This window comes from Hoplias malabaricus, chromosome 5 (assembly GCF_029633855.1).
Source record: "Hoplias malabaricus isolate fHopMal1 chromosome 5, fHopMal1.hap1, whole genome shotgun sequence".
Classification (NCBI taxonomy): Eukaryota; Metazoa; Chordata; class Actinopteri; order Characiformes; family Erythrinidae; genus Hoplias; species Hoplias malabaricus.
Genome location: NC_089804.1, coordinates 7980406 through 8124026, shown reverse-complemented (window position 1 = coordinate 8124026; position 143621 = coordinate 7980406). Strand labels below are relative to the sequence as shown.

The 143621-nt window shown below is 40.0% G+C and overlaps 3 protein-coding genes across 6 annotated transcripts; 1 reads left to right on the top strand and 2 right to left on the bottom strand.

Moving 5' to 3' along the window:
• The first annotated feature begins 37813 nt into the window (after window positions 1-37813).
• tcea2 (transcription elongation factor A (SII), 2) lies at window positions 37814-50385 on the top strand. 2 transcript variants are annotated; one of them, XM_066671390.1, is made up of 11 exons: window positions 37814-38178; window positions 38855-38923; window positions 39862-39924; window positions 42005-42110; window positions 43610-43703; window positions 44124-44260; window positions 44431-44487; window positions 45303-45457; window positions 45633-45779; window positions 49075-49146; window positions 49461-50385. In XM_066671390.1, exons 2-11 carry the CDS (start codon window positions 38855-38857, stop codon window positions 49467-49469), a joined length of 909 nt encoding a protein of 302 aa, XP_066527487.1. In that variant the 5' UTR covers window positions 37814-38178; the 3' UTR covers window positions 49470-50385. The 2 variants fall into 2 exon arrangements, with proteins under 2 accessions (XP_066527487.1, XP_066527488.1); XM_066671391.1 differs by lacking the exons at window positions 37814-38178; window positions 38855-38923 and adding an exon at window positions 38939-38955.
• Window positions 50386-54101: 3716 nt separating this feature from the next.
• Window positions 54102-111817, bottom strand: rgs19 (regulator of G protein signaling 19). Of its 3 annotated transcripts, none has more exons than XM_066672429.1 (6): window positions 111674-111797; window positions 95828-95938; window positions 70892-71031; window positions 68524-68604; window positions 66632-66866; window positions 54102-60174 (listed from the first exon to the last, which is right to left on the bottom strand). In XM_066672429.1, exons 2-6 carry the CDS (start codon window positions 95840-95842, stop codon window positions 59986-59988), a joined length of 660 nt encoding a protein of 219 aa, XP_066528526.1. In that variant the 5' UTR covers window positions 95843-95938; window positions 111674-111797; the 3' UTR covers window positions 54102-59985. The 3 variants fall into 3 exon arrangements, with proteins under 3 accessions (XP_066528526.1, XP_066528524.1, XP_066528525.1); XM_066672427.1 differs by having other exon boundaries at window positions 68524-68592; window positions 70892-71024; XM_066672428.1 differs by lacking the exon at window positions 95828-95938 and having other exon boundaries at window positions 111674-111817.
• Window positions 111818-118333: 6516 nt separating this feature from the next.
• LOC136696043 (protein LKAAEAR1-like) lies at window positions 118334-126344 on the bottom strand. The gene is made up of 4 exons (XM_066670121.1): window positions 126238-126344; window positions 124455-124817; window positions 124150-124269; window positions 118334-119039 (listed from the first exon to the last, which is right to left on the bottom strand). Exons 2-4 carry the CDS (start codon window positions 124761-124763, stop codon window positions 118980-118982), a joined length of 489 nt encoding a protein of 162 aa, XP_066526218.1. The 5' UTR covers window positions 124764-124817; window positions 126238-126344; the 3' UTR covers window positions 118334-118979.
• Between the last annotated feature and the right edge of the window lie 17277 nt (window positions 126345-143621).

Here is a 143621-nt window from a genome sequence, read left to right as displayed (position 1 = left end):
TATGTAATCCATCCAGGCCCAGACGATAGTGTGCAGCCAAGGTTTCCCCGGCTGAGCTTTATATCAGCATTTCCCTGCTCTGCTCAGAGTGAAGCATCAGGCCTGGGGAGGGGCTTAGCAACGAGAGGTTATAAGGTATGTTCACTTTTCTTTCTGAAGTCGTTTTAAAAAGGCCATTTATTAGTTCTATGTAACTTTCTGTTTCTTACCTTGAAGGCATTCCTGTGGTCAGCTGCAGGCAGAGTAAGGGCTTTTATTATGTCAGTGGTTCTTACGTAATAAAAGCCTTACTGAGTCATGCTCCTGATTAAACCTGAAACTGTAATCAAGCTTTTTACTACCTACGATGTCGTCAAATTCCAACAGCCAATACCAGCCACTGGTTTTAGTACATCACCCAGTTCTAAGTGTGTTTACTGGGTTCCTTACCTATATACTCATGGGCCAATTAATCAGAAACACCTACAGTAGAGCTGCAGGTTAACTCTTTAGGGGTGGTTCACATTCCTGAAAAGGATAAAAGCACGTGGCGCACTGCCCCTCCACACTTTCTTTGTTCAGTAGATTTGCAGAATGATGCACACTTAACAGTCAGAAGGCTTTACTCTCTCTCAGCAGACTCACCATCTCCATCTTCACAGAGGTGAAGTGAGGCATACTTGAGAAAGAAATGACTCAAAATGAGCATAGTATCTCAACCGAATAAATCACCATTCACCAGATTCTTGTTTCTTCATGCTCACCATGTGTGTGTGTTTGGTTTTATGTCATGTGTGGTGGCTTCTGTTATGTCTTCGGTGTTAGACAATATGTGTGTGTCTAATCACAGGAGTACTGCACACCCTCTATTACCAACTCCATGCCCCCTACACACACACATTCTTACCTCAGTGGTGACTTACTGGCAGGGGAAGGGTGGGATGTGACAGGAGGGATTGTAGTGTGTGTGGAATGTGCTCTCTCTCTCTGAGTCTCTGATGATGTAAACTGGAGACGTGACAGTGGCCTTCGCCTGGCTGTCTGCTCCATATTCCCTTTTGAGGATTCCCACCGTTGTATTAGTGTGTGTGTGTTTGTGTATGTGTACTCCCCTTCCAGCCTTCTTCACCTCAAGAAACAGGAAGTCAGGGATGTTCCTGCTGGCCGCCATGATGGAGCCTGATAAGATCAGAGAGAGTTAGAGAGAGAGTTACAAGGAGAGGGAAAGAGAGAGAGAACATCAAAAGAAATCAAGAGAAATAGAAAGAGATAGAGGCAAAGAGAGTTTCAGAACATAAAGTCTGTATACGTGAAATGATAGAGACAGATAAATAAAAGACATTGAAATTAGTGTGAGAAAAAAGGAAACAAATTGAGAGAGAGAGAGAGAGAGAGAGAGAGAGACAGGGAGAGTGAATGAGACTGCAAGAATTAGAGATACAGCATAAGAAGGACATATATATATATATATGTGTGTGTGTGTGTGTCCGTGGGTGTATATGTGTGTGCGTGCATGTGTGTGTGTGTATATGTGTGTGTGTATGCCCGTCTTGGCGTCTCTGTGCTCCGGCCTCCTGGCTGTCGAGAGCGGCATCGCCCCCTCTTCACCACTGTCTCCCTGTCTCTGTGTCAGCAACTGTGTGTGTGTGTGTGTGTGAGAGAGAGAGAGTGAAGGAGAGTGGAGGCACCACACCTACACCACAGCGGAAATTTGGCAAAGGCTCCAGACTCAGCGGCTAGAGGAGGAGGACTTCACTACACTCTCTCATCTTTTATTTCTTTATTTACTGTACAAGGAAAAGACACACACACACACACACACTCTCTCTCTCTCTCTCTCTCTCACACACACACACACAACACACACACACACCTTCTCTCCCAAACATACGCTATAAACGAAATGTGTTTTATCTGCTGGAAAATCCATCCACTGTTTAACTGTATGTGTGTACCAGTGCTCCAGTGTTTGGATATAGGCAAGTGTGTGTGTGTGTGTGTATGTGTGTGTTTGTGTTGTGCTATGTGTGGGAGAGGTCATGTTCACACACGGTGCTATTTTCTACCTCTAGAAGAAGGGAAGTGTGCTGATGGATGGGACACACCGTGTTCGGGAATCCCCCCACACTCCCAGTGGCACACGCGCGCGCGCAAACAAAGTATAATATAATGTCCACCTACAAAATGACTCTGATATACAGAATCATAAACAAACTGTTCAACATTGTTTACCTCAAACCTGGCCATTATATCACCACTGCTCCATAATCTACATTTCAGCTGCTTGGCAGAGCTTTATAAGATTACGGTATGAATCACTATTTTCCTATTTCCTTGTACAACTTCTCCTTGACAAATAACAATATAAAAGCAGCTTTAAAAAAGTTGGTACAATATGTGAAATGCAAATAAAAACAACTGCTGAAAATACATTTAAAGATTCACATTGTTTAAAAAAGAATAATAAATGTTTAAAGATATTATCACGCATCTGAATCTGTGGGGGATTGATTCCAGGATCCACTCAGATACCAAAATCTACAGATGCTCAAGGAGAAATATTCGCATATAACCTAGACACATACCTCCATACACACCCCATTCTCAATGTTTTGGACACTGTGCAAAATGTCAATAAAAACAAAATGCAATGATGTGCAACGCATTAAAACCCAATTTTTAAACAAATATAGTATAAAGACAACAATTAACATTTTGAAAATGATAAGTTTAGAAAATATACTCAGCAGCATGTTAGGACAGGGCTTGCTTACCACTGTGTTTCATCACCTCTTCTGTAAGTCTTAAACAACATTCTGTAGATGTTTGGGAACTGAGGAGACCAACTGTTGTAGTTTTGAACATGCAATGTTTGCCCATTCTTGTTTGTTTTAAGATTACGGTTGCTCTGTTTTTTGTGTATTGTTTTTTATAAATGTAATTGTGGACTGGCCTCATTTTACAGAAGATAATCAAGGCCTTATAAAAATGGCAACATGTTGCCCCAAAATCATTATGTATGTATCATTACAGCATTATAGCATTAACAGGACTCCTGCGCACTGTGCACTAATCTACCTTTTACTGTCATGGATGCTGTCTTTTATACTGTAAGTTATTCAGGGAGATTCACTTGAAAGGGGCCCTGAATATTCTGTTGTACCTCCCGTTAGGATGAAGCTCCATGTTTCTGAACTTATCAACAAGCATTTCAGGGGGAATATCAGCAATTTCATGTTGGATGTCTTCACCTCATCGCTCCGACTCTATATACCGAAAAGCACATTTCATATTACTTTTGCGTCCTATTGCGTCATACCAAAAGTTGTTACAGAATATTTGGGGCCACTTTCAAGTGAATCTCACTGTATATGGTTTCACTCTTTTTTGTGTTTTATTTTATTTTGTTTTCTATTCTATCCTCAGTCTGATCGCTATTGTTTATTATCCTTATCCGTGTACTTGTTCTCTTCTTTCCTATATTAATATATATGGACTCACACTTTCCTCATCCAGAACTGCACTATGATGGTTAAAATATGTTTGCCAAGAAAACAGAAAATCTGTGTTTTTGTAAAGGAACTTAATTTCATAATTTTCTTTGAAGATTATATGTAAAGCCTGGGTGAACACTGTCAAAACCTTTGTGCACGCATTGAATGCACTTTAAAGAAGCTGAATTCACAAATTATACGAGGACTGCAGTGCAACTGTGTTCTCTGGAGTGGTGAAACAACTCGTCCAATATGCCTGGAAGAAGATGGATTGATGATAGTGATCTCCTCTAATCTCCTTTACCTGTCAGCCCAGAAGTACTCTCAGTACCTGACGTTCATTATGGTCATGCACCTGAATTTAATCATTGTTTTCCAACTTGTACTATAAAGCATTTTTAGAAGACTAGTGGCAGTTACTGATACCAGCGATATCAGAAGAGACAAAGGCAACTAAACACCCAAAGATATTTAAATATTAGAGGCCCAACCTTTTTAGTTTTGTCTTTGCACTGGGGCCTTTACGCTAGTTAGGCATATGTTAGGTCTAGGATCTCTGACTCCAAGTGAACTAAAGGCTCTGAATGTCAGAAGGCCAGAAATTAGCATGGGACAAGGCTTTCTGTCCATCTGTTCAACAGAACAAATGTCGCTGGATGAGAGAGTTTACCAATTAGCATTGCTACAATAGCAAAACATTAGGGCTAATTAGCCTGGCTAACATGCTGCCAACTCATTAATCTCTGGGATTCCATCAGACAAGAGATCCTTGGATTGTTGCAACATTTACCAGTATAATACTCATCCTTTTTTATGCACATAAACTCACTTCTTCCTTTTTTTCAGTTTGAAAAGATGTGCATTTAGCAAGCTTGTCAGTGGTAAAAAGACTGAATTATGAATAATAATAAAAAAAGATCTGAATAAGCTGAGATCTTCCTGCATTCCTGTTGGATGAGCCAGTGTAAGTTATTTGAAGGCAGCCTGGAGGAATCTGTGGGGTCAGGAAGTGTCTAAATAAAGCTCAGCTCATCTCTTCAGGCAGTAATGTTTAATAATCAGATTTGAACATGTGCGGCGCAAAGTGTCAAGGTGTGGCAGCCCATAGGTCATTTTCCCAGGGTACACCTCTTCTATCTGAAGCCTCCAGACGGGACTCGTCTCCCTGTTACCTTCCTCTGGCCCTCTGACCGGCCATGTTATGATAGTGACTTGGCCCTGGATACAGGAAGCTCCCCAGCTATTTATTTAAATAAATCTCTTTTCTTCGCAGGAGAGCGTGGATCCACAGGCATGTTTTGCAGTGATAAACACAGCTAGAGAGGCTGATTAGCGCCTGGGCCTGGGACTAAGAATAGCAACGAGCTGACAGTGCACTTGTGGCCAGGGTATGGTCGCCCGGAAGCGCCTTGGATCCACTTTTGTGGTCAAATCTCAGAGACAGAGAAGATGGCATAGACTCCACTGAGATCGACTATAGGCTACAAGCTAAACTCTGCGGGTTCAAACCACCATGAAATGACAAAGCACAGGAGCCTAATTAAATCGCAACCAACATTTTACTGCTGTAGCAGCGCTGAAACTTATATGCTTCCCTGTTGCATAAATGTCTCCGTGGGTTTCTTCCTTCAAACAGTGACTGAGGTAAACCCTAGGCCTGTAGGCCTGTCAAACATAAATTTTCACATGGCATCTATTTGTAATCCACGTCGGTTTGATTTAGCTTCATAGTGATTATCCACATACACAAGGTTAGCGTGAAACGGAAGGCTACTTTTTTCATGGTGCAATAAAATTTTATTGGGGGCTGGGGGGGTGCGGGGGGAGAGCAGAGAGTAGCCTTTTTTTAAGCTTTATTTATTTATTTATTTATTTTGCGTATTAAGTCTATTAAAGAATTGTATACAAAGAATTGTAAAGTATTTAAGCAAGAACATTTTATTTGCTGAACTCTATTATTCCCTGTTTAGCATCCACACTTTAAAATACATCACATTTTTTGGTAAAAAAAACAAAAAAAAAACAACAAAAAACTTTTAAACTACTATGCATATATTTCATTATATTGGATTGATTACGGATTTATATGTCAGGAATATTGTAAGGGAGTTGATATTTTTGGTAGTGTTGGATTTGCTTTTAACCTGCTTGAACAAACATCTTATTCCATGCACTTGTATGTAATGCTATGATGTTAATTAATAAACTTGACATTGAATATAAATAACATACTGTGTCTCTTGGAGCTCCAGCAGCTCTGTCTCAGTGAGGTATAATAATGAATATAACTAACATTTGTGCTAACTGTGACTTTAAAGTGTAGCAGGAGTCAAAAAGCCAGAAGGTCAGTTGGGTGTAAAACAAACTAAAAGAATGTTGTTAAGAGTTTTACGTGATTCCAAAGTTTCTTAGGTTTTTCTTATCTTTGTGTATGTAATGCCTCAAAGTGAACAATGCAGAGATATAAGCGATGGGTGGTGCAGGGTTTTTATTGCTGCCTTTGGATAAGGTCATCAGAAGTGAGGAACCTTGCAATATTTCACGTATTCCTCCATGGCAAAACAAAGGAATGGTGCTGTATTTAGACTGCTGTATTTCTCTCTTCTTTTATTTCTCAATTTGTTCTGTAAACTTTGGCATTTTTCGAGTTTGTATATATTTCCGGAATCTCCCACTGCCATCAAACTGCCCGAGAGGGTCTTGCTTGTTTAATGTGATGTGAAGAACTGGTGTCCAGATAACCGCATGCTTTTTTCGCTTTGTATTGTGGGAGCAGAATCTGATGTGGCAATTCAGGGAAGGTCAATGCTATCAGGAGTGGCCATTCAGGGACTTGGCCAGATCGGAGCTCCACAGGACGTCAACTGGACCTTTATCAGCAGCTGAACTCGTTCTGGTGGGCACGAGCCTGGGGTCAGCGCAGGGGTCACCCAAACACAAGCAGAGGGAGCTACAGAGAGGGATTTGTTGTTTTCTGCCTCTGTTTCTGACTTTTGTTAGACGTGCTGAGATTTGGTATGTTTTTTTTCATTACTTCCTCCCTTCCTGTTCTTAGCGCCCACTCACATGCAATTGTGAAAACCGGAAGTCGCTGGGTTCCAATCAGAGGGCAGAGTTTGACTGGACATACATACCCAGCTCACACTATTTTTGTTTCTTTTTTTTTTTTTTATTACACTTGAATTGGGTTTATTATACAGCATTAATAAAAAAAGTTCATTTTTTTGTCTGCAATGGCAACTGTATTTGTAACAAATCACTGTTGTTAATGCATCAGATATAGCATTGACTCTCATTTTGATGTTTATTTGTAATGGAGCTATTTCTGAGGAAATTAAATATATACAGTGAATGGAACAAAGAAATAAATCAAAAGATTTTTATATTTAATTGTAAATTATGAAAAAACAAAATAAATGTTTCAAAAACTACAGTACAAACATAAAAAATATTTCAAAATAATAAATGAGGGAATAGGACTTAGTAAGAATTATGCAAGAATGAGAGAGAGGTGGCAAGAATAAGAAGTAAAAGTTTAAAAAAGAAAAGAAAAGAAAAAAAACTCTCTCCCAGGATTTCTAACTGCCCTGTGTTCTCTAATTATCTCAAACCAGCCTCAGAGGTGTCAGGACAGCTGAAACAAAATTCAGGGAAGGATTTTAAGCACCTCTACTGTAACAACCAACAGCTGTCACTATCAGATTTACAGACTATAAAGCTGCTTGTTGCTTCAGATCTGAAAAACAAATCTCGTTCCATTGTGAGAAGACAATACATATGCTTTTTATTGAGAGAAATAAGAAAGGAAAACTGCAATCCAAACAAAGATAAACATAAAGACGGTTGTGTGTCCGTGTGGTGCAACTGGTTAGCACGTTTATCTGTGAAGCGAAAGGTTTGTGTTTGAGCCCACCCAAGAATGGCTCTAGTTCCATTTGGGGGAAGCCATGGCCTTCAGGTTAGTGAAGCAAGGCTGAGACCAGGGGATTGACAGTTCAGATCCCAGAAAAAAAATAAAGCACACTCACACACAAAAAAAAAGTCCCCCTCAGCAAAGCACCTAACCCCCAAACCTCCTCAGGCGCCATGGCTGACACCCCACTGCTCATTGTTCAAGATTTTAATGTAAAAAAATGTTTCCTTGCTGTTTGCTAGCTCTTCGGTCTGTTTGTGCACTACTCATTTATTCTTTAATTCAAGCATTCTTTAAACAACACATTCAAAGGGAAAGTCAAATTGTTATAGCATAGTGGCAGACCAAGTTTTGAACCCCGACCTGAACAAGCCCAGTACAATATCAGTAAGTGTGCTGGATTCAAACGGCTAAAGCTACATTCGCCTATTCCTGTAACATGATCCAAATTGGATTTGGAATTGTAAGTTGCTCTGGACATAGGTGCATTTGGCAATTCTGGGGCCCCAAGCCACATGTGTTTGGGAGCCCAATCAAAGACGCAAATATTTAATCCAAATTAAATTGAATTAGCTGAATTAACTCATGGTCTTGAGGGCCTCATGTATTTGCGTTATGTGTGTGCTAGTATAAACCGCACCATCTGGACAATACGGTCTGCTAAATACCATTAATGCCAAAAAAATCTTGGATATAAAAAGTGATTGTTTCACGCTGTGGCTCAATAAAATCCCTTCTAGAGAGTGCGCTTCCAGGTGCACATGTATCACCAAATACCTTTGAAATTAATAAGCCCTAATGGCAACTCAATCCTTTAAAGATTACATGATCATGAAGAGGTTTTTTATTTTAAAGCAGGACTTACATATAACCGTTTTACTTGCTACTTGGTTGCCATAATCTCTTGAGGTCTGAAGCTGAACTTACCAGGCTTAATGATATTATAAGCTGAAGTGAGAGTGAGTACACTGAGCTACTAGCAGATAATTCCCTGCTAACCAGTGTGGTGTCAGTGCTGTAATTGTAGAGCCCCTGAAATGAGAAAGTAGAGGCGGGAGGACTCCTCAATTTGACGAGGCGGCCATCTTAAAGAGAAGACAGCCTGCTGTGTTTGTGTTTGCCACAAAGCGAGGGAAACTATTCTGTGGTCAGTGCAGCTATTTGGAAAATGTTAAATACATGAGGGAGGGGATTTTAAACTTCTGTGTGAGTGTGTGTGTGTGTGTGTGTGAGAGAGAGAGAGAGAGAGAGAGAGAGAGAGAGAGAGAGAGAGAGAGAGAGAGCTAGCTTGTAACATGTGGTCATGTCAAGTGAAAACATATAGCATATTTGGGTAGGAGGATTATGAGCATATGGGTATAATAGGGTGGTATCTGAGTGTTTGTGTTTGTGTGTGTGTGTGTGTCTGCAATGTGTATATATGCGGTAGTATGTGTATGCCATGGATCCACTGAGTGACAAGCCACACGGCTCCAGAGGAGGTAAACAAAGAGACTCCACAACAACAATTAGGCTTTAAATATAGAGTAGCGTTAACACAGACACACACACTCTCACACACAATTAGGCTTTAAATATAGACTTGTGTTAACACGCAAACACACACACAATTAAACTTAAAATATAACAGTGGATATGGGAGAAATTCACATGAATATAAGTGTGTGTGTGTGTGTGTGTGTGTGCACTGGTGGGCGACAGGGCCCTGCTGAGTAATAGTGGACTGGTTTGGCGTCAGCACAGATTTCAAGTTCACTGTGAAAACATTGCTAGAGATTTGACTCATATATATTCTCTCTCTCTCTCTCTCTCTCTCTCTCTCACACACACACACACACAACCACACAGAGACTAAGCAGGACAGCAAAAGCACTAGGTCACAACAGAGCTGCTGAATAAGCAGTCTATCTCTATATCTCTCTCTCACTGTCTATCTCTCTCTCTCGCACACACACACACACACATTCATTTTGTTCAATTCTGACTGTCTGATTGTCTGACCTAAACACATAGCTGTCAAGTCACTTTATTTACCCACAAAACTCTCATTTCTCCCTCTACTGCAGTCTCCAGGCCACGAGGATAACGCAAAGAGTTTTTACATAAAACCCTTTTTCACAAACTCTGGTCAAAAGTGTCATCAAAGCATTAAACAGGAGGCTGTATTTAGCTAATGTCACTGTGTTTTATATTAGCATGGCTAATTGGTCAATAATCCCATGATCCAGATTCATATCATTTCCATAACAATGTGAATAATTATGTTGATCAAATACAAGTAGACAACAATAACAGAAATGAAAGAAGCAAAACTGAAACGATTAATATATAAATCATTTGAGCAATTAGCAGTGTCTAACTTTGGCTTACTTTACATCAGGTCTGCCACAGAGATGTGCTTATGTCACTCACTTCCAGCACATTTAGCTTCTAAAGCCTTGTTGGGATTGAAGTGATTTATAAAAGGGACAGTTGTGATGAAACTTTTCATACATCTCTTCATTGCTAACACTCCTGAATCTAGACAAAAAACAATTGGGTAAATAATGAAATAATAGATAAATAAACTGTTAGTGTAAAGTTGAAAGGCATGTGTGTGTGTGTCATTCCAAACCATGTGAGCCTCCTGAAGGTGAAAGCGGCTTTGCCCTGGGTGACTGGAGAAGGGGTTGGTTGAGGTTTCTGGGAATTTTGCCGCTTTGTGAGAGAGAGATATGGGCTCTCACATGGTTCATCATTGACTAGAAGTTTTCTCAATACTCCTATAGATGAGTCATTATTGTCCAAATGTTAAGCTTAAGGCCTTCAATTTACTTTTGTTTATATTTATGAGGATGAGATAAATTTAAAGAACTGTAAAGCAAAAATGTCCTTCCCTACATCTTCTATTTTTAAAGATTAATATAGATACACTGGGATTTTTGGACGGTTAACATATTGGCTTTTTGTACTGTATGCATTGTGACTCCTGGTTCCTATCATCACCACTGTAGAGAATTTTACTGTTCTTTAAAAATAAAAAGTTGAGCTTGTAAGTTTCTTTAAATATACAGTGGAACCTCTACCTACGAACTTGATCTGTTCTGTGACCCGGCTGGAGGAGTTACACAGGCACTGGCTGTATGACGGGAGGTGGGGGGTGAATGTGGGGAGACGAAGCATAGATACGGCTTAACTTAGCATGAATTTCGATGTCTGCTATTTACACTAATGCTAAATTGCTAAAACTACAATTTGCTAATCTTAAATGCTCGAGGGTCAAGAGAACGAGAGAAAATGGGTCAATGACTCAAGTCTGGGCGCGCTGGGAGACTCGCCTATTGGGGTCAGTGGCCATTTCCAGCCGCCGGCTCGGCGGAGGCTCGGGTTCGTTTCTAGAGTTATGGCTCGTTGGTGGAGGCAAAAAACATTCAAATGCCCGGTTCGTAACTTGGAAAGTTCGTTAGTATAGGCGTTCGTTAGTAGAGGTTCCACTGTACCATGACATAAATGGGGTTGGCAAGGTGGCGCAGCAGGTAGTGTTGCAGTCACACAGCTCCAGGGACCTGGAGGTTGTGGGGTCAAGTCCAGAGTTTGGTGTGTTCTCCCTGTGTCCACATGGGTTTCCTCCGGTTGCTCTGATTTCCTCCCACGGTCCAAAAATACACATTGGTAGGTGGACTGGCGACTCAAATATGTCCATAGATGTGAGTGAATGTGTGAGTGTGTGTCACCCAGCAAAGGACTGGCACCCCCTCCAGGGTGTTTTCCCGCCTTGCGCCCAGTGATTCCGGGTGGGCTCCGGACCCACTGCGACCCTAAACACCAGTTGACAAAGTTATACATATATCATACCCTGTTCGTGTTTAGTCTGATTTCATTCCACGTATACACACACACACACAGACAGAAATGCAGACACACACACTCAGCAGGACTTTGTCCAACAATACCACAGCGACACGCTACAGGAGCGGGGACAATGTGTGCAGGCATGCCGAAAGAAATAATGTGCATGTGCACTGTGCCATATCAGCCCATGCTATGTTGCAAAAAACAACCAAACAAACAAAAAATACACACACAGAATATGGTCTACCACAGACAACACAACCGGACTATGACCTAAAGCCACAATTTCAGAATTAGTTGAAATTTATAGGGAACACAGAGCGCCTGTATTCGATGCAGGGGATTCCAATATGCAACCATTTGTTATGTGCACATACATTTCTTTGGAGCTGTTCTGGAGGCTGGGGGCTCAGAGGGGAGCTGATGAATGAATCCCTTAGTAATGATCAGCATGGGTGGAGATGAATGCAAAGAATTAATGGCTTTTACTTTTTAAGCGAAAACAAATGCGTGGAAGACAGATCTCCAGTGTTTTGAAGACACAGCTATATGTGCGACTATAAAGAAAAATGGAGGCTATAACTGACCAGTTGTAGGAGTCAGGAGGCTGGATGGGAAGTGAGGACGAGAAGGAAGAGGAAGAGTGTGACGAAGGGTGGAGGCCAGGGAAAGTGACAGGCAGCAGAGAGAAAGATGCTGAGAGAACCACCATTTCCCCCACCACACACACACACACAAACAAGTGCTACAAGCCCAAATGTTAGTGCTCCAGCAGAGGAAATGCACAGCCCTTAGATTTACACCCTTCTATTCTTCTCCCATTCCCAAGGGAGAGAGAGAGGGGGAGGGGGAAGAGAGAGAGAGAGAGTAGAGAGAGAGAGAGAGAGAGAGAATAAAGAAAGAAAGTTCTTGAATAAATTACCAATACCAACAGTTAATACAGCCACATTGTTATTTTAATGTAGATATGTAATAATACACTGTTGAATCCTGGAGTTCTAAATGAGCTGAAGTGATGTCAGAGATCCATAACTAATAATCCAGTACTAGACCTCACTAAAGCTCATGGCTGAATGCTAACAAGTTCTGACAACAATGTTCAGGTATCTGAACAGCAAAGGAAGACTAACCTCTTAATAGCCCTTCAGTTCAGAATACACATTGGGGTGTTTGTGTGTGTGTGTGCACACGCGTGGAGAGAGGTAGTCTGTTGAACGTGTGTGTAATAGCAGCAAGTTCAGTGTGAGGCAGTGAGCGGAAGTGGTGAATGGGGAAGAGCGGAGCGGTGTTTTTGTGTGTGTATGAGTGTGTGTGTGTGTGTGTGTGTGTGTGCGTGAGTGTACGTGTGTGTGAGAGAGGGAGCTGAGAGGGCTTCCCACACAGTGGCCCACCACACATCAGGCTGGCCGCCCTGCTGAGCCCAGCCAAGGGGAAGCGCTTTGCTCCCCCAGCACTTGGGGTCAAGACTGAGCACGGTCACGGCACTGGTGCAGGGGATTCGGCAGTACCGTCCAGTGGTGGGCAGGAAGACTCATTCTGGGAAGTGTGCAGGAGGTGGGGGGCTGGGCCAGAAAATGGTGGGGTGTTATAGTGATGTCGTCATCGGATTTTATAATATTTCCCAAAGGATTTAATGGCGTTCAGCCACATGAGCATTCGTGAGATCAGATACTGATATAGGATGATTAGTTATAGATCATAAAAATCAGCATAGCGTTACATTTTTACCTGGGAACTTAATGTTACGTAGTGAAACATTAGAAAAGTGAGACTTTGCTGATGTTGTGTAAAACCCTTAGACACAGCATTAATATGGCCACTGCAATTTATATAACTATAACCTCAGGGTCCATTTTGTAAGTGTATTTTTCTTTGTCTTTGCATTATTTACATCTCTGTCAAGAACATTTCCATACACATTGGTGTATTTCTGCCATTATGTAATGTATTGGCAAATGAAGAGCTTTCTGATTCTGATTGGAAGTGATGAGGTCAAGGGGTGCAGTGCTGCCTGTGGTGCAGAAGTATGGTGTTTCGTGGGGGGTCTATAAGGGGGCATTTCTGGGTTGTTCGAGAAAGAGAAGCGGGAGTGGGGGTCAGTAGGGAGGAGATTAGAAGGGTTGGGGAGCTGTTTTTTGGATGGGGATAGTAATGAGTGGTGAATGCTCCACTGGTGGTACAGGGTCAGTGCTGTTTTTTGACGAGGAGGTACCAGATTAGGAATGAGGTCAAAAAGTAGACAGCAGAGTAAATAGGAGACGGACAGCAGAGATGAGGAGAAATACAGAGAGGAATTTTTGGATAATTTTGAAAGCATATATCTATGCTCTACATATGCAATAGTTGCACAGCTGGACTGTTGCAAAGCTTTAGAGGACATATTTACTGCAGATTAACTGAATTTAGGGTGGAGTCTAGACTTGCTTCATTGAGTTTATTGAGCTGATCTGTGTAGTTTTTGTAATAAAACAATCTGATAGCACTAGCATTAGCTTTAGAGCTAGCTGATGGTAACTTGGAGAATTTCTTACTAAGTGATACATCACACAATTTGACACACCAATTAATTCCTCACAATCATTTTAAGTTCAGCAAAATGTATATTAACTCTGTAATAATAAGAGCAAAAACATTTAGTTCTAAAGCTTCTACAATAAATATTAGCAATATTTGAATACTAGCTTCAGTGTTATCTGACATTAAACTGGAGAAATGTTTACTATGATTAATCAAACAAATGTCTGAGTTACTTAAAATCATGTAAACAGAAAAACCCAAAAACAAAACACTCTTGAAAATGTAAACTATAACTATAAACTATGTAACAACTATAACAATGGTGAGCATGCATTATATTATGGTCAGCATTATCGCTTTAATATTAGCTGATGCTAATACAGCTAATTCTTTACAAGTGTACAATTAATCATATCAATTAATCAAAATTTTTAATCATTTGCTTTAGTTAAATAGAACTGTTTTCTTCAAATAGTAGTCCAGTCAGTTTCTTAACAGTCCGTCTCATATAAAGCATCTTGCATGTTTGACTCATTTAGTATCCCACCAGATCTTATGACACATCCTATGACAGTGCAATTATATTGATATTTCCATCACTGACAGACACATGAATTCTAAAGGCATAGTATCCTGGATCTGTCCTCAGTGATTCTAGTGCCTTTGCTACTCATACCATATATCCCTTGAACATACTAACTCTGGCCTAGAGGAGGATAAGTTTTCCTTTAGAGCTTGATCTGCATAGCGTTGGTTTCTCAGGGTCATATGGCTCTTTTCCTGCTGCTGTCACTTTTGGCTCCAGAACACGATTTCTGTAAAAGTGCTTAGTTACAGTGGCAATGATTTGACCACACTGTAAGACGTACAAATATTGTCTGAAAGTTCATTAATGGAATGCTCCACTCACATTTACATGAACTCATACCAAATGAAAGTTACATCAACGATGAAATCTTTCCTCCTGACTCAGACATCCTACTTCCTTAAAAAAAATGCAGCTGTAAAGAAGCCAACCAGTCTTTTTTCAGTGATATCTACTGGATTTGATATAAAAGCAATTCTGTATTAAATCAGTTTTAAACATGGCCTTCACCATGATTCAGACCCAGTGTATGGAACATAAATGAATTTGTTCAGAGGTTACAAAGCACTTTGATTCTTCATCACATGTTAACTGCACTTTATTTAAAAAAATGTATAGTGTTTGGGCCACGATTCTGAAATGGATTAAGTCTAAAATAAGAACAAGAGGATGATGTATATAGTTTGGTGGTAAGAAATGGCTGACCGCTCCTTCAATTGGATTTTGAATCCTTTTTATACCGTCGAGCCTTGTACAGAGACAAGCAGGAAGGGTCAGGAGAATTTAGTGTGCTAAGGGCTTTGGAACTCACTTGTGCTTATGTGTGTGTGTGTGTGTGTGTGTAATGTGTTTACCAGCATTCATTGTGTGACTGAATTACTGTACTTCCTGTTGAAAGAGGGACAATGTCAGCAAACTGGACAGAGATTATCAGGGAAAAGCCTGATGCCAAGAATACAGAGTATTAGGACATTTATCTAAAGCGCCAAGTGACAGGTTTTGACTGAATCATCTTCCCATGAAAAGCTGGGGATGAATAAAAGTCTCTATTAATATAACGCACACTCACAAACGAACCTTTGCCAAGCCGACAGCTTCCTTCAGTAAAATGCGGTATGAATTGATAAGCTTTCAGCGAATACCTGCCAAATCTGAATGACTAACTTACTGGAATTTGGGGGCCAATACAATGGACTACGTCCTTACAAAGCGGCAGCTTTGATCTGGAGTCAAAAAATATTGCCATTCATGTTTTAAAGAAACATGGCAGATTTCCCCCCCCCCAAACCTTATTTCTGTGTGAATCATTAACACTGTCCTATACATACCCACTAAAGACGACACTTTGTTTCCAAATACACTTAAGGCTGAGTCCATTGGGTCATTACTGAATTCTGTGAACAAACATTTGAAATATGTGACTATGCTCGGCAAATTCATAACTACACCCTGTTCACTCTCATAAAGCATGAGATCAATTTTTGGAAGTGTGGATTTGATGACATACAGCAACTAGAGCAAGCATTAGTGAGGTCATGCACTGATATTGGATGATTAGTTCTAGATCTGAAACTCCACTCCAACTCATCCTAAGCATATTAGATAACACTCCAAACCATTGCTTTACTTAGCTTTGAAGAATTCAGTGTGAGATGCTGCAGTATTAGTCTATGAGTATAACAAATGGTTGGGTGGTGTAGTGGATAACACTGACCTTTCCCATGCAGTAGATTAGAAACATCTCAATATGCCGATCTGAGTCCCTGGGCAGGCATCCAAACACTGTACTAGTGACTGCTTCTGTAACATTATAAGAAAAATGTGTAAGTCACTCTGGATATGAACATCTTTCAAATGTTGTAAATGTAAAAGGGATTATGAGTGAGAATATTGGAGGATTATTGTCAAGGAAATGTTACCTATCAGCTAAAGGAATAAAGCACAGGAATAAAAAATACACATTAAATTACCTATAGAATATCAAATGAGTTAAGCAAATAAAAATAAAGGTTGTGGGTTTGAGTGACTGTCTGTGAGGAGTTTGGTGTGTTCTCCCTGTGTCCGCGTGGGTTTCCTCCGGGTGCTCCGGTTTCCACTGTCCAAAAACTCACGTTGGCAGGTGGATTGGCGACTCATATGTGTCCATAGGTGTGAGTGTGTGAGTGAATGTGTGTCATCCTGTGACGGACTGGCACCCCCTCCAGGGTGTGTTCATGCCTTGTACCCTTTGATTCCGGGTAGGCTCCAGACTCACCGTGACCCTAAACTGGATAAGCGATTACAGACAATGAATGAATAACTACATTTTAATATGATCTTTAGGATATTTTATGGTGTTTGAGAAAACTGCACAGTACTCTGGCTGCCCAGGAGCGCAACTCAAGATCTTACAGCGTCCAAAAGATAGGCAATATCTCCAAAAGTGAATTTCAATGTGAGACCTCGAAAGAGAAATCTTTCCCGCAGTGTGTAAACACCAGGCCTGGGGCTGTTCCTGTCTCTTTGGCCTGGGCTTCAGGCCCCAAACACAGTGTTTTATGTGTTCTGATACATGTGTTGGAAATCAAGAACACACACTCTCCCCTCAGACAGAGAGGACCCTTGACAGAGGAGAGGATAATGCCTCTTTGTCTCTAATAAGGTCTTGGATGATATTCAGTCTCATACTCCCCCCCCCACACCCCCTTCTTCTCTGTGTAACTCATCCTTTGCATTTGACCAGGCACACATGTTCTACGCCATTCCACTGAGTGAGGGGCTGTTCATGAGTCAAACACAATCGAGATTGCATTCTACAAACCCAGATCCCAAAAAAAAACGTATGAGGGAGCGTATGTGAAACGCTAATAAAAAACTGAAAGCAGTGGTTAGTAAATTCTGTTTCTAATAAAGTGTTTGGTGTTTATTATGAACTTTGGTGTCTTTGCTTTGAACTATTACAAAAAAAGCTGTCACAGGAGCATGTTTCCTGCTGTTTTATTTCATCAGACTGTCCAGTTTTTAAAACTCTGCCAAAATGTCGCTATTGACCACAGTTTGTCAAAGTATTCCCTTGTCTATGTGGTAATATCCATCAGAGAAAATGCCTCGCCCTTTACATAGTCATCTCTCTGTATCTGCAGGGGATTGTTTCCAGGACCTTCTGTGGATACCAAAATCTTATATAAAATGGTGTAATATTTATAAATCACATATGCATAATATATACATAATCTAATACAATGCATGTTACATTTAAATTGTATTTTTAAACAGTAATAATAAATAAAAAAGAAAAACAGTCCGTACATTCTCAGTGGTTCAGACACATCATTGGTGTAGATACATAATATACACTACACCAACAAACACATGTGCAAATGAGACACCAGGTGAACAGTTGAGTCTGAACAGACAATGAGTCTGAATATCTGTGAATTGGTTTGAGGCTAAAGCAGTGTAAGCCTAGACATTTCTTCATTTGTGTAGATCCAGTTGCTAATACAGGTTTTTTTTTTTTTTTTGCATTTTAGAAATTCTTTGGCATTGAGGTTTACAGATTGCAGGCCAGGGTCTGTTATATTACATAAGAAAACCCGAGAGATTCTTGCAAAAGTGGACACGATTCAGGCCACTCTAAGGGAAAACCATGCTGGAAAAAACAGCCAGAAAAGAAAACACATCCTCTTTTTTTCCACACAGACAGTAGTCTAAACATTTCTAATTAGTCCTCAATTAGCCCTTGTAGAATCACGTACTTAACCAATCACTCTTGAGTTGTGTCAGACTTGGCAAGTCGCTGGAGTTTGCATCACTCCATAATAAACACATACCGACACGCTTACTGTAGCAGCACCACTCATATGGGGAGGTAATAAACGTCCAAGCCCTATCCCTCATTTTCAAAGGAGTCAATGTCACATAGAGGCTATATTACAAAGCTTTTATGGTTGCTTTTGCCCAATCAAACACTCATAATAATGACAGATGATCTCTATTAGAGATTATAAAGGCTATATGAGATCAGAAGGAAGGATTTGATTATTGCCTGCACACACAGAGGTCTGTTTAACATCAGCGGTTAGGAAGCAGATCATTACCAAGTTTGTGCACGCACACACAAAGTACCACCAAAAATTCCACAAAAATACCATCACAACCTGATAACAATCATATTTTCTCTGCTGGTATGAGATGACAAACATGGGATGAAAAATATAATATTACCCTTGTATTATTAAAATGGGTAAGTATATTAACTACAATGCAATTTTTACCTGTTACTGTTAACACTGTACACACCCCAATACTAAACGACAGGGGTGGGTGATATGGCCCTAAAATAATATCACAATATTTCAGGGTATTTTGGCTATAATGATACTCTTGGTGAAAAACATGTTTATTAGTGTCAGGAACACACTACTGCACCAAAATAAATGTTATGTTAATATTAATTATATTACATTAAACATATTCTTACACACAGCTCCAGGGAACTGGAGGTTGTGGGTTTGAGTCCCGCTCCAGGTGACTGTTGGTGTGTTCTCCCCATGTCCACGTGGGTTTCCTCCGGATGCTCTGGTTTCCTCCCACTGTCCAAAAAAACACATGTTGGTAGGTTGATTGGTGTGTGAGTGAATGTGTGTGTGGCCCTGTGAAGGACTGGTGCCCACTCCAGGGTGTATTCCTGCCTTGTGCCCAGTGATTCTGTACAGGCTCCAGACCCACCGTGACCCTGAACTGGATAAGCAGTTACAGACAATGAATGAGTGAATATTCTTACATAATACCAGGGTTGATTGTACATAAGATATTTTGCAACCAAACCACCTCCACACGACTGAAGTCACTCCCCTCTTTTTGGAGTAAATTTCTTACCTCAGATCTACTTTCCACCATACATCACTCTGCCTATACGACTCATGTAAAGAATGTATGGTGTATTATGGGAACTGCATGAGGTCATACTTAAACACGTCAGAGTATCACTATTATCACAATAAATATATATTTTTTAATTGTTTTAACACTTGTGATATTATCACGAACAATACGACATGACACAGTCCTATCACCTACTCACCAATTCATTCAGTGCAACTACAAAAACTAAGAAAAAATGACAGGATTAATATCTAACTCAAAATGTGCTGATCCTCCTCATCTTCATCACTGAAACACGGCACTCCTGCTCCTCATCTTCATCACTAAAACACGGGACTCCTGCTCCTCATCTTCATCACTAAAACACAGTACTCCTGCTCCTCATCTTCATCACTGAAACACAGCACACATGCTCCTCATCTTCATCACTAAAACACAGTACTCCTGCTCCTCATCTTCATCACTAAAACACAGCACACATGCTCCTCATCTTCATCACTGAAACAAGGCACTCCTGCTCCTCATCTTCATCACTAAAACACAGCACTCCTGCTCCTCATCTTCATCACTGAAACACAGCACTCCTGCTCCTCATCTTCATCACTGAAACACAGCACTCCTGCTCCTCATCTTCATCACTGAAACACAGCACTCCTGCTCCTCATCTTCATCACTAAAACACAGTACTCCTGCTCCTCATCTTCATCACTGAAACACGGCACTCCTGCTCCTCATCTTCATCACTAAAACACAGTACTCCTGCTCCTCATCTTCATCACTGAAACACGGCACTCCTGCTCCTCATCTTCATCACTGAAACACGGCACTCCTGCTCCTCATCTTCATCACTAAAACACAGCACTCCTGCTCCTCATCTTCATCACTAAAACACAGTACTCCTGCTCCTCATCTTCATCACTGAAACACGGCACTCCTGCTCCTCATCTTCATCACTAAAACACAGTACTCCTGCTCCTCATCTTCATCACTGAAACACAGCACACATGCTCCTCATCTTCATCACTGAAACACAGTACTCCTGCTCCTCATCTTCATCACTGAAACACAGCACTCCTGCTCCTCATCTTCATCACTGAAACACAGTACTCCTGCTCCTCATCTTCATCACTAAAACACAGTACTCCTGCTCCTCATCTTCATCACTGAAACACGGCACTCCTGCTCCTCATCTTCATCACTAAAACACAGTACTCCTGCTCCTCATCTTCATCACTAAAACACAGTACTCCTGCTCCTCATCTTCATCACTAAAACACAGTACTCCTGCTCCTCATCTTCATCACTAAAACACAGCACTCCTGCTCCTCATCTTCATCACTAAAACACAGTACTCCTGCTCCTCATCTTCATCACTAAAACACAGTACTCCTGCTCCTCATCTTCATCACTAGAACACAATACTCCTGTTCCTCATCTTCATCACTAAAACACAGTACTCCTGCTCCTCATCTTCATCACTAGAACACAATGCTCCTGCTCCTCATCTTCATCACTAAAACACAGTACTCCTGCTCCTCATCTTCATCACTGAAACACAGTACTCCTGCTCCTCATCTTCATCACTGAAACACAGCACACATGCTCCTCATCTTCATCACTGAAACACAGTACTCCTGCTCCTCATCTTCATCACTAAAACACAGTACTCCTGCTCCTCATCTTCATCACTGAAACACAGTACTCCTGCTCCTCATCTTCATCACTGAAACACAGCACACATGCTCCTCATCTTCATCACTGAAACACAGTACTCCTGCTCCTCATCTTCATCACTAAAACACAGTACTCCTGCTCCTCATCTTCATCACTGAAACACAATACTCCTGTTCCTCATCTTCATCACTAAAACACAGTACTCCTGCTCCTCATCTTCATCACTAGAACACAATGCTCCTGCTCCTCATCTTCATCACTAAAACACAGTACTCCTGCTCCTCATCTTCATCACTGAAACACAGTACTCCTGCTCCTCATCTTCATCACTGAAACACAGCACGCATGCTCCTCATCTTCATCACTGAAACACAGTACTCCTGCTCCTCATCTTCATCACTAAAACACAGTACTCCTGCTCCTCATCTTCATCACTGAAACACAGTACTCCTGCTCCTCATCTTCATCACTGAAACACAGCACACATGCTCCTCATCTTCATCACTGAAACACAGTACTCCTGCTCCTCATCTTCATCACTAAAACACAGTACTCCTGCTCCTCATCTTCATCACTGAAACACAGCACACATGCTCCTCATCTTCATCACTGAAACACAGTACTCCTGCTCCTCATCTTCATCACTAAAACACAGTACTCCTGCTCCTCATCTTCATCACTAGAACACAGTACTCCTGCTCCTCATCTTCATCACTGAAACACAGCACACATGCTCCTCATCTTCATCACTGAAACACAATACTCCTGCTCCTCATCTTCATCACTAAAACACAGTACTCCTGCTCCTCATCTTCATCACTGAAACACAGCACACATGCTCCTCATCTTCATCACTGAAACACAGTACTCCTGCTCCTCATCTTCATCACTAGAACACAGCACTCCTGCTCCTCATCTTCATCACTAGAACACAGCACACATGCTCCTCATCTTCATCACTGAAACACAGTACTCCTGCTCCTCATCTTCATCACTAGAACACAGTACTCCTGCTCCTCATCTTCATCACTGAAACACAGCACACATGCTCCTCATCTTCATCACTGAAACACAGCACTCCTGCTCCTCATCTTCATCACTAGAACACAGTACTCCTGCTCCTCATCTTCATCACTAGAACACAGTACTCCTGCTCCTCATCTTCATTACTGAAACACAGTACTCCTGCTCTTCATCTTCATCACTAAAACACAGCACTCCTGCTCCTCATCTTCATCACTGAAACACAGCACACATGCTCCTCATCTTCATCACTAGAACACAGTACTCCTGCTCATCATCTTCATCACTAAAACACAGTACTCCTGCTCCTCATCTTCATCACTAAAACACAGCACTCCTGCTCCTCATCTTCATCACTAAAACACAGTACTCCTGCTCCTCATCTTCATCACTAAAACACAGTACTCCTGCTCCTCATCTTCATCACTAAAACACAGTACTCCTGCTCCTCATCTTCATCACTAGAACACAATACTCCTGTTCCTCATCTTCATCACTAAAACACAGTACTCCTGCTCCTCATCTTCATCACTAGAACACAATGCTCCTGCTCCTCATCTTCATCACTAAAACACAGTACTCCTGCTCCTCATCTTCATCACTGAAACACAGTACTCCTGCTCCTCATCTTCATCACTGAAACACAGCACACATGCTCCTCATCTTCATCACTGAAACACAGTACTCCTGCTCCTCATCTTCATCACTGAAACACAGCACACATGCTCCTCATCTTCATCACTGAAACACAGTACTCCTGCTCCTCATCTTCATCACTAGAACACAGTACTCCTGCTCCTCATCTTCATCACTGAAACACAGCACACATGCTCCTCATCTTCATCACTGAAACACAATACTCCTGCTCCTCATCTTCATCACTAAAACACAGTACTCCTGCTCCTCATCTTCATCACTAGAACACAGTACTCCTGCTCCTCATCTTCATCACTGAAACACAGCACACATGCTCCTCATCTTCATCACTGAAACACAATACTCCTGCTCCTCATCTTCATCACTGAAACACAATACTCCTGCTCCTCATCTTCATCACTAAAACACAGTACTCCTGCTCCTCATCTTCATCACTAGAACACAGTACTCCTGCTCCTCATCTTCATCACTGAAACACAGCACACATGCTCCTCATCTTCATCACTGAAACACAATACTCCTGCTCCTCATCTTCATCACTAAAACACAGTACTCCTGCTCCTCATCTTCATTACTGAAACACAGTACTCCTGCTCCTCATCTTCATCACTAGAACACAATGCTCCTGCTCCTCATCTTCATCACTAAAACACAGTACTCCTGCTCCTCATCTTCATCACTGAAACACAGTACTCCTGCTCCTCATCTTCATCACTGAAACACAGCACACATGCTCCTCATCTTCATCACTAAAACACAGTACTCCTGCTCCTCATCTTCATCACTGAAACACAGCACACATGCTCCTCATCTTCATCACTGAAACACAGTACTCCTGCTCTTCATCTTCATCACTAAAACACAGTACTCCTGCTCCTCATCTTCATCACTAGAACACAGTACTCCTGCTCCTCATCTTCATCACTGAAACACAGCACACATGCTCCTCATCTTCATCACTGAAACACAATACTCCTGCTCCTCATCTTCATCACTAAAACACAGTACTCCTGCTCCTCATCTTCATCACTGAAACACAGCACACATGCTCCTCATCTTCATCACTGAAACACAGTACTCCTGCTCCTCATCTTCATCACTAGAACACAGCACTCCTGCTCCTCATCTTCATCACTAGAACACAGTACTCCTGCTCCTCATCTTCATCACTGAAACACAGCACACATGCTCCTCATCTTCATCACTGAAACACAGTACTCCTGCTCCTCATCTTCATCACTAGAACACAGTACTCCTGCTCCTCATCTTCATCACTGAAACACAGCACACATGCTCCTCATCTTCATCACTGAAACACAGCACTCCTGCTCCTCATCTTCATCACTAGAACACAGTACTCCTGCTCCTCATCTTCATCACTAGAACACAGTACTCCTGCTCCTCATCTTCATTACTGAAACACAGTACTCCTGCTCTTCATCTTCATCACTAAAACACAGCACTCCTGCTCCTCATCTTCATCACTGAAACACAGCACACATGCTCATCATCTTCATCACTAAAACACAGCACTCCTGCTCCTCATCTTCATCACTGAAACACAGCACACATGCTCATCATCTTCATCACTAAAACACAGCACTCCTGCTCATCATCTTCATCACTAGAACACAGTACTCCTGCTCTTCATCTTCATCACTAAAACACAGCACTCCTGCTCCTCATCTTCATCACTGAAACACAGCACACATGCTCATCATCTTCATCACTGAAACACAGCACACATGCTCATCAACTTCATCACTAGAACACAGTACTCCTGCTCCTCATCTTCATCACTGAAACACAGCACACATGCTCCTCATCTTCATCACTGAAACACAGCACTCCTGCTCCTCATCTTCATCACTAGAACACAGTACTCCTGCTCCTCATCTTCATCACTAAAACACAGTACTCCTGCTCTTCATCTTCATCACTGAAACACAGTACTCCTGCTCTTCATCTTCATCACTGAAACACAGTACTCCTGCTCCTCATCTTCATCACTAAAACACAGTACTCCTGCTCTTCATCTTCATCACTAAAACACAGCACTCCTGCTCATCATCTTCATCACTGAAACACAGTACTCCTGCTCCTCATCTTCATCACTGAAACACAGCACTCCTGCTCATCATCTTCATCACTGAAACACAGCACACATGCTCATCATCTTCATCACTGAAACACAGCACTCCTGCTCCTCATCTTCATCACTAGAACACAGTACTCCTGCTCCTCATCTTCATCACTAGAACACAGTACTCCTGCTCCTCATCTTCATTACTGAAACACAGTACTCCTGCTCCTCATCTTCATCACTGAAACACAGCACACATGCTCATCATCTTCATCACTGAAACACAGCACTCCTGCTCCTCATCTTCATCACTAGAACACAGTACTCCTGCTCCTCATCTTCATCACTAGAACACAGTACTCCTGCTCCTCATCTTCATTACTGAAACACAGTACTCCTGCTCTTCATCTTCATCACTAAAACACAGCACTCCTGCTCCTCATCTTCATCACTGAAACACAGCACACATGCTCATCATCTTCATCACTGAAACACAGCACTCCTGCTCATCATCTTCATCACTGAAACACAGCACTCCTGCTCCTCATCTTCATCACTAGAACACAGTACTCCTGCTCCTCATCTTCATCACTAGAACACAGTACTCCTGCTCCTCATCTTCATTACTGAAACACAGTACTCCTGCTCTTCATCTTCATCACTAAACACAGCACTCCTGCTCCTCATCTTCATCACTGAAACACAGCACACATGCTCATCATCTTCATCACTGAAACACAGCACTCCTGCTCCTCATCTTCATCACTAGAACACAGTACTCCTGCTCCTCATCTTCATCACTAGAACACAGTACTCCTGCTCCTCATCTTCATCACTAAAACACAATACTCCTGCTCCTCATCTTCATCACTAAAACACAGCACTCCTGCTCATCATCTTCATCACTGAAATACAGCACACATGCTCATCATCTTCATCACTGAAACACAGCACTCCTGCTCCTCATCTTCATCACTAGAACACAGTACTCCTGCTCCTCATCTTCATCACTAGAACACAGTACTACTGCTCCTCATCTTCATCACTAAAACACAGTACTCCTGCTCTTCATCTTCATCACTAAAACACAGCACTCCTGCTCCTCATCTTCATCACTGAAACACAGCACACATGCTCATCATCTTCATCACTAAAACACAGCACTCCTGCTCATCATCTTCATCACTGAAACACAGTACTCCTGCTCATCATCTTCATCACTAAAACACAGCACTCCTGCTCCTCATCTTCATCACTGAAACACAGTACTCCTGCTCCTCATCTTCATCACTAAAACACAGTACTCCTGCTCTTCATCTTCATCACTGAAACACAGTACTCCTGCTCTTCATCTTCATCACTGAAACACAGCACTCCTGCTCATCATCTTCATCACTAAAACACAGCACTCCTGCTCATCATCTTCATCACTGAAACACAGCACTCCTGCTCATTATCTTCATCACTGAAACACAGCACTCCTGCTCATCATCTTCATCACTGAAACACAGTACTCCTGCTCCTCATCTTCATCACTGAAACACAGCACTCCTGCTCCTCATCTTCATCACTGAAACACAGCACACATGCTCCTCATCTTCATCACTAAAACACAGTACTCCTGCTCATTATCTTCATCACTGAAACACAATACTTCTGCTCATCATCTTCATCACTAAAACACAGTACTCCTGCTCCTCATCTTCATCACTAGAACACAGTACTCCTGTTCCTCATCTTCATCACTAGAACACAGTACTCCTGCTCCTCATCTTCATCACTGAAACACAGCACACATGCTCATCTTCATCACTGAAACACAGCACACATGCTCCTCATCTTCATCACTGAAACACAGTACTCCTGCTCCTCATCTTCATCACTAAAACACAGTACTCCTGCTCATTATCTTCATCACTGAAACACAATACTCCTGCTCCTCATCTTCATCACTAAAACACAGTACTCCTGCTCCTCATCTTCATCACTAGAAAACAGTACTCCTGTTCCTCATCTTCATCACTAGAACACAGTACTCCTGCTCCTCATCTTCATCACTAGAACACAGCCCTCCTGCTCATCATCTTCATCACTAAAACACAGTACTCCTGCTCATTATCTTCATCACTGAAACACAATACTCCTGCTCCTCATCTTCATCACTAAAACACAGTACTCCTGCTCCTCATCTTCATCACTAGAACACAGTACTCCTGTTCCTCATCTTCATCACTAGAACACAGTACTCCTGCTCCTCATCTTCATCACTAGAACACAGCCCTCCTGCTCCTCATCTTCATCACTGAAACACAGCACACATGCTCATCTTCATCACTGAAACACAGCACACATGCTCCTCATCTTCATCACTGAAACACAGCACATGCTCCTCATCTTCATCACTGAAACACAGTACTCCTGCTCATCATCTTCATCACTGAAACACAGTACTTCTGCTCCTCATCTTCATCACTAAAACACAGTACTCCTGCTCCTCATCTTCATCACTAGAACACAGCCCTCCTGCTCATCATCTTCATCACTAAAACACAGTACGCCTGCTCCTCATCTTCATCACTGAAACACAGTACTCCTGCTCCTCATCTTCATCACTGAAACACAGTACTCCTGCTCCTCATCTTCATCACTGAAACACAGCACATGCTCCTCATCTTCATCACTGAAACACAGTACTCCTGCTCATCATCTTCATCACTGAAACACAGTACTTCTGCTCCTCATCTTCATCACTAAAACACAGTACTCCTGCTCCTCATCTTCATCACTAGAACACAGCCCTCCTGCTCATCATCTTCATCACTAAAACACAGTACGCCTGCTCCTCATCTTCATCACTGAAACACAGTACGCCTGCTCCTCATCTTCATCACTGAAACACAGTACTCCTGCTCCTCATCTTCATCACTAGAACACAGCCCTCCTGCTCATCATCTTCATCACTAAAACACAGTACGCCTGCTCCTCATCTTCATCACTGAAACACAGTACTCCTGCTCCTCATCTTCATCACTAGAACACAGTACTCCTGTTCCTCATCTTCATCACTAGAACACAGTACTCCTGCTCCTCATCTTCATCACTGAAACACAGCACACATGCTCATCTTCATCACTGAAACACAGCACACATGCTCCTCATCTTCATCACTGAAACACAGTACTCCTGCTCCTCATCTTCATCACTAAAACACAGTACTCCTGCTCATTATCTTCATCACTGAAACACAATACTCCTGCTCCTCATCTTCATCACTAAAACACAGTACTCCTGCTCCTCATCTTCATCACTAGAAAACAGTACTCCTGTTCCTCATCTTCATCACTAGAACACAGTACTCCTGCTCCTCATCTTCATCACTAGAACACAGCCCTCCTGCTCATCATCTTCATCACTAAAACACAGTACTCCTGCTCATTATCTTCATCACTGAAACACAATACTCCTGCTCCTCATCTTCATCACTAAAACACAGTACTCCTGCTCCTCATCTTCATCACTAGAACACAGTACTCCTGTTCCTCATCTTCATCACTAGAACACAGTACTCCTGCTCCTCATCTTCATCACTAGAACACAGCCCTCCTGCTCCTCATCTTCATCACTGAAACACAGCACACATGCTCATCTTCATCACTGAAACACAGCACACATGCTCCTCATCTTCATCACTGAAACACAGCACATGCTCCTCATCTTCATCACTGAAACACAGTACTCCTGCTCATCATCTTCATCACTGAAACACAGTACTTCTGCTCCTCATCTTCATCACTAAAACACAGTACTCCTGCTCCTCATCTTCATCACTGAAACACAGTACTCCTGCTCCTCATCTTCATCACTAGAACACAGCCCTCCTGCTCATCATCTTCATCACTAAAACACAGTACGCCTGCTCCTCATCTTCATCACTGAAACACAGTACTCCTGCTCCTCATCTTCATCACTAAAACACAGTACTCCTGCTTATTATCTTCATCACTGAAACACAATACTCCTGCTCCTCATCTTCATCACTAAAACACAGTACTCCTGCTCCTCATCTTCATCACTAGAACACAGTACTCCTGTTCCTCATCTTCATCACTAGAACACAGTACTCCTGCTCCTCATCTTCATCACTGAAACACAGCACACATGCTCATCTTCATCACTGAAACACAGCACACATGCTCATCTTCATCACTGAAACACAGCACATGCTCCTCATCTTCATCACTGAAACACAGTACTCCTGCTCATCATCTTCATCACTGAAACACAGTACTTCTGCTCCTCATCTTCATCACTAAAACACAGTACTCCTGCTCCTCATCTTCATCACTGAAACACAGTACTTCTGCTCCTCATCTTCATCACTAAAACACAGTACTCCTGCTCCTCATCTTCATCACTGAAACACAATACTCCTGCTCATCATCTTCATCACTGAAACACAGTACTCCTGCTCCTCATCTTCATCACTAGAACACAGCCCTCCTGCTCCTCATCTTCATCACTAAAACACAGTACTCCTGCTCATCATCTTCATCACTAAAACACAGTACTCCTGCTCCTCATCTTCATCACTAAAACACAGTACTCCTGCTCATCATCTTCATAACTAGAACACAGCCCTCCTGCTCCTCATCTTCATCACTAAAACACAGTACTCCTGCTCATCATCTTCATCACTAGAACACAGTACTCCTGCTCCTCATCTTCATCACTAAAACACAGTACTCCTGCTCATCATCTTCATCACTGAAACACAGTACTTCTGCTCCTCATCTTCATCACTAAAACACAGTACTCCTGCTCCTCATCTTCATCACTGAAACACAGTACTCCTGCTCCTCATCTTCATCACTAGAACACAGCCCTCCTGCTCCTCATCTTCATTACTAAAACACAGTACTCCTGCTCATCATCTTCATAACTAGAACACAGCCCTCCTGCTCCTCATCTTCATCACTAAAACACAGTACTCCTGCTCATCATCTTCATCACTAGAACACAGTACTCCTGCTCCTCATCTTCATCACTAAAACACAGTACTCCTGCTCATCATCTTCATCACTGAAACACAGTACTTCTGCTCCTCATCTTCATCACTAAAACACAGTACTCCTGCTCCTCATCTTCATCACTAAAACACAGTACTCCTGCTCATCATCTTCATCACTAGAACACAGCACTCCTGCTCCTCATCTTCATCACTGAAAGACAGCATGATGGAAACACTCAACATTCGACTCTTAGACCAATAAGGTTCTTTCACTCCAGATCTTATAGTAATTAATGGACAACTTGAAATAATACAGCTATTTTAATCTAGTAATACATTATTTGCAAAATACATGGACATAGTCTGCTTTGCTATTGTTCAAAAAGGCTACTGACAGGCACTGAGTGTCCTGATGGCAGTGGGCTTAATAAATGTCTGACAACAAAAATGTCTTTTTTCTGATTTACTACAGTCGAAAAGGATTTACAAGTGCATACTGGTCCCCCGGACTCTGTTCTCCTTATTTTGATTTAAGAAGGTTGGCAACTCTACTCACACAGGGTATGCTGGGAGAAGATGTAGTGAGTTTCTGGACCGCGAGAGTCATTTCAAGACAAAAACAAAAATAAACAAACAAAAAACATGAACTGAATGCCTGTTACAATCTTTAATTAACCAAATTGAAAAGTTACTATGCACTATTTATTATTATTGATGAAAGCAAGCCTGCTGAAAAAGCCACTTAAAATATTCATGCATTAAAAAAAGTGCAGTAATTAGGGCAGACTGCATTAATGTTTATGTTCTTTCCTGACGTTATGAGTGTATATTTTACAGATACTTGTTTATAGTGTGTAAACAGTTGTTCACACAGTTTTGTTTTTTTACTCGTAGATGGGTATTCCATTTTTTTTTTTTTTTTGTAAATACAGCAGCTCCTTGCTTTGCTTCTTTTATACCTCATCAAAGAAATTTGATTAAAGCCCAGTTAAAGCTTACCCCCCCTAATCATTCATCTTGTTCATCACTAAAACACAGAACTCTTGCTCTTCATCTCCTTCACTGAAACACATTACACCTGCTCCTCATCTTCATCACTGAAATAATGCACTTCTGCTTCAGTGCAGGTCAAACATGATGTTGTGAGAAGTATACAGTACTATTGCTCTTGGAGCGATTGCAAGTTTGATTCCATCCATCCATGGCTCAAAGTTCCAAGACAGCCTAGTTTAATTCTCTCTGGGCAGATAGGATTGGGCTCTTTATTCCCCATTAATCAGTGCAACATTAGTCCGTATGGGCATCTGTTATTTGGTGGACGTAGCAGGTACTGCTTTACTTCCAAGTGTATTGAACGGTTCAGTGATGTATCCATTTTCAATAAAACTCAAATAACCTCCAAAATAATGTTTGTGTGCTGTAATTACATGCAGTTAGGTAACTCTACTTCCTCTCCTGCTCATCAGGGAGAGTCTCTGAATCTCTTCCCCTGAGCAGGACAAATCACTGGTTGCTAAATGGTTTGTTGAGCATGACAACTATGTAAACCATAAACCATTATGCTCTCAGACTCCAGAAGTTTAACCAGCTGCAGACAACAAAGCAACCACATAGGATCTTTATTTTTATCATCAACAAGCTAACACAACGCAATATCTCATGGGGAATGTACTACAAATCTCTTAAACTCGGAATTGTCCCATCACCAATATTCCCGCAAGACCTCATTTGGTATCCAAATATCACTCATGTTTGAAAGGCACATCATCACAGTGGAAGAGAGAAATTCCCACTGGAAAAAGGGCTTTGTAATAGAACTTCTTAAACTTCAGCATAACTCAAACTACGGTGACCATTTAAGGTTTTCAAGAAAGATGACACATGGGGCAGGTTGGAAGCATGGGGCTGGGGTTGTGGTGTAACAGTTGATAAATGAATCTATATCGATGAAACTATGTTACTGTACTTTAATACATAAACAGATACTCTTTAACAGGACAACAAATGCATTTCCATTTAATATTTGGCCTTAAATATTACAACTACATTTAAATGTTGATGTTTTTGTTGTTCTTAAAAGCAAGCACCACATTTTATCAACCAGAAATAATATATGATCAGAGCATCAGAGACTAGGTAAAAATAAGCATAGTGCATATACAGGCTCATACAGAAAGTGAAGGGCTCGTGAGTCGCAGAAATTCTTCCAAACATAAAGAGACTGGCAAATTACCTTAACTTTCAAAACAATTCTGTAGGAGGGTCCAGTAAATTGCTGCAAAGTTGTGTTTAAATAGGGTGACCAGACGTCCTCTTTTAACCGGACATGTCCTCTTTTTTAGACTTAAAAAATGCCCGGGCGAAATTTCACAAATGTCCGGGATTTTGTTTTTCTAGAGCTTACATAGAACTTCGAGAAGCGTTTCGTTCACAAACTAGTCCCGCCCTCCCCTACTCCGATTGGTTCGCTTGAGTGAGAAGGGGATTGGACGGTCTGACAGTAGAGCTACCATTATTGGTCGATAACCTTCTCTGTAAACATTTAATTGGTCAGTCTGCACGTCAGTAGTCCTTGTTTACCTCAGGCAAAGCTCATGTACCTACCCTCATCTCGAGCAGCTATGCCGAAACGTAAATGTAAGTTCTCGGATGAATTAAAAAAGAAATTCCCATGTTTTGTGTAGCAAATATAGGTGTCTTTAGTGAGACTTTCAGATTTTTGAGACACTTTGAAAATAAAGAGAATATATCCGTGGAAGGAAGCTAAACGTTTGGTTTTTCCACGGTTTGGAAGTTGTGTTGGTATTTCGCCATCTAGCTGCGACAGAATGCAACTACTGCAGCATTTAAAGTGAAAGAGAAAATCCAAATGAATCGATTGCTCATCCTTGGTGACCCGGATGTGTAGTTTTTTGTAACTCGTATTTTGGGATCTGAATTTCGTCTACCGAATTTGAGCAACTTCGAAATATATTGTTTGAACTTTTTTGAGCTTGAATTTTTTTATCTGAATTTATTAACCTTGAATAATAAGAGTGAAAAGGTGTTCTTGAAAATTCACGAGCTCTATTCAAGAGCAATTATATTCAGATACATAATTACAAAGCAAAATATTCAGAGGGGGGCGGCACGGTGGCGCAGCAGGTAGTGTCGCAGTCACACAGCTCCATGAACCTGGAGGTTGTGGGTTCGATTCCCGCTCCGGGTGACTGTCTGTGAGGAGTCCGTGTCCGCGTGGGTTTCCTCCGGGTGCTCCGGTTTCCTCCCACAGTCCAAAAACACACGTTGCAGGTGGATTGACGACTCGAAAGTGTCCGTAGGTGTGAGTGAATGTGTGTGTGTCTGTGTTGCCCTGTGAAGGACTGGCGTCCCCTCCAGGGTGTATTCCCGCCTTGCGCCCGATGATTCCAGGTAGGCTCTGGACCCCTCCGCGACCCTAAGTTGGATAAGCGGTTACAGATAATGGATGGATGGAATATTCAGAGGTGTAAATCTGAAGACTTAAATTCAAAAGCAGCAATGTTATCATAGTGCATTTTCCAAAGTAGGGTCAAGGGGGTCTGTCCCTGACATTTATTATTTTTTTTTGCCTATTTACAAATCATTTTATATCCCAAAAGAGGACCTAACCCTAACACACACACACACACACACACACACATTTAGATCTTACCCATATATTTTAGCTGCTTTAAAAATGCTAAATTTCCTCACATATATTGTATAACGCATAAAAATAAGACTCTGAAGCAACTACATATTATATTAGCTTAAGGTCGCCATGCTAAATATCAACAATGGGCAAAAAGTGTATAACCACCCCCCCACCCAGGCTATTCAGCCTTGGAGCTTAGTGCTCTGCAGTAATGGAGCACTACTCAAAACACTTGGTATGAGTTGGAGTGATGTCTTTAATCTAAAACAAATCATCCAGCATCAGTACATGACATCACTAATGTTCTTGTGGCATGTTAAAGTAAAGCTAACAACCTAAGAGGAAAAACAGAAAATGGAAAGAGAATGGTCATTTCACATCAGAAATAATCTCTTTTCCAACAATTTTACAGTGGTCAAACATTACTTCACACACTATTCTTGCTCTATTCTGAGGGATTGCGCATCGGAAGCCAATACTCGCGCATATCCGCTGGACACATATGGTGGATTAACCAAATAAACCATGTTCCTTTCAAATAAAGTCCACTATTTTCTGTGCACTGCTGTATTAATATTTACAGCAAACACACAAAAAGAGCTAAAATAGGAATCAGAGTGTTGACCTTACTTGTAAAGGCATTGTTCAGCAGGTGAATGTAGTCCCTGAGGGCCCTAAAGTAGGAGTATGGAGTTGCTATGGCCTGGTTATAATCAGAGATGACCTTACAGGAGCGATAAAGTCTGTGCTTCCTGCCCATGTGATTGGAGCCTGAGCTGAGGGGACTTTCCCCCTCCAAGCACACTCATGGCTTTCTAAGGTGGGGTTTCCTAAGCTGTGTGGCGGTAACAAACAGTGCAAGCATCATCACCTCACAATGTACAGTGCCTGCAAATAATGGGGCCATATAGTATGGTATCTGTAAGGCCCCAAGCTGCTTACACTTCAACTGTGCTCTTGGGAAATATAAACAGCACAATGTTAAACGGTCAGAAAGTCAGAAAAGAAATGGTCAAATTGCTTATATTAACTTTTATCACAACAGGATAGTCTGGGTAAACTGGGGACTCATGCTGCATGAATGGCAGGGTTTCAGAAGTAGGCATGATCAGCATGGGGTCAGGGGAAACTTGTAATTGTGTAGGCGGTTTGTGTGCCAATGGATCTAGTCCGACAGCTTGAACAAAACTGAACCGAGCCATTGGCTAAACTGGACCGGGTCTGACCAGAACAACTGGAGCTTGTTGCCACAGTGGGCTTGCTGAATCCTGACCCAGTTGAGACTGCGATGGCAGTTGGCTTGGCGCACTGGCCCCTGTCTGAATGTTCCTTCATCCACTGCTGCTGTTCAGTAACCGTAGCGTGGAGAGGGTGGGTTGGAGCCTGAGCTGGTATGGGGCGAAGCCTATTCAGGGGTAGCTAGAGTTCACGCCTTAGCATGAGCGAGGCTGAGGGAGAACCATGTGAATGGGGGGTGGGGGGGGTAGCCCTGTAGTGCAGAAGGGACTGCAACATGCGCCCTTGTGCCAGGTGGGGTCTAACACCATTCTTCAGAGAGTGATTCAGTATTTCCACACCACCGTTTGCAGCTGGGTGGTAAAGTGACATATGGACATGAAAGACCATCTGTAAGCCATTATCCGTCATGATCTTATCAGGAAATCCCCACCGAGCAAACAAAGAGTCCAGAATGTTAATTATGATTTGAGCCATGCCTGAGCACATTGGCACTGCTTCTGGTCATTTTGAATGAAGGCAAAAAGTCACCATGAGGAACTGCTGGTTGTGTAGCTTACCACAGATGTCCAATTGAAGATCCTCTAAGGGATGAGGCGACTTGTCGTACTCTGTCTCTTCTGGGTCCTGTGTCGTAAATGAGCCTTGGATCAAGTGTGATAGGAGGTTCACCACCACATTGTTGCTGCCTTGCATGAATTGAAAGTGGTATATATAGTGCTGCAGGCTGTCAGCCCAGAAAGCACAAGAGGCAAAAGTGATCTGTCTTTCCAAGCATCCCTGCACCTGGTATAGGGCGGTACCAGTGGCAGCGGATGAGGTGTCACATTAACAAGTGTGGAGCAGGTGGCACTGAAGTGGTCTAGGACTGGTGGTCGGGTGAGTTGGGTCTTCTAGAAGTGCACTGTATGCTGTTTCAGCAGCTTGCACAGGGGGGTTTTTGTGACTGAATATTGTGGCAGGAAATTAATGTAACAACCTGGGCAGGGGTGGTAGGCTCTGGGACCGAAATGTGGTGTAGAAACATGGAGATAACCACTGGAGCTGAACGTGGAACTCACTCCATTCATTTTCAAAGCCAACAACAACACAGTGTGCTAGCGCCCAAGCAAAATGACTAAGGTGTTTGTGAGCTGTGTCACACAATAGTTACTATATCAGAGATACAAGGTATTATGCAAGCCTATTTCTGCCACTTATAAAAGGCAATGCATAGTTCAGTTTTCTCATTATTATGATTTTCACTGTAATGAGAAACAAAATATTAGCTCCCTATTACATTAAAGAATGTTTTATCATTATGACATATCAATTCATGTCAAGATAATTGTGAGACACCAATCCTGAGACAGGATTTCATAATTAAGAAACATTAGATATTATTAATATGGAAATATCTATAAATGGATTAATATATGTGTATGTATAGTCTTGGAATTATGTTTGACCAAACTGATTTTCTAAATATAAACAAATTGGAAATTTGATGCCTGAAACATACTCAAAAAGCTAGGGACCAAGGCATCACTGCATTATTGTGTGTACACTTCGCCACGCTGCATTTTATTTGATCACGTTTATTAATCATTTGGGAATTGAGGATACAAATTGCTGAATAAATGCAAGAAGTATTTTTAGCTATTCTATTGCAGACACATCTGAACTGCAGGTAAGCCTGTTCAGCACATGCACTCTCTGTCTACGAATCCATTTTATTGGATTCTACTAGTGCAGAACGAGGCCTTGCATTGTCCTGCTGACTTGTCTTTGGCACAGAGAACTCTATGTCCATTTCTCCCAAAACACCATAAGGAGGACAGCACCAATTTCCATTGTCTTTTGGATCATCTGAGGCGAGCTCAGGCTTAGAGAATTAGTTGCGTGTTTCTGCATCAATTGTTGTATGCATGTATTGCATTTCTTTTTCATGCAGTGGTAGACAGTATTCAGTGAAAAAAAATTACTCCTGGGCACATGCAGGGATGTTTCATAAATAGATTTCACTCTCATTTTGGTGCTGTAGCTCTTTTTTTTTTTTTTTTTTTAAACAGATAATACTACTGAATTGGGTGGCACGGTGGCGCAGGTAGTGTCGCAGTCACACAGCTCCAGGACCTGGAGGTTGTGGGTTCGATTCCCGCTCCGGGTGACTGTCTGTGAGGAGTTGGTGTGTTCTCCCCGTGTCCGCGTGGGTTTCCTCCGGGTGCTCCGGTTTCCTCCCACAGTCTAAAAACACACGTTGCAGGTGGATTGGCGACTCGAAAGTGTCCGTAGGTGTGAATGTGTGTGTGTCTGTGTTGCCCTGTGAAGGACTGGCGTCCCCTCCAGGGTGTATTCCCGCCTTGCCCCCGATGATTCCAGGTAGGCTCTGGACCCCCCGCGACCCTAAATTGGATAAGCGGTTACAGATAATGGATGGATGGATGGACTACTGAATTGGTCACTGGAAATCTGATTTATTTTTCGTCTATAAAATCTTGGCATATTTCAACCAAAATACAGCACAATGCCACTGAGTAAGTATTTTCCTGTAAATCAGAAGTGCTGAGACACTTGGTGCTGTCTGAGCACTTTGATTTACATTTTGACTTCAGGCCAAAAAAGCTGTATATTCAACCTCCCCGCCTCAGGTCAACACAGAAAAACAGACATGACCGTTAATCAGAAGCAATGACCCAAACGGAAATAAAGTCCAAACTCATTTAAGCTGCCTTAACAGAGGGAAAGTTCAACAACAGGTTGCTGCCGTTCAACATAGCTGTGCTACAATAACGCCCTCATCTGTTCAAAGTGTCACAATACAGCACTGAACATTTTCAACTGTACTAATACCACAGCATTAAAGAAGAACTGCACAGGCATTTCAAATTTTCTGCATAAGTAGTTAAGATTTGGTTGGTCTGTTTGGATATTAAATGTTTCAGTCTCTGTCACTCTAAATGTATTGAGTGGAACTATTGATAACTGTAAGTAAGAAGCTGCTGGAAATATGTTACAAATATATATATATATATATATATATAAATATAATCTACATACAAATTATTCCTAAAACGTATATTCAGTCTCCATTAACAACAGAGAGAAACGTGATGTATATGAAATATTCGTAACCGTAATATCTGTAACCGCTTATCCAGTTCAGGTTTGCGGTGGCTCCTTAATCTACCTGAAGGGGGCACCAGTCCTTCACAGAGGGACACAAACACACCTGTGGACACTTTTGAGTAGCCCTACCAACTTGTGTTTTTGGACAATGGGAGGGAACCCACGCGGACACGGGGAGAACACATCAGTCTCCTCACAGGCAGTTAGATGGTTTAAAAAGATAAAAAATAAATGAAGCACAATTTAAAGTGGACAGAAATACAGATAAGGCTTCAGTCTTCCTGTTTGCCGCCACCTCTGGCGTACTGTAGGCATCCATTTGCACTTTATCTTGCTGCATTCCACCACTTTGTATGGCTCTGTTCGTTGCATAGGCATCTCTCCGACCTCATGGAAATGATATAAAGGATCTTCTGCCCTAAAATCAGGACCAGACGAGGTTTGGCTAAACACAATGCATCGGCTGCATTCGTCTGCATATAGTTTGCTGAAATTCCTTATTTTCTCATTAGTTCCACTCCGATCTTCTAAAGGGGGAAACACTGAACGTAAGTAACATCTGCCTTAAGAAAAAAAAAAAAAAAAACAGGTGACAGGTGATTTTGACTATGATTGTGATAGTTAAGCTTTTGATTTTAAAAAGTTTGGAAGCTTGAAATATATAAAACCACAGGGCAGTGCTGTGCCAAACTCTTTCTGAAAGAATAAATAAAGTTATGAAATTTCAATTGCTGAAGAGGTTGACAAGACTGTTTCGTTGCTACATTACTGAAACTATATCATTTATTTCCATGAACTGGCTGAATGAACTGAGTAAAGGGTACATTTTACTAAAACCTTACCAGCGTTAACATACTCTTTTAATTTGGAAATTAATTTTCCGTGATGGGCCTTAACCCTTTTAATAATACTCTGCTTTATAATTATTAGAGTAAAAACAGAAAGTTGCGTTTACTTTTTAATGAAAAACGGAGGGCAGACTCGTTAACTTGTATTATAATGTTCACCAAGAAAACCGTGACGGTTACAAGAGATGGTGCCTGTGGAACTACATTTCCCACAATCCTGCGCACCACAACAGACGAGGGCTACCCAAAGGCTGTGGATTCCACTGAGGGATCCAGAGATACAGAGAGAAAAACACGGGCGTGTTTCCCCTGTAACACATAAATGGAGGTACGACCATAGGCGGTAGACAAACGAGAGTTTTTTGTTTTTTTAAAGATGGTGAAGGACCAAGAAGTGGAGCGCATCGCAAAGAAGCTGGACAAAATGGTGCAGAAGAAAAACACGGTAAGTGAAGGCGGACCAGCATCAGAGAGCAGGTAGATATATGAGCGTCTAAAGTCAGATAGACTTTGAGTTCGGGGAGAAAATTCTGGAAGCTCTTCGATTCGACACGCAAAAGGTCCCTCGTTAACACCGCGACTAACCTCAGTCATTTCTAACGCTTTCGTTTTCCGTTTCGAAATGTATGTTTCCGAGAGCTTGTGTGTTTTTGAGGGCGAACTCCTTAGTTTATGCTAGAAGCAACAAACAACGTTACAACATGTTATTCGTTATTCGGTATGTTGTACTAACGTGTATATTCGGTAGCGAAGAGGAGTGTGTGCAGCTAACGTTTCCATAGCCGTTGGTAATGTTTAACTGTGTGCCCTAGACGCTGGAGTTGAACTGAGGGCGGAGAATGTGTTAACCGTCCATTTTTTTTTTCCTGATGTGGTAAAAGCACAGCGCTGTAGTTCACTTATCATCAAATCGTTCAGTACACTAAGCTGGCCTTCAAAACAAAACCCAGCTCTCGGAAACTGCACAGACTCAACAGACGCGTCTCATTTCGTTTGTGTGGAGTTTGTTTTGAAGCTGGAGCTGATGAGCTGGCAAACTGGTCTTTCTCCAAATTTCTCCCGCCGCCCGCTTGTGGACAAACACAAAAACTTCATTTATACAGTGCTTTAACCAAAGCCAGGCCTAATTTCTCCTCGAGATGCACGATATATCAAATGTGTATTACAATCCTTAATTAAACGATACGTATCACAAAATTTTGTAAAACATTTTAGCTTAAAACATGCCTTTAAACTTGCCTCCAATTTCTTTTTAAAATCAAAACCGTTTTTAAAAGACAGTCTCAAACATGTATGTCCATTTTAGGCATCAAGTTCAGAAGACATACATTGTGACAGTTTCCTATATCATTCTTCCTCTTTTTCTTGCTCTTTCAACTGTAGGATGGTGCCATAGATTTACTAAGGGAACTGAAGAACATCAAAATGTCGCTGGAGACACTACAGGTAGATTTCTTATCTTCAGGAGACACGCCTAAAGTGGTGTTTTTTTTTACCCTATAAATACACTTGCACTCCTTTCATGCATTTTTTTGTTTGTTTTTTTAAATAAACATTAAATGGTAGTTGAATTAGAGCTACAACTGGTGACATTAGCAATTAAAAATCTTCCAATTATTTTGTATATTTTGGTGATTATTCTAGAAACTTCTGTGTTTGTGTTATTTTTACATGACACCCATCCAGAGTGTGTTTCTGCTTTCCCCCCAATGATTCCATGTATGCACCAAGCCACATCGATCCTGAACAGGATTCATTCATTTATCTATCCATCCATCCATCCATTCATTCAGTCATTCATTGTGTCTAACAGTTTATCCAGTTTTTTTTATCCGGTTTAACTGGAGTCACTGGGTGAAACACACCCTGAAGGGGGCTCAACAGGATACAGTGGTTTCAAAATATGATTTATTTTCTTCATTCATTCATTATCCGTAACCACTTATCCAGTTCAGGGGGTCAGGAGCCTACCCGGAATCATTGGGTGCAAGGTGGGAACACACCCAGCATTTTTTAAATTTTTTTATCTTAACTTAATTTGTTGTTAAGAAAGTTTTATGTAATTTTTCTTTGCATTGTGGAGTTTAGATTACTGATCTCACCAAGATTGCACATGTGCAACGTGTGCAGGAGATATAGCAAGATACACACAGAGACATTACATGGTCTTTATAACTAACCTTTAGGTCTATAGATGTTTATTTCAGTCTATATACAAAGCCATACTCAGTAGATTAACCTAAGGAAGCAGGTTCTGTAATATTTTTCATATCTGAGACTTTGTAGAATGCAACTGGTTTGACATCAGAGTTGTCTGTCACCCATAATCCATCCCATGCAGCACAAAATAACTCAATAATGGCAAGAACCAAGATGCTGCTGAGTATGTAATGCAAATATATGATACTTTGCAGAGAAATGGGTGTGCTTTGGTGTGAAATGTGCAATACTAGAGAAGCTGGGAGCCACAACTATTTAGATTATTGGTGATAGGAGCTTGACCTATGAATGGTTATAATTGAACTCACAGAATATATGAATCTTCCATGTCCAATGAATGCTTCTCCAGTTTTCCATTGTTAATAATACATGCAAAATTGCATAAGACATCTTGGAGAGGTAATACCATGTTTTTGCATGGTTCCGTTCACCTACAACGTAAAGACACAATGTGAAATTAAGTTTTTCTGAAAGGCACAATTTTATATCAGAACAGTCAGTGACTTCATTGGTGGAATTCCCCTTTTAAAACTTATATAATAATAAAATAAAGTTTTGTTTTTTTGAGGAATTCAGTAACTAAAATGCACATTGGTTAAAGGTTGTATCATCCTTCAACAGATTACACACACTGAGATGCATGTAGTGCATCACATTGTTTGGAGTTCAGTACATTGTTCAAAATCCACGCTTTCACTAGGACCACAATGACCCCTTTGTTGTATTCAGGCCAACTCTGAAGCTACATTTGAGTTTTGGAAAATGAAAACAGGTTGTTGCAATATTTTATTTAGATGCAGTTTTACAACTTAGGAATTTTTAATATGAAGACCTATTTATCAGTTTTAGGATTTACTCTAATTTAACAAGAACCTGGTTAATCAGATCTAAAAGCCAAAAACCTCATTTGTTTTGTTTATAGTTGGTGGTGCTCAAACTTCTGATTATAATAGGTTTAGCAGCGTGGTAATTTACTATTTCTTTTTTTAATCTGAGCTTTAGGAATGTAAGTATGAGGCTTTTGAAATTGTTGACTTTAGATTCCATTAAGTACTTAGTATTTAATATACTCCGATGTGTGAAAACAGAAGGATACTATTGTAATAATGGTGTGAGGAGCAATGAGGGGTTTTACACCACCAAATCTTTGATTTTCATAAAGTCATTAGCATATTTTACAATGGAGTGAAGAAGAATATCATAAAGTGTCAGATTCTTGTAGATTTGATCATGTTTAATTATTATAATTTTTTATGTTCTTTCTTATTTATTTATTTGTTTGTATGTCTTATTCAATGTGTTTCAGTCTACGCGGATTGGCATGTCCGTGAATGCTGTGAGGAAGCAGAGCTCTGATGAAGAAGTACAGTCTCTAGCCAAGACCCTCATCAAGGCCTGGAAGAAACTGCTTGGTACCATTTCATGTTACTAACTGCCAGTTGGGTTTAAACATTAATTCATGTTGCATTGAAATTACAACGTAAAAGAGTGTAGTTTTCAAATCCCAGAAGCCCCTAGTTTATTTACAACCTGCAAGTTTTAAGTGATGAAATTTAACACAACACAGAGCTTATAACCTGACTAGAGTTGGACTACTAATCCAAATCAGCCAAACACCCAGTTGTGTCGTCATCACAACTATGACTAACTGACAACACATTCAAATCTCTAGCCTCTTATTGGCCAATCAGATAGAAACACTTTAATATATGAAAACTAACCACTATTTAAATAATCAGTCAACTATTACTCCATTAAAATCACAATAGGGCATTTCTGCCAATTTCTTTAGCCCTAACTCTCCACGATGTATTTTAAGCAAAAATCTCAGGATTTATACTTGTATTATTTTTTTTCTCCTAAATCAACAATTCAAAACATAACAATTCATTCATGTCTATTCAATATAACATGCCTGTGCTTATATAAGTGTATTGTTCAGCCTAAACGGACAATCTTAAGGAAGAGTTAAGTACGTTGGTAGTAGGAAAAAAAATCATGTAAAATTGTAGATATGTAAAGCAATGCTGTCACCACTGTCATCGTCCTAGTGCCTAATATTCTACACTGAATAAGTGGTAACATTAAAATCCCCTGGCTAACATTGTGTAGGTTTCCCTTGTGCTGCCAAAACAGCTCTGACGGGCCTGTGTTATTTGGCAAAGAATTTGGAGACCAGGTCAGCTCCTTAGACTATTCATGTTCTGCATTTTTGCAGTGTGTTCATGTATTGCAGTGCATCCTGGGGTCATTCCTTCCCCCAGGAGTTCACTCACACCACCTTTTTTTAAATATATATTCTTTGCTCCAGTTCTGATGCTTGTGCACCCAGTGTAGGAGCTTTTCGTGTCAGGATGTGTTCTCTGGTCTGTGGCTGCATGGCCCCATACACAGCAAGCTGCAATGCACTATATATTCTGACACATTTCAGTCATGGCCACGTTTAACCTTTTTAGCAGTTGGTGCTAGAGTAGCTTCTCTGTGACATCTGACCATACAGGCCAGCTGCGCGGTGTTTGATGCCCAGTTGTCATTCCTTGGACCGCTGCATACTGGGAACACCCAAGAAGACCATACCTTCTAGAGGTTCTCTGACCCAGTTATGTAGCCCTCAAAATTTGATTATTTTCAGGGTATCTCCTATCCTCACGCGCGCACATTTTTCTACTTCCAATGTTTTCACTTTCATTCTAATATATCACATCCCTTCACAGGTTCCACTGTGATATGATAATCAAAGTTATACTCTTGAATACGCTGTGATTTTTAATGTTGTGGCTTATCAGTGCTGTTGAAAATGAATAATTAATAGGCCGTACATGTTCTGGACGGTTGGAAAGTTGGTATAATTGTAACTTTAACAAAAGCAGTGGAGGGTCTTTCGTAACTTTCATTCCTTCGTCTTTCCAAGATGGCTCCGAGAGCAAGTCGGAGGAAAAGAAAAAGGGTGGACTCTCACTTCAGTCATCGTCGTCTAAAGACAGTCCTGGATCCAGTGACTCCAGGTGTGGAAATGTGTCGGTGCACGTTTTAAAGAATGGAATATAAACCTTTGTGTCACTCTGTTTAAAAGTCTTTTCTACCTTTCATTCAGGTCCATTTTTTTAAAATAACAATATGTATATATTATTCTAATTAATTCATGATCACATCTGGTGCTGCTCTTTGATAAATGTAATGATTATCTGCTGGTATGATGCCTGTATTATACTGGTCAGTTTCACTTTCAAGCCAATCAGATTTTTCCTTAAAACAATAGAATAAGATCTTACCTGAATATCACAGCAAACTATATATAAACTGGATTTGAGCTGAGATTATGAATCTTTAGCACCACCCATCATCATTAGCCATCCTAATGAGCATATGTAGGAATACATTTTATTTATTTATTTTTGTTTGTTTGTTTTTACCTCTAATTCTAGTAAGAAACCAGAAACACCAAAGACTCCCACCACTCCTACAACCCCCAAGTTCACCTCCTTCCCCCCTGTTCCAGTCACCACTGACAGCGTACGTACCAAATGCCGAGAGCTGCTGGTGTCGGCCTTACAGACAGACGGTACGTACTGAGCGGTCAAACCTGCTGCAGTTATGTATATTTCGTGTGGCCCACTGATCATGTCTTAAATTTCAATAAGCTTTCCCTTTAAGCATCATCATCTTCACTTTTACACTTCATTTGTACACTTCTTTTAAGTGGTAGCTTTTTTTTAATGTTTTATTTTCCAGATGATCACAAAACAATTGGAGCAGATTGTGAGACCTTGGCAGCACAGATAGAAGAATATATCCTTTTCTCTCACACACACACACACACACCGTCCTCTCTCTTTCATTTTATTATTTGACTTCTGTTAGTACTGAGTCATCTTTTGGCACTATTGAAATCACAATTCAGGGATGACCTTAATAACAAGAAACATGAGGATCATTCACACACTTTTTAAGAATGAATGTATAGGTTTCTGCTCTGAATCCATTTTCTCTATGAAGTTGTTTTGTTTGTTTTTATATTATTATTATTGTTTGCTGAAATATATATTTTAAGATTTTGTCTAATTTATTCCCTAATCCTTAGTCCTTACCAGTTCCACCTGCCAGCTATTCCTGCCCAATTTCAGTGCCATCGTCCTTGGAAGGGTGAGAGCTAACACAGGCTTCTTCAGAGAAAAGTAGTTTGTTTGTTGTGGATACTTTTTCCACAGATGCGTTTTTCAAGACACGACTGAGAAGGCGGTGATGGCTCTGGCACATGTTTAGCGCTCACATAAGTTATTTTGTGATGTTAACTAGGTAACATGTTGCCACATTGTCCTCTTAAGAGTAAAGCGCACGAGTCTTGCGTGTTGCTGTGTTGGTTAGTGTGAGCTGCTTGCTCATCTGAGGACATGTCCATTATTCATCCACCATGAATCCATGTGCTTGTTTGTGTCATAATTATTACGTAAAACCAGTGCTGTCACATAAAAAGCTATGCCTGAAGCCCTGTATTATTTGTTTTTTTTTTGTTTAGTGATTAACTGTTTAACCCTCATAGATATTCCAATATCCCAATTAGTTGAAAGGCACACACTTAATAGCAACCTTAACTGGCATCTTACGTATCTACAAGGAGTTTCAGTCCACTGACATGAAATACAAGGCGAGGCTGAGGAGCCGCATCTCCAACCTTAAAGATCAGAAGAACCCTGACCTGCGCCGCAGCGTGCTGTGTGGCAACATCTCCCCTGAGCGCATAGCTACCATGACAGCAGAGGTGTGTGTTAAATCTTCACTGTAGTCATGACTACAAAGCATATTGTTCTTTTTCCAGTGATCAGCATTAGTCATTCAGACTTGTATATACAGCTGTACTCACTTTGATAGTAATTGGGGATTGTGGAATTACTACTTCAGAAATTGATGTGTAATTTGGGATTGATTTGTTGCAGGAGATGGCAAGCGCAGAGCTTAAAGAGATGAGAAAGGCTCTGACTAAAGAATCTATCCGGGAACACCAGCTCTCTAAAGTAGGCGGCACTGAGACCGACATGTTTATTTGCGGGAAGTGTAAGGGCAAGAGCTGCACTTACACCCAGGTATGTCCACTCTGCTTCAACATCGGTCACATTTACTGAATTTACCACTTACCAGCATATTTTGACTTTTCCATTTTATCATCCCCAAAACGCTTTAGTCTCAAACTCCATCTAGTTGTTCATCTCTTCATCTCAAATGGACTTGTAGTTTCGGACAAATATAAAACACAAAACTCTGACTGGCATTTTTATTTATTTCCAGTCAAACGTTTTTGGGAAAAAGAAAAAAACGTCGTGGGGAAAAGACAAGATAATTACACAAAAGCCTCCAATATTCAGTTTCCTTTGTGTAAGCAAATCCCGCTTTAACATTTCTGTCCTTTTTAAAGCTGACGTATTACAGTTGTTTACTCCCAACAAACACTGCTGCTGAAGGCATCACTCACATTACAGAAGTGTCTCAAAGTCAAGGATGCAGCAGAGAAAGATTGTATTTCTATGTTGGTACATGACAGAAGGCTATCCTGCTTTGTAGGCTCCTTACAGTGCAACAGAGAAATGCATCCTTTGCTTGTTACAAATTAACTGGTGATTTGCACTCTCTCTCACAAACGGAAACTTTCACAGCAGGCGAGATGCAGTGGTAATGAGAAATGAAGTCTATTGAAAGTTGGATTTAATATTAATCCGTCAGTAAGCCTTAATGTTGCTGTACAAATCAAAGCAAAATATATTTCTTAAAATGGACTTAAGAAAAGATTAACATTTTATGGATAATAATCAAGGTCCATTCTTGCAACAGGTCTGACATAAACACACACACACACACACCATGCTGTCCTGCCATTGTTCATCTATGACGCTGCAGCAGTTCTCAGCACATTTATTTATTAGTCAAAGGCCAAAAATTAAACCAGTGGCGAAGTTTTTTTCTTTCCCCAAAATAGAGCGCTGTTAAAACCATAATTAGTTTGAAACACGCTGCTCTCCCTCAGCCGGAGGAAAGGGCAGATACTCCACGCCTCCTAAACAGAGAATGCACCAATCAGAAGCCAGACTTGGCTGTCCATTATTTTGTGCTGTAGCCAGTGGAGTCACAGTCCCACCTACAGGGGTTTGTTGGTTTTGTGGTGGCGCTGAGAAACAGGTTAGTGCTTAAAAATAAATAAGTACAGTGGAACCTCTACCTACAAACTTGATCCGTTCCGTGACCCAGTTCATAAGTGGAAAAGTTTGTTTCTCGAGTCAGTTTTCCCCATTTAAAATAATGGAAAAGCAATTAATGCGTTCCAGCCCCCACCCCGAAAAATCACCCGTTTTGCACTGATATATGTTTACAACACTATCAAATTAGTAAAAAAAAATACATGTAGCGTTACTAAAAATAAAAGAGAAATACAGTGGAAACAGTAATAAAAAAGAAATAATAAAGTTGTAAGTGGTTACACATCGCTACCTTGAAGACGTGACGACTGGCTGGAGGAGTAACACAGGCACTGGCTGTATGACGGGAGGTGGGGGGTGGGTGGAATAACGGAGAGTAGGCGGTGAATGTGGGGAGACGAAGCGTAGATACGGATTAACTTAGCACGAATCTCGATGTCTGCTATTTACACTAATGCTAAATTGCTAAAACTACAATTTGCTAATCTTAAAAGCTCACTCATTGGGGTCAGTGGCCATTTCCAGCCGCCGGCTCAACAGAGGCTCGGGTTCGTTTCTAGAGTCATGGTTCCTTGGTGGAGGCAAAAAATATTCAAATGCCTGGTTCGTATCTTGGAAAGTTCGTTAGTAGATGCGTTCGTTAGTAGAGGTTCCACTGTAAATGATTTTTGAAACTACATATTTTTACCTCAACACAACTGTGACGACAAAAACGGACTGACTTTTAGAATCAAAGTAATTCTTTATAAATAAATCATTTTATATTATTTTTAATCTTATTTTCTAAAATGATTTTAATGAACGGTGTGTGAAGACACCGTTTGTTTACTTTGTTATTAAAAAAAAAATAAACAGCAGCTTGGATGCACTCAGTTGGTTTCTTAATGTGAGATATTCAGTGTCAAGCGGATACACGACACTGAGTGTGCACTGAGGAACAGTACTCTCTAGGACAGTCTAAGTACTCAGGATTAAAAGACTTGAATCAGGACATCGCTATTTCTTAGACATACAGATGATAATTAGTTAGATAATGCAGCTTATGCTTTTTGGTAAAAAAAAAACAAAACATTAATACTTTGACAATATATTTTGTTATTTTTATAATATCGTATATCGCCAGTTCTTTTAGGCACATCGAGATATGAGGGTTTTTGTGTGTCATATCGCCCAACACTAAGGGGGTGTTTTATTATTATTATTATTATTTTTAAAATGTGTCCAATTATTCCACTTCCCCTGAAACGAGAGCATGAACACATCTATGGTTCATCAAGCATAATATCGATTTCTAATCACATGTGCGGTTTTAAAAACAAAACAATCCTGTATGTACTCCGTTTACCCAACTCTGTTTACCTAAAAAGTGTAATCTAAATGCAGTTTCACAGAGACGCCTCGGCCTCTCTTGGACTCCTGCCCATGAAAGCATAATTGGTTTCGATCTCTCCAGGTGGATAGGAATAACCCTCCCTGTCTCCCATCACTCACTCTGATGCTAGTCGGTGTGGGTATTTGGTGGCATAACCGAACTGGGCAGTTGGCGTCCTCCTTGTATTTTGAGCAATTTGATTACATTGTGTTGGCCTTTGTTTGAAAACGTGAGATCGCTGGCTTCATGTCTCTCAGGAAACACGTCCTAGCCTTCACTCTCCCAGACATGGAGACGTGGTCAGGTTAAAAGCTTTATTACTCCATTCTGCTTTTTCTTTTTTTTCTTTTCCACATTGTGTCCGTGCCTGTCCTGATTGTTCACATGTGTGTAGTCTCAATCTTTCTTGTGCAGACCTGTTTCCTGATACCTCCTACAAACACACAGGAAAGTTGTGCAGATCTGTTCTGTAAAGACTGTATTTGAGTGTACACACGTCTCTGAAAAAAACATGTGAAAAATCATGTGTCACAGCAGAGTAGAATACGGAAGAACAAATAAATTGACTACGGTGCTTTTCCTAAAACCATCCTTTAGTAAACACAAGTGAAAGAGAATAAACATGGCAACAAATAATAACACATTCACACACTGCTCTGAGCAGGTCAGCACAGGCAGAGTTTGGCAGCGCAGTAATTGCAGCAGATTCTCTGATGCTAATGGAGGAGTGTGTCCCAGCACGTATATCTCAGTATGTTAGTTTCACAGGCCTGTTTAGCTGGAACGGTGTGTGTTAACATGTTTTCCCACTGCTCGCAGGTTCAGACGCGCAGTGCTGATGAACCCATGACCACCTTTGTGCTGTGTAACGACTGTGGGAACCGGTGGAAGGTAAGACAACTCCCTAAAACTGACCCTTTCTGCTTAACACAACATGCAAAATGAAACTGCCCTGCAGCCTTACTGTGTTTCCTAATAAACAGTAAAACTGAGTAATAAACAGTGATATTGATAGTCTGATGATACGAGGTAGAGTTTAAGCTGTTATGCTATGGTCTGGCCACAAGGTGACACCAGTGTGCTTTTGATTAAGTTAATGAGTGCGACAGTGGAGTTGTATAGATTTTATAAAATTAATATAGAAAAAAAGGTTATGTCTGAATAGTATCACTCTAACTTCTCCCCCTCCTTTCTTGTTTATTTAGTTTTGTTAAGAAGCAGCTGGATTATTTGTGTGTAAAGAGGCAACAAATGAAGTGAGAAGATTTTTTTTTTTTTTTTTTTTTTTTTTTTTTTTTTCTTTTTCCTCCCCCTCAAAAGAAAATGGTTATTATTATTTTTTTTTTTTCTCTTTTACTCATGTCATGGCTTTGTAATATATTGGGTGTGCATATTGCTATTTATGCAACAAAAGGAACTGATGTATATATTTTTATTTTATATATTTTCTTTATTTTTTTTTTTCTTTTTTGTACTGAGATTGTATCCACTGCCTTTAAGCTTTCTTCACTGACTTCTCAAGTCAGCACTAGCTCATTTGAAACTGCTTTTTTGCCTCTGATGAAGCACTTTGTGCCTTCTTTTTTTTTTCTTTTGCACTTTTGGTGCCAGATTTGTCTTGTGTAAAGATCTGTACACATCTCTGCTCAGTTTTGCACAGTTCGATGTGACTGTGCGTGCTGTAGAAATGCATAAGCAGATTATGCAGTAGTTCTGATTTGTGCTGACACTTTATTTGGGTGGTTCTTAGAAGATTTCTAGAGGTCTAATGAATTGCCAATTCCTAATCATTAAGTTTAATGCTGTACTAGTAGCTAACGTTGGCTGTTACCATAACCCCAAATTAGTTAAAAACAAGAGGTTAGAATTTGAAAGTGTGGAGATCATGTGTAGACGACTTTCCAGACAATGTGGGGCTGTTTGTTTGTTTTTTTCTATTTACTGTGAGTGAAGCATGTGTGGACATTTTTTTTCAGAAGGGGAAGAGTCTTGGAGAGCTTTAGCACTTAAATTGTTGGGCATTTTGTTACCCATCAGGGAGGGTCTACATTTAGCAGATAATCTGAATAGAGGGTTTGATTGAAAACGTGTATCATTGTGGACAAGCCAGTCTCATTAAAATACGAGAAAGATACTCTGAGATATCCGCCTCTTTTGTGTGTGATTGGGATTGTAAATGTCCATTGAACTCAAAAAGTTAGTGAACGCTTGCTCATCTATTCCTCCTGTGGGAAGACTTTAAACTGTGGTACTACACCACTCCACCTCATCCTAGAGGTACTGAGGTCCTGAACGATGCGGGGGGCTTCATACACCTCTAGCCAACTTGGTATTGATCCTGGTGCCCCTTAAGCTCTAGAGCGACACATTTATTTCAATGCCTGTCACCATTTATTATGAAAGACACAGGTCGTGCAGAATGTGCATTAGTTTTTCGATTCCACAGAGCTCATTAATAAATACTGAAGGAATTTAAACATTAACTTGTTCCTCAAGCGCTGTGGAACAGCAGTAAGTCAACAACTCGTTGAACTCAGCGGAGTGGTGGCCTCTTGAGAACACGGTTCCATGCGAAACCATTCAAACACCATCCAGTCAGCCTCCAGGCTCCTGACAGAGGCATTTCCAAAATGTGGTTTGGGTGCTTCCTTTGTATTTCTCTTGCACTCTTGCCACTAGAGGGCAGCGGGAAGGTCCGGCGTGTCTGAGGTGCCAATAGTCTCTCAGTCCAGTTACATAACAGAGCGGAGGGGCAGCACACACATGCTCAGCGAATTAAATAAGCTGAAAAAGGGCATTGGCAATCAGCGTTTCCTAGAATACCCAAGAAACTTGGCAAATCGATTAGGTCATACGCAAGATGGATTTCCAGAATGTTTCTCTGAGGAGAAAAGTGCTCCAGTGTTTTTAAAGGTTATCAGATGTACCGTTAGCGATCATTCAATCTGTGTGATCTCATACTCCCAGAGACCTTACAACAATGCTCCAACAAATGGATTTTGACGTAAGCTCTTTAAATAACAAACGTAAAGGGGATTTGGAGGTGCTTTGAGCCCCAAGTTGCCTTTGATCTTGCATCCGTGTCACTTTGGGCGCTTCCCCATGGAGTTGCCTCATCATTGCTAAACTTAATCAATAGGCAGAACAGAAGCTGTCCTCTCGCAGGGCACAGGTGGCGGGAAAGGCTTTGGCCGCTGCCCAAATTGTAATTCACGTGAAGCTGTCATAACAATTCTTAATTACCTTCCACCAAAAATAAATCCTGTCAGGACGAGTTTGGGCCGTGGAGATTACTGGAAGAGCTCCACTGTGCTTTCCATGGTGCCACGTCGCGGCTGGGACACAAACAAAGCTGTGACCGATCGGGATAAATCTTGGGTGACATCAAGAGGTCAAACCGATATTTGGGTCTGTAATAGGGGGGTAGTAATACACACATGCTCAGGTTCAGTTTCCAGAGTCAAGATATGAATCCACTTCCGAAACCTTTCTATAATGCCTTTTGGTTTTACAAGATCTTTAAATCCTTACAAATTATTTGAATGCAGCTCCAAACACTTGTAGAAGCCCATTTTATATAATGAGTGAAGTCAGCCATTTTAAGGTTCGTCCAGTGAGAGCACACCTCCATAGGAAAGCATGAAATGAAATGGGACACCCTGGAGTAGCCACACACAAGCCTAAGGTCAAAGTGCTGAGCTTTGGCTCCAGGAGTATAAACCCCCTCAGCACTCCGACTGTGAAGCCGTGAAACTGCATTCTTCATAGCGACGAAGCTACATCCAGTTCTTTTAGGGATGAGTTGGAGCCGCTTTTGTGATCCAGGACTGACCTCACAGATAAGTAGCAGCGACTGTCGAAATGTTTTTCTGGACGCGTAGCTTTGCCCTGTTACTGCAGCAAGAGTGGGGCAGGCGTCCTGTGAAACGTTATTGATTTCAGAAGAAATATTTGAAGAGCAGGTGTCTGGAATCTTTTGGCCGTACACTGGATAAATACAGTTTAACTGTGTCATATGAACTCTGACAAAATAAATCTCCAAAACAAACCCAGAGGGTTAAGGTCAGAATGTGACATGTTGCAATTTAAGTTGTTATCAATGAAGCCAGTGTGTGTCAGGGACTCATTTTAAGCTTTACACGAATGATACACTTCTTTATTTTTTTTACGTATTGTCACAATAGCTTGATTAGGTGTGTTTTGTTTGTTCACACCTTGTAGACACCTGCTGCTTGAGTTACAAGCTCGCTCGTCACTGCTGTCTGGGTTTGTTTTGACAATAAAAATGGTGATTCTCTGCTAGCTCAGGAGCTGCTTCCCTCCTCCCCTAAACCTGCATTTACCCTCTGGACTCATACCAGTACAAAAGATACATACTGCATTATCCCTCATTCCCAGCTCCACGTGGGCCCCACCTGAACATGACGGGACTTGTGTGGCATTTTAAAAGTGAAGGAAAGCAGCCGTGGACACTTTTCTCTTAAATGAACAGTCTGTGTGCAAATGTAATATGACTGTTTTACCTTTACACTTTATTCCAAATGGAGTTGACATGCCGTGACATGTTTCTATCCTTCATTTTCGCAGTGGAGCTAGAGAAATTAATGCATGCAGAGGCCATTTTGAAGCAAACATTTTATGCAAAAAAACACACTCTGAGCATTCACCCTTCCAGTTTGGTCACTTTTTTGTGTGACTGGGGTGAACCCTGTTAATGGGTGGAATTTGACAAACTCGGAAGAACAGTGTAAAAATCATTTGTAAATAGTTGATTCTGAAAATGTATTTAGTTGCCTGTTATTTTATTACCATTTTTATAAACTGAATTGTCTTCAACCTACATGCTATTATTGTCACTGAGTGTCACTGAGTATCATTATCTATAATGCCTTCCCTCTGTGTTCAACTCAGTATAATATGAAGGAGGAGACAAGTCACTGTTTAAATGAACAGGAAAGTTAGTACTGTCCTCTTTATGAAGATGGACACAAACTTGAACCAAAAAAACAACAAACTGCTCACAGGTAAAAATGATCTAGAGCCAAACTCTACAGACAAGTTTATAGATTGCTCTTTTCATTCAAAACATAGGAGCCTGGAATTCTTTGAGTGGAAATGACTTCCTAGGGATGCTTCCAAGATGTATGTTTATAGCTCAAAGAAAGTCAAGCTAAACCATGTTATAGCTGTATAACCTTAATGCCTTTTGGGAGAGAGGACTGTACTCTTGGGATGTATTTAGGTTTAGACCCAGCGGTCGCTAACTGTGACGTTATCTTCATAGCTCCAGTGACATCATTTGTCATATATACAGTGGGTCCTGGACTTACAACGTTGATCCGTTCCTACGTCGCGTCGTAAACCGATTTCCGGTGTAAGTCGGAACATACGTACATACTGTAAGCACTTATCCAATCCTAACACCTATCCTCCTCGGTCCCGAGCCACGTAACCGTGTATTCTTCCGCCGCGCCGCGCACACCACACACGAAGTTCGCGTTACGACGTTTACGACGCAAAACCACTTAAGTTGAAACAATGTTTTATAAAGTAACCACGAAACATCGTAACTCAGGACTGGCGTAACCCGAGAACCTCCTGTATATATGTATATTATTTATTTTTTTTTCCCAGAAAATTTTGAAGAAAGCAGAACAGCTGTGTATTGAGTGCATTACCAACCAGGAGCAATGTTGTTAAAATCCAGTGTCAGCTTTAAACGCCAGTTCAGTAAAACAAAAAAGTCACAAGTGAATAATAACACAAACATCTTTATTATTATCATCATTATAATCATATCTTCTGGTTTAAAAAAAAAAGGGCAAGAGTCCTGCAACCCAGTCCAATGTTGAGGAACGTTAGGAACTGCTTCTTGAAGTCTTGGTGGCAAGAACCTGAAATCAATTCGAACTAAAAACCCCTGCCCCGCCCCCAAAATAAAAACACTCCCAAACCCCAAGGCCACACCTGCAGGAGCCAGAGGTGGGTGACCTCCCAACGTAATGACCACGGATCGTAAAATAAGTCTTTTCTCATTTTCTTTTGTTGGTCCGGAAATACCATGAGTGTAATGTTTTAAAACAAAGCAAAAAAAAAAAAACAACTCATCTCTTTTATTACAAAATATAATGCTAAGGTCAATAAATAATTGTCCATAGAATTCCATAGTAGAGAGAAGGGTGGATTTCTGCTGCATGGAATGGGGGTCCATGGATTGGAGAGAGGGGAGGAGAGCGACACATGACTGCGTACTGAGAATGGATGGGGGAAGGGAGACAGAGTGAAAGAGCAAGGGAAAGAATGTATGTATGTTTTAGAAAGAAAAGGGAACGAAGCAGGGCGTGAGAGGTGCACGTTTGTAGCGCCTTCTAAGTTTTCATGAGAAAGTTCCAAAGGACGTCAATGGAAGAAAAACAAGACCTGACAGACTGCAACGACGGTAAAACTTTACCGTAGGTTGTGTTTATAAAACTACACAACACCTACACAAGCCTTTCATCTCGCCTGGAGGTTTATTCCAACAAGCAGCAGTTGTTGAAATTGTCTAATGCTGCTTTTAAGATAACTGACACCGGACTCGGCTGGGTTTATGTCACTTGTAATGAAGAGCACATGTAGGAGTCATGGAGTCTGATGAATAATGACCTACTGCAAAATATTACCTACAGTTGTAATGCAGAGGATTGCTGTCGTTTATCTACAAAGAGCATTATACAACATACATTAGCATTCAAAACACACTCACACTCACTCACACACACATTAAGTTTGAGACTGTAAAAAGGCTAGGCTAATTTGGCACCCAGAGAAATGTATGTAAACATAAGCAGTTCTACATCTCAGAAGTCTTTCTCTCTCATCAGAATACTAGCTGTAGAAATATCTGTTAGGCATGTGCTCTGTTCTGCTGAAAAACAAGGAAAATGCTGGTTAAAGGAGTATTTTCACATCTCCCCCTGCATCTTTAGGTAAATATGTAGACAACTTCTTTAACGTGCACCCGTTGTGAACACATTCAGTTCTGCTCGTAGTCTGTGTAATCTCCATAGAAAAGCATGAAACGGATCTGGACACTGTGGAGCAGCTGCACTCAATGCCAAGTATGAGCTAAAAGGGTATGAAGCTCCCCAGCTGTGGGCTGTGCAGCAGTGGAATATTGGGGGCACCATCACTGCTCAATGCTGTCAAATGCTCACATCATCTTTCCAAGATTTAATATAAAGCTTTCCTAGAAGAGTGGAGGCTTTTAGGGTGAAAAAGGGAAAACAAACTTCCTGTTAACACCCTTCATTTCTGAAGCATGGAGGAAAACACTGGAGTATTTCTTCAAGTTAAGAATGCACAACGTTCTGAAAGACGCCCAGTGATTGGATGTCTCTCCTAAAGTAAGTGAAGTATGTGCAGAAGGATTTGTTTATGTTTGTGTTTGTATATCAGTGTGTAAATCTGCTAAAAAATATTTATTTCCAAAGGCCCTGCCAACACTGCATGCAACCTCCTACATAGGTTCACTGAACTTTAAACACTCATTCTTTGAAACACGCACAAATACATCATCATCCGGCTTAAGTTAGACTGGTCACATATTACTGGAAAATAAGAACAATTTATTGGACTAAATATTGAACTAGATTTATATATATTACATACTCTAATGTACATCTTCATGCACAACTTGTGGATTCTGGAAATAAAGTTTCATACATTCCTCAAATTGTTCTAAATAGAATTTCTCATTCTAACTTTATAATTTGCGAGTTTTATTGACATTGAATATAAATCTGAATATTCTCTGCTGAAATAGATATTTACAAACGCATTTCAGAATATATAGCTATATGGAAAGAGTGGTGAAGACTGAGGGCACGTGCCCATGTTTAACAGGGCATCTATGGGGTTAACTGATGTAATCAGCATAGATTAACCATTAACCGCTCTGTAATGAACAGTGGTTGATTACCGTAGATGTCTTTAGGCTACGTATATGGAAAATGAGAATGAATAAGGGACTCTAATGGCTCTAGAGCATTGGGTTCATTCTGTTCAAACTGGACCCAACCTTAAAAGAGCAATAAGTCACTTCCCCTACTGACTCTTCTTCACGTTACGAAACATCTGTTACACTGACACCTTGTGGCCTGGATGTGTAGAAGATTCTGTACTAAAGTTATGAACTCAGCACTGTTATGAATATCGTTGGCTAGTTTTTAATGATTACAAAAAATAACTTGTTGCTCCTTTAAACATTCCAAACTGCATCTGAGCACGTTAGGGGTTGGTTTGTCGACACTGGTCAAGTACAAAATGGCATTACGCAAAAAACAATGGAGCAGTGCTGTAATAAAAGGAACTGCTATATTCAGATTTGGTCATTTTCACAACTGAGGTCTCTCACACAAACGCAGAAGTGGTTGCCTTGCAAATTGACATTTTGAAATATAGACTAAAGAGTGTTATAATAGGTACCAAGAGCAATCACCAGCGTTTAGAACTTTTCATCGGATCTCCATTTTATGACAGCGTTTTATGGATATTGTTTAACAAAAAAATCCAGAGTACAGTCAAAAAGAGAGTTTTGAGAATGATCATTTTTAAGGACGTTGTACTTTCAGAAGACTATAGGTTGTAATAAAGTGCCATTATGACCAGTAAAATAGGTTGCAATTTCAGAAAATGTTCACAAATAAAGAATCATTAAATCTTCTGCCCAGCAGCACCACTACATTGAGTTAACACTGCAGTTTGTTTTTAATGGAGAGAACAGCACTTTTGTTTCTGATAAATTTATGACGTGTTTATCAAAATATATATATATATTTCATATATTATAATTTTATTCTAAAAAAAAAGGCATCATAACATTTTCTCTTTAGGCATTAATTACTAAACAATGTTCCACTGAAGTGCACTCGGGCACGTGATGTGGTGTACAATATCAGTTGGCTTTACACAATAAACAGTAACATTCATTACGAGTGGCAGCGTGACAATTCAGTTCCTTCCATGAACTTTGTAACTGGTGTGTTCCGTAACTTCACACTCTGAACCGCAAAAAATCAAGAAATGTAATGGACAAGGAATTGAAAGTCAGATATGCGGATGAAGTTTGTGTTGTGCGTTGCGCGGAAAGAAAGGCTATTGTGTGTGTGACAGCAGCTAATCAGTCCCATGTAACAATTCTGTTTGTGTTTAACCACAAACATATCAAGAAGAGTACATTTTGAATAACATCTCTCCTAAATCGGCAATCTGGAATTGCTGAAACAGCACAATCATTACATCTTGATGAGCCTGGAATTTATTCCGAGATTGGACTCATTCTGAGTAATGGCTTCTTTAGAACTCCACATCTTTTCAGACTCATACTGTTGATATTTCTCCACACAGTGGAAGGTTGAACAGAAATTTCCAGATATTTCCAGCTCTAAAGCAGAGAGTGGAGCTTGATTTTCCCCAGTCTCGCTGAGATGAAAGCTTTAGGTTCTGTTTATCTGAAAGTGACAGTTTTGTTGGTCTACCAAGTCTTGCATGATGGTTAGGAGTCTAAATTTAAATTTGTATTTAAATTTTCTTCAGAAATACTGTTTATTCTTTGACTGCTCCCTTTAATATGCAAATGTTTTTTCTTAACAAAATTACTTCCGGACCTCCCCCCACCCCCAAAAAAACAACAAAATATTAAAAGAAAGAAAAAAACGGCACAATCATTGTACTGGATAGTAAGCAAAAGAATGATGATCTAAGACTATCACACTGTATTGTAACTCATTAGTATAATTGTTCATAGTTGTTCTAAATGAAGAAGGAATTAGAACCAGGGTTTGAGGGGATAAAACCAGACTTCCCAATTCAATCATTCCAGACTGAACTTAAAAACAAAAGGAAGAGAAATGGTAAATGGACAGCCATTTTGAGCATTTCACTGAAAGCTCACATTTGAAAGACGTAAAGAATTAACTTAAGATAAAAAAAAAAAATACAGTAACAACTCTTCCCTAGACTTGAACAGTAGTATGCGGAGTGAGATTTTGCATCTGCTTTAGGGAGGAAAGGAACAGATTGAGCAAACATGCTAACATGGCTAACAATGAGGGGCTGCCGCTAGTTAGCACAATGCCATTTACGTAAGGTTATTTGGTGCCTATTTGTTTTCATTCAATTTTAGCAACATTACCATGACTTGACTAAACCATTTAGTACTTTGTGCATCTGCTCAGCTCCAGCAAAACACACACACACACACATACAGCAGGCTAGCAAGGCTGTGTTCTTGTGTTTTAGAGCCCCGTCATGAAATTATCTTCTAAATATACAGTACCATACATATTAGCGCAATACATGACAGGGGTAATATATTGTGTGCATACATCAGTAAGCAAACAGATTTATGTGATCCTCCTTATTTTGTAAATCCAAAACTCATCAGGTAAAAATAACTTTAAAGGGCCAATGTCGTTAAAAACCTAGTATATGTTGCTTTGTTAGAGTGTGATGTACTGAACCATTCATTCCCAAGTTCATATATGAACGGCTTGTTTTGTTTTCTGTGATGTATCAAACCCAAATCCAGATTCTCAATTTGTAACAGAAGATAAATGGTGCATGCAACTAAAAGAGTGCTGAGGTTTGCGTACCGATTTACACACCCACAACACACACACACACACACACACACACACACACACACACACACACACACACACACACACACACACACAGTGCCATGAAGCTCTCGTGACATGCTTGCCTCGTGTAATCTTTACAAGCATCTAGTATGTATGTACAAGACCAAAAACAATTACACTTTGAAATAAAAAAAAAAACAGAAAAAATAAATAATATTATGAACACTAAATTTAAAATGTACTTGAGTGACCAGTCTAATTAAGACCTAGACATTGTTCTCCTCCCTCTCTTTTCTTTTTGTTTTTGACTACATAAATTCTCCTCGATGATAGCAGTGGTTAGAATTTGTTAGAATTCTATATATTCACATATGTTTTGTTGTTGTTGTTTCTCTTCTTTTTTGCACCTGGGAAATATTTAGCCCCTCCTCTATAAAAATAAAATATTTATGAACCATCCAACCACCACCATTTAACCCCTCGCCTCAGAGACCAGATCAGAGAAGAGAGACAGTAGACAGGTCAAAGGTGATAGGTGATAGGCAAACCGGTTGGGTGTAGAGAAGAAAAAGTGGATTCCAGTGTGTCTTATTGCAGAGGCTGTCTCATCTCCAGTCTGGTGACATCAGCAGAAGTAAAAAAAAAAGTTCTAAGATATGTTTGTGTGCAGGATGAAATCAAAACAATGGGCCAAAAGAGAAAAAAACAGGTTGTATGTATCAGTAGTTGCCATTGAAGCTGGAGCCACAAGCAGTGGAATGAATGGGGGGCAGGGGTGAGAGATAGAGAGAGACTGCTTCATCAACTCTGTCTTCCAGTTTCAGTCTGTGCAGGGTTAGAAGATCCCGGAAAGAGGTAAAGATTCCAGAGGAGGTGCAGTATTTGGGGACCATTCAAAACAAATCAGGGAAAAAATATAAATAATCCAACTGAGAAGATGGAACGGCCAAAAACATCCACTGAACCAGCTTGAATGTTCACCTATCTCCTTTAGTGGTTGTGCGATGGAAGGAGGTGTGCAGAGAAAGAGAGAGAGAGAGAGAGTGAGAGAGAGAGACATAGAGGAGTTTGTTGGGTGTGGTGAGAATGGAGGAGGTGATGGGGTCTAGGATTCTGAGGACGAGCGTGAGCCCCCCTGTACCAGTGATCTATAGATGTGAGAGTTGAGGAAGCGTGGGTAGGAGTCTCTGTGCATGAGTGTGTAGATCTGCAGCTGAGCGTCCTCAAATGTGTGTGTTGTTGGCTCCTGCATCTTCCTGTTGATCACCTCCCGCACCCGCGAGTCCAAACTCACCTAAAAATACCCACATGGGGAGAGAAACAGAGAAAGAGAGAGAGATATTCATATATAAAGTAACAAGATATTCAATAAGATATTCATATATGCCCAGGTACTAAACACTAAGAGTCCTTGGACAAGACTCCTAACCTTTTGTTTAGATAATTAAAATCATTATTATTTGATTTGGATACGTCTGCCAAATGTTTACCAGATGTTTACCATTTATATGTTTATATAAGTATATTTTATATAAAATATTAACTAACTAATATTGTGTTAGTATTTAGGAAATGTATAAAGCAAAAGAGTTTCTCAAAATGTTAAATACAAAATACGAATACAATGGAAGTATAGAACGTGTATTATATGATTATATGTATCTAAAACTGTGGGAAACAATTTATATGAGTAGGTGAATTTAATAATAAAGTGTGTCTACAAACATCTGAACATATAGTGTATGTTTATGTCATTCAACACAGGGCTAGTCTTGTCACAAATCACACAAACAACCAAACTGCTGAATACTGCTGAACACTGTGTTTTCCATAAATAAAAGAAGGCTTAAAATGCCTTGAAAGACAAACACAGTGCACTAAAGTAATGTAATGTGTATATATATAAATGTGTGTGTATATATATATATATATATCCATCCATCCATTATCTGTAACCGCTTATCCAATTTTAGGGTCGCGGGGGGTCCAGAGCCTACCTGGAATCATCGGGCGCAAGGCAGGAATACACCCTGGAGGGGACGCCAGTCCTTCACAGGGCAACACAGACACACACACACACACACACATTCACACCTACGGACACTTTCGAGTCGCCAATCCACCTGCAACGTGTGTTTTTGGACTGTGGGAGGAAACCGGAGCACCCGGAGGAAACCCACGCGGACACGGGGAGAACACACCAACTCCTCACAGACAGTCACCCGGAGCTGGAATCGAACCCACAACCTCCAGGCCCCTGGAGCTGTGTGACTGCGACACTACCTGCTGCGCCACCGTGCCGCCCATATATATATATATAATTTCCAAATAATAATAATATAATTAGGTAAGTATTAAAAAAGTATGTAAACTGACAGACAAAACTGCGCTGATGTAATACTTGCAATTCATGTAGAGCTAATATATTTGCATGCAGTAACTTTCATGAATCATTTTTTACTGCAACCTAACCCAGCCGAAAAAAATGCGAGGGTCCTTAAATCAGCACCCCTCTGTCTCTCTCTCTCACACACACACACACACACACACACACACACACACACACACACAGCTGAGTCTATTTATAGATCACTTCTAGGGAAGCCAAGGGGGACACAATTTATAGTTTCCTGTGGTCAGATTTTATTTAATGGTACTGAGAGTGAGAAAGACAGAGGGAGTGTGTGTGTGTGTGTGTGTGAGAGAGAGAGAGAGAAGGCGAGAAGCTTTAAGGATAGCTGTAACTTCTCTGAGTTGGTCTTATAGCCTTGATGTGAGCAGAAGCACACACTGATATACTAAAGCACACTGACATTACACATAAAGAAGACACGTGGTTTACATTAGCATATACTAAACCCCTAGCAGTCACACATGCCACTGGGAAGAAAGCATGGACAATCTGCATCTGTTCTCACTGAAAGTAGTACAGTTTCTGCCACAGTCGCACTCACACACTGTCACACATGCCTAAATATAGAAAAACACTGTAGCCCAAAGGTCTGTTGACATGCCATATTATTAGTGAATTCTGCTACATTAAGATGCTTAAGCTCACCATGCTCAGTGCCAAGTCTTAGAAGAGGAGCATAAAACTCCACAGCCACTGGGCTGTTGAGCAGTGAAATTGCATTCTCAGGACTGATGGAGCACCATCTAGTATCTTTAGGACGAGTGGCAATGTTTCTTGTGATCCAGAACTATTCCACATCGCTTGGTGGTGACTTTTTTCATGCCTCTGTAGTCCAGGGCATATACCACACTCAGCCATGCCCCCTTTTTTTAGATGGGTGGCTTTACACACTCAATTCTGCTGCCACATTCCCCTCTTGCCTACACAGAATGCATGCTGCTCTTGTTGTTTTGTCACATATTTCATTAACCAGTCTGTTAATGTATGCTTTCGACCAGAATTTCTAATCCTATTTAAGGATTTCATTACCTTTAATTTAAATGTGGCTATTAAAACACTGACAAGCTGAGCTTCATAACCGAAACGTCTACAGTCCATGAACTAATAGTAATGGCTCTTCCTTCAAGTCACTCTAGATATTGTCCTATGGCCATCTTGATTCAAAACTGAAATGCTTAGCATTTTTAAGCAAAGCCACAAAGCATAACTTGTTAAGTATATCACGCAGTTATGTTTCTTTACTCATTTATTCATTTTTAAAAATTGAAAATGGTCTCCTGGCTTATATTCTCCTCTGTATTCCTCACTGTTATTCTATCACTCTCTCTAAGTTCATCCCTCTAAATGATCGCCTGTGGTTTGTTAACTTTGAATACTCATTGGTGTTCCTCTCCACTATGATTTGTTTATACTAAAACTCTTCTCATGCATACTTTATCATCATGTGATCTCCATGTTGTGATACGCTTCAGTACCAGGACGTAGCTTCTAGTAACTGGCTTCAACATTTGTATATAGAAGAAACACCTTTATTGATCCCCTCAGGGGAAATTGCTTTTCTGCATTTGACCCATCCATGGTTGTGAATACACAATCACACACTAGTGAACAATTATTCACAAACACTAGGGGCAGTGAACACAAACACAACCGGAACAGGGGGCTGCCAATCACCTCGGCGCCCGGGGAGCAGTTTGGGGGTTAGGTGCCTTGCTCAAAGGCACTGCAGCCGTGAATTAATTTTTCCTTGCCGGTCCTGGGCGTTGAACCAGTGACACTCTGGCCTCAAGCTCACTTCTCTAACCTCAAGGCGACGGCTGCCCCTAAAGCTTGAGTATACAGTGCACACAGCCATTCATTTTATACATATCTACTCACAAGAGTTAAAAATATATAAATAAATAAAAACTAAATCAAAAGTAACCCACCAAAAACTAAACCATCTCTTGTTCTTGGTCACACTCTGGATGTTTGTGTGTGTTTGGCTGTGTACATGTTGAAAAAGAAACAAACAAACAAACAAAAAATACAGAAAGAAATACAGCTAGAATTTAGCTAATCAAAACTAGGTGCCAGTCCTTCACAGGGTGACACACACTCACACATTCACTCACCACCTATGGACACCTTTGAGTCGCCAATGCACCTACTAACGTGAAACCGGAGCACCTGGAGGAAACCCACATGGACACAGGGAGAACACACCTAACCAGGAACCTGGAGCTGTGTGACAGTGAGGACTTATATTATGTTCTTTTAAATATTCACCTCTCTTCATGGAGAAGAGAATGTAATGTACCTTTAGGGAACACATCTGGATTTTAAACCTCTGTTTTACCTTTAAAGGTACATTAACACTCTTTGTACCATTCGTGACCAATAATGTAGCTCTACTGTAACGTTTTTTTTTGAGAGTGACAAACTTGTGACAAACTTGCTCCTAACTCCGCCCCATCTCCACTCTTTCCTCCACCTATCCTATGGAGGCTGCCCTGAACTCAAGCCCAAAAACGAGTTCTGCCCCGTTTCAGCCTTCATGGGCAGGGTCCGTACAAGTAAAATCTGTTTTATCAACTTGTTTGATCAACCAAAAAACAAACCTGTACTTCATATTGTGAAAACGTCACCAGTCTTTAGTCTCCAGTAATTTCTGGTTTTGCTTCCCCTTGCTGTTTTATGTTGGAATATTTCTGTATGGTTTTGAAGGCATTTAGCCACACAAATAAATAGTGAGATCAGGAACTGTCCTCAGGTGGTTAGTTCTGGACCCTAAACACAGCTCCAAGCCCACACAGATTATTTATGTTGCTTCATTAATCCTGAGAACAAACTTCGGAACAATCTTCACAGCCCAGTGGGTCTCTGTACCTCTCAAGCCCATGCTTTTCATTGAGTACTGTGACCTTATTGTGACTGTGACATGTGCAGCTGCTCCAGAGCATCCTATTTAATCTTATGGGTTTTAATGAATAGTTCAATCTGTGTGTGCATATTTGAATGCTGATGTACAGAGGGGTGTACAAACATTTGGACATTTCACATCTTGCATTAAATGAACCAGTTGTGTATCGGCTTGTTGTGCAAGTCCAGTATTGTTTGTTTGTTTGTGTGTGTGTGTGTGTGCGCGCTAATGAAAAGTAGAGTTGTCCTAGTGGCAGTGCTAGAGAACTGGGACAAGGTGGACTGAACTACTAGGAAAACAGCCCCTGAAGTCATGTTCACCACTGCCCTGATTGAAAACATACGTGGATGGTGTGGCATGGGGGGTGGGTGAGTGGGTATAGAAGGTTCAGTGTCCCACAGAGTGTGCAATTATGAAAAGACAGTGGGACTGTGTGTGCATATGTATGTGTGAGTGTATGTCTGTATGTGACCCACAGAAGACCTGGTATTCTTCCAGTTAGTCAGAAACCAGCCAACATGTGATCTGAACATATGAATTCAGCCTCTGTTTAAAAACATAAGAGACTGAATGAAAGTGAGCCAATATGAAGGTATATGGATGATATGCTACTATTGTGCCTCTGTAAAACACATTAAAATAAAAAGACATTCTGTAGAATAATACAGTTTAAGATTGCCTACATTAACTTACTTTATTTACTGGTTAAAATATTTGCTGACAGTTTAGAGATCTCATTTTCATATAGAAACCATATTAACCATGGGGTATATCAATATAGCAAAAATCCTTCATTCATTCATAATCTGCTTATTCAGTCCTAGCTGGAATCACTGGGTGTAAGGCCCCTGAGTCTTGATTTAAGATCACAGAAGGAGTGATGAATGATGAGCTATGCATAGAGTTAGCTTTGGGATGTACAGACGGCAGGAGACGGCAGGGACTGGACAAATGCCATCTTCCTTGTTGTGTCCTGGGACAGAGAAGGGTTGTGGTGGAATGTTTAATGCTATGAATCAAAGACAATTAATTTTGTCTTCCATTTCCACTGGGGAATTAGACTGCACTTTCTTATAACTACCTGATTTAAACACAGGCCAAACGTTCTCCTTTTGAGCTTTATATGCATTTCATTCACAGAGAGACATTAGGAAGACTTTATAATACTAATGTAAAATGAAGCCATGGAAAAAAAATAGTGCTGTTTATCAATTTTAAAAATAATACTTAATGACACAATTTTCTGAAATTAATCAAGATTAATGGCATATTTCCTTCTTTCAAATGTAGCTTTTAATAATGGATATTTTAATGTCAAATAATTTAATCCATTTATTTTGGTTTATTCATTCACTGTCTGTAACCACTTATCCAGTTCAGGGTTGCGGTGGTCCAGAGCCTACCCAGAATCACTGGGCGCAAGGCAGGAATACACCCTGGAGAGGGTGCCAGTCCTTCACAGGGCGACACACACTCACACACACTCACACCTATGGACACGTTTTGAGTCCCCAATCCACCTACGAACGTGTGTTTTTGGACCGTGGGAGGAAACCACACAGACACAGGGAGAACACACCAAACTCCTCACAAACAGTCACTTGGAGTGGGACTGGAACCCACAATGTCCAGGATCCTGGAGCTGTGTGACAGCGACACTACCTGCTGTGCCACCAATGTAAGTTCAACACAGTGCATTTATATTTATATTAGCAGTGTCTATCAATTAAAAAAAAATATAATCACAATGATAAAGTTAAAATAAGAGTACTTCCTTATAATTTTGGGAGGGAGATAAATGTATGTGATATTCATGACAAACTGGTAAGAGGAAACTGTTCTTTTTTACTCTGTTATAATCTTTTAGTGTAGTTTTGATGATTTATGAATTCACATCTTTCAATTTGCTGAGTTAAAGTTTCAGTTTTTAGTATTGGACACGTTAAAGGATAAAACGAATGCTACAGTGAGGCTCATGGCTCAAATATAGTGGGATTAAGCAATGCTGGAAACAAAAGAGGAGCTCTGTGTGTGTGTGTGTGTTTGTGCGCGCGAGAATGAGAGAAAGGAAGAGAGAGAAGGTGGAGGAGGAAAGCTAAGAATGAGAGTTAGTGATGATATTTTATCCATATTTCAGTATGCATTCACTTTGACAGCAGTAGGAAAAATCTGCCCCATCTCACAAGAAAAAAGCAAAAAGCTCTCTCTTTATATCATGGTACTTCCCCTAGATAATAACAAGATTATCTGGACAGAGAAAAGAGACATTCACTTGTGTCACCAGCCTGATTGTTTACCTTCTCTGTTAAGATACATGATTGTTGTTGTGACTATGCTCGTATATTCCTTGAAATCCTGGGTTCAACCGTGACATTATTGTCTTCATCTACACTTTGTATTAGGCAGTGTGGGGGTGTGGGTATGTATATTGTCTACCTCTTTAGGTGAGAGTATAGAGATGTAGTCTTCATAGATCATGCGTGCTTTCTCCTCAATTGCACTCTTGTTGATCTCCTTCTTCAGGTCTTCACAGGCCAGCCAGAAGAGCATGTTCTCCTCACTGTACTCTGTCCTCAGAAACTCGCGAAACACGTTCCTCCCCGCTGGGTTCTTCATCAGCTTATCAAAAGAATGAGCCCACTGCTTCATCTCCTCCACCGTCGGTTTGGTGCTGAGACAATCAAAATTAACAATCAGTTATTCAAGCATTAATCTGAAAACTAAACCTCCACTAACTGCTGTAAATTATTCAGTGGTTACTACAGAAATAACACGAGGTATGGGCCCTACAAATAATGCTGATTAATAAAAAATATTTAATTCTTAGTCCAGTTCAGGCACTCAGGTACTCTATTCTACTCTACTGGGGGCTTCTGTTGTTTTCACTACACCCTAAAAACCAGAAATCACTTGTATAGATAATACTTTAAAGGGCTGTCAGTAAAGTGAGGAGAGTCAATGAAAGCATAAGTAGATGAGTCGACTAAACGTTGCAAACCCAAAGGGCTCTTGCAGTTGAAGGTGTAACATTTCAATGACATCCTCATAGGTGTGGGAAAAAAACATCAGCCTGCTCAAGCCTGGTGTAATATTATTGCCATCATCAAAACGGCACATCAACTCTCTACAGAGTCAAATGCTTCTGAAATATGCTTTAGCAATATTCCAGTACCAGCTTGTACATGCAGCATTGTCAATATCAAAACAGCCTCTCCAGTGTACAGTTGTATGCAAAAGCTAAGCTATGTTATCATGTAAACATCCTTAAAATATATAATAAAACATATTCTGTAAATCGTTATTAAAATGTAGGTTATAGTAAGTAACATTAGCCAACACTGGGGGTAGTGTTCCATGCAGGCTGGGTAAATAAACTAAAAACAAACAAAATATTTTATTTGACCAGGGATGTTTTTTTAACTTTTTACTTTTAATCTCTCTTTTAAAAGACTTTGTTCCATTGGTTTTGCTTTTCAGAATAAAATTGTGGTACTGTGTATACAGTCCTGAGGTCAAGCCTTATAGCACAGTTTCTTTATTGGCCCATTAAAAATGGTCAAAAGCCAAGTCTGTGCTTTGTTGATATACTGAAGAGCTGACGTTTATGATTACCTCTTAGGGAAAACAAGAAAAGAACAAGAATGTAGCCTATATTTAGACATAGCCTAGATACGTACATCAGTAAACATAATAGTTCAACAAAGCACACACAACAGGTCAAATTACTGAGAGGAAATACAGCAGACAGTAGAACTACACATGTTATATGCACATTATATGCATACTTTATTTAAAACCACTGATAACCTCTATTTGTAGTGTGAGCATCATAGCCCTTTGATCACCGGATTCTATACAATTGTGTTAGGAGTTCAAGCTAAGGGTTTAAATGAATTAATGATGGATAATATTTGGATAATTTAACAAATGAAGGAGGGAAACTCTTTAAATTCAAACTCTGATTTGTAATACAAATTACCGCTGTGTCTTCAAGTTAGCCATCATGACATCAACATTATTGCAGACACAGAATTATTGGCCTGATATTGTACAAAGAAACAATTAAAATAACAATGGAACATGCTAATATTTAAAATCATATCCGCTGTAATTAAACCCAAAGGGTGGAATGGCAGTCGTGCCTACGGATGTTGTCAGGGGACTTTTCCAGCCACAATATACATAGATGGTTAATTCCTAAAATTTGATTATAATTTTCCAGCTCATTTCCCAGTTTTCCAGTTAAATATATCTATGTCTACACAAGCTAGCTGAGAGTTGTGTACAGGTTTATATATGTGTGTGTTAGTGTGAACATGTGATCTCACCAAGCTTCACAGTTTGGTATGGTCTCCAGCTCCTGGACTTTCAGCCTACCACGGTTCTCATCTTCTCTCCTAACAGTGAGACTGGAAGGTGGTAAAATGGCATTGAGAAATAACAGTTGTGCCGGAACCAACAGGGTCTGGCCACACACACACACACACACACACACACACACACACACACACACAGTAGGGCAGACGTTTTTTCTGGAAAATAATAATAGACCCCTACTGTGATTGCAATCCAAATATAATTTTTTTCTATATATTAAACTCAAAGCCTTTTTCTTAACTCATCTGCCAGCTGTTCACCAGCTGTATGCTACTGGGTCAAATTTCCTCAACTAATTTTGTTACAAAACCAAGTAAACTTTGTTTAAAAACAGATAGAGAATCTGTTTGAAAATCATATATATAAAACTTTCAGCCCTAAAGAACACATTTATATATCTTCTCAGAGACACACACACACACACACACACACACACACACACACACAGACACACACACACACACACATGCAATTTATGGCACTTATACGTGAACCTAGAAGTGGCTAAACTGTTACTGAACCTCTGGCTACTGGTTTCCGTAGGCAAGTGCTGATGCTCATCTGCTGGTGACCACAGAGGCTGCCCAAAGCTTCTGAGAGCCTGACTATGAGCTTAACAGCTAACCTCAAAACCTCAGGACAGACCTCAGTGTATGATCCTGTGCTGCTAGCACTGGTCTGTGGCCAACAGTTTACATATTACATAGGCCTATGTGTAAAAAGCCACTGTGTTAGACAGTTATGTCATGCTATTATGTCACTGCCAGAAAAATAATCTTTTTATTTTTTCTTTGTTATTACAAAGTAAGAGTAGTCCTGAATTAGACCTTGGAGGTAAAAGTACAAAACTATGTAAATGTTTTGATATATGAAATGAAAACCATGGCAAAATGTCAAGGCTTTGTTTATGTCTGGTTATTTTATGTGCCTTGATTATCAAGAATATCTTTAGATAAATATCAGTCACATAAATGTCATGTGTCTGTGCACCCAACGTGCATTTCAAACCGAGTTGAGTCTGATCAGATTAATAATACATTTCTTGTACCTAGCACCATGCTGGTTAAACCCACTCTGTGCTGTAGGCATGTATCATTTCTACAAAAAGTAATTAATGATACAGTGAACATATATCCTTAGACCACAGCTGGTATGTATATTTAAACATTTCCTAACTGTCAAGTGGACCGCAGGGAAAACAGCAGCAGCATGTGAATTCGAGCTTCACATGTAGAAAATAGCGGATCGAAAAAAGAATGTGGTTTAATCGTTCTCTGCTGTTATCAGAAGAAGTGGATTCTGTTACAGAAACAGGCCTTGGCTAAATGCATAAAATATGTGTGTGTCTGAGAGAGAGAGAGAGGGAGAGCGAGAGAGATAGAGAGAGAGAGTAACTGAGGTGTGGGAGTGTGAATATGGCAGTCACCTCCCACAGGGCCCTTGGTAAAATGATAGCAATCTTAATCACACTTGCTCTTCTGGTTCACAGCAGACTTGAATTACAAAGTGGAGCAGACACATTCACACAGTGTTAGTGTGTGAGTGCTTTTGATCATCTAAATACACACACTCACACCTTTAACAAACATACAAAAAATTTGGAAGGAAAAGAGATTCTTCTAAAATCAGAGTCAAAGAAGTGAATTCCATATGGAAAAGCAAACAGGGTATTACAAAGCTAGGACATTAAAGACATTATATATATATATATATATATATATATATATATTTATTTATTTTTTTTATTGTGTGTGTGTATGTATATATATATATATATATATATATATATATAATGTCACCATTTTATTGTGGCCAATATATTGTCCCAGAAATAATTGTGATTACGATATTTCTGTCAAGACAATTTTATGCCACTGATATAATGATAAACTAAGAGCATAAAAACACAATTAAACCCTTGTAAAGAGCAATGATTTTCTGGGCAAAAATATTATTAAAAATTTTCAGCAGTTGAATTAAAATATAAAAATATTTAAATATTCAAAATAAATCAAATAAACTACTGCTTTCAAACAAATCAACATAATGGCCCCAGAATAGAGAGACCAGATAAAAGGTTCAAATATTGGTGATGTTCATTCTTATGACACACAAAGAAAACAGATTAATTAATAGAATGAGATGCCCTGCACATAAGGCTAAGGTCTCTGTTTTTGTTTGAAAGTGTCTGCTATAGAGAAAGAGCAATAACTGTGGGTTGAGTACTATCCTATATCAGTTCCTGACATTACTAATTACCTACATGGCTTTGTTTGACTGTGACAACGTGAAATCTGAGAGTGGTTGTATGGGTCGTACCATGAGCAGCTACAGCAGCAGCACCAGCAGAAGCAGCAGGTGTTGGGGCGTTGTGTTGGGGACGAGTGCTGCGCCCGGCTTGGGGACGTCTCGCTCCGTGCCATCGGAGACTCGCGGTCTGCCGGGACAGGGCCTGTGTACTGAGACACACACTGTAAGACATCTGGACACCACACACACACACACACACACACATACATACACATACATAGAGGCAAGTGTGCACACAGAACGCACACTCATGAAAGATATTCTAGATATTTACTTTTATTCTGCACGTAACTCACTGCAAAATATGGACGTGAACACACATATTGCACCACAGTTGCCTTTGGAACTAATTTCAAGCGCTGAAGCTTTAGACTATAAAATCTTTAAGGAGTGTCCAAAGTGTTGACTGTACTGAGCATGCAACATGCACTAGGAACACACACATGTACAGTAGGAAATGAATTTGTACAAAGTCGCCCACGCACTAGAGCAGATTGCTGAGCTTGTACATTAACACACACGCACACACACACACACACACACACACACACACACACACACACACACACACACACACACACAAAGCATCAAACCACAAGATATACATCTGCTGTACATCTATCAACATAAAGACACATAGGGTGCCAAACAGAAATGGTAGTGAATGTGCACTGATACTGAACGAACTGAAGTATTTGAACAACTGCCGAATTGCAAAATGTCATACTTCTACCTATGGCCGGTGACTGGAAAGAGCAACTACAACTAACGAGACTGTTTGAACGTTACTGGCAACAGCACAAAGAGATGAGTCGGCCATGCGCATGAAGTATCAGAGCAAGCACCAGAGAAAGGAAAGGAAGCAGACAGTGTGATGCATCATGTGAATGTGCCATGAGGAGATAGCAAGGTCTTGACACCACCCACACACACACACACACACACACACACACACACACCAGTGCTGGGGCCATATAACTTAGGCTTGTTCTTATAACTTTTATCAGCTCAATTTCTGCTTGTTTACGGCTAAATAAATGGGATTTCATTAGTTTTTTAAATTTTATTTATTCATTCATTTAGTTATATAATATATATTTTTTTATTCCTGCTCCACACAAGCTGAATTTCAGGAAATAAAAGACTTAATTTTTGGATTTTATATTTTGATATTCAGGGCAGAAATAAAAAAGAACAATATTAGAGAAACAAACAAAATCATTTGCATTTGAAATCCTACCTTTACAACAACAACAAAAAAAACCCACTATGACATCACAATGATCCAATGAATTATTAAAAATAAACAGCTCTCTTCTATATTTCAAAGCTATAATGCAGTAGCAGCTTTTAATCTTCTATGAAAGCTTTACAAAGATACCGGAGTATTGCAGCGAGGACATGACTGTATGATTGGGTTTAACCACATGAGATAGGTCAGGCAGTGATGTTGGATGATTACTTCTGAATCACAGAAGTCTCTCTAATCTTAAGTGTTGGATGGTACACTTTTACACTGCTACACAGCTAAATGCTGGGGGCTTTATATATTCCTAGCCCATGCTTGGTCAAGCACCGTTGACCATAGTATCCTTAAGAAGCTGGAATGACTCTATAAACCTTTGGGCAATTAGTGTAGTGAAGTCCTTTTTAAACTGCTGATACTGATAAATCTGAAAATCGTAGACGATATATTGCTCATCGCAGTTACGGTGCTCTACAGCTTGCTGATTCTGCTAAATGGCTCACTCCAGTCAGAAAAGCAGCAGAAACAGATAATGATGCCCTTGCCTGCACACGATGGTCTCAGCTCTGGGGTTATTTTTAATTTTCGAGAAAGCCTCTGCTATAATTCTTTTCTAATTACATTTGGGCCAGCTGTCCCACATAGAGGGGCCCTGTGCCCCTGTCCACCAAGCATTCCCTATTACCATCAGAATAGAGTGACAGGCACAACTACACAGCAAGGGTATGGCGCATCCATGTGTGTGCATGTGTGTGTGTGTGTGAGAGAGAGAGAGACAATAAGAATAAGCAAGGGAGAGGGAAGTACTGAGCATTAAAACAAAAGGCCTTTGTTGCTTAATGATCCGATCAGTGTTGTGGCATATTCAGACCAATGGAGGGTCTCTACTGAATCAAACACACACACAAACACATTCGTGGCCTTGTTACAGTGAAAGAGTCTTGAGCCTGTGGCCAAATCTACAACAGTCCTTAAAGTGTAACAACAACCCTCTGTAGAGAGTCAAACTGAGGACACTGCACTGAACCATGCGCTAAAGCAGCAAGAGGAAGTGTGTATGTGTGTGTGGATGTAGGTCTCTTTTTAATGTGGTCAGAAATGCATATTTAAATTGAATTCCAAGCCTTATTTTGAGAAGGGTCTTTTCATCCAAATGATGTCCTAAGAATATTTTACCAATAATTCTATGAACAACTACCCCAGGGACATTTTTAGCACAGATCAGATCAGTATGAAGTTTGTAAATCAGCTTGTAAAGCAATTTCAGCCAAGTTATGTAGCAATATTCTCCAAGCTATGTGATCTCTGGTCTCACAGTGCCACTCAACAAATCACTTAAAGGAGATTTTAGAAACACTCCCAGTTCTGCCTTTGGGATGAGGAGGGGTGGTCAGGGGAATTGGGATTGATTACATGCTGTTTGTGCGAGCACATGTTTTACAGTGAACAAGTCTGTGCCTGATCCTCCGTTTATTTCATTTTCCAGTCAAAACTTAAATCTGTGTCATTTCAAAAGCTTCGCTGACATTTCGTTTCACTTCAGAGACTCTAAATCCCCTTTCGGAAATGCACAATGACCCAGAATTTTTACCTGGAGGAGCTGTATGTGTGAATGAAAATGTCCAAATCATTTTGTACAGGACATAGCCTGGACTTGATCCTGCAAGCCCCCTGTACAAAGCCTGGGTCATATCCATGTGACCAGATGTGGTTCAGGAGAATTAATAATTCATTCATGTTGTGCCTCCTGCCCATGCTGGACATGTCGCCGGCCCATGCCTAAAGCACGCGGAACATTTACTGTAGTGAGAATGTGTCCAACATGGACAAACTCCGGCTGTGAGCTATGTGTGCGAAAGGACAGCCTAAGAGCTTATAAACCTTTGCAGACACACTGAAAACCAGAAAATTAATTCTGTATCTATATTTAGCAGAGTTGATAAGAATTCTGTGCAGTTTTAGGATAAATATACACTCATAAGCCAAAACATTATGTCTGCCTCCTTGTTTCTACATTCCATGTCCTTTATGTCAGCTCCACTGACCACACAGGAACCATTTATATTTCTACAATTACAAACAGTAGTACACTCATTGCTCTGCATACTTTGTTTGCCCCTTTCACACTGTTCTTTAGACACATCAGTGCTGCTTAAATTTACTCTGTGGCGGTCCTATGGCGGTCAGCCATGAGAAGACACTGGAGCCCTGTCTACTAGCTTGAAAACGGTCAGCATAAAAAGAAATGGCCTGTTTGAGCATCATTCCACAGAAGAAACAGCTGGGAATAAGTGTGGGTTTTCCCTTTGAGAATTCGTCTGATGCCATTTAAGGCCACTGCTGGCGGAGATCAACATTTATGACAGGCTGAAAAATGCCAGCTTTAAAGGAGAGGAGAGGGATCCTTAAAGGGGCATTCTCGTTCAAGAGGCTGAGTTTGTCCACATTTAATAAGCCAAGCAAAGTAGAAAGAGTGATCTTCCCTTTTTTTTTATTTTTATTTTACAAACTTTGCTTCTTTTCTGGCATTCCCCCTCTCCTACCCCTACCCCTCAGCATTACATAATCCAATCTAGTTTGAACCGCTTCGCAGTGAGGACCAACCCCCACCTCCCACCCACCCACTCACATACACACACACACACACACACACACACACACACACACACACACACACACACACACACACACACAGACTGTAGGGGATATTTTTAGCTCTTGGCAGACCCTTATCCATTCTGTCTGCTCTTCTTTTGTTTCTTCACTGTGCTGAGTCTATTTTCTGCTGTGGGGTCAGGAAGAGTGTGTTTGTGTGTGTTTAATCTATGTGGAGATGAGTGTGTGTATATATGTGTTTGTGTGTGTGTGGGGAAGGGCAGGGTTAAGAGTGTGTAAAGCATGACTGGACAGCACACTCCACACTTTGCAGACACTGTCAAAGCAAACATAACAAATGTCTCGTTTTTTTTTTGTCTGGTGGTTCATAGTGTCGTCTCCCTCTGGAGAATCCCGTCTAGTCTGTGCCTTTATTAAAGGACTAGTGTGTTTGTTTTGGTGTCATGTTATGACCGTCTTGGATGAGTTTGGGGCAGCGTTTGTTTATTTTTCCACAGTCCAGAGACACCATTCCAGTTTTATTCCCTTTGTGCTTCATGCAAAATAATGAGATTACAGCATGATTGCCACAAAATTCACACTGTTTATGTCTTTATTGATCTAATAATCAATAAAATTGTAGAATAATGGCCATCTAAATAACTGTATCTGATAGCATTCTTAAATTTACAAATAAATGTAAATTAATGCCTTGGTATGTAAACACAGCCATTATAACAGGGTCTTCTCTTTGGGTTCTTTTGTGGCTGATAGTTTCACTCTACTCTATCTCCTCTCTGGTTCCACTACGAAGTGCACACACCTGCAGTTTATCCTGGATACACTTAAAACACACACTTGTGAAGCAATTACATGAAGATGTAAGCTACATGAAGTATGTGGCTAAAAATAGGACTGCTTTAGTTTTATTATTTTTGGCCATTCTTCCAGAAGCACATTTGTGAGCTTAGACACAGATGTTGGAGAGACATTGATGTTGGCCTGGCTCGCATTCCCTTCTCTAATTCATCCCAAAGGTGTTCTGTCGGGTTGAGGCCAGTCAAGTTCTTCCACACCAAACTTGCTCATCCATGTCTCTATGGACCTTGCTTTGTGCACAGGTGCACAGTCATGTTGGAACAGAGAGGGCTGTTCCCACAAAGTTGGGAGCATGAAATTGTCCAAAATCTCTTGATAGGCTGAAGCACTAAGAGTTCCTTTCAACCAACTCCTAAAAAACAACCCCACATCTTAATCCCCCATCCACCAAACTTTATACTTGGCACAATGAAGACAGGGCGGCATGGTGGCGCAACAGGTGGTGTCGCTGTCACACAGCTCCACGGTTCTGGGGTTGGGGGTTCGAATCCTGCTCCAGTGGACTGTCTGTGAAGAGTTTGGTGTGTTCTCCTCGTGTCTGCGTGGGTTTCCTCCGGGTGCTCGGGTTTCCTCCCACAGTCCAAAAACACATGGTGGTCGGTGGATTGGCGACTCAAAAGTGTACATAGGTGTGAGTGTGGGAGTCAATGTGTGAGTGTGTGAAGGATTGGCGCTACCTCCAGGGTGTGTCCCTGCCTTGCGCCCAGTGATTCTGGGTAGGCTCCGGACCCACCGCGACCCTGAAATTGGATTAGTGCTTACAGACAATGAAGGAAACAAAAAAAAAAAAAGGAAAAAACATTGAGTCAGACAAGTACGGTTCTCCTGGCAACAGCCAAACCCAGACTTGTCCATTGGATTACAGACAGAGAAGTGGAGAAAACACATCTCCACTACTGTATATATATATATATATATATATATATATATATACACACATATGACAGAGAGAGGGAGAGAAAGAGAGCGAGACACAGAGAGAATTTCCCAAGATCTGAGTCATTAGCACATCCATTTACATTGCAAGTATGCATGTGCATTCCTTCACTATCTGAACATGCTCTTGGCCTCTGTGGCTGATGGAGTTTGTGCAGCCATATCTCTGGCTCAGCCCTTTCTAATCTTATTAACCCTCCCTCCAATCCTGTTAGGAGGGATTTGGTCAAGCCCTGGCAACCCCAGCTACTGCCTCACTTGAACCTACAAAGAGACAGAGGAGGAAAGCGAATTCTTCAAAAAGAAATACAAAGACAGGGCAAGAACAGTTTGATCATAGCAAAAAACCCCTAGGGGAGAACAGTGAGAGCTGTAATGGAAGCTTGCTCAGGGTTTGTTTCCCAGTACTATAGGTTTAAGTTCATGGGCTCATGGGGTTTAAGCAATTAAGCGCTCATTTGAGAATTAATCTGTGTGATTATTCCCCCACTAATCTCACCCTCAGATCAACAGCAGCTAACAGAAACAGATCAGGGCCTACCTCGCTGCCAGAAAGAGAAGATAGACAGAGGCCTTAAGAGTCAATACTAGTTCTTCCAGATAAGTGAGGGGGCAGTATAGTTTGCACAGTATTTTGTAATATTTCTATCATGTAACCATTATTGCGAAATCAAACTGCTGATCATTACTTGAAAGTCATAATACAGAAATACAGAACTATAGCAGTATGCAAATGACATTTTGAGGAATATGTAAACTAACATTGATGTCTAAGTGTGTGCTCTGAGACTCCAAAACAATCGCATATACTCTTTAGGAGTTGGATTAAACAAAGACAATCACATCATCTTGGATCACAATGTCAATTTTTTACAACATCATTCAGTCCTACCACGCACACACACACAGAATTGAAGAACCACCATATCCTGAGTTCTGAGGCTGAAAGACAAACCCAGGGCATGTCAAGGTTTAGAAAGTCTGAGATTAAGAATAACCCTTCAATACCACTTTTCCAAAAACAAGAACAGACTTGTGTAGCAAGTGAGAAAAAACAACTCTTGTGATATCTGAACTGAATGAATCAGCTTAGTGTCTGGAAAGCTTGGCTGACTAATTAGTGGCACACCTGAGGGGGATTTCTGGAGAAAGCGTAGAGGGACAAGGGTAGATGGGGTGGATGGCCAGTTTGGTACACAGTGTTAACCCAAGTTAGAATCTATTTTTTCAGGAAAAAGGCCCAGAAGTGCTCATTTAAAAGTGATGATGCGTTCATCGGTGGCTGTTCTGCTAGTGTCCAGATGCTGTGGGAATATTAGGCAGTAAGCTCTTGATGGTTAATTAATGCACAAGAATAGATTTAGGCCTCTGTATCTGACATTATTCGCAATGAGGCTATAAATGCATTCTTAATACCATTATAAAGCTAATGTACAAGTATCTTATTTGATTATGTTTAACTTAATACAAGAGCAATGTCCTAAGAAGGCTGTAGTAGGGTTGGGTGGTATAACGATAACAACATACGCCACAGTATTTAAAAATGCGGACGTTATCTCCAAATGAGGGCAGTATTTACGACTTGTGTGTGGTGTGTCAAATTTCTGCTTTGTCTTTGAATTCAAAGCCAAAAAGTTAAATCATGTGCATGTTAGCTGGCCAGCTGTGCTTCTTAACAGTGTAGAACTCTTATTTAGCTTATTTTCTAACTTTTCTGTTCCTCTAGCACCAGTTGCTGAAATGTGCTTTTTCAGAAACAGGTTCTATATTGTTAACACTGGTGTTGGTGTGCACTGTCAGGTTGTGCTTAACTGAACTGCACAGCGCTGAAAACCCTTCACTCGACCTACACTCACAGATATGAGGCTCACTCAGTGCGATACCATGATAATATTTTGAGACTTTTTGGATCTTTCAGCCACAAGGGAACATGTGAGGTATGGTTGTGATGTTAAACAATTATAGATGTACCATTCTAGAGAATGTACTTCCACTGTTGGAGTGGGTTTATACCCATCTAGCTCATGTCTATGGAAAAGCTGTGTGTGAAATTGAACATTTGTGTCAGGAATGGGTCCCTTAAGGCAGCTGAATTCATACATTAAAATGAGCACCCAAACTTTTTTAAGTCTTTGCTGTCAAATGAAAAACATGTATCTCTAAAAATAGTAACATTATGGGAGAAAGAAAAAAAAACCTTCTTAACTTTCAGTGAAGTCAGTGTATAAAAGTTTTATTCCAGTCATTTTACTGGTTCATTCGTCATGATTTTTTCACAAAATGTGAAGGAAAACTGCTGTGTTCATTATATATATATATATAAATGCAGTAAACCTATTCAGAGCAGTCTCGTATCCAGTACTCCAAGACTCTTATAATTTCCTCATAAAACTTGACATTTTCACAACCCTTGCAGTTGGCTGTTAAAGACCTACATGAATGCTGTCGCTGAAGACTCTCAGAAGTAGTGGGGATTTTCCAAAAATAAGACATTTTCAGAGTACCCATCAAGGCAATGCTGCGCAGCATGGAGCTCCTGGGTAAAACGGGTGCAGAGAAAGTCAGGCAGTCCCAGTGCCCTCACTCCACCCTGGGGATTCTCCCCAGCCCTGGTCTTGGCCCTGAACCAAACATGGAGCACTGCTCCACTCAAATTAGTCACGCATTTCTAAAAAGGGAAGTTTTCCACCACTCAGAGAAAGAAGAGGAGGTTCTGTGTCTTAAAGAGGGGGCAAGAAGTTTCACACACACACACACACACACACACACACACACACACACACACACACACGCACACACACACGCATACACACACGCATACACACACGCATACACACACACACACAAACAAAACACCATGAAATACGTAAAGAATCCAGAGATTTCCACAGCAATGAAGGGATGGAGGGGAAGCGAAGAATAGGCAAAAGAGACCACAGGGTTGGGGAAGAGGACAGTAGAGAAGAGGATAAAAAGTTAAAGAAGAAAACTGAGGTAAGAAAAAAGGTAGAAATTGAAAAAGTACAGGTTTACAACAGAAGAAAAGATCAGAAAGGTAGAAGACATGAGAAGAATAGATCAGAAAGGTGAACAGAAGAATGAAAGAAAGGGTTTAATCTGACATTATTCAAACAAGTTCTGAACAAGAGGACAACTAATTTGGGCTCAAACACAACATTCCCATACAGTCGATCCCAAAATCACAATCACCAATTCTTCCCCTGCCTTTCAAATAGTTATAGCCATTCTGTGACCTAACAAATCAGCACAGGCAATCTCTCTCTCTCTCTCTCTCTATATATATATATATATATATATATATATATACACAAACATCTAAACATAAATCATCTAAACAGGACCCCCTTGAGATCCATTATTTTAAATAATCTATAGGTGTATGTCTGTTATCCGCTGGTTTGATGTCCATATAAGGTAATCCCAGTGTAAACAGGCTCTCACACAGAAAAAAGTGACAGAGACATCCACAATACCTAGGGCTGGCTTCAGAATATCAGCAAAGCAATATATCCTGAATAAGCCCACGGTGATGCAGTTCAAATATTTCAACTTAGGATTTACACTATATGTATGAGTGAAATCTAAACTGTTAACAAACTGCAGAGAGAAGCTCTTAACAGTGTTAGTGTTAGGATCAGGATTAGGGCCAGAGGAGGGTATCTCGACAGAAATACAGCTAAATATCTGTCAAATGAAAGCTAAGTACCTACAAAGAGTATGTCATGACTTATCCAGTACACATTATGAGGATTGATTCAGTTTGGAATCCATGAAATCTTTCATGTGTTAATCTGATTGTACACTGATCTTGGAGTTGAAATTGTCCCAATTTAAGATTAAGGGGCATTTTTATTTTGGGTGGGGGTGGGCAAGCTTGAAGCTAAATTACATAAGTTAAGTGTTTCTATGTTAGCTAACATACATTGTTGCTACATAACACTGTTGTCATTAGCAACAAAAGTCAGCAGAGTAAAGCAGCTTCACCCACCAAAACCCAGGATTGATTACAGCAAGTTTTTAAGGAAAGGATTTCAAACAGAGGCTAGATCCCTGTTGCTGAACTGAGAGAAACAGAATCCGTTCTGGGATGTGTTGACCTATCAGGCTGTTTAGCTAGTGCTACATAAACAACACCACTCCTCTCTTCACCACTGCTCATGGTTAAACATTTATAGTGTGTTGATTGGAAAAGCTTGCTAAATTGTACATATTGATAAACCTTAAAGTTCTTAATGAATGTTCAGTGTTTAATGTCATTTGCTTGGAATCAAAATATTCTACATATACATTCCCCTCCCCCCAGTTCTGTAATTGTATATTGTATATGTATTGTGTTGCCAACGCTCAGCTCAACAATTACCAGAGCTGAACAATTTGTCTTTTTTAAATCAAATAATTTAAAGACATCCCACAAAATTGGAACACTGCCTTAAAACGGCAGGAAGTTTAAATAACAAAGAGTTTGCATTACATTCAGCATTCAAGCCTGAAAAACAACACATGCTACTTTTCTTTCAGGAAGAAACAATGCTCAAATTACAAAAAAAAAAAAAAAATGCTCTCTCTCTCTCTCTCTCTCTCTAAGCAGATGGGGTCAAGCTAAATCCCCCGGTGTTCAATTAACAGGATGATTTGGGTTCCACTGCTGAGAGAGATCAGAGTCAAATCAGCCTACTAACTACTAAAAAGAGATCAGAGATTTAATCTGACTGTGTACAGACCAAGTGGAGAGTGCAGAATAAAGTGGAAGACAGAAAAAAGTGAGGGAGAGTAGGAGAGAGGGGAAGAGCGAAGGAAAGTGGGAAAGAAGGAGAGGGAAGAAGCGAAGGAAGGGGGGAAAGGAGAAAGAGAGGGAGAGGGAGAGAGGGGGAAGTGTTGTAACTAGTCCGATGTTGTAAGCGACACAAGGGCGTGTGTGAAACTTTGTGAGTCAGCTCTGTCTCTCTTTCCTCTTTCTGCCACAGCAGACCAGACCAAACGATGAGCACACGTGGCCTAGATCAGACGCTCAGCAAGGCAAAAGCAAATGAGTGCATGCTGCCAGCTGCCCTCATGCTGTACTGTAACGTACAGCTGCCTGCTCTCTACTGATGCCAGGAGAGTCTACGAACTCATAACCAAACCCGAAGATCTCGCCTTGGCCAGTTTAAGGGCACATCCTGTCATTTTCGCAAGCACAAGAACTATTTTTCCACACATTCCTAGCACTTCCAGATGCTTTGGATTGTTTTTAAGGGGTTGCGTAATTATAAGAGAGGCTTGGGAGCATAAGTGTAGCCCCCCATAGTCATCTGGTGGGTCACAAAGCTTTTGTCTGTTAAAATGGCTCCAGCGTAACTCCAGTAGAACAACTTCAGCAACTCTCAGCCTGTCAGGCCTTCAGAGTGCAAAGCCTACATCTGGCTTTTCCGAATTCCCATCATAAACAGGAAAAGAACAGGCAATTTTATTCCACTTTTTAGAGATAAATATGGATATGAAACTACATTGTACACAGCTGTTAATAAAAAGTAAACTCATGCTATAGTAGCTTAAAGGAAACGTCTATTGTTGTGGGCAGTTGCAGTAGTTTGTTTGTTTACATTCCAAGTGTCTAAGTGTCGTTTAAGGTGGAACGGTGTATTTGAGGTGAAAAAATGACTGTTGTTTGTATGTGGCTTATGTTTAATTCTTATTCACTGTTTGTTTAGTTTCGTAGCACTGTCAGTAACGCAGTTCACTGATTCCCAAGAGACATTTCCACCTTAAGTGATTCGAAACAGCAAAAACAATTCAATATTACCCACCTATGGGGCAGTCATTAGCAATACCCTCTTTTTTGGTTTGTGCTTTCCAATGTTTGGAGTTCTCTCCATTGTCTAAGAATACTCTTGATGCCTCTGCTACGAGCAGAGAGAGAGAGAGAGAGAGAGAGAGAGAGAGAGAGAGAGAGAGAGAGAGAGAGAGAGAGTAATATTTCAGACTAGTTTCCAGCATGAAAACAGACTGGAATGCAGCAAATGGTGAGAAAATGGTAAACGACGCCTTTAAGTTTAAAACTGAAATGCAACAAAGCACCTGAAACCCTGTGTTTCCTACTTCAAACAGAAAATGCTCCACGGTTGTAAGAATCAACACTACAGCATATCCTTACTTAAAGGGTTAAAATGGTGGCCAAAGCAGACAGTAGTCTTATTCCATAACAGAATTTCTGGATAAATGAGCACTCCATTAAAGATTGGAAGTGGGTTTGACCCCACTTCCCTCAATCTCTGTGATACTGACACTACCTGTTGCTCTCATTTAGATGTTAAAATCCATTCATCCATCCATCCATCCATTATCCACCGCTTATCCGGGTCCGGGTCGTGGGGGAAGCAGTCGGAGCAAAGAAACCCAGACCTCCCTCTCCCCAGCCACCGCCTCCAGCTCCTCCGGGGGTATACCAAGGTGTTCCCAGGCCAGTTGAGACATGTAGTCTCTCCAGCGTGTTCTTGGTCTGCCCTGGGGCCTCCTCCCCATTGGACATGTCCGGAACACCTCACCAGGAAGGCGTCCAGGAGGCATCCGGACCAGATGCCCGAACCACCTCATTTGGCTCCTCTCGACGTGGAGGAGCAGCGGCTCCACTCCGAGTCTCTCCTGGATGTCCGAGCTCCTAACCCTGTCTCTAAGGGAGAGTCCAGACAGCCTGCGGAGAAAAGTAATTTCAGCCGCTTGTACCCGGGATCTCATTCTTCTGGTCACTACCCAAAGCTCGTGACCATAGGTGAGGGTTGGGACGTAGATCGAACGGTAAATCGAGAGCTTTGCTTTTTTGCTCAGCTCTCTCTTCACCACAACGGACCGGTACAGAGCCCGCATTACTGCTGACGCTGCACCGATCCGCCTGTCAATCTCCCGCTCCATCTTTCCCTCACTCATGAACAAGACACCGAAGTATTTAAACTCCTCCACTTGAGGCAGGATCTCACTTCCAACATGGAGAGAGCACTCCACTCTTTTCCGACTGAGTACCATGGACTCAGACTTGAAGGTGCTGATCCTCATCCCTACCACTTCACACTCGGCTGCAAACTGGTCCAGCAAGAGCTGGAGGCCCCGGCCCGACGAAGCCAACAAGACCACATCATCCGCAAAGAGAAGACATGGAATCCTGAGACCACCAAACAGGACACCTTCCACCTCTTGGCTATGCCGAGAATTTCTGTCCATAAAAATTATGAACAGAACCGGTGACAATGGTCAGCCCTGACAGAGTCCAACTCCGAATGGAAACCAGACTGCCAGCCATACGAACCAGACTCCTGCTCTGTTTATACAGGGACTGGATGGCTCGTAGCAAAGAGCCCAGTAAGTAGATGTTATAATAATAATAATAATAATAATAAAACAATTCATTTATCCTTGTCAAGTTTGTAAACAGATCTCTCTACTCTGCCTAACTGTATGAGTCAGAAGGGAGGATTACAAAGTGAACTTCACACTCCTTACAAAGGGCACTTCCCAAATTATACAACTAAGGCTACTTCATAGGGTGTAGGGACACATTTGAGATTCAGCCTCAGTTTCACAATGGAGTCGAAATACCAAGACAAGGAGAGATGCTATACTTACATTTAAGCCAAACAGAGAAATATTTAGGCAGACAGTCAAGATAACACTTTATACTTCAAGAATCTCTCATATGCCAATGTATGTTTGGTTTAAACTTGGCCCACATTTGCTGTTGTGTTATGGCCCACGTTTGACCTTGAATGACATAGCTGACTCAGGATGAGTAGTTGACTATACTCCACTACAAGCCCACCTTATATGGGCCAGAGGTCGTCTGGCCCACACAGGAAATACCGTAAACATTCATTCATTCATTTATTTGTGTATTATTATTATTTTAATGTGTGTGAGTGTGGTGTGGGAGGACTGGGGTGTGCTAATGTATACTTGTAATTGTTTTGCTGCTGGCTGTGCAAGAAATTGCCCTTCAGGGATAATCTATCATTCATTCATTCATTGTCTGTAACCGCTTACCCAGTTCAGGGTCGCGGTGGGTCCAGAGCCTACCTGGAATCATCGGGCGCAAGGCGGAAATACACCCTGGAGGGGACGCCTGTCCTTCACAGGGCAACACAGACACACACACACACATTCACTCACACACTCACACCTACGGACAATTTTTTGAGTCACCAATCAACCTACCAAGGTGTGTTTTTGGACTGTTGGAGGAGTCCGGAGCACCCGGAGGAAACCCACGCGGACACGGGGAGAACACACCACACTCCTCACAGACAGTCACCCGGAGCGGGAATCAAACCCACAACCTCCAGGCCCCTGGAGCTGTGTGACTTGCGACACTACCTGCTGCGCCACTGTGCCGCCCAGAGATAATAATAATAATAATAATAATAATAATAATAATAATAATAAAAAAAAAAAAAAAAAGTAGTAGTTAACCTAACCTAAGCTAAATAAAGTAGAGTTCAAGACATTTGGCCCACGAGTGAAATACTGAAGCTTGTATACAGTCTGTCTATGAATAACTCTCAAATATTTGGTCACATGAACAGAGAAATGCATTGGAGATTAATGTGCAAAGATTTTTCCATTAGATCCTATGATGAAAATGCTAACAGGGCAAGTGGGATAACAGGCTTTTTCCCCCTCATTATGAAACACAGCAGGATTTCTTTACTACTTGATGCGAAGAGGCAGAGAGCAGTGTGACTTTAAATGACTGTAAGCCACTCTCCTGTGCAGGGAGAGGAGCTGTGTATGAGATAAATACATCTTTCACATCTGTTCACAATAACGCTGCGGTAAGAAGCTAGACACCTTATCCTCAAACTGACAACAATGGCAAATAATCACGTGACTGAAACGCAAGGGTAGCTCATGTCCAATAGGTCTAGAGGATGAGGAACACAGATTCTGTGGGCTAAAGATTTTTGTTAAAGTCTGTAAAAATTCAAATATCTAGCATCTTTAGTAAGAAACTGACCTACCAGTCAATTGATATCTGAACAATTTTTGAATGAATTACTACAGTTTTTAATATTTAACAAATATAATTACATTTGTCATTGAGGTTCAAGTTTTTATTGAATTTTTAAATTAATTTTAAATGTTTTTAAATATGTCCCAAATTTTCTGAAAATGGGGTTTGTAAATCAACAAGTGGATTCCTGAGCTGTGCCTAAAAGGGGAAGTGTGACCACATGCCCAGGCCCTGAGTGCGTCATGCCAACGTGATGTGCCAGCTTCCTCTCTTACCCAACCCTAAAGTCCTTTTTCTTATAACCAGGGTCAGTGTCCATGGGTGAAGGCTATAGGAGGGGTTACAGGGTTCATAAGTCATGTAGAATCAAAAAAGCAATTTTGAGATCCAAGCAAAGGCTGTAAGTTTGCATTTTTTGGGAATACGGTCACTCTTCCCCTTATTTGGTTGAGGGCGCTTGCAGGGTAAACAAATACAGTAATGTAGTATTATTGAATTTGCTCCATGTGAGTTTCTCACTGACTGACTTTGGAGATCTTTCCCAGGCAAGCCCTTTAGCAACAGGACAGAGTAAATGTCAGTGGATTTTTAGCAAATATACATCAGTATACCGTAAAACAACAGGTTAAACAAGTTACTAGTTTCAGTGCAGTTCATTATTACACTTGTTGTACTCCTCTAGCCTTTTTTTATTTTTTACTGTTTTCCTCTTTTTGGACATTTACTCAAAAAAACCCCAAACAAACAATAACTCCAAAACACAAAAAAACAGTCCAAGTAATGGTAAGGTGCTTTACTTTTTGTCATTTTAAGGCATGCAACAAATTGTGCCTTTTTATTGAATGCATCAGTGGTGGTTAACACACACACAAACACTGTGTAGACCCAGTGAGAACACACACTCACAAGCAGAGTGGCAGACAGCCATCTTAGTTCCTCTGGAGAAGTTGGGTGTTAGAGGCTTTGGTAAACACCACATTAGCCATATGGACGTTGGGGGAGGAGAAAGCATTGTTCCTTTAATACCCCCACCACTAACTTTCCGATACCAAACCCACTTCACTGACAAATAAGCCCCAATCATCCATCCATTATCTGTAACCGCTTATCCAGTTCAGGGTCACAGTGGGTCTAGAGCCTACCTGGAATCATTGGGCGCAAGGCAGGAATACACCCTGGAGGGGGCGCCAGTCCTTCACAGGGCAACACACACTCACGCATTCACTCACACACACACACACACACCTATGGACACTTTTTGAATCGCCAATCCACCTACCAACGTGTGTTTTTGGAGTGTGGGAGGAACCCGGAGCACCTGGAGGAAACCCACGCGGACACAGGGAGAACACAACAAACTCCTCATAGACAGCCACCCGGAGCAGGAATCAAACCCATAACCTGGAGGTGTGTGACTGTGACACTACCTGCTGCGCCACCGTGCCACCCACAAATAAGCCCCCCTCTTCATTTTTAATGCAAGTCACTGTATTGATTTCTAAGGCATTCTGGAGCATTTCTGCTGTTTGGTTCATAACAAAATTTACACACAGTGTGAAGAACAGTCCCTGGGTTCCAATGATGTAGGAACATAAAAATTGGAAAATAATGAAATGGAGATATATGAGGTTGTTTTAGATAGTGAGGATAGATTCCCTCTGTAACTTTCTCAGTCTATATCTGTGTGGTCAAAGGCTAACACATGACGGGGCATTTTCTGGATGCTGTTTGTGTGTGTGTGTGTGTGTGTGTGTGTAAACATGATAAGTGCAGGCCAGTGAGTGTGTGCCCCAAAATCTGTGCATCTCATACCTTTCCTAGCCCTCTGAAAATGAACATGACCCCTTCCCATGGCGTCCCACAGTTATCTTGAATGTTATTCTAGCTATCATTAGCCTGGATCTTTATTGGCCCTCCTTCTTTTCCCCTTGGGCTGTAGGGTCTCTTACATTGGTTTCTTACAGACAGCACAGCTCTCAAAAAGCAGGAACTGCCCCCACAGGTGCCTCCTTATTCCATGCCAACACTGACTAGCTCCACTTACAATACAGGATTATCATCTGTACAGAAGAGGACAGTCTCCACACTGACCACCAGGACTACACTGTCACTAACACAGAGAAGGCTGGGGCGGTGGAAAAGATTGCGGAGAGGAAGAAAGTGAGAGAAAGTTAAGACAGTTAAGGAAATGAGGAAAAGGGGTTAGGAAAAGAGGAAAAGGAAGAGAAGGAGTCACAAACAACCATAGAGAAAAGTGGACAGGGGCTATATATAGAATCACCATGTGAAATGGGTTCAAATTTAATGTAGCAAGTGAAGCTAGTGTTAAGCTGTTTAAAGACAGTGGGCTCTCTGACCACTTTGAGATGGAGAGCAGAGGGTGGTCAGATAATCCACACATTAGAGGCTCTTTCACTGGGTCTGGGCGGTGCACTGTAAATATAGTGGGCAAGGTGTGTGAGTGTGATATCAAAATACGACTTGTCTGTCCAAGTTCAAGTTGTGCACTTATGAGTTCATAAGATTTCAGGCTTCCCACAGGCTGAAAAACAATGCTGTAAAATGCTACACTTTTTCATGTCTTTCAAGACAATACCTTGTATTTCTTAGCAGTCCTTAGAAGGTAAAGCAGTCCTTCAAATGGGGGTTAATGCAACAAGATTACCGTCCAAAGAGTTTTGGACCATTTCAAGTGCCCATTCGTCGGACAATTTTCAGAAGGTAAAAAAGGCTCTGGCAGGTTTCAAATTCATTCATTCATTGTCTGTAATCACTTGTCCAGTTCAGGGTTGCAGTGGGTTCAAAGCCACTGGGCGCAGGGTGGGAACACACCCAGGAGGAAGCGCCAGTCCTTCGCAGGGCGACACACATTCACTCACAACTATGGACAACTATGTTTGTGTCGCCAATTCACCTACCACCGTGTGTTTTTGGACCATGGGAGAAAACGGGAGCACCTGGAGGAAACCAACATGGTCATGAGGAGAACATACCAAACTCCTCACGGACAGTCGCCCGGAGCGGGACTTTAAGCCACAACCTCCAGGTCCCTGTAGCCGTGTGATTGCTGCGCTACAGTGTCGCCAAAATATTCATATTTTTATACTGAATTTTAATTTGAGTGTGCTGAACTGATGACAGTGCAATGCTATGACCCTCAGTGAGTGACATTCATTCATTATCTGTAACTGCTTATCCAATTCAGGGTCGCAGTGGGTCCAGAGCCTACCTGGAATCATTGGGCGCAAGGAATATACCCTGGAGGGGGCGCCAGTCCTTCACAGGGCAACACAGACACACACACACACACATACGGACACTTTTGAGTCGCCAATCCACCTGCAACGTGTGTTTTTGGACTGTGGGAGGAAACCGGAGCACCCGGAGGAAACCCACGCGGACACGGGGAGAACACACCAACTCCTCATAGACAGTCACCCAGAGTGGGAATCGAACCCACAACCTCCAGGTCCCTGGAGCTGTGTGACTGCGACACTACCTGCTGCACCACCGTGCCGCCCTTCAGTGAGTGACAGATGCTGTAAATTATGTATACTGAAATATTGAAAATCTGTTTAAACATCATTTAACTGTTACGGAAACATTCTATATTGCGATATTTATTGATATTGAATATTATCCTGCCCTACGGAATTTGCAAGTCAGAAAGAAGCTGGTGTTGTCAGAACAATGAAAGATCTGACCAGGAGCCCATACCTCAACCTCAGCGAATGTGTAATGAGTTCTAAGATTGAACTTTGGAGACGTAGGGTGTAAATCTCCAAACAACACACAAGCTGTAAAAAGCAAAGTGAAGAGTTTGTTATCCGTTTATGTCAAACGTGTAAAACGTTGCTGAAAATATAATAACATGCAGTTAAGCAATGTTTTGACAAAGGAAGTGTGATGTCTGCCATTTGTATAGCACTATATAAAACAGGTAAATCAAAGCACAAATCATCTTGTTAAAAAAGACATCTGTGGGAACACTTCTGAGTAGCAGTAAAGCGAGTCTGCCTCGTGCTAACCCACACAGTGTAACTATATATTCAAACACCTTGAACAGATGTTGGCAAGTTCACATTTAGCTCCAGGCTAAAGCACTTTTCTATCATTTTCATGAATGAGACTGGAGATCAGAGCTCAGAAACGGAACAAATGAAAAGAGAAGAGAGCCAAAATAGTCCAGAGACCGCAGGGGAAACACTACAGGAGGGAAGCAGTCACCAGTATTTACCATATTTACAAATGTTTTTAGAAACCCCTTAAAATGGTAAACTCATGATGAACACAATCGTTCAGCTCATATATTCCACAAAGAAAACATAAAATGAAATGGGGACACTCATACAAACAGTAGATGAGCTTAAGGTCAATGCTCAATGCCAAGCATAGGCTAGATGGAAACAACTTCCCACTCAAAGTCCTGAGCTGCAAATTGTGCTCTTTCTGGGATAATGTCTCACCAACCAATACTTTTTGGATGAGTCGAATGACATTTGAGATCCAGAAATCATCATCTAGCATTATTCTGGAACTTGTGGAACATATGAATGCAATCAAATGCTCATAGTCACACTGCTACAGGTCGTGTAAAGCTTTCCCAAAACAGTAGAAACTGCCATTAGAAGAAATCTTGGAAGAGTAGATGTCCATCAATTTTTGGCCATTTTTTAATTAAAGCCTTAATTTGATATATTGCTTTATTTATCCACTGTTAAAGTATTTTTTAAAATATTATTTACACTTGCACATTTCATTTACAAAAACCATTACAAGGCTCTTTATGGAGCCAAAGTCTGTTCTTCTATATAGCCTCCTATAGATGGAAAGAAGAAAGAAGACAGATTGTAGTCAGTGGCAAAAATCCCAAGCAGAGGAACAGTCCACTAGGAACTGAAGCTAGGCTCCAAATCACATCTGGAGTTTTTATCAGCAAACAGTATCTCTTGAAGCGAAGGCACTGTCAAAACACTGCTACATCTTAGCTATCTCACCCACTAACAATCAGCAGCTACACATTTTTATCTTCCTGATATTTAAGCCAAAAAAGGCAAAGAAAATTTTAAGCTGAAGCAATCTGGAATTTCTGAGTGTGTGAAACTGAGAGAGCAAGGGTAATCAAATGATGCAACACTGTTCACACGTTCAAAGATGAAGCACTACATTTGGAAATGCCAGATGTCAAGACAAAGCCTCAGGTTTTTGATGCTGCTCTGCCCCACCCTGAGGACACCCAGTCATTTCCTGTTCTTCTCGTAAGCAGGAAAATGAAAGCTAGAACAACACAGCAGGAACTCCTCCAGTGTTCACCTTAACCACATCCTATAATAGGCCGAGCACTGTTACAACAGCACGTCTTAACACAACCTCGGCAGTTTTCTGTGTTTGTTCAGCCCTGACAATCAGCTGATAAAAATATGCCAACCGTTTGTAGCATAAATGTTATATGCAACACATTTCTATAAAAAAAGCACAACTTTTTACTAGGGCACCTTTAAAGTCATTATTTTTAGACTAAACTTAAACTAAAGTAATCTTTAGAGATCAAACCCATCATTATTTAAAGATCAAAGCCATAATATTTTGAGAATAAATTAGTAATATTTTAAGCGCCATTAGTAATAATTTAAGACTCCAAATTCAGAAAACCTTCTTTAGAGCTGCAGTGGGGTTTTTGGTAATATTTTGATTTCAATAAACACTTAAAGGAAAACTGTGCAGTTCTTTAATATTGGCTTTTCTTCTCATCATAACTTTAATAACACTTTCCTTTGATCAGTCATGTTTGTTTTTGTTATTCTTCACCTTGTTATAACTTCACCTTGAAATTATTGTTTGTTTCCTTCTTGAAAAAGTCAGACTTTAATCTCGAAACATTATGACTCTGATCTCAAAATACCACTTTGACCTCAAGTTGGCCCTCAGACTTCATAATTGAAGCACACTTACTGAATGGAAAAAGTGTATCATTCTTCTGAAAATGTTAGCGTTAGCGTATCCTTCGCAGGCCTGAACACACTCACTGTTATGGACACTTTTGAGTCGAAAATCCACCTACCAACATGTTTTCGCTTACCGACTGACACTTAATGCTGAGATGTGCATGCGTGAGTAGGAACTGTTAGTTCAGCAATATTTCACAGAAAGAACGTAACATGGTGCTACTACACCATCTTGTTGTTCAGCCATATTTCACATTCCAGTTTGTGAACTAGACAAGTCCTCTTTTTAGGACCTAAAAAAATGTTGTCTGTAGGCTTTCCCCCATCCCATTTCTTGCCATAAGCCCTAAATCCTTCACTGAAGTGTTCTCTTTGATGACGTTGTTGAAAGGGGTCAGAGAGTTGAGAGCTGAACTGGGACACATGTGCTGCTACAGCGCTGTAGGTCCACCATCCACCGCGGTGCTGCTCAGTGTTTTACTGGAGCCTCGAACAGAAACGTTGAACATTGTTGAGGTAATATTTATCATAGTCTCTTCTTTATGTTTGGAGAATGTTTATGTGACACACCTCTTAGTTTTCTACGATATATTTAACAAACAGAAAGTCATCTTGTCTGTCCCTATAACGACACAAATACATAGAAACATCTCACTGTAACTGACTTTCTGACGAGTAAAATACATCTGCACAGCTTTTGTTTAACTTTAGACGAAAACAGGCAAAATCTCCAGATTATTAAAGTCTGATCACCAGAGTGAGGTGTTACTCAAAATAAACGAGTCTGTGAATTAGTTACAGCATTTTATCTGTCAGTAATAAATATCTAGCGATGCCCTGTTCCTTTATCAAGTATAGATTACTTGGTTGATAAAATGTTAAGGGTCTTGGTTTTTAGAAATGGTCAAAAACGTAAATGTTAAAATGTTATTTTGTTTTTGAAATGCCAAAAATACCTCTGTGGCAAAGGCTATATGGCTAATGGCAGTCCGGCTAAACTAGGCTTGCCTGATTTCTCTTTGCTCTGGTTTTACTGAAACTGGAAAATTTGTAAAATCCACGTACTAGATTGGTTTACTGTAAATTTATTCAGTGAAGTGTGGAGCTTTGAACAGTAATGTAAATCAAATAGATCATTTGAGTTAAAAAAATCCTTTAAGAGAAAAGAGCAGTCAAAACTGATATCAATGGTGAAATATAATTACCATAAACCTGATATTTTTAACCTGGAATTAGTCATGGCAGACAGATAAAAGCGAGAGAGAGATCAAGAGAGAGAGATAGAGAGAGAGAGAGAGAGAGAGAGAGAGAGAGAGAGAGAGAGAGAAAGAGAGAGAGATCACTCTACCAAGGTTTATATATAAAATGTATTAATGTAAGTGACTTAACCTATAGAGCTGGGATGATTCTTCAGTAAAATATGCAAACTGTGCAGACTGCAAGAGGGACAGCTTCACACACACAATGAATGACTGCCTGCTTGTCTGTTTTTAGATCTAAATCTCGCTTTTCTCTAACTTTATCCAGATGCCATGCTTGGCTGGACATGAATCATGTGACTAATGCAAAGTCTTACACCACAATCCTCCCTTCCTACACTACACTACTCCCTCCTCTCTCTCTCTCTCTCTCTCCCTCTCTCTGTAGTTGTTTTGAAGACTTGAGTATCAGCTGTGCAAATGCCTTCACTGCAGCTGAGAACAACATTTGATTGTAAATGTATTGAGGAAAGGGCACATACACCCTCTCTCAAGACATAAAAAACCTCCAAATGATTTGCATAGCGCAACTGTTTATTGTAGAGCTGAGTGATTAATGTTCTTCAGTTCAGTTCAGGGTCGTGGTGGGTCCGGAGCCTACACAGAATCACTAGGAACAAGGCAGAAACACACACTGGACGGGGAGCCGGTCCATCACCGAACACCACACCCTCACACATTCACTCACACACTCACACCTATGGACGTTTACTGAATATCCAGTGCACCTACTAACACATGGTTCTGGATTGTGGGAGGAAAGTAGTGCACCTTGAGAAAACCCACATAGACACAGGGAGAACACATCAAACTCTTCACAACCAGTGACCGAAGGCAGCGACTGAACCTACAACCCCAGGACCCTGGAGCCGTGTGAAAGTAATACTCTGTTAACATGTTATGAATAAATTCTCGCACTTCTCTCAGCTCCACTGACCATACAGGAGAAGTACTTTGTAGTTCTACAATTACAAACTGTAGTCCATTTAATTCATGTTTTTTTTTACAATGGTCAGGACCCCCACTGGACCACCACAGAGCATTTGTTGAGTTTTGACACTCCATCATTCAGCTACTCCAGCGTTTCTTAAAGTTTCTTAAATATGCTTTTTCCCCCCAAACTTTTATTTTGAAAATATGCCACTGAGATTAACGTGTTCAACGTGTCACACAAGGCGGGTCTTCTTTTAGCTCCAATCATCAGCTTCACTGGCCTCCGATTCATCGTCAGAGTCTGGTTTATAAAGTCAGTTTTTACCAGCTCTGGGCTTGAGGTCAGTAACGAGAGCACAACAGATAATTACAGTTATGAAAGCAGCTTGTATAGAAATGTTAGGGAAACACAGGAGGATCTGAGAGTTAACGTTAATATGAGCTGTGTTCAGGTTGTGACAAAGCACTCTAAACATGCAGCAAGTTAACATTAGTCTCTGACTGTGTCCAAGACAGCACACTGCTGCTCTGAATAGTTTGTAAAAATATATATACCACCCTTAGAATTGCTTTCTGTAGTGTAGTATTTAAAGTTCCATAGTGTGTTGTATGGGACACAGTCTCACTCTCTATCGCTAATGTTAATCAAATGCTGTTCCTCGTCATTATAACTGCATTATTTTACTGCCTTATCTACATAGGAATCAGCTTATGCATACCTAATATTTTGAGTATGGGGTGGGCTTTGACTCAGCATGTCCCTCACCAATATCAAACTCACTCCTACGCCCTTGCAACTGCCTTTGCTCATTTTTGCACAATTTAAAAAGTGAGAAACTGAAGCACAATTTAATTAGTAGGCCAATATTCTGTATGTTTTGCATTTTTGAACATTGATGTTGATGTTGTGTCTGGTGGTGTAATGTTAAGCTACTGATTTACAGAATAGATTAGAAGTTGATGTTACTTAAATAAATTAGAAAATTGTATGTGTATTTTATTACCATTTTTTGGGGGCGGTATGGTACAGGTGGGGCACAGGAATTCCCCTTCATCTTAGGTAGGGAATGACAGAAAAATTTGAGAAACACTGAGCTACTCTAACATACTCCCAACCTACATAATGGAAGAGAAAGCAGTCACAAATGAGCCTAACATCACCATGCCCAATGCCAAGCTTGAGCTAAGAGTGTATGAAGCTCTTGGACTGTGGAACATGGGTACAGGGTTTTCGTGAAGCGATGGAGCTCCATTTGGTATGTTTGGGTCCAGTTTTTCTCCAGAACACATCACCCAACAATATTAAAATCCTTGAAGCTGAATGCCATCAAATCCTCAGAACAACAGCCCAAATCCTAGTGTAAAGACTTTATAAAAGATTAGATGCTTTAACTACATGTTTACACAGGGATATTGCATCCTTGATTTAAGTAGAAGCTGGATGAGCATGTATTTGAACTTGGATATATAATCCTGTGCATACAGAAACATTAGGCTATATGTTCCTTCCATCTCTACACATGGTACAGAACGTCCATACCCACCAAAATGTGTGTGTGTGTGTGTGTGTGTGTGTCATGTGACATCAGCATGAAGTATACCATTCATGACCAGCTGACATTCCAAAACCACAGTCACATAACGACACTGTTAACCACCACAGACACCACCATATAACAGAAACAAAACCCAACCACTGTCCAGGCAGTCCAGATATATCCCATACACCAGCCCAAACACCACAAACACAGCCCAAACACCATACAGATACAGCCCATGCACCAGGAACACACCCCTAACACCAAAAAAACAGCCAAACTGTTCAGATAGAGTCCATATACCACAATCACAGACCAAACACAGTCCAGCCACAACAATCACAGCCCTAACACCACACACATACAGAAAAAAAAAAAACCAAAAAATAATCACAGCCCCAACACAGTCTAGATATAGCCCATATGGTAAAAACACACCACAAAAACGTCCCATACACCACACACACAGTACACACACAACAATCATACCAACATATAAAACACAACCCACACCAAATACACAGCACAAACACTTCATACCCAACCCAAACACTACAGAAACACCACATACATAAGCTCCAGAACCAACAGAGAGAGAGAGAGAGTGGCAAGTTACCAGAATGTCCATCATGGCTCGGCGGAGGGCAGCCAACTAGTCTTATAATCCTCAACGATGTTAAAAGCCTGGACACATGCATGTCATCCCCCCGCAGGCCGCGGACCTCTCCTTCACAAACACGCACGCACACAGACACACACCGGGAAGAGCAGGAGTGTGCAAGAACACACACAAACACACAGACAGACAAACAAACACAGAGGAAGAAAAAGAGAAAGAAAGGCCAGTACTTCACATTAGTTATTAATGTTTCATTCAGTATTTTCAGTGCATTTTATCTTGTAAGAATTAAATTGGCATTTCTGTAAATTGTTATCAGTTATATCAGTAATTTAACAAACACAAATACAAATAAATAATGGAGGCAAAATTAAGTTTTTATAGGAGATTAAATAACTCTATTGGAGACTAAGAAAAAAAGAAGGAAAAAAAAACTCAGAAAACAACACTGAAAGCAGATGTATTTGTGGTAATATGGATATAAATGTGCCACCAGGCTTTGATCCTTTCTGGAAGAGAGAACAATACGGGAGAAAATATACATGTACATTTGCATGCAAACTGCCAAATTGGGTAATTTTGACAGCCCTAATATCCACATCAGATATTGTGCAAAAGTCAGAGGCCACACATATAGTTTTTGCTCATTTCCTGTCAAAACAGCCATTAATATAATCATTTTTTCATAAGATTTCACATTTTATACAAGAATATCTCACATGAAAGAGAAAGACAAATTACATTAGGTGAAAATTAGATTAAAAGATGGGGAAATCCCTTTCCTGTGCAACTTTGCAAGTAAAAAGAGAGAAATAAATAGTTAAAAAAGCTGAAAATCAAGCAGGATGCTGGTGGAAGTACAAACTGCAAAGCAAAAAAAATGCAGTCGACTTAGACTCCAAAGGCAAAGGGTGAACATATAATGTTGAAAAACTATATTATATTTAGTTGTTGAGGCTCCTTTGCAAACTGCTTTATAAATATGCCACTTTAAAATGAATACCTTGTATTTAATGAGTGTTTATTTCAATAAACGAGGAGTGGAAGCAACAGCTATATTCAAGATACTAAGAATACCATACCAGACCTGTGTTACCTTTGTATGCACACTTTTCATTCCATAAAAATGTAAAGGGAGGGATTCTGATGCTAAAACAGCATTTGTGTCCAAAAATAGATTTCAATCAGTTAAAGAGTAGCTGCTGACCAACATTTGTAGCATATTGCTTCCAAAGCAGCTTTTTTGAAAGTGCTGCCCACGCATGGTCTCTTGTGCCATTTGTCAAAATGCTACCAAAATAAAAGAGACAAATAGCCAGACTATCAGTGCATTATAACACCCACATGCCATTTGGGCAGCCTTTTTCTATCCCCCAAATTAGCTTTAGGAAAGATATTTTAGTGATCTGGTGATAAACATCCATTTAAAGAAACCAGTGTGGTGCAGAAACACCAGGTTATAGGTCTAAAAATTGTGGACACTCTTAATAATCAATTTAGCTAATACAAATGTATCCATTTCTAACAGAGCCGTGCAACTGTGGGCCTAAAATGTATTACAATCTACATAGAAAAGCGGTCGCCAAGATAATGGAGCACTGAGGTCACTGCATTGGTCTAAGGTCACCATGCCCAAAGCCAAGCTTTGGCTAAGGATATAAATCACCCCTCATTGGGCTGTGAAGAAGCAGACTTTTGGATCGATGGAGATAAAAAAAAATGCTGGCATTAAATTTGAGTGACATGATCCGGAATACCCACTCAAAATCAGCACCTGACCTAGTCAGTGTCACAAGAAATGTTCCAACATATAGTGAACATACAGTTCCAACTTCCCAGAAGAGTAGAAGATAAAGGGGGACTGGAAAAAGGTATTAGAACAATTTCAGAAGAAATACTCCTTTAACAATCATCAACAGATATTTGACCACAGCGTATGCAACGAGAATGCACATGCAAAAACTTGCCTGCACAATGATTCAGCCACTGTGGAAAACATTCGCTTACTCAGCTCTTTCACTATGTATCAATCAAACAAATATACATTTTCCTTACAACTGAACTGTCATATTCTGATTTTAATTAACAACTGTGAAAGAACTCTTGTTGGTACGCTGACTCTGGTGATAGACACTCTGCCTGCCACATGTTCTGTTACCACACAGAGCACACAGGAAGTAACCACTAGTGTTGCACGTCCTGCTTTAGAAACTAAAAAAACGGATTTTCCAGGTTCACTGACCGCGCTGACCTTTGCTTGCCAATAAGAAATTTTAGCTGACAATAAATTGTCATAAGAATAATAGGGATTAATAATTTGTCCTTTATTGTTACTTTTGGCAACTATTAAAGTACATGCCTAACCCTACATTCGCATTATCATGTGACAAATCAATAGGCGATTTCCTATGAGAGTTGGTGGCCTGTAAATCAGCTATCCAAGGCTGGGAGTACAAATAGCTGCAATTTAGAGGCACTCCGGCATGTCTCCAAGCTGGCAAGTATGGCCGCATGAACATAGCATAACATAAGGTGGCCAAAGTGGCAGATTAACTAGCCTTCTTTCTAGTTATGTATATTTAGCAGTTAATATTGGATATACTTTAGAAACACTTCAGAAATAGATTCTTATAAATGTCTTATTTCATGTGTAGAATCAAGCAAAGCTTTATTTTTTTTTAGAAAATGAATATACGCTAACAACATTTACTAGCAAACATGCTAAAGGTATTAGAATTATCTAAACAGCTAACAAGTGAACAAACAAGTCACACACTGCCCTCTATATAAGTAAAAATTCTAGAATAAAGGTGTAAATTGCCAACACACCCAGCTAATCATCTTCATAATATGATTCCAAACTACCTTTTTTTCAAAGATTACAGTTTGATATATTCATAAATACCATTAAATCCATGTTTTGTCAAAACCAGCAAATTATGAAACTTGTCTTTAGTGAACAGTTTACTGCAGTAGTAATAAATTCAGTCATTTACTGTTCACTAGAATAGAAAACAGTTGACTCAAGTTTCCAATTAGCTGGAAGTGAGCATACCGCTGTTTTCAGACTGTTCATAGATTTAAGAGCAATATTTCCCTTTTTTTAAAAAATAAAAACAAAACTGTCTTAAATGTAACCTAAAAATCAGCTCATTATGAGACTGAGGCTTGACTTCTCTTGTTTCATATCCACAAGCTTATCCCCAACAGAGATTGGTCAAATGCTGCTTCAGGGCTCCATACAAACAATGAATGAAAAATGAAACACATATGATATTATCATATATCACACACTTCATAAAATCGCAATAATGTATATGTGATTGTTTTTGTATTCTAATTTATTCTCCACTTTGTAACTGCCAAAAATGTGCTGTTTATTTAAGAGGTGTAGTGTAGATGTATTGAGCTGTTGATTTAAGTTTTGATTTTTGATTTAAGTTTTGGTTTTTAATTTAATTTTAGCTTATTTTTCCTGTCACTAATGTGACCTTTATACAATGTATGTCAAAAAGATTTTTTTTCATATGAATACAGGAATATGCAACAAAGGACATTAAGCGGTTATTGAATGTAGCCACCAACTACGCAACCTTGTACAAACGGGTAACTTACAATCTACACTCAAGTCATGTCTACATGAAATTTGTCCGATCATTTACAAGTGGTGAGACACGTTTACACTGTTTTGGTGGTCAATAAACTCCTTTGCTAGTTATCCATGTTGATTAAAAAAAGTGGACCAATAAATGCTCTCTGTTTAAATGTGCTTTAGGAGCGCTAGAGGAATTGGTGTTTAGGTCTCGGGTATATATGAAGCTGCAGAGAAACTTCATATTTCAATTTTCCGCAATGATGAAATAAGAGTATTAAGCCATACACCAATGAGTTTTCATTTTTAGCCCCAGTTTGTCCAGTAAATTTAAATACATTTTAATGAGGATAAAAGCATTTATTCATTTGGAAAATTGATCCTAATCACAAATACAACCAATACCAGCTAAAATGGTCCCAATAACATTTAAACACAAATAAATCTCATTGATTTGAAACCTGATAGCCAAGAAAGCACAATACATAAAATAATAGGCTTCAATTATACAGCAAGTTACTTACATTGTCCCAAGTCTAAGTGGAAATGCTGCTATACTGCAAAACTCTACAAGCTGGATAGTGTATTCACTGATCAGATTAGTGTCTAAAGGCTTGACTGGTTCTGGCATGGCCAAGATCTCCTACTTCTCCTTTAGCTGGTTGAAGAAGAGAGGAAGAGGAGCTCGGTTCAGAAAAGAGGAAATGGGCAACAGACGAGAGAAGAAGGAAGAAAAGGGGAAGTTGGTGAAGATGTTCTGTGGAAAAACAGAGAGCAAAGGCCATGCACATGGCCGCATGTAGCTCTGTAATACAAAGGGAATTATTGGTAACTCTGCATTGGCTAGAATATGAAACCTCCCCTAACTTTTGCACCTGACCTTAGTAGTGTTCCTATTGCTGAATTCAGGTACATTCTGAGTCTCCAAGATAAATATTTATGTATTTAAAAAGAAAAAAAATGAATTAGAAATGAGAACATTAGAAAATTGCTTATAATAATGCTCAATGTAAATTAACTCAATTACTCCCACACCACACTCCCACATTACTAACTGTCTTTAAATAAAATCAACTGAATAGATTATCTGTTTTCTATATAATATAATTCGCTTATCAAATATATATATATTTAAGTCTGTTCAACTGTGTTACATTTTAAAAACCACAAAAATCAGCAGAGTTCTAATAAAAAAAGCATGTCATTTGCAACCAGTAATGTCACTTCCTCTGGCCGGAAACCTGTGAAAGACAGTGAGGAATGTCATGCCCCTTTCTTTCATTATTTTGTACAGAATTTTGAGGATACACCAATTAGACTAATTATTTGCCTGTATTTTTAATGTGATTTTGTAGTACATTTCAAATTTAATAAAAAACATATAATAATAATTAAATTTTGTTGTAAGGTGTGCAATGTGATCTGGTTTGGGTTTAAAGCAGACTGAAAAAAATTGTCAGCCCTGGTACCATTACATTTAAAAATGTTTAAAAAATAAATACATTGTTTTTCAGAATATATTTTAAATGTTACACTTTTAAGGTCAGCAAATGCTGAAAATTATACTTCTAAAACCTGTTCTATGAAAATAAAAGTGTCGCCTAAATGTTCAGCATCCACCTGGATGAAGTCACAGCAGCCAATTTACGCCAGTGTGCAGTGGCCACACATCAGCTATATGGTAAAGAGGTGACAACACAAGCCAGGAAACACACCCTGGAAAGGATCGGAGTACACTGCAGAGCCACACACTCACTCAGTCAGTCACACACCACCATGAGGACACCTTGAGGAAACCCACACACAACATTTCACTGACACTAATTTGAGGCAGACACTGAACCCAGGACCTTTGTGTGGCAGTGTCTCTAGCGCCACAGTGACACTGCTACTGAAGCAAACGTCCTTATGATTTTTTTTTTTTTCAGAAAAAAAAATATCGTCCACAAAGTTTTTGAGATAAAGTGTGTCGTCCGAACAGTGTCTAAGTGTAAATACATGTAAGTAGAAGTGTATAAGAACAGTGACACTGCGTGTTTTAAAGCAAAGTGAGTATAATTAGACATGGTTACTATCACACAAGACTATCCACGGTTTATATTTCCCCCATTAACATATTGAAAAGTGAACATGTCGTAATATCTAATTTCTAATATCTCTGGACATACCTCTTGACGTATTGCTCACTCATATGCGCCTTTCTGTAGTACCAAAAGTGACCTGCCACTAACATTGTTAGTGTTTAAAAGTTAAATGCTGATCTATGTTGTTATGGTGGAATGGCCAGAATCAGCAGTTACACACAGATTTTGAGTGATAGCACTCACTATGGGGGGGAGAGAGAGAAAGGGAGAGATAGAGAGAGAGATATGACCACAGAGTGACACGCATGACTCATGCTTCTTCTTTAAGATCTGTTTTTTTTTCTTCTTCTTGTAGTGACAAGGTACTAATCTCTCAGTGACTAGCACTTCATCTGCCTCCTCTAGACTAAAGAATGAAGGGCAGAAAAAAACAGACCTACAGAAATCGTACAATTCACACTGAACCCGAACGTGTGCGTGAGATTTCTGATACAAAGGCTCACTCACATTTCCTCTGTTTTGTTTTGCAGAAGTAGCTCCGGATATCTTTATTGTGGGATGCTAACAATGTAGGGAGAAAAAAGCATGAATGTCTACACAACCGTAAAGATCTGCTGAACTGATATAAGCTGCATAGTGTGGTTTTTAGTCTTTTACTGACATGGAGGTTAACCTTTTTTTTTTTTCTTTTTCATTTTCTGCAAACACTATTAAACTAAGACATTTATAGTTTATAGAATGAGGAATTAAATTGCAGGTTCAGAGTTTGAATAATTTTTGTTTTCTCAAATGCATACTGTAGTTAAACATACAAACATAAATACTTCACACTTCATTGTAATCCCAGCAGTCCATACGTACACTATATGGCCAACTTTGTGGAGACTTGCTCATCCATAATGACCTCTAAAATCATGAATATTTTAAGGTAGTTTGAACAGGCAGCAGTAACAGCCTCTACTCTTCTTGGAAGACTTATGTCGAATTATGAGTTGTGGTACACAAACACCACTCAAACATCCCAACTGTCTCAGCCTCAGATCCTCCACCCACTAGTTGACAGAGAGACTGATACTTTCAGGGCGTTAACCAGGCCTCACTGTCAGAATTCTGCCAGTTGCATTCTGATTCTCTGTCTGTACCTGCGCGTATACGCAGTTCTGTGTATCGATTTGTACTGGCTCTTACTGGTCTGAGGTAACTCATAATGTCTGCCTGCTTCTACATGTCATGCCAAAATTGCAGACTTGTGATTGGACCCTTTGTATGTCAATAATAGCCAAATATCCTTTCCTGCAGTAGTAGGTTGTTCTTGGCATTGTTAAGTGGCGAAAGGTACCACACTGTCCCAAGAGAGTCTGGCAATGTGAGAGTAGCTTTCCTCTAGCATTTTGAGAGCTTTATAAAACATTTGCTGCCACTTGCCATTGGGCATGGTAAACTTAGTAAACCAAGTCCACAATGGAGCTGTCTTAAAGTAGCTGAATTCACATAAAATATGTGGCAAACTAAATTATTGCTACGGTACTGTGAGGATAGTGTGACTTATGACAAAATTGCAGCTACATTTTATTTACTTCTTTTATAAGAATTTAAAGTAATATTGCTGATTTAGTAGTTCTGCCAAAATATCTCAGGCATCAGCTTATTAATTCTGAGAAAGATAGCATTTAGTATCGTTGAACACTTTAGATATTGGCACCACTCTTAGGGACCCAGCATCCAAAGTATGTAAATCTGATTTGATGTTACTGTAGAAGAGCTATCTAGAAAAAGCCAACTCTGAAAGACTTTGATTTTTATTAGGCCAAGTCCATACTCTGTAACCTGTAATAATGCCTTAACTTTCCCGGAATTTAGAGCTGTCATTACTGAACAGCCTATATCTCTGGTTTTTAACTTACGTCTGTAATATAGAGAACATATTTGCTTTTAACTCACAGTGAAATGAGTGTGAGACTTCCAATGTGGGACCAATCATGCACTGTGGTCTTCAGCCACATGCTAAAATAGCATTTCAGTCTTGAATCAATAAGAAAGGAACTAAAAATCACTCAGTGATAAAAGCTATAGACAGTGTTTTAAATTTGAGCTTTGGGGGGAAATTGTTTTCTAATTTATACAGATATTGTAACTACATTACGTTATTGTCCAGAATAGTTTTTCTTGTGGGTTGTAGTTGTGATGTCACCAAACATGGACATTTGGTTACATGTGATACAGCTACAGGCATTTAACAAGCCCTATGGAATTGTGTCATCTGTGGATGGATAGTGTAGTGGGTAACACTGCTTCCCCCCAATGGTAGGCCAATGGTAGGCTCCCCAGCTTGAGGAAAAGCAGGCAATATCTTCTTATACTATTGGATTCTCATTCCCATGCTACAAGAATAAGAGTCTTTGGGCAAGAATCTGGATGAGAGCATCTGCCAAATTCCAGAAATGTAAATGTAAAATTTAAAAAGAATTGTGGGATGTAGATGTTGTAGGCTATAATAATAATCACAGCTCCTGCTATTGGAAAATCATGCTCATTTTGGCATCATTTTTACTTATAAAATGAATTGTATTAATTTAAATGCACACACCATTTTATACATTTTAACCATCAAACATTCTACACTCAATATAGTTTCTATGCTACGTTTCCGGCTTGACAATTACTACACATGCAGAATCATGCTTCTGTGCTTATCTGATGCGAAAATGCACTGATTCTATCTGAAATATGTTCTACTTTTCATAAAAATGAAAGACAGATTCCACCTCAGCGGTGCAGCTACTGAGTGGATACTATCACCTGGACACTGACACTAATTAATTGCATAACTTATGCACTGGCATTCTTCCAGCCAGGCTATATTAAGCACAACAGCATTTTCAGAACACAACGAGTCTTTGTAGAACCCTAAAACAACACTGCACATGAGACAAAATTAGCATCAGTTTAATATTAAATTACACTGGCTTCACACATACTTTTCCTCTAAATAGACAATTTAAATGAAAACAAACAAACAAGCAGCATTGGCTCAGGACAAGGGTTAATACTCAGAAATGTGCAAGAAAATATTCTATGGACATCAATATGGAGCATTATATATGGCTGCATATGCAAATATGAATACACAGACATGTAATTGTACTTCACATGCTTGTAATGTTTATACAGTATAGTGCAAAAGTCACAGACCACCCTTTCAATTATTTAATGTCCATTCAAAATGATGATTAATTTCAAGTTAATTTTTCTGCATTAACCTTTAAATACAACATGAAATTCTTCAGTGTTTAGTGTGTCCGTCTCTGACCTAATTACTGTTTTCATTATTTTTGGGAGAGCTGTTTTCAGTTTTTAAACAAGTCGTCTGAAATATTTATCTACAGTCTTAGAAGCTGGTTGCATTATCTGCTTCTCGCAATCCAAATAATCATAATCCATTCAATTATGGACAGTCTATGCTCCAGAGAACATCTGCAGCAACTTTATTTTGATCTATTTTTCTATACAATTCCTTCTTAAAGGATACACATCCTTTCAAACCCACAGAACTGAGAATTGCTCTCACAGCGGAAACATAGACATATATTTTTTTACACCATAAGCTAGGGATGTACTTGACAAAAAAACAACAAAAAAAAAAAAAACACTGCTGTAAGCAGTGTTTATCTGATTGTGACAGTGTTGGTTGTCTACAAGGTCTTGCACGAGTGTTGAGAGCACCATTTTCACTGTGCCCTTGTATAACGTACCGAGTAACACTACTGTTCTACATGTAAAAGACTAGGGGTGGTTTTCTGACCTTGGCAAGCACACTGCACCATCAAGGACTACCAATAAGTTTCCTTTCTTCAAGACTCCTAACACTGCATCACCCTGCTTCTGTAATGTGAATAAACTTGTAAGGGGCTCTGGACAAGAACCGTTGCTATATGCTGTAAAATAAATATATAACTCAAATAAAATCTAATGTACATCTATATTTTTTTAAAAGAGGGATCAGACAGTGATGTTCAAATAATAAATAATAATAAATCTAAAATAATAAAATAAAGTAAGTGCTAAAATCTAAAAGACAGTTACTGATATCACTGTTTCACTATTTCACTGTTATTGCTACTTATCCATGTTAAAGCTGTTTCAAAATTGGTGTTCTTATCTGGGTCACATAACTGCATATGCCACAGAAACATTGATTACACAGATGATCAGATGATGCTGAGCTCAAACATTCAAAAAGCATGGTTAAAATGCTCTGCATGTCCAAATATTTCCCTAAAGGTATCTACTAGATGCTTTACAAAAAAATAAAATAAAAATTTAGATAAATTATGAAAAAACAAAACAAATACACAACAACAAAATATATATATATATACAAAAAAAAAACAGACGGATATCTTGTTTCTAGATCTTGATCTAACAACGTCAACACAAATTCACCAATGATCCCCTGTTGTCGTAAAAATGATGAATGACTACAGAGTTTACATAGGGCTGGACAAAATTTAAATCATGATATATTTCTAAATTTCAGTTGATATAATTCTGATATCAATATAAACAACACGAGAGATGCTATAAATAATGAGTACTGAAATATTGAAAATGTGTTTAAAAACATTTTTTTAAAAACTTTTTATATTGCAATATATATTGATACTGAATGATTGTCCAGCCCTAGGTTGGCAGCTCTCTCACTGAATTAAGACAACACCTCCAGAACACTTAACAGTGAGGTCTGGCATTCCAACCTACAAATCAACCAGCCCCTTATACATAGATCCACATTGGACTAAGGCTATAACTAGCCCCACTTCTACCTTAAAAGTATGCTCAGGGCCACCAGTTCACAGCAAAAAGAGGTTCCATGCTCTACATCAACCAGATAGATACATTTCTTCTTTTCAGTAAAATAAACTCACATTTAGCAGACTATGTTTTCTGCAGCAGGGGCAGTTTTAGGAAAATGTCACCTTCATTTTGTCATTTAAAGATAAGAGGCCCTCATTAAAGTATGCGTGTTGCAATAAATGTTGAGTTAATTGAGTTATATTATTTCAAATGACTTTCTTTAAGTAAATAAAGACTGTTACCATATTCAGTACCAACTGCTGCCTAGATTATTTATAAAGCCTCCAGCATTGGGCTAGAACTCAGCGGTAGAACTCAGGACCGATGGAACACCATCCATTACTTTTGGGATCAGTTGGATTGGTGTTTCAGATCCAGAACTAACCATCAAATATCAGTCTCTGACTTCACTGATGTTTTGTTGCTGAGCGCCATTAATTTTCTTACAGAAACTGTCCAACATCAAGACTAAAGCCTTCCCAGAAGAGATGGCAACTATAAATTCTCTTCAGAAGAAATGCAAATATTCATCTACAGAAGGAAAAATAATAATTATAGTCTACACATCAGAAACCAGACGGTGGGGATACCTTTCACTGTCCTTGTGGTATGTCGTAGCACATTTCATTTTGAAACATAATGGTACTGTGTATTGAAGTGTAGATTTAGATGTTGAATTGATTTAATACATCCTCATTAATCTCCAATTTATTTATTTATTTTTCTACCAGTAAAGCACATTTTTGTCTAGAAATGTACAGAAATAAAAATCACTGTATCTAGTTTCTTTGAGAATCATTTTAAAATAGCTGAATCAAAATCACACAGATCTGTAATGTGCCAGAGATTCCTACTCATTCTACCATAAAGACTAAATCTTTGCAAGGAGTTAATTAAAATGTAGGTATTAAAGATCTAGTGATTCGGGGTAGGCGTTGGACGCATGTCGACCCTGATAAGGATGAAAATGACTGAATGAATTAATTCCCTACTGCCTTCAGTGTTGGAATGGCTAGCTAGGGAGATGTGACTCTGTCTTATAATTTGGCATACAGCTCACTAAACAAACTCCGTGCTATTCAACTTTACGACGTTTGGGTTGTAAGACAGTGAAGCAAAACCTGAGCTTTGACAGATATACTGCTCTCACTTAATCAAGCTTGGAAGATGATTTGTTGCCTGTGCATGGATTAAACTGTTCAGTTACCAGCATAGTATTTTTCTGTGGAATGTTTGTAGCGGTTGAGACGTTACAGCGGAGCTAGACATCAGCGGAAGAGGATTTGTAGGATGCATTTGTCTTTTAATTAAATAACAATTAAGGTCTGCTTTTATTAGATGCTTCAATATCAGCACAAGAGTTCCTAATGGAGTGCAGAGGAATCATGCTGATGGTTCATTAACATAATCCAGGCACAAAATGTTGTGATCTCCCAGCATTTCATGTCTCAACTTCAACACTCCATAAATTATGTATGTAACAGCCAGATGCTGCAAAAATACATTCTCGGGGCAAGCAGCCTTATGTATTACCTACATGGAAGAAAGATGATGAATAGCAGCTTCAGCCAAATCTCATAAATAAATAAATAATCAATGCCTCCAATAAGTATTTTTACTCCAAATGGAATTCTTTTAAGCTTAATTTCTTCACACTGAAGAAAAATAAACTCTATCACAAGTTCACATTGCTGCTACACATATAATGGATTTGGACCAGGTCTGTTAGTGCACTGAGAGACAGAATAACCCCTTGTGAACCCTGCTCAACCCTGAAGGGTCTGAATAAAGGAATCATTTATTCAGCATTCTGCTCCAGGGACTGGTCACATTGCTTTTCTATTTTCTCCAGTTTTGTTCATTCAGGAACTCCTGTTGAGTAATCCATAAAACAGGAGAGAGAGAGAGAGAGAGAGAGAGAGAGAGAGAGAGAGAGAGAGAGAGAGAGAGAGAGTGTCTGTAACTGTAAAGGTTAGAGCTTATTAGAAATTACGTGCTGCTCCCTGATAGTGTATTATTTCAGTGGTGTACTAAAATGTCTGGTACAGATTTTTTTATCCTGTTGAATATAATTCTAAAAGGAATTTATTATATTTGTTATATTAAAGATTTGGCATTTTGTAGACACTATATCCCATATCAAATTACAATGCAAATCAAAGAGATATGCAAGTGTTCCAGTTTGGAGCCAAACAGTTTTTTTCACCTCCATTGTGGTGCCTATACACAATAAAAAATATTCCACTTTATGCTTTGTCAATATTCTGAGGCATGAATCAATTCATATTTACACTGAGTTCGAATTCGATGCTATAAAGTCACTACAAGTTTGAGACTTGTCCGAAAGCTGGAGTGGGAATCCAAAATCAAACAGAATGTACAAATATCTTTACTACCATACTAAATAGTATTAGAAGTGCAATCGCTGGAACAGTCTGCATCGTACACATCCAGTTTGATCAGGGACAGTGGTATACATATCTCTACTTGTTTTTAAACAACTTTAAAAAAGTTGAAAATAAAACGTGAAGTAATTTTAAGATCATCACGTTAGAACATCTTAGGCCACTGAATACCATCAGGCCAGAAATGGCTTGGCTCAATATAAGAAAACTGAAGCAAGACTTGCCCTAGGGACATGGGTCATACTCTACTGTAATAAACACTTCCACAGGACTGAATCATGTCAAGTCAGCAGCATAGAATATTAGAACACCCAGAAAATGTTCCCAGCATGGCAAAAGCATATCTGTGTTACATACGATTTACTTTGGTAGCCACATGAAATAAAGGTGTTCAAAGACATTAACAAAGCCTTGATATCAGAGTTACTCGAAAGTCAGACGGAGTTCACGTTTGCTAGCTCAAAAACAGAAATAGGGTGCGATCACACAAGCAAAGTGATAAATCTAACAACAAGCCAAATAGCAGCAAAAGTATACTCCAAAATATTAAAATTTTTTCACTTGCTATTTCATAAACCTGTGCCTCACAGCAGTTTGTTGTGGGATATTCCTGCATTTCAGTCTTTTTCTGTTGTCTGTTCCCAAATTTCAACCTGATGCTATTCATTCATTCATTCATGCATTGTCTGTAACCGCTTATCCAGTTCAGGGTCGCGATGGGTCCGGAGCCTACCCGGAATCATTAGATGCAAGACGGGAACACACCCTGGAAGGAACATCAGTCCTTCGCAGGGTGACACACTCTCACACATTCACTCACACCTACGGAGACATTTGAGTTGCCAATCCATGTACCAACGTGTGTTTTTGGACTGTGGGAGGAAACCCACACGGACACAGGGAGAACACATCAAACTCCTCACAGGCAGTCACCCAGAGTGGGATGAGAACCCACAACCTTCAGGTCCCTGGAGGTGTGTGACTGCGACACTTCCTGCTGCGCCACCATGTTGTTTGTTACCACGCACCTGTAAATTGTTAATGAATATTCCTATATTTTATGAATATTGCTTTATTTCTGCGGGTTGGTGGATATTCCTATATTTTAGTAAGTTGCTACTGAATATTGTTTTTCAACAAGTAATTGCTAATTATCCATGTATTTGAGTCAAAAGTCTTTGAACTATATGTTTTTGAGTCAGATGTTTTTGAACATCCTGAAATTTGATTGAGTGGTTGTTGAATATTCCTGTATTTCAAGCCGCTGTTACTGGATATGTCCTTATTCTTTCTGTTTGTCACTGCTGATTATCAGTGTATTTTAGTCATGCATTTTGAACTCTGTTTGAGTAAGATGTTTTTTGACCTATTTGTATTTGAGTCAATTGTTTTTTTTTAGCTATATTTGAGTCAGATATTTTTTAACTATATTAATTTGAGTCAGAGGTTTTGTAACTAAGTCTAATTGAGTCAGATGTTTTTTAAAATATCTGTGTTCAAAACTGAGAAGAATATTCCTGTATTCCAGTCAGACCTTAACCTTCATGATCTTTTTCCGTACAGACTTAATTAACCGCACAGTAGGACGGTGGGCAGCCGTTATTTCTGTCACATTCCTCATTATAAACAAAGGAAAAAGAGGAAGACACAAAAATGTATTTTCATATTTGCTCGACTTTCCGTTAATCCCGGTTTTAGTTCAAGAAGCGCCCCTCCTCGAAGCTTTACGAAAGCGCACGCCCTCCGCGCTGCCACGCGCGAACGCTATCGGAGCACGCGACTCCACCGAGCCCCGCCCCCGCCTCCCCCACGCGGACGAGTACGCGCGCACACGATTCATTCACCCGAAAGGTCTCGCGCGTGCATCGCGAACGCGCTTTTACTACACTGGAGCCGGAGGGAGGGAGAACGAGAGACAGAGCGGTAGCGTTCGAGACGAAGAAAAACACAAGTTAAACCTGTCACAAACCTTTTCAACTACGGGGGAAGACCAGCACATGAGACAAACGAAAACCTGTTTTTTTTTTTCCCGCCCTCACTTCCTAGAGGTTTGACGAGAAAACAACCCCCTCCCACAACAGTGTAATCTGTGCATTAGCTTTACTCCTTCGCACAGAAAAGCACCTCACCACAAAAATGACACGTGAAACAACCAAGAACATTAAAATGACCCCCCCCCCCCCCAACCCCCTCAAATGGAGAAATGACCGCTTCGGCAGATTTCCTCCGCTTGTACGGTGTCGTTTATTACTCGCTGGAAAAAAAAAAGCGAAAACAGCCGTGACACGCCGGCCGCCTTCCCGTGCTCTTCCTGTAACAACTGTCCGCGGAAAGAGAGAGAGAACAGAAACAAGCAACACGGCTTTCTCTCCCCACTGCAACGAAATCTTACTTACACGAAGCCGCCACTTAAAATCACGAAAACCCAGCCGCAGACTCGAAGCGGCGGTGCAACCGAACACTAACCAAACCAAGAGACAAAATGTCAACTAGCGTTAACGGTCACCGCTCGAGCCCCGTATCCCGGCTCCGTGAAATGAAATAAGCGCTAACGCGAGAGGAGGGAGGGGGTCTCCGCGAGAGTAGCCCCTTCTCTCTGAGTCAGTTGGCGGAATAATCACACGAGTTCACACAGCCTTATATTAGTATTATTTTCTAGAAATGCAGAGACTCGGAATCGGACCGAGAGTGAGAGTGAGAGAGAGAGAGAGAGAGAAAGAGAGAGAGAGGGAGAGAGAGAGAGAGAGACGCGGTTCTAAAAATAATCGGGGTTCGCTGAGGACGAGCCGTTCTTCAGGAATCACGATCCTTTTTTTCGACACGGGAAAACCCACCATCCACTGGTAATGGCAAACACTGAACCCTTTTCTGCTTCTTCAAAGCGCTGCCGAATGGTCATAATACTTACAATTTTGGCATTAAAATGGTCTGGAGGCCGATAGCCGTTTCGTTTTCTGAAGCACATCCGTTTGTTTTGGCTTTGCTCTTTTTGTGTGTGTATATAAATATGGTATCTCTCTCTTATTTTTTCCTCCAATGTTCCCAGCTTCAGAATCGACACCCTTACGGAGGCAGGCTAAGGATGGACTGCGCATGCGCCAAGTTAGACACTTCTGCTCGGGCGATTGACGAAGTACTTCCTCAGTAATTGTCATTTCCAACGGGGGGCTACGTCCGAAAACATTACCTGTCACACTGTACAGTCCGGGGCAAAAGTTTGCACACTGCCGGTTAATTGACACGTTATGCTCGATGTTGACAGGAAACATAAGGCGGAATGTGCTCTACATTAAACATGAATGTGGCATTTTATTTGTAAATAGTGCCCAGTTGAACATACAGGGGAAAAAAAGTAAAGCAAAATATATTACGGCTGCTACAAAGTTTGGGCGGGAAATATATGTTAAATTAGCTTGGTAAAAACTATCTGTGTACTAAAATATACTTAGAAAGTGAACAAACCCTGCCACTGAACCAGGACTCACTACTGTATTACTGTATTCGCATCCAGCTGTGACGTGTTTGACACTATTTAGTAGTGTGCTAAGAGATTTTGGCCGCATCCCATCTAGCCCTGATGTATTTACAAAACGTGTTGCCTATTTTTTCCCCCTCACAAATTATTTATGTGGTGATACAGAAGTGATACTGTAAGACGAGAGCTTTCCCTCTTTTATAAAATACCTGCTTTCTCGTTGGGTCACTTAAAACAGAGTTAGCAGCCCTGCAAACAAAAGCTGAAGTAAATTATTCTCTCTTACAGTTATCCATGGAACGGATCGGATAGCCCCAGTTCTTGTATAAATAGGTTTAACCGACTAAACATTAATTCGTTTCTCTCTGCAAATATTAATATTTTATCATTTGTTTTAATCTCACTATGTACAGCAGTGTTTTATATCAGCAATGTGGGTTTCACGTCTTTACATAAATCCCCACCGCAACCAGCAAGAGGCGCCAAACACCAAGAATAACAAAATGACACAATAATTCAATGTAATAAAATGTAATGAAAAGTTTCAAACAAATCTTTCTCTTTATATTTATTTCAAACAAATAAATTAGCATTAGAATAAGCCACTACCCTCCCCTGCCTTGTTTCTTGTAAACAAACCTAAACGTATATCTAATATCTCTTTAATTTCCAGTCCATAAAGGCGTATTTTACATCATCCCAAACAGGTGAGGTTTGATTCCTGATCTGAAACGGTGTAAGAGATTATTATTTACCCCTTTGGAATAAAAAACACTGTCCAATGTAACATCCACTTGGTGTCAGTAAAGCTCTCTACTTCAGTTGCTGGGCATAAACCCTGCCAGTGCAACACAATTATGGCCTGATTTATGGGGGATCCATTAGAAGAAGTGCTGAATTTCCAAGGTATCATCACTTTTGGATAGAGTTTAGTTAAATTCAGATATATGATTTTGCTGAACATGTTTGCTAATGTGGGCATGCATTTGAAGCTAGAAAATTGCTGTAGAGAGCATTTTTGCAAAAAGTACTTTCTCTGTGTTTTTATGTTATAGACAAACAGAAATTATTTAGAAAAATAGGTGTAGAGATAATAGAGATTAATAACCTGTAATATATCCTCAAACTTCAACATGGCAAAGAGTTCCTATCCAAAGAAACTCTTGAAGAACTTACTTGTAAGCTGTTGGTTATGAGAACAATATTGTACCACATACCATGTCTCCAGTTTACGATATACAGATATACTGTACTGTACTATTTGTCATGCACCCTCTACCCTGTTCCTCATTGAAAATAGACAACCTCAGGACATCTGAGCAAATGTTATCTGTGATCAGAAACTGACTGCTGAGCTAGGAGATAACATCTAGAAACAGATGAGCTGTAGTCTCTAATTGTACATCTACAAAATGCACCAACAAAGTGTTTATAATAAAGGGTAGCTTGTAAGTGTGCTGTAACCGCTTATCCAGTTCAGGGTTGCGGTGGGTCCAGAGCCTACCTGGAATCATTGGGCGCAAGGCAGGAATACACACTGGAGGGGGCGCTAGTCCTTCACAGGGCAACACACACACACATTCACTCATACATTCGGACACTTTTGAGTCACCAATCCACCTACCAACATTTGTTTTTGGACCGTGGGAGGAAACCAGAGCACCTGGAGGAAACCCAAGTGGACACGGGGAGAACACACCAAACTCCTCACAGACAGTCACCCGGAGTGGGACTCGAACCTACAACCTCAAGGTGCCTGGTGAGCTGTGTGACTGCGATACTACCTGCTGCACCAACATGCCACCTCAGGACACATTCACCATTGTAATAAAAAAAAAAAAAAGAAAAGAAAACACTTTTTATAAAATTCAGATGTTTCCTCACCATTTGCTGTAAATGAGTAAACCACAAACTCTATCCAGTATGATAGGCTCTCTCTCTCTCTCTTTGTGAGATTTTTAGAAATGCAGAGGACACCAAATATTGAAAAGCATGAAGCAAGATTAAGATATTGCTCGATTCCTCCATAAGTGGGTAATATTGACTTATTTTTGCTGGTCTGTGTTAATTCAAACAGTACAGAAAACATACAGAAAAGTTAAACTTCAGCCACAAATGTCCTTGTTTTCCCCTCAAACACACCATTCCACCTTCAAAGATGCTGAGCTTCTGAACATAAACAAACCAGAGAGAACTGCATTTCTCCACAATCGTAGACATTACCTTTAATCACAGCTGTGGGTTACTAAGAAGTGCCCAGATGTTGTCACATTCATAGGGAGTTCAGTGGCAAGTTCAGTTCCTGCCACAGATATCCACAGACATATCACCATAGATGATCAAGCATGCCTCTTTAAGTCAGTGGCTCTGAGGGGAAACAACAGCAGCTCATGCATAAACATTTTTTTCTTAGAATCACCCCATCTTTAAAAACATTTGGTTTTAAAATATTCACATTAACCTACAGTGGATATAAAAAGTATACACACCTCTGTTAAAATTCCAGGTTTAGTGATATAAAAAAATTAGTCCAAGACAAATCATTTCAGAACTTTTTCCACTTTTAATGAAACCTATAACCTGTACATCTCAATAAAAAAATTAACTGAAATCATTTTTTTTTCTTTAAATAAAAAACTAAAATATTGTGGTTGCATAAGTGTGCACACCCTCTTATACCTGGGGGTGTGGCTGTGTTCAGAATGAACCAATCACATTCAAACTCATGTTAAATAGGAATCAGTGGACACCTGCCATCATTTAAAGGGCCTCTGATTAACCCCAAATAAGTTCAGTTGTTCTAGTAGGCGTTTCCTGACATTTTCTTAGTTGCGTCTTACAGAAAAAACCATGGTCCGCAGAGAGCTCCCGAAGCATCAGAGGGATCTCATTGTCAAAAAGCATCAGTCTGGAGAAGGGTACAAAAGAATTTCCAAGGCATTAGATACACCATGGAACACAGTGAAGACTGTCATCATCAAGAGCAGAAAATATAGGACAACAGTGACATTGCAAAAAACAGGACGTCCCTCCAAAATTGATGAAAAGACAAGAAGAAAATTGGTCAGAGAAGCTACCAAGAGGCCTACAGCAACATTAAAGGTGTTGCAGGAATTCTGGCACATACTGGCTGTGTACTACATGTGACAACAATATCCCCTATTCTTCATATGTCTGGGCTGTGGGGTAGGGCGGCAAGTCGGAAGCATCTTCTTACGAAGAAAAACATCCAAGCCCAACTTAATTTTGCAAAAATGTGGGAAATGTGTTATGGCCTGATGAAACCAAGGATGAACTTTTCGGCCATACTTCCAAAAGTTATGTTTGGCGCAAAAAAAAAACACTGCACATCACCAAAAGAACACCATACCCACAGTGAAACATGGTGGGGGCAGCATCATGCTTTGGGGCTGTTTTTCTTCAGCTGGTACTGGGGCCTTAGTCAATGTAGAAGGAATTATGAACAGTTCCAAATACCAGTTGATTCTGGCACAAAACCTTCTGGTTTCTGCTAGAAAGCTGAAGCTGAAGAGGAACTTCATCTTTCAGCATGACAACGACCCAAAGCATACATCCAAATCAACCAAAGAATGGCTTCATCAGAAGAAGATTAAAGTGTTGGAATGGCCCGGCTAAAGCCCAGGTCTGAATCCGATTGAAAATCTGTGGGGTGATCTGAAGAGGGCTGTACACAGGAGATGTCCCCGCAATCTGACAGATTTGGAGCATTTTTGCAAAGAAGAGGTGGCAAATATGATAGGCTCCTACTCAAAAAGACTGAGTGCTGTAATAACATCAAAAGGTGCTTCAACAAAGTATGAGTTTAAGGGTGTGCCACATTATTTTAGTTTTTTACTTTTTACTTCTTCCCCCTAAAGATTTCAGTTTATTTTTTATTGAGATGTACAGGTTATAGGTCTCATTAAAGTTGGAAAAAGTACTAAAATGATTTGCCTTGGTCTAATTTTTTTTATATCACTAAACCTGGCATTTTAACAGGGGTGTGTACACTTTTTATTTCCACTGTACATTTGTTCAGGTGATACTGCGGACAGTTCACATATTAGGGGAAGTAAGTGCTAGCCTTGATTGAGACCTAACTTAGGTAACAATTGCCAAAAATGCTGATACACTGATTCCAGAGCAGTAATGCACATTTGTAACACTGCTGCAATTCATGTTGGTATTACTGGTACCATGTGCTGAAAATGGTCCACCACCCAAATGCTATCTAGTGAGTGTTAGTTGTATTGTAGTCAATTTCATTTGATAAACAAGGTAGAAGGCAGCTAATGAATTGTGCAGCTATACATGCGCTTACATCAATCACTGTACACAGTGTCCATGTATGGTGTTAAAAATGAGTGTAGATACAAAATGAGAAAATCTAATATACAGGGCAAGCAGTGTAACACAACACATTGATTATACAATATAGAAGATTTATAATTTACCATGTTGCATTTTCATTAATTAGCTTCCAGAATGGCGTTATATGATTTTAATAATATCTAATACGATTTACTTTTGGTAATGTATTAGAAATTGTTGTTAAGATTCTGATTCATCCTGATGACTCAGCACTTCTGATCATCTGCTGATATCACCGTTCCAATCACCTCTGCACCCTCAAAAAAAAAAAAAAAATACAAAAAAATGTAAAAAGCAGCTTTTATTAAAGATGATATGCTTGTGCTGTGGAATGGTTGTCATGTCTTTACCCTTCCAACTAAAGGTGTAAGTTACAACTTATCATTTTGCAGTGGTTTCATTGTTACACAGATGTCACAAACGTCACTCTGCAGACTGCATTGCAATGTAACAGATATATTATACTTCATTCATATTTGCACACTACTGTTTTTGCACTGTTGCTAATATGTTGCACTGTTGCACTTATGGTAGATTGTACTGAGCAATAAAAATCCATTTGGATATATATCTCTAGGCTGCAGATTATATTTCCTATTCCAATAATTCGGAGCCCAGCCGGAAATCTGAATGATTCTGAGAGCACGACCTATGTATCTGATGAATGCAGTGAGGCATTCGTTTATTAGAAGTGTAATAACCTGCAGTTAGTACAAAGTTAGTGCGTACATCAGGTATGAACCACTGACAAATTAAACTGAGTTAACAGAGTGCTCATTTACGAAATAATTACCCAGTTATTAAGTAACAGATATTTCTTAATGAAGAGTTAACTAAAATAAAAATGAGTAATGAATAACTGGTTAATGACCGATTTAATCCATTAGTTGAGACATGTAAATTGTCAACAGTCACTCATGCCCAGAATTTTATGGGCTAGGTATGAGTTTTAAATAAAGGCTTTGGATTAAAATCACAAGAACAAAATGTGTAACTAATTTGACGCACAACAGCACCCCCTTGTAGAGCTGTGCCTAAATGTGAATTACTTTGTAAGAAAACAAAACAAAACAAAAAAAACAGACAAAGTCACAACCCAGGTGGTCTCACTGTTCATGGGGCTATGGTGATGTGCGTATTTGCACTGATTGTGTTTAAGCACAGTTCATGCTGTTACTGAATTATTCTTGTGTGTAAGTGACATTTTCTAATCTCAAAACCTTTGTCAGAAACTGTATGCTTTGAGCAGGTTGGTCTGAATTAATCATGCATTTAGAGAAGTCCTTATAAAAATAACAAGGTACAATCTACCAGTCTGTGACTGAGTACAATAATCATCCAATGATTCATGCACTATTCTGCTATAACAAAAAATGGACCCTGAATACATAAAAACTTCTCCATGTAACATAAAGACTAGTCAAATCTCAGATCACAGTAACCTTACTCATTTGTGAAAAAAAGAAATTAATTAGTAGATCAAATGCAGTTTTTTTTTTCGTCTTGTAGCATTTCAAACTGATTTCAGTAATGTCATTCAACAAGCAATTTCAGCGTCAAACAATCTAGGCCGGATGTAGCAATTAATCTTTTACTGTGGGGACAGGATTGCTGTCATTATGACATGTCTTCATTATGCTTAAATAATTCGTCAGAAACCATCCTACTTTTTATTAGTTTCCAGTCAAAACAGTCATTATGCATTTTCAGAATCAGGGAGAAAAAACAGACCTTTGACATTAAAACATGTTTGACATAAAATACACAAAAACCTTGACACTATATTGACATTCTTTTACTGAAAATGGTGTCTCTACTCCTTATCTTTATTATAGCTTCTTTGACATGGCAAAAGTTCAGTCTAAGATGTTGGTTTCATTGTGTGCTTCTAAAAATCCCAATAATATTTAGACTCTCCAGATCAAAAGCCTTTACCCCACATCTAAGATCACTCTCGGTTATAAAGAGCTAATGGCTTTTTTCTTATATTTCATTTTCCTCAACAACATTTTTATGGCATGCTTTCAGAACTATAGTGTTAATTTGTTTTCCTCATAAGTAGGTCCATTAATGACTATGTCTTAATGGCACATTTGATTGGAAATTAATCAAATGAACAGTTTTTGAATATTGCTCCACACTGTACATTCCTCAAGCAGTTTCAGCATATGATGCCGTGGTGAATCATTTTCTGATCTGTTTTAGTAATTATTTTTCATGGTTCTTGTAGTAACTGTAAATCTAAATACCAAGCCTTGCTAAAAAAACATGATCTTGTTTGAGGACCATGTGAGGAGTCATGTTATTTCTATATTTAAACATTTTTTAGAGAGCTGGTGGTTCGACAGCATTCCCTCCATGCCTCCGTTTATCCTCTGATTACAGTTAGGCCCCTTTCATCCTCTAGAATTTCCTCCACTCTTCGTCTCTGTGAAGCAATAGATAGAAGAAGACGAGGGTGAGAACAGCGCTGCCAATGACTGTGTGAAAAAAAGAAACCAGCAAAGAACTTGGATTTATAGGATTTATACCTGCAGCATGAGATTGCTGCTGATACCTTTTTCTTCAAGGATGATGGTAGGTGCTCATTATAAAGGAGCCAAGAGGAGTTTTTTGGAGTGATGCCACAGAGGAATCACATTTGATTCTTTAAAAAAATCCTGTTTTGGTAACTATGAGCGCAAATAAAACAACATTTTACAGAACATCCACATTATTCATAGGTCATACTACACTTTGGGGTGGGGGTGGGGGAGTGGCCATATGTGCAATGCTAATAAAATAGACACTTCTGAATTGTACATTCAGTTTAATTTTAATTTTTTAGTCAGAAAAAGCACAGAAATCATGATGTAGTTTTTAAACGCTTTCATTATTTTTTTTTTTCCTTTTTCTTTTTTGGCAAAGCAGTATGCCTTGGTCAATACTTGTTCATGAAGTACTAGACCTTCCCTCTGAGCACTTTTAAAACTACTTTGGACCCTTTATCTAAACTCTTCAACTGTTCTGTCCAAGATCATGATACACTTACGGTGTAGAGGAGAATCCAGAATAAAAGAACATCATAGCTGCCTATTGATTTCTGGATTGAACGCTGGTCATAGTTCAGTTCTTGAAGTGTTTACTTCTCGCTGGCCTCACCACACTAATGGGCCACTCTTTCTGATGCATTTCGGTCAAGGATGTTATCATATGGGTTTTGGAAACCACTCGCTGCTCCTTTGAGAAATCTTGCCCTTTTGTAAGAAGATCTCTCTAGTGTTTCCAGTTGCATGCAGCCTCAAATGTTTTCCAGAGAATGGAAGGTAAAACATCACAGATATTTCCTAGATGGGCTTTCCAAGAATCTATAATTGCTTTTGTAACATTACTTGCCTTCGCCCGCATTCAGAGGAGCCAATGGGACAAATACTTGGTTATGTTTGCTCCTGTGGACATGCTCATGTCAAGCTTTTACCCTTGAGTGGTAAAAGCTTTACTTTGTGATTGATTTGAATTTAATCCTAAGCTTCTCCTTTAACATAAGTGTCAGTGAAAGCTCAATGCCAACAAATGTTTTTAGTAAGATAAAGGAGAAACAATGTCTCAGAACTTGTCCATGTTAGGTAATGTAACCAAAACAAAAGACCAAGAAAGCTTGGTCATACTGTCACTGTCATAATAAACACTGCACTGGTCATTTTTATTTATTCCATTCCTTCTACCAGAATTTATTACAAAAAAAGGGCACTCTTTTTGTTGTGAGTGTTTATTAAGAGAAGGGTGTTTAACTCCTATTATATACCGTATAACGTAACATTTTTTCAGTACTAAATTACCTTCAGTTCATGTTTCACACCAATAAACTGTCTTCAGTTTACTTCGAGAACACTAACACCGATAAAAATCACGTAGTTTACTCGGCAGGTTAGTGATACTGTAGTGGTGAGCTGAAGCTGAACCAGCCTGGGCAGTGAGTGCAGGGCAGTGGAGTTCGTTACTGTGTCTTGTGTGATTTACAAGTTTCATAAACAATTTTGACACCACTTTTACAACCATGACATAACAGCACGGCTGAGTTGGACTACATCTTGGACTTGCGCCGCATTACAGCTATGTTGTTATGTCATGATAACACGCTCCCTCTTGTGTTATTTTGCTTAAATAAGTGAATTCATGATAAGAACACATGGCTTTTGTGGCTTGTAGCTTTAATGTGTTACTGTTTCTAGGTGTGATTACAAACCCATAGAAAATTCTTCTCATCATATCTGCTAGACAACTAACGATATTTGCATCTTTACAGCAGGCAAGCCTCTACATTATTTAGTTCATTCATTCATTCATTCATTCATTATCTGTAAGCGCTTATCCAGTTCAGGGTCGCGGTGGGTCCAGAGCCTATCCAGAATCACTGGGCACAAGGCAGGAATACACCCTGGAGGGTGCGCCAGTCCTTCACAGGTTAACACACACTCACACATTCACACCTTTGGACACTTTTTTTGAGTCGCCAATCCACCTACCAATGTGTGTTTTGGGACTGTGGGAGGAAACCGGAGCACCAGCATTAAATTCAAAATAGATCATTCATTCATTCATTATCTGTAACCGCTTATCCAATTCAGGGTCGCGGTGGGTCCAGAGCCTACCTGGAATCATTGGGCGCAAGGCACGAATACACCCTGGAGGGGGCGCCAGTATTTCACAGGGCAACACAGACACACACACACACACATTCACTCACTCACACCTACGGACACGTTTGAGTCGCCAATCCACCTACTAACGTGTGTTTTTGGACTGTGGGAGGAAACCCACGCGGACACGGGGAGAACACACCAACTCCTCACAGACAGTCACCCGGAGCGGGAAACGAACCCACAACCTCCAGGCCCCTGGAGCTGTGTGACTGCGACACTACCTGCTGCGCCACCGTGCCGCCCCAAAATAGATCAGGATTTATTTCCACAATGCCAGATAAAAAAAAAACTGCCTCCCAAATCAACTGTACTGAAGGATGGACAGAGAATATCTTGACGTCCATGTAGAGGACTCCAAGTTCATCTAACATGTTCACATATGGGGAAAAAAAGTGTCCATGACTCAACAGACTGAGTCCACTTGAAATGCTGACAACGCTCCCATTCTCTTCCAGTAACCTGAACGTGACACCCCTTGGAACAGTTACCAAAAGTGTCAGCAACACATCTAGTATATAGGCCATAATGATATTCCTCTCAGACGTCACATTGAAAATATTCTCAGCATTACTGCAGCCCAGGGTCTCTCAGAGGCTGGGAATAGAGGAAGGGAGCCAGAACTATTCCAGGCTTAGCTTGCTTTCAGAGCCTTCCCTCCAGGCCAAAGATAGTGTTTCATTGCCAAATGGAACCAAATAAATTTCCGCTCCCAGATAATAAACCATTCATGATCTACTGAAATATTTTTAATATTTTGAGATCAACCTTTGGCAGATATTAGTCTCAGTTGGGTTTAATGTGCCTATTAAAGCTTTAAAATATAAGCTATAACAAGCTTCAAGTTGAGAAAGTAACAAAATCACCAACAATTTCCAGTCAATGAGGCTCTACTTCTACAAATCTTTCGGTAACACTTTAAATTACAGCCCACTAATTACTGGGTCAGTACAGAGTAAGTACCTGTTAAGTAAGCCATAAGGTAAAATAAGTACTAAGAGGGCAAGATACTAGAAATATGTGGTTATTACTGGGTATCTTACAAACATTTTACAAATAAGGCAAACTGTAAGTACAGAGTAAGTAATGGGTATGATACTAGAAATATGTGGTCATTACTGGGTGTATCTTACAAACACATTACAAATAAGGCACAAAACTACGTTCCAAATTCATTGTACTTCTAAGCATAATTTTAGATTACAAAACGTAATTTAAAATATGACAGGTTATGCAAATTATTTTATAAATAAGGAATATATCCTTTAAAATTATTTTAAATTAAAACAGTGCACATTCAGAGAAGAACATGGTCAGCTACTTTCATTACAGGCACTAGCAGAGTTTCAAGGTGCTTGTACTCATTAGGTTCAGGACATGTGTTTTACCACAATAATCATCGTCACATACTTAGGAGACATTTTACACTGTGTAGCATATATATATATATATATATATATATATACGATAATAATAATGTACTTATTTTATCGTACGGCTTACTTATCTGGTACTTACTCTGTACTTACACAGCAATTAGCAGGCTGTAATTTAAAGTGTTACCAGCCCTTCTAACCCAAATATATTGATGCATATGGAAATGGTCTATTGGTACTAAACTCATTTTATCACAGCCCACAGTCATCCAATTACCTCTAGCTGAGTGGTGTGTGAGTTATTTCAGGTGGAACACAAGAGGGGCACATATGTTTGGAGCCTCACTGCATGTCTTGTTTGGCTAAAGTGTCTGGTTAACATTTAAAAATAAGACATTTTGGTATTTAAACCTGTTAAAACCTAAAGGTTTCTCATATCTACACCACTTATATACCTGAGCTATTAATACAAGTAATTTTCAGTTGTTCCACAGTTATTGCTGCCAGCATTAAAAAAGCCTGATAATTTAACACTGAAATAGGTTGTATAAGATAAATGAGATAACCAGGAACACTGCTGGCTCTAAACTTCAATCGATTACACATTTGTGTATGTTATAAAGCAGGAGATATTTTTTACTAAGATTGGAATTGGGCCAAGTAATTTCAAGTAATAGGTGGCACCATGATATTTTTTATGGTGTAGGGGTGTGAAAAGCATCCAAAAGCATGCATCTGTTTTACTAACATTCGATAGTGACACAGCTACTCTTTAACAGGACCACTAACAAATGCCTTTATGGCCAGATATTCTTATTCCTTTCCAGTCACCACATCATAATAATGACAAACAAACAAACAAACAAAACAAACATACTTTAGCTTTTAATCTTTTACATAACACATTCTGTTAATGGAGTAGCTGCTGCTGCTGTCTTTGGTTGTTGCTGTGGTGCTGAATGTAATGACTGAGATGCAGTTTGATCAGTGTTTGTGTGAAGGGCGTGTACATGACCAATACATTTTGTCGTATGAGAAGGCAGAACCTGAAGTGAAAGGTCAAATCAATGCAAAAATGCACACAAAAATGGCAGGCAGCAAAAGCTGAATACCACACATTTTTGGTTATTTACAAATCCTGGATAAATGCATTTTTTAGGTCCCAAATAAGGACATATATGAGGAAAGAGGACATATCTGGGTCCCCCTACCCAAATGGTCTGTATTTTTCCTCCCTGTGGCCTACTAATGATTTATGGTAACTTCCTTTACAAACGAAAGTCATGACTCTGATAAAAATCTCTGTTCTGACTGACCAATCCATATCGTACCTTGTCTAAAAACAGCCCAACTGACACACTCCTTATATCTCTAACATGAATGGGTTTGGCCAAAAAGCTGTAGGCTAAATAAATATTTGTAATTGTATTGTTTTCGTTGTGATATTGTATATTTAAAACACAGCAGAATGAACAGAGGTTACCTGCAGTTGATCCAGACTGTCTGTACTGTTGCTCTTTCTCTCTTGTGCCAGCAGCAGCTCTAGCCGTGCAGCGCTTTGTGCACTGGACTGACATGAAATCATTACGTTAATTTCCTGTGCCTGGAGAGACAAAAAAAGAGTTAGGGTTTTAAGGCAAGTGGTAATTACTCGCTGCAGTATCTCTCCTGACACAGAAGTGTTGAGGGAGGGATAACATCTTTCCAGCAGATTTTTGAGCCTGCAGAATGTTACATGATCTAAAAAAGCTATATTTGAATGGCATATTTAGTTGTAAAATACTCTACCTTTAGGTTCTGGTACTGGAGCCTCATGTGTCGAATCCTATACCTTGCCTCGGCAGCCTTTAATTGACCAACAACCTTATCCTGATGCAGTTTGGAAGGCAAGACCTGCAGACGATATTTCTCTTGCTCTCTCCTCTCCTGTGCCACCCAAGAAAGAACCCTCTGCCTTGAAGTCTCCATCCACCCTTTGGCCTCCTTTGAGGGCTCAGTATAAGCCAGGTGTCTGGCTCTTTGCTGAGGACACATCCTTCTTAATTCTGCACCTGTACTACTCCTCCTCTTCCGTTCTGGATCCATTTCCTCTGTCATCGTTCACCATGGAAAAATTCTGCTTTGGATTATGCACTTCCACCTTTGCAGGTCCTAGAACATTTGTAAGAAACCGTGTTAAAAAGTACTAGCCTGAAGGCCTACCTCCTGCTTTAATCAAGCCACACTAATCCATCCAATTAGCTCTTGTCCGCATGCTCATGGTTTAAAAGGTTATTCTTTGATAGTTTATTTAAACTTTATTTAATGTAATTAGGGGGCGGCACGGTGGCGCAGCAGGTAGTGTCGCAGTCACACAGCTCCAGGGACCTGGAGGTTGTGGGTTCAATTCCCGCTCCGGGTGACTGTCTGTGAGGAGTTGGTGTGTTCTCCCTGTGTCCACGTGGGTTTCCTCCCACAGTCCAAAAACTCAATAAAAAGCTCAGGTTCAGATTTTGGACAAATAGTTCTGAAACATCTCACCCCAACTCATCCCAAAGTATTGGACACTATCCATCCAATGTATGGAGAGCTTTATACCCCTCTGGACAATGCTTTTCACTGAGAGATGGTAGCGTGAGAGTCATGTGTAAAAGCTCCAGAGCAATCTATTGATTTATTCTTTTTGACAGAGACTATACAAATAGGATTTCTGTTGCATCTGTGGGTCTGTCATGCACAATTGCTTGCATAGGGGTCAGCCAACATACATTAATATAGTAGCCATGAACACTAGGAGTAGCATACAAACACAAACCATTGCTACCACATACTTAATTACAGCTCTGCAGATCAATTGAATGCATAGCTGAAATTTCAGGTAGTGTGCATGTCAGCGTGTCTGCGAGATTCTGCATGCTACGCATACCCATAAATCCCATCTCTGCCTCATGATGCAGAAATGTTTATGTGACTCTTCATAGAAGTATAGTCTTAAGGATTGGAACAATCTTCTGTGCCTTAATGGCAAGACACATCTGATGCTAAAACAGGAAATAGGTAAATATGCAGCAAGTTTTGGCTGATTAAAAGAAAAATAAAATAATAATAAAAATAATAAAAACATTTAAACTTAAATGTAAAAAAGGGTTTCAGATTTCTCCTTGATGTCTCTTCATCACCAGCACACCTGTTCAATGTATTAAAGTTGATTTTTTAAATAAAATTAATGAAATACTTAATAATAGGCTTCAGGTCTGGAAACTACTGTATGATATTGTTTTCGGTGCTGTATATCGAAGTATGAAAGCCCATTAATAAGGAGGAACTTTCCTAAGATCTCATGGTGTCATGTAGAAAGTTTTCATAGTACAAAGTCACAATAGTTAGTAACTTTCACAATATTTTGAGCTATTGTTATAAGAGAATAGGTCAGTGTTATAATGTCTTATCTGTAAACTAACCCACAGTCTATAGAAGTGAACCGTCTTTCATGTTGTAAGCAACGAGACCACAGCGCAAATGTTTACATTTTTGAAGGAGCAATGGTCTTTGAGGTTTGTCCACTGAAGCTTTGTGGTAAATTCACCGTTACCTGGCCAGGTGTCGGCTGTGCTTAAGGTCGTGTACAGTAGTTCAGTATTTAGATGGTAGTTTGTTGAGGTTGTAAAAGTAGACACTCTCGTCACTGAAGGACTGTTTAGTCGTGTTGCCATAGCAGCGGGAGCGCGCTCTGTTTTCAGTCCGTGCTGCACGTGCACTGTGGCAGGCTTGGCGTGGTTTAGATTCTGAATCTCAGATACGTTTAAAACTTAAGGAAACCTCTCATCTCTGAAACGGTAACTTTATAAAAACAATGTGTAAAAACTCAGTATTGCTCCTTGAGGAGCTCTGTCTTTAACAAAAAGGATATTAATATTGTGTACTTAAGATTATTATTTTTAATCAATGGATCATCTCAGTAAGCGTGGTATTTCTATAAAATGATATATAATTACATTCATTCATTCATTGTCTGTAAGCGCTTATCCAGTTCAGGGTCGCGGTGGGTCCAGAGCCTACCTGGAATCATTGGGCGCAAGGCGGGAATACACCCTGGAGGGGGCGCCAGTCCTTCACAGGGCAACACACACACTCACACACTCACACCTACGGACACTTTTGAGTCGCCAATCCACCTACCAACGTGTGTTTTTGGACTGTGGGAGGATACCGGAGCACCTGGGGGAAACCCATGCGGACACAGGGAGAACACACCAACTCCTCACAGACAGTCACCAGAGTGGGAATAGAACCCACAACCTCCCTGGAACTGTGTGACTGTGACACTACCTGCTGCGCCTCCGTGCTGCTCATATATAATTACAATAAATTCAAAAACATAAATACTGTTAAAATAAAAAAATATATTTTTTAAAAATAGTAGATGTGTTGTGAGCTAGTGTGAAGAACAAAGTTTGTTTTCAGATATCCCATTTGAATTTCTTAAATCAACAGCTGATTTCACAAAATATAATAACGGGTAAAACTACTGGATAATAACCTCAAATACGTAACACTGGACTGCCTCGGAAAGGGATAAACCAACACCTTCACATACAGATAATCACTGTATTTATTTACTAATATTAGGGGGTTTGATTGCCATTTATTTGGAATGTATGGATTTATTTAATGTTTCAGTCACTTCAAAATTTATTCTTTTTTTAGTTTAGTTTCCCAAAAATTACACTTTTCATAATAAATAAATAAATAAATATATAAACCCAGGAATACAACAATGCAGCAAATGTACAGTAATTTTAATTCTGTATTTTAAGTACATAAATATCTGTTAACAAGTCTATTCAATGTCAGTTTACAAGCATGAAGACCTACTCAGGGCTTGGAATTTATGCTCATGGATTTATCTGAACCTCACAGTATTCACAACATTGCAATACATTACTTACAAGTAATGACATACAAGTAAAACAAGTACTTGCACTAACAATGAAGTACTTAAAGCAACACTATGCAGCATATTTATCCTAAAGTAAAAGCTTCAAACTTTTGGCCCAATAATTTTTATCATTATTGTTTCACTATTTACTTTTGCTATTTTTGGATCAATATTTTTTGGGTCCTGAATATTAGGTGCATACCTGCCTCAAACTCATTGTGCCCCCTGACCTGTAATAGGGAGAGCAAAACCTCTATCATTACTACTCTGGTACTACAGAAATTGTAAAATGTAACTTTTGAATGTGGAGTGTTATAATAAGTTATTTTGTGGTACTTTTGCTTTGTTAGATGTAGTGATCTTAAGCTAAATTAGTTCATTTCTAAAAAGCTTTAGTTGAGGTGGTGTTAGCAAACAATAAATACCTGACAGCAAAATGTACAATCCCAATTCCAAAAAAGTCAGGACCTCTGCAGCGCACTGGGGACCTCTGCAGCACGCTGTAGCAAAGTCTGTCCACACTTTGTCTGGCAATGAATCCAGGCAGTTACTTTCATTCATGAAAAAACTAGCTCATATCTCTATCAACTGAATTATAAACTCAAAATTAAAAGCCACGATAAAGTCTCCAAAACATAAAAAAACACAGTTAAGAGGTGGCGAATTCAAATCAGAGAAAATTTTGTCTCTGTTTCCCTGTCACCTCTGAGCCAAGAGGTTGGAATGAAATCAAAAAGTGGAGGATGTTTACTGTTACTATTTTGGCCACCTCACTAAGGCAGATGTGTGTATGTTCACAGTGCTTTAAAAGTAAGCTAACTCGTCATTTTCTTTGCTGTGTTTAGTATTACAATCTGGTATATTCAATTCCTGATCAAAATTAAAGAAGGTGCAAGAATGCACTAGAACGCAGGAGGACGACATGATTGCACTGAAACATATGATTACTGAAATTACTTCATAGTCATACATCATAGTATCTTTCTAGCCTGCTTAAATAATGAAGCAATTATGTGTAAACACATGTTCAGACACCTTTGGCTTCTGAAATTCCTGTCTAATATTGCAGCTTCAATGTGTAAATATAAGTCCTAAATTTATGGCATGGGTCTTGCCATCTCATGACTTTTTTATAAATGTTTCATATATTTTTTCTATATAAACCAGATTGGTTTGAAATGAATTCGACTTTTTCCAGCTTTAACTGTTTCACGTCTCTAGCAGCATCTTTTTTTAGGGGGCTACAGCCTCATTTTCAGTGTGTAGTTCTGCATTAATTCCATGGTTCCATTCCATTCCATTATTCCAGAGTAATGAACTCTACAGCCTTATGCAGACAGTGCAATCTCCTGCAAGAGTACCATGTCATTTTGAAATCCTTATGCTCCAGTGTAATCCCAAGATAATAGTCTGGTACATTAGGCCCATAGGCGCTATGCTTTAGATAAAGTGTCTTGGTTTGAGTGCAGGAAAAATATCTTAAATATCACAGCATTACAGCGTAATGAACAAACCTATTGTGTAATCTGTCATTCAGTCCAGAGGGAGCCTTACAGCAGCTGAGGTTCAAGACCTTTGTCCTTTAATGTGTTGATGATTGTATCTTACGTAACTTAAATTTAGTCATTGTCCAAAGAAAAACATGTGGCCCCACATTGGTCACATTATATGAGAAGTGCCCCAGACAGTGTAAAAACACAGTTGCATTTAGGAAGCAGACAGAAGATGAAAACATGCATGCATTACAATCGCCAGCAGGACTCCATCTAACCAAATCAGCAGCACCAAGCTTCATCATCATCATCAGTCCCACATGTTGTAAAAATACAAAATCTATTTATATTCTGCTATGATGTGTTCTCCCTCTAATGCTGTATTCTCGTCTTGTTTACTTCCCAGATGCTGTGAGTTTTGACTTTCTAGGCCAGTGTATAAAGTGTAGGGCTTATCTTCTTCAAGCAGATAAAGCCCTTTGACTTTGAAGCACTGAAGTGCCTTTAAAAGACGTGACTTGTGTGCTGTCACCTGGTGACTGTCCAGAGCAACTGTCCAACTCAATACACAATCTGTCCAAACACTAGACGACACTTAAAATGAAGCTACATTAAGGTGCACTTAAGCTGTTTTTTAAACAGCCGTTTACATACAGATTGCATAATCTCCACAGAAAACACATGAAATGAATTGGGACTTTCTGGAGCAGCTGCAGATGAGTTGACTATACTCAATGCCAGGCATTGGATAAAGGGATTAGATGTCCCCAACTCTGGATGGTTGAACTGTATTCTCTGGAGTGATGGTGAACCATCCAAAGCTTTTAGGAAGAGCCCACATGGATTTTGTGATTCAGAACTAACCCAACCTCAGTAATGGTCTTGAGGCTGAAAGCAATCAAATACTCACTGAAATACTCCAGCAGCAAGTCTATATGTAAGAACTGAATGATGCAACGAAATCTTTGGTTCATTCCCTTGAACCCATTGATCTAATTTCCTGAACTGGGACTAAGCCCAGCCACTTTTCCAGTGGTGACTCATCGTTGGAAATTCTTTTTTAGCTCTTATTCTACATGTGGGAATGGTGCCCATTGACGCATGGCATTGCTGAGGGCTGAGGTGCGTAGAATCACAGAGCACGGAAGTATATATTTACAGTGACATATTCATTCCTCTTAATATATGCTCCATGCTTTATTCAGCCCTTTTAATTTCTTTTCATTATGGTAAATTAGTCAGAGGTACTTGCTGTATACCTCTGCTCATATTTAAAGCTGATTAAAGCTTTTGCAGTGTGGTGTAATACAGAATATGTATCCTGTAATTCATATTAGGCATTTTTGTTACAGTTAACACAGGACTGTTGATTGTGTAAAATATCTGAGAACTGTACAATCAAAACATATCATAACATATTTAACAAAAACATTTCAGAAGTGTTATTAATTCTAAGATAAAATAAGATCTTTTCATAGTCCCACAATGGAGAAATGCATAGAGTTACAGAGGCAAATTGATAGCAAGGCACTCAGGAGTACACAAAGATAGCAAACTTTGTATTAACAATATAAACATTATACATAATATGTATAAAAATATCTGAAGAATGTTACATCTAATTGCACATGGAAATATTGCACATTGGTATGGTAATGGCGGCATGTTGGCACAGACGGTGGTGTCACAGCCACACAGCTCCAGGGACCTGAAGGTTGTGGGTTTGAGTCCCGCTCCGTGTGACTGTCTGTGAGGAGTTTGGTGTGTTCTTCAGGTGTCCACGTGGGTTTCTTCTGGGTGCTCTGGTTTCCTCCCACAGTCCAAAAACACACATTGGTGGTTGGACTGGCCACTCAAAAGAGTCCATAAGTGTGAGTGAAAATGTGTGTATGTCACCATGTGAAGGACTAGCACCCCCTCCAGGGTGTGTTCCTGCCTTGCACCCAATGATTCTGGATAGGCTCCGGACCCACCGTGACCCTGAAATGGATAAGCAGTTACAGACAATGAATGAATGGCATGGTAAATTCCAGAAATGAAAATCATATCAAACCTGAAAATATGGGTAGCAGGAAATCATTGTAAAAATCATTACTTTAATAAACCAGCAGGTAGTGTCGCAGTCACACAGCTCCAGGGGCCTGAAGGTTGTGGGTTCGATTCCCGCTCCGGGTGACTGTCTGTGAGGAGTTGGTGTGTTCTCTCCGTGTCCGCGTGGGTTTCCTCCGGGTTCTCCGGTTTCCTCCCACAGTCCAAAAACACACGTTGCAGGTGGATTGGTGACTCGAAAGTGTCCGTAGGTATGTGTGTGTGTCTGTGTTGCCCTGTGAAGGACTGGCGTCCCCTCCAGGATGTATTCCCGCCTTGCGCCCGATGATTCCGGGTAGGCTCTGGACCCCCCGCGACCCTAAATTGGATAAGCGGTTACAGATAATGGATGGATGGATGGTTTCAGTGAGCTTCTGAGTACTGCTGGATATAAAGCTACATGCCAGATAAAGAATGGACAGTATTAGAGAATGCCTTGCTGTTGTAATCAGTGCACTGTACAAAGCTGGAAATCTGTTTGATTGGAGGTTTGAAAAGTGTGAGAGTGTGCAAAGATTAAAGCTTTCAATCAAAACCGATTCATACACTTTGACCCATAGCACAGTTATAGACACCTTTTATAGTTAGCCTTTTGCACACACGGTGAATGCAGATGTTAAATTATGTACACACATAACCTCGATAATCTCCATAGAATGAACATAATATGCAACAGGACTCTCACGAGTGTCAAAAGTGTAAAATTCCCTCCAGCATTGGGAGCAGTGTATCAGCATACTCTAAAGCTTAACCCTACCTCTAACCCTAACCCTGTCTGATTTTGGGTGAGACTGAATAGCTACTGGGACTGAGAACTAATCACTAACCATCCAACATTAGTATGAGATTTCACTTTATGCTCTTGGGGTAGAATGGCATCAAAACATAGCAGACATTTTCCAACATAAATGTAAAGCCTTCCTAGAAAGAGAGGCTGTTTTGCTGTTTTGACCCTTAAAATTCAGACGAGCAAGTGCCCGGAAACTTTTGGCTCTTGTGTATGTATTCTATCGAAACGAGAGAGACAATTTCTCTGTCGCTGTGTTTGAGGAGGTGATAAGTTCTTGCTTACATTCAGATCAACCTGAACTTTTCATAATTTAAATATACATTTCAATTACATTTGTTTTCATATTTAAAATATTTTTATTATAAAATATTTATGTTTGTTTATGCTGTTTTTTTAGGATTTTGTCAGGGTTTGTATTCACTGCTGAAAGAAGTTGCTGATTAAAACATCATAGGGTGGCTGCAGTGATTTTCTTTACAATTTTGCATTGCTCTCTCCTTTCTTCCCGCTGTGTCATATTAAAGCGTAAACATGGCCAATCAAACCATTTATGGAAATTTTGATCTGAAGGTTTATGCTTAAAAGCTTGTAATTTTGTTTTCTACAAAAAACATGATTAGTGAAGTCAGCTCTGGTATGTCTGGTAATATTTTTTTTATTTAATCACGCTCTTAAAAAGAAGTTTTCACATCCTTTTTAATCAGTGGAAAATTTAGGAATCAAATGTTTTTTTGTAGTTCACCATACATGCACTTTCCTCACCTGGAAAATATAGTGGATGATGACTTACCTGACCAAGTTTCTTCAACAGCTGAACTAGGAAACATGGAAACCTGCAACTGTGAAAAAACTGTGTTTAATATGGTGAAATTCTGGTAGCAGTTCATCATGTGTATCCATTTTTGTCCTTTGTAGGAACAGAAATTCCCTTCAATAGTCACATCTGGAGAACAGAAAATTACAAAAGACTGAAGAAGCCTGCTGATGATCTGGGATAGGTGGAAAAAGGGAGAGGAGCTGTGCAGAGAGAGGCAAGGTGATGGCATGTGTAACTGATTTTGTTTTCCTGCTTTCTAACAATGTTGTTGTCTGAACTTCCAATCAATACCCGCAATAAAATTCCATCAATGGACAATCACCATCCTATGAGGCTTTCCACAAACATATTTGCGGGAGACAAAAATGAATAGAGCAAGCCCAATGAAAGCTAATGCATTTGAGTTAGAGCAAAGCTATACAAATAACTGTGTTCTTAAGACTGCCCGATACAAAAGCCATACCCTGCTTAAATTAGGTTTGTATTAACTAAAAGAAAGTCACATTCTGAAGATCCTCTATAACAAATGACAACCTTAACTCCCTAAGATGAAATCCATAAACTCTGGAGAAGCAGATGTTATAAGGGAACAAATTGCATGAACCCACTTCCCTCTGTGTGATGTATTACAATAATACGGTGACTCTAAAAACATAACATTCACTCCCCAGACTTTTTGGTAGCTAAACAGTGTTTTTAACCATGAACACATTTACATAAGAAGGCTCATTCAGCATCCAGCATCCAGCATTTCAGCCAGAAGTTCACATTAAAATAATGAGTGTTGTACCAGGAGTGAGAAGAAAACATTTAAACATTGTATTTCAGTTAAAGAGATTGTGTGCAATTGCAGTTGTAGGGAAATGCAGTTCTATCTGGTTGTTTACATTCAGAAGCTGTATGTTTTTATTCACTGTTATATTCACTCATTTGTAACTGGATTTGTTTAATTTTGAGGTGCTTTCAGTATTTCAGTTAGCAGACTCCCGAATTTGAAGACATTTCCACCTTAAGTAAAAAAAAAAAAAGCTAAAACAAGTCAGTATTACCCACCTATGGAGCAGGAATAGAGCAATATCCTCATCTTGGTTTATGTTTTTCTACATTTGGCATTTGGAGTTCTCGCCATTATCTAAACATAGACAGACATTTACAGACACTGGTGCTTCTAAACACATCAGTTGCTTTTGAATGTGAAAACAGACCAGAGAGCTAGGAAATGGTGAGGAAACATCTAAATTTTACAAAAAGTGTTTTTTTCTTTTTATTGCCAGTTGTGAACATCGCCTTTAGCCGTTTCAGACTGAACTGAATCTTTTGGATAAATAACAATAACAAACAGCCAAAGAAATCTGTTTGTGTGTCTTTCTATGGGTGTCGTTTCCCTACTTCCCGTATTTGCTGTTTCTCTCCTCATGATTTATAGCTTGCTTTCACGGTCGATCACCGGCACTGATCCAACATGCTTAATCGGCCAAAACAACACTGCAGAGCAGGACACACCAATACTGATTCTTCAACCTCCAATCTTGCTATCACTGGGTAATTGCACTAGACCTAGCAAGTGGGTTGAATTGACATTTACTAAAAACATTGGGGAGAAAACATCTACCTGGAATGTCTGAAACTGAACCAAATATTTCTTTCTTGTAAAAATGGCAGGTTGAAGTTGGATATATATATATATATATATATTTTTTTTTTTTTGGTAAAATCACATAAATATATGGCATTCATTCCTGTCTCAACAGCAGTGATGCATGCCATGTGGGTTTCCCAATGATCTTAATAGAGAGTGTGTGTTTCTGCAGCACTTACCTGTAGAAGAGCATGGCTTTTAAATCCCCAGCTCCAGCAAAGAGACATGACCTTTAAATAGACAGAAGTGAGAGTGATGTATAGATCAAGTGAAAGGAAAATGTTTCTGGGAATGATAAAGAATTGTGATTCAGGTGGAGGAAAGCCACTCAGTAGGAACCCAATGATAAGTGAAGTGGACATAGGAACAAGTCTCACCCAGGAGGAAAAACTATTCATTTCTCACCAGTGGACGGTTAAACTCCTTGAGGAAAGAAATGAAACAGTGACTCATTGGTGAATAGGAATGTGCTGAAATATGTCTGGAATCAAGTGCAGTAACAGCTTCTAGTCTTTTAGGAACATAGATAACTGTGATAGGGATTTGATTACATTCTGCCACTCTTTATACTTCTCTAGCCAGCGCTTGGCATTGAAGGTGGTGACATTAGGTTCAGGTATGGCTTTTCCAAGGCACCCCACCTTTCAATTTGCACATGTCTATGGAGATTATACAGTAGTAAGGTTTGTGTGTACATCTGAGCTGTTATAGAAAGTGGCTATTAATATATTAGTGTGCAGGCAATTAATTAATAAATAAGACTAAAGCAGAAGTCTCTAAATGGAAAATAAATAGAGGCTGTGCTTGTTTATATCAGTGTGCGTGTAGAGATAAGTATATCTTTTGCTTTAAGCGTTGCTGCACAGTTATAAGTATGATCATTATTTTCTCTTTTTACCACTGATGTTGTTCATTTGGATTATCATTGACACACAAACATACCAGATGTGAGTTTAATCAGAAATATATGCCAAAACTAGTTGAATATCCATAAAGACTTTAAAAATGCATATGCCTAGAAAAGGCATATGCGCTGACTGACTGACAGACTGACTCCAAATGATGAAACGCGCATGCACGAGTAGGAACTGTTAATTCAGCCGTATTTCACAGAGAGAACTTAAGGTGGTGCCACTACACCACTTCACCGTCTGTTGTTAGTTCAGCCATATTTCACATTCCAGCTCATGAACTAAATTTGGAAACTTTCGGGGGTGACCAGAGGTCCTCTTTTCCCTGGACAAATTCTCTTTCTGGGACCTAAAACATGCGTCTCCAGGTATTCAAGGGGTCAGAGAGTTGAGAGCTGAATTGGGACACGGTTGCACCACTTCAGCGCTGTAGGTCCACCATCCACCACGGTGCAGCTCAGTGTTTTACTGGAGCCTCGAACAGAAACATGTTGAACGTTGTTGAGGTAACATTTATCATAGTCTCTTCTTTATGTTTGTGGAATGTTTCTGTGACCCAGCTGTTTGTTTTCTACTATATATTTAACAAACAGAAAGTCATCTTGTTTGTCCCTATTACGACACAAATACACAGACACATCTCACTGTTACTGACTTTCTGACGAGAGTAATACAAATAAAAGAGTGAATTAGTTACAGCACCGTTTTATCAGTTAAACCCTTATAGAAATGTAAGTTAGTAATAAATATCTAGTTCCCAGCAATGCCTTGTTCCTTTATCAAGTATAGATCATTTGGTTGAAAAAATTTTAAGGTGCTTGGTTTTAGAAATGTTCAAAAACAAGTAATAACGTAATTTTATAGTTTTATAGTTATTACTGAAAACAAAGACATTGATATGAAGCACCAAAGCTTCTCCAGACCTTCCAATGACAAAGTTATGTATTTTGGGCTTTCCTGTTCTTGAAATGCCAGAAAAATCTCTGTGACAATGGCTAGGCTAGCTTCTCTATGCTCTTGTTTTTACAAACTTTGATCTTAGCAGCTTTAATGAATAATGGCCGGTTAATAATAAAATATACCAGTGCAGACTTTACCAAGATCAGTAAAGAGAGGGTTACAATAACACACTAAAACACTATAATACACATATCAAATAAAGCATATGACAATGCAGTGAGAACTTTTCTGTGTCTTAAAATGCTGGTGAAATTGTAACTTGGTTTATTAAAAGGTGAAAATATTATCATTTGTGTTCATTATAGTAGCATAGATTATTAAGTATGGGCATATGTCTAACTGTGCCATTATGAAAGCTCAGTGTTACATGGATAGGTTTGAAGCTGAATCTCCAATGGTTCCCATTGGTCATGAACCTGTTGTCTACTGTGGTACAGTGGTAACACCATTGGCTCCCACGTGAGAGACCTGGGTTTGTTTCCAGGTCTGGGCAACCAGTCTGTGCTACACCATTAAGTGTCCTTGGGCAAGACTCCTAATACTGTTTTGGCCTACCTGTAATACCAGTTACCTTGTAAGTCACTCTGGATATGAATGTCTGTCAAAATGCCATAAATGTAATGTCTTCTACAGTCCAATATAGCACTAAATGTTTTCAGTTCTGTGTCTTAATAATGTTAGTGCTTTTGGTCAACGAAAATAAAATGTACTCTTATTGTTATTATTAAATGTTAGAGATATGGAGCTTATGTGTATAGGGCTGATATACATGGCTTTATGTTAGAAATATAATGTTCTTTTTATTCATTTTGCATTTGAGTATTCAAAATGTCTCCCTATATAGTGCACTACACGGGCAATAAGGGTCCTAATGAGGTTCAGCCTCTGATTACTCACATGAGCCACGATGAGGTCGTTTACTGTAGCTGGATCACATAACAATCAATAGGGTTGGCTTGAAGAACACAGTGTTCTTTTTTTATTATCATTATTATTTTAAATTTCTTTAATTCTTGCCCACAAACCAATGATCATTGTTCCTACTTAAAGAAATCCCCCACCTTCCCCATTGAGACCAAGTTTTCCAATACCACCAGAGAATGTGTGAAATGTCAATGGATGTAAATGGCTGTTCTTGAGTGATGTGGTGTTCATCCTGTGCTGAGCTCTGTGGGAACGTGGGCACCTCAAAGCTGAAAGACATGACAGATGTGTCAGAGTTTGCCCCTGACATTATCCCCGATGAAACCTCCTTCGGAGGCCATGACAGTGGAATAGAAAAGTAGAACAAGGGAGAAAAACCCAGGAGAAAGAGAGAAAAAAAAACAGACCTAAGGGCAAGACGAAAGGACAGGACATGCTTAATGTTGCAGTGATTCACACCCTGGCCTTGGTGATCCAAAAGTTAAAAGGCGAATGCTTTTTTGATTTCCATTTGCCTTTGAATAATAATAATAAAAAAAGTCAAGACTGACAAGGTCTATGCTGTTTCTCTGCTGACATCACATGCTAGAAGTCAACTTACTTTATAAGTCTAACTCTTACAGGCTTTATCTCCCCATGTTACAGGCTCGTTAAGTGTTTCTTCTGAAACAAAGGGTGTTAATGAGGTTTTTGCCCTGCTTCTGCTCTTCTGGGAATGGCTACATCATAAGCCATAAGTACATTAGTACGCTCAGGCACTGATGTTAGATGATTAGTTCAGAATCGTAAATGCCACTCCAACTCATCCCAGAAGTATTAGATTGAGCTCCATCACTCAGAATATAATTGCACTGCTCCACCTTCCAGTGCTAGGAAGCTTTATACCCTTTCCTACACATGGCATTGAGCATGGTGAGCTTAGACTGACATACAGCTTTTCAGAGTGTCCTTCATTCCATGTCTTTGTATGGAGATTATTATTATTATGTATGCGCAGTTGAATGTCAGTCTCCACAATGCATACACCTTACTGTAGCTGAATTCCTATCACTATGGCACGCTAACTTCATGCTCATGGAACTACTATGTGTTATTTGATTGATTAATGCATGGTCAGTCTAGCGATAAAACTGCACTACCTAAGTAATGACCTACCCTAAACCTTGTATCTCCTTTACAGAAGAAGGGAAAGGCTTTTAATGGAAATAAATGTGGTGGCACGGTGGCGCAGCAGGTAGTGTCACAGTCACACAGCTCCAGGGGCCTGGAGGTTGTGGGTTCGATTCCCGCTCCGGGTGACTGTCTGTGAGGAGTTGGTGTGTTCTCCCCGTGTCCGCGTTGGTTTCCTCCGGGTGCTCCGGTTTCCTCCCACAGTCCAAAAACACACGTTGCAGGTGGATTGGCGACTCGAATGTGTGTGTGTCTGTGTTGCCCTGTGAAGGACTGACGTCCCCTCCAGGGTGTATTCCTGCCTTGCGCCCGATGATTCCAGGTAGGCTCTGGACCCCCCGCGACCCTAAATTAGAGAAGCGGTTACAGATAATGGATGGATGGATAGAAATAAATGTGACAAGTCATTTTCACTGTCAGTAACTGCTTATCCAGTTCACACCCTGGAGGGGGCACCACACACTAGGTACCATAAGGGCTGGCTTCGCAGGGCGACATTCACTCACACCTTGGGACACTTTTTTTGAGCAACCAGTCCACCTACCAATGTGTGGGAGGGAGCTGGAGCACCCAGAGAATACCCACACGGACACAGGGAGAACACACAAACTCCTTATGGAACAGGGCTCGAACCCACAACCCTCAGCCTCTGAGCTGTGTGACTGGACACTACCTGCAGAGCCACTGCGCCTCCCTTTTATAGGTTCATTCATCATGAAATTGTACCATGTGCAAACTGCAGCTGGAGGTAGTAAAAGATATTTTAACAAGATTATTAATCAGCACATACTGCTCTAATAGGAAAAGAGCTGAAGGACTATCTTCAACTTTGTGCTTAAGTTATCTGGCTGCGAAATCCTTCTTTGTGCAATAAACCCCCTAGTCTCTCGATCAATCTCTTTTAGTTCAGCCACTTAAGTGCAGACAGCAGACAGATGGACTGTGGTCTTGTGTGGTCTATTTGTCACAATCAGCCACATCTCTGCTTTGCGTAGTTGTGATTGCTTTATTCTTTCTTCATTTTGAACAGTTTCAGTTGTTGTTTTTTCAAAGTGGCCTGTTTTTGCTAGCACTGACCTCACTCCTAATGCTGGTGTTATCAGATTCCAGAGCCATTGTAAGTAGAAATAAAAATGCCTGTTCAAAAGAATGCACTGGAAGCATATATCCTTGCAATGAATAATGAAAAATTCCAAATTCTACACTCAAGTTTGAATTTTTATGAGTGATTTGTAGCTCCACCTCTGCATTTTTCCAATTGGTAAACGGTAGCAAATCTGTACAGTCATTGATGTTATACCAACAATCTTGTTTATTTTATATATATTATTGTTTTTTTTAAAAATATGATTATAATGTATATGGGCGGCACGGTGGTGCAGCAGGTAGTGTCGCAGTCACACAGCTCCAGGGACCTGGAGGTTGTGGGTTCGATTCCTGCTCCGGGTGACTGTCTGTGAGGAGTTGTTGTGTTCCCCCTGTGTCCGCATGGGTTTCCTCCGGGTGCTCCGGTTTCCTCCCACAGTTCAAAAACACACATTGGTAGGTGGATTGGCGACTCAAAAGTGTCCGTAGGTATGAGTGTGTGAGTGAATGTGCGTGTCTGTGTGTCTGTGTTGCCCTGTGAAGGACTGGCGCCCCCTCCAGGGTGTATTCCTGCCTTACGCTCAATGATTCCAGGTAGGCTCTGGACCCCCCGCGACCCTGAACTGGATAAGCGGTTACATATAATGAATGAGATATAATATATATTGCGACACAGTGGTGCAGCAGGTAGTTTCGTAGTCACACAACTCCAGGGACCTGCTCAAGTCCTGCTCTGGGTGACTGTCTGTGAGGAGTTTAGTGTGTTCTTTCTGTGTCCACATGGGTTTCTTCCGGGTGCTCCGGTTTCCTCCCACAGTCCAAAAACACACGTTGGTAGGTGGATTGGCGACTCCCTAGATGTGAGTGTATGTTGCGCTGTGACGGACTGGTGCCCCCTCCAGGGTGTGTTCCTGACTTGCGCCCAGTGATTCCGGGTAGGCTCCAGACCCACCGCAACACTGAACTGAATAAGCAGTTACAGACAATGAACAATATAAATTTATAATAACTACTAGTGGTTGTAGTGACAGTTTCTGTAAGGCTGAAGTGTAAATAGTGGTCTCTGTGCTGATTGGCTGCTCTGTAATGAGCCTCATTTTAAAACAGAATTGAAACTCTCCTCCTATACTTAACATGAATGGGTAGGTCTAAGTTATGTACTCATACATTGCTGCTGTTGGAGCAAAATCTCATATCTCCATGTTATTGGACAGGTATTTTAAAAATCTGGTTCTTTTTACACTGTGATTAAATAAATAAATAAATAAATAAATAAAATCAGTGTTAACCATAGAATAGACATGGTGCAGAATTACCTGGGATTAAAATTATTTTTTAAACATCAACTTAAAGCTAAGAAGTGCATGTTTGTTTACATATATTTTTGTAAACTCCCCCCCCCCTCTCTCTCTCTCTCGTTCTCTCTCACTCTCGCTCTCTCTCTCTCTCACTCTCGTTCTCTCTCTCTCTCTCTCTTTCTCTCTCTCTCGTTCTCTCTCTCTCATTCTCTCACTCTCTCTCTCTCTCGTTCTCTCTCTCTCTCTCTCTCTCTCGTTCTCTCTCTCTCTCTCTCTCTCTCGTTCTCTCTCTCTCACTCTCGTTCTCTCTCTCTCTCTCTCTCGTTCTCTCTCTCTCACTCTCGTTCTCTCTCTCTCTCTCTCTCTCGTTCTCTCACTCTCTCTCTCTCTCGTTCTCTCTCTCTCGTTCTCTCTCTCTCTCTCGTTCTCTCTCTCATTCTCTCTCTCTCTCTATCTCTCGTTCTCTCTCTCTCTCTCTTTCTCTCTCTCTCGTTCTCTCTCTCTCTCTCATTCTCTCACTCTCGTTCTCTCTCTCTCTCATTCTCTCACTCTCTCTCTCTCTCTCGTTCTCTCTCTCTCTCTCTCTCTCTCTCTCTCTCTCTCTCTCTCTCTCTCTCTCTCTCTCTCTCAGTGAATAAATGCAGTGATTTAAGGCCAGATCTGGGGTCAGCTCCAGCACATATGAAGCTGCTGAACCATTTCATCACAAACATTGAGAAGATACTTCAGTCGGCCTTGAGAGTGCTATAATTTAGCTTGCATGGGTCACTCTGCAATGAGAGAGAGAGGGGGAGGGAGGTCAGGGATGAAATGCAGCTATGGTGTTGTCTGTGTTGGCGGAAGACTGGGATATTTTAAGCATCAAATCCAATTGGGGAAATGATGTTCACTGAGCTGTGGTCACCTCATGTTATCTTCTGGGCTTGAGAGAGAGAGATAGAGAGAGAGAGAGAGAGAGAGAGAGAGAGAGAGAGAGAGGGGGATGTCTGACATTCTTTGATTCTCCTCTTCATAATGCATCAGTCTAGCACCCACACCCTGTGTCTATGAAGGCAATGGGACTGGGGTCAGGTTTTCTAAAATGCAAATATAAGAATTAGATTTACAACTTTAATAATCAGGGAGTCCACATCTGTCATTTCACTTTTTAATGTGATGGTAGAAGTAAAAAAAAAAAAAATTGAAAAAGATACCAAAATACAGACAAAAAAAAAAAAAAAATTGGAAAATAATGAATAATGTTGCTTACATCATCCTGACTGTACTCCTGCAGCAAGAATTAATAATAATATCTAAAAACTATTCCTTTTAATACTTAAATGAATAAAATAGTTTATATTAATACTATAGTCAAGTGTTGGCAGTGGTTCATGGCCTGAAGTCATCCTCTAAGTGTGTTAATGTGTCCAGTGCTTGAAATCTTGTGGCAGTGCCCTCTGTGGAGCATAGATTTAATGTAAAAATGAATGAATGAATGAATGAATGAATGAATGACTGCACCTTTATATGTGTTTTGTTTTATAGCAATCAGTTTTGTCCAGGATTGATTTCTGAATGGAATAGTTTTCAGGTGAGTATCTAAAAGCTGTGCTGAAATAGACTCTTTCCTCAGGCCAAGTGGCTGTGCACAGCCTAGCAGTGTGGGCTTTTAAAGCTGAGCCATTGGGAACATGACCTTGTTGCTCAGTTAGATGTCCTTGCCTTGTCAGATTATACAGACATTTCCTTTATCAGCAATCTATTTTGGAAAAAAATAATATCTTATTGGAAATGTAGATGCTGTTTGATCACTGTCAGCTTGTTTTTGAGTCTTGGAAACACACATTGTAGATGTATGCAGGTTTATTTTATTTGGTCTTTATATCATTTCAATTTTTGACTTATATTTGAATGGTGAGTAGACACTGTCAGAAGGATGAATTCAGCCTGGAGGCCTAATCACAGTTTAAAACCTGTATTCCTAACAGGATCTATCTCTTTTGTTATGATGCTGTGTGTGTGTGTTTTTTTTTGTCTAAGGTAAGCCATAATTGCATGCTTTTATGCTCCAGGGACCTGGAGGTTGTGGGTTCAAGCCCCGCTCCGGGTGACTGTCTGTGAGGAGTTTGATGTGTCCAAAAACACACGTTGGTAGGTGGACTGGCAACTCAAAAGTGTCCGTAGGTGTGAGTGTGTGTTGCCCTGTGAAGGACTGGCGCCGGACCCACGGCAACCCTGAACTGGATAAGTGGTTACAGACATCAAATGAATGAAAATTCATAGAACCTTTCAAATATACTATCAATCATTAGAAGATTTTTTTTAGAAAATGAAGAAGCCTCTAATTCTCCCACAAAGCTTCACTATAGTTGTTATCAGTATTGTAATGGAGGTGCCATAACTGGGGTCAGCCAGATTTGCACTGTAATTATAGATGATTTAGATGGATGGAGCGCAACTTAAAAAGAGAAGAAAAAAAGGTCTGAGAGAAATACAGTTCAATTAGGTTTTAATGCATGCTCTCATAAGAAATGCATAAGGGGTGAAACAGTTAAAGAAGGAGGGGACAGCTCCACAGATTTTTCCCCCTTAAGCAATCAGACAAGACATGTGTGATTAACAAGGAAGTGAAAAAGAATGCCTATTACACACTGAAAAGATCTGGCCATGTTGGATTTCCTTTTCTGTGGTGAATGTGTAATATTGTAGCCCCCACTAGATGCCAAAATGAAGCACTATGTCATAGGAATAGTAAGCTAGCCATAGCCCTGTATGAATACCCAGTGAGGGTGTATGTTGGCTGATAGAACATATTTGGCAGATAATGTTTAAAAAGGAGCTGTAGCTGGATTCACATGTCTCATGAGAAGCATGTGCTAGCT

Excerpts from the sequence above, each read along its gene's own strand:
- tcea2 (XM_066671390.1), top strand. The coding sequence starts at position 38,855 with ATGGTGAAGGACCAAGAAGTGGAGCGCATCGCAAAGAAGCTGGACAAA. Across the intron at positions 39,925-42,004 it reads TGTCGCTGGAGACACTACAG|TCTACGCGGATTGGCATGTC; the intron begins GTAGATTTCTTA and ends AATGTGTTTCAG. Across the intron at positions 45,780-49,074 it reads AGAGCTGCACTTACACCCAG|GTTCAGACGCGCAGTGCTGA; the intron begins GTATGTCCACTC and ends CACTGCTCGCAG.
- rgs19 (XM_066672427.1), bottom strand. The coding sequence starts at position 95,909 with ATGCATGTGTCCAGGCTTTTAACATCGTTGAGGATTATAAGACTAGTT. Across the intron at positions 71,025-95,827 it reads GAGCCATGATGGACATTCTG|GCCCTGTCCCGGCAGACCGC; the intron begins GTAACTTGCCAC and ends CTCAGTACACAG. Across the intron at positions 60,175-66,631 it reads CTATACTCTCACCTAAAGAG|GTGAGTTTGGACTCGCGGGT; the intron begins GTAGACAATATA and ends GGGTATTTTTAG.
- LOC136696043 (XM_066670121.1), bottom strand. The coding sequence starts at position 124,763 with ATGACAGAGGAAATGGATCCAGAACGGAAGAGGAGGAGTAGTACAGGT. Across the intron at positions 124,270-124,454 it reads TCCAGTACCAGAACCTAAAG|GCACAGGAAATTAACGTAAT; the intron begins GTAGAGTATTTT and ends TTGTCTCTCCAG. Across the intron at positions 119,040-124,149 it reads ACAGTCTGGATCAACTGCAG|AGACGAAGAGTGGAGGAAAT; the intron begins GTAACCTCTGTT and ends ATTGCTTCACAG.